Source organism: Dermacentor variabilis, chromosome 5 (genome assembly GCF_050947875.1).
Source record: "Dermacentor variabilis isolate Ectoservices chromosome 5, ASM5094787v1, whole genome shotgun sequence".
In the NCBI taxonomy this organism is placed as follows: Eukaryota; Metazoa; Arthropoda; class Arachnida; order Ixodida; family Ixodidae; genus Dermacentor; species Dermacentor variabilis.
The window spans coordinates 28,982,060-29,126,238 of record NC_134572.1 but is presented as its reverse complement, the minus strand read 5'-3'; the positions used below and the strand labels follow the sequence as shown (position 1 = coordinate 29,126,238).

Genomic DNA, 144,179 nt, shown 5'->3' with positions numbered 1-144,179 from the left:
TTCCCTGACTTGAGAACTTTCGGTGTGTTCAACTACTTATCTCGCCCCATGTGCAAGGCTTTCACGCGGGCGCACTCGCCGGAGGAATCTCAACGGGCTTTGAAGCGACGATCGATGGCCGCTCCACGCACTTCTGAGGCACGGTGTCACCGCCACCTCTGCGGCATCAAATCTCTGGGCCGCGTCTATGTCGCGGGGAGGATTGCTGTTGCAAGAACAGGAAATTTTTCAGCCCGCTATAAACAAACGCCGACAGAGAGAGCGTAAAGGTGTATACCCGTCATTTATTTGGCTTCTTCTAAAGGAAGATGAAGGAGGCATCTGTAAATCCCCGTGCGCATTTCACAGCATCGAGCTGTCCTTTCTGTCGCGGAAGAAAAGGTGTCAGCTCAAGTGCGTGCTGTCTTGCCTATCCTTAAGGTATAAGCCAATATGTCTTGTTCAACTGTAACGGACAACGCAGCTTGGGAAAGCGCGGCTGTCAACATTTTGCGTTTAATTTCGCACTGGTCTGACCGGTAATGTAGACATGTAGATGCATGCGAGGTTTTTCGACAAAAATACAAATAACTCGCATCAACTCTTTGCAATAGTGTATTTATTGTGATTGTTTTGGCTTTACTTCCATGTCTGCCGACCCCGATGTGTCAGTGGTTCAGTTGTTGTGCAGCATCCCAGCCGCCGCGGTTGCATTCCTGTATGGCAAGAATGCGGAATCGTCAGTGTACCGCGCTTTGGGTGTAGGCTAAGGAAACGCAGGCGGTCAAATTTAATGCGCAGCCCAGCACCAAGGCGTCTCTAGAGACCTTTGTGTTGTTCTGGCACCTTAAGAAGAAGCTACACATCGGGAACTCTTACCTAAATTCATGGGAACGAATAAATCGTGTCGCTCGTCATCAACTGCGTCAAATTTTATCAGTCTTTTTCTTGAAAAACGCTTAAAATTTACCAATCGAAGAACAGCCTTACTTATTTTGGTCATCAGCTTTTCTTTTCAAATGTTGCGTAGAATCGAAGCATTTAACAAAACTATTTAAGAACAAAACCTATTTAAGAAGTCAGCAGCAAAGATCAATGTCAGAATTCTATAACCTGCTTCTATTGAAACAGCCAGAGACGCAACAATGGAAATATTCTGCATTGTTCTGCCTCGAGTTAACTGTCTTTGAGTACGACATTTGCAAATTTTGTGAGCACAATGTGACGATTCTGCGTAAGCTGCAAACTAATAGTAAATCATACCTGTCTAGTGTAAGCAGATATTGTGTACAGAATGGCATTATCGCGTTTTCCGGGAGAAGCTACGTGCACAGTAATTGTAGCCTTTTTTAAATAGCCACCGAAGTAATGCGAAGAAATGAAATAGTGTTACCTGCAACACCATACAGCCTGTCGCCAGAATGAAAAGAGCGAAAATCGACGAAACTATTCATAAGACGTTCATAGCTTTTCTGTTCATTCCCTACGCTGACAATCATCCGCTAATTAGTGGGAAAACAGCAGTACATTGATATCGCTATCCGGACATAGCTGAGCCTTCTTTTCACTCAATATATGGCAGCCCTGCTCGTGTAGTAAGCACTCCTTCTCCCAGTCGTCGCGTTCTTGAAAGCCGGCCGCTCTCATTGTGTCGTTGAAGGACACCAGAGGATTTTGCAGCCCAAGGTTCCGCAATATTCCTTCAAGAAATGCCTCGGGAGATAACGGCGTCCCCTGTGCACCCATTGCGGCAAACAGCGCGAGGACAAAAGGCTGCATTAATTAGATCTCCCCCTACCCCCGCGAGGTTGCAGCGACGTTCACTTGGCACACTCATGTGACCGGCGGCCCTGCTTCTATAAGGACCGTTACCATAAGCTCGAGTTAGATGAAAGTGCCGAGCCTCGTCGCCTGGCACCGCGGCATTAGTTAGTGCCCATGCAGCTTGGTGATTGGCGGCTCAGAACCAAAAAGAAAGAAGAAAAGGAAAAGAAACAAAGAAAGAACAAGAAAATTCCAGACGGGCTAAGAAATGCTATTCTTTCCTATTTTTGCGCAGACCTGATAGAAGAACCCAGATCTCGAAGCAAGAAGAAGGCCACTACAAGAGCTGAGACAGAAACATTAGTGCTCGGTAGTATACCTGTTCGTTTAGGGTATGCGTAAGTTCTGAGACCATCTTCCTTCCAGCCTCGCTTATGAGCCCTGCTGAAGCAAGCCGCCACATATTTTGACATCTTACTAGGCAGAAAATATATCTGCGCAGATACAACCTAGTAATTGCTATGTTTATCTAACCATCATCAGTTCACGACCAGCTGATTTTGGTGATAATGTGGGCAGAGCGCCGCTCGCACCGCTGACGCAGCGCGAAAAACAAAAACACAGTGGAATCGTTACATTGTTTTGATTCTGCTAGCGTTGTGACCAATCTGAAATGACAGGAATCACGTTTATAAAGCGATTCAAAGGCATAGCGACGGAAAGATATGAAGCGCCGTTGCAAGAGTACGCTTAAAGTTCATCAATACCGCGGCGGCGCACAACTTTATGGTCTATTCAGCCTCTCGATGGCTTAAGGTCAACTCATTTCGAGTACTCCGGAACTGCAAACCCACAATAGCGACCATCCGGAAAACCTTCTGCATTAGCCGATAATGAAGTCCATGTGTCTAAGGGAATAAGAAGGAAACCGGTAAAACAAACCGGATACGAAGTTCTGCGTGCTGTGGTGCTTACAAAAGGCAACATTTAACCCCGTAACGACTTTTAAGTATGCGCGAAACACACTGAGGCGGCTCAGTTTCTATCACGTTCTACTGCTTAGGTCAGAGGTTCGGTTCCCCATCGCGGCAACCGCCAGTGCAATAGCGGCAAAATATAAAAACGTTATTTTAAGATTCATAGTTAAGACCATCAGCGGTTTTAAAAGCCCCAGATGGTCTTAATTACTCCAAAGCCCCCGACTACGGCACCTCGAATAGCCCGTGTTTGACTTTTCAACGTGGAACTTAAGAATTAAATTTGTCGTTGTAAGAAGCACAGCGTCGCGTCGCCTCTGTTATCCTTGGAGGACTGTCGCGAAAGCACGTGCACAGACTGCAAGAAAGATAGCACCAGTAATTACAAATAACGGACGACGTTGCGTCCATCCTTTTTCTTTACGTTCTCCGCGTTGGCTCTGTTTAGCATTCATCATGTGCCATCGTGCCAGAAATGAGCCGATGCCCAACAAAACGAGCTTGTAGGCACAATCCGTAGTCTACATTGGCCAAACGGAACGACACTGGTTCACATGGCACTCGTGATTGCCTGACACCGCCCGCGCCCCCATCCAGTCAGACGCCACGCTTCTCTAAAGACAGCATGGAGCGCGTTCCTCGAAGGTTCGTTATTCAAGGCTTACCGGTTTAGCCAAGCAGATCACCGCCTTCAGCTGCTCAGATATCTTATGGTGAAGGAAGCGCTTGCGAGTGTGTTCTCCCAGTGTTGGTTACCAACAGCAAATTTACACGTGCGACATCTGCCAGGTATCGCCTTAAGGATGAGCTTGCTTTGCTAGACAGAATATGAAAAACAAACCATGAAAGTTGTTTGCAAAGGCACCCGGAACGTGGCAAGTAGTGCGCACTTCCGGGGACGCGCTCCTTCGTGAAAATTCGCAAAGTCAGGCGTGATTAGCCATGCGGCTCAGTTATCATCAGGCGACTGTGAGCGCAGCCGGCACATAATTGATCCGTTTGTTTGACAGAGACTTTTTGAAACAGCAGGAGGTCAAGTCAGGTTGTGCAGTATAAGCAAGGTATCGCTGGCTAGAGGTGCATCCACTAATTTTGAAGCGTCGGGCGCTGTTTAATGTTTCAGAAAATGGAATCGTCTGTTTCTTATCTTAAACACACGTATTTCATGAAGTATACCTGTCACTCACTGTATAAAATTATGCGAACATTCTCCACAATTGAGACTATAAAAATGCACCATTGTCACCCTTGACGCAGCACCACCGAGAATCATATGTATCTAGACTAAATGGTCAGAATGACCGCTGTTCTCTTTATCGATGCTGAATTTCGCCCTCTGCTGCGTAGAGAATGAGACAGGAATATTGAAGTGACAAATAGAAGAAACTCAGTATAAGCCACGTGGAACAGCAGTTCACAATAGCCGAACGGTGTTAAGCAAAAGTGCTGATAAGGCTGTTTTGGAGGTCGATAACTATTATAACTTTTGGTGTTGCAGAGCCATAAACCTCAACTTGACAAATAAATTGCATCATACAAGAAAAAAAACTTTCTCGTATATTTCACTGGGTATACAGCTGTCCATTGCTCGAATGGAGTTATCCGGGCTAAATGTGCGAGCAATCTACGTAGCGCTTTCTTTTGCATTCGCCCATCGTCTGTGGGCTCCACGGAAATGATACGCCGATGTTCCTCGAGGGACAGTCGTACAAACTCAAGGAGACGTGGATAGTTTTAGTCCTCTAATACACGTCACAGAGGCAAATATATGTTCACTTTCTGTCAACTGTCATTCAATCTTGTACATATAAGGCACACGCTGAATAACTTCTGTGCATGTCCCCGATTGAGAGCTATTACACGTGGAGCCACCATAACACTCTGTCCAAATGGAAGCGAGCGCAGTCTGACCATCGTGCAGTCGAGATAGATAGAAGGGCCGACCGCCCCTTGACGGAGGACAAGTTCCTTCGGCACTGAACCGTGTTCAACATAGAAGGTTATAAATTTGTTGCTCCACTACTTTAGGACTTGCGGGCTGTGTGACAGGCTCCAAGAGTTATAGCGTGTAGCATTGGATTTACCTATTTCACTTTTATTTCTTCTCTCCTTGGGGTGTCACCATTCAATCCACTTAGCCACATCACCATAACCAGTGCGGTGCTTACACTAACCGGTTGTGCTAAACTGGTTAAGCTCCCTTCCTTTTCTTTTCCACTTTTCCTGCCTTCTTTCCTGACTAACCGTACATCCCTGTCTTTCCCCTTCTTTTTTCCCTGCTCGTCTAGGATCGGGCGCAGAAGATGTTCCTCGGAAGTCGGCAGTGGCTTTCGCACCGCGGCAGTAAAACATTCCCGCGCAACTCATCAGACATCAGTAGATAGTGAGTGCACAAAGTCTATTCTGTATTTTGTTCTGGGCCCCGCAAGGCGTTGGCTTGAATTCGCCTGTCGTGGGGTTCGGTATCGGGAAAGAGAGACCAGAAAGGCAGTGAGCTTACCCAGAACACCAGCTGCTGATTTGCTGCACCACACTGCGGAAGCGGTGAGGGGGGAAGGAAATATAGAAAGAACGACAGAGAAAAAAATACGTAAACACAGAAAAACGCGTATGCACACACCATAAAAGGGAGGTCGGGAAAACTAGAGTCTCTCTTCTAGGCAACTGAGACGCAGGAACACCAACAGCGTCTTCACCACCTTCTGCTGTAACGATCGCATGGACCAGAAACCCAAGGCACGATTGTGAAAGTTGTCAAACAAGTCATTATAGTCAATATCGTGACAGACGGACGGAAAAGTTGGTATGGGTGGAAGCACGTTACTCCTGCTATTCTATTTTACTTATATATATATGTCTACTTCGTTATTAGCAGACTAAATATTACTATAGGAAATAATTATTAAGAGGAGGAAGTGAAAGTGAACCGAATGCTGAATAACGCGATGTGACACTAATGTGCGAGGATTCTTGCTAAAATAACGGCTGCCGCACCAAGAACGATGCGTGTCCCTTCGGCGGCCATCTGCACGTACAAAGCATTCGTCTTCTGTAGCCGCAGTTAATGCCGGAAGGGGCATGATTCGCTCCGCCGAATGCTCTAGTCGTGCGCCGCACGCGGCTTCCTCGACGCGCTTTTCCGAGTAACCAGAGCGTAACTCACTCACTGCAGGCAGCTTTGAGAAGCTCTCAATAAAGGTAATAATTACGCGACCAGAAAGTAGTTTGAAAGTTACCTAGTTGCTCAAGGAAGTAATTGTGTCACGGCAACGTAAGTACACTACTTGAGTGCCACATAAGCGTGCACTTCGATAGCTGTAGAATACAACAACGCACTTCCAGTGTAAGTTCCGTGCACTTCAACACCTATGTGTGACAAAAATTGTTGTGCTATAGTCACTCATAACATCCTTCATTCGAAATATGTCCTCTGTAGGCGAGGTAGGTCGCTCTTACTTGCTGCACATGCAGGAGGACGAGGTGGCCACGAAACATCCAGAATTGAAAATCTTGGCCTTCGAGCGAACTGCAGCGGCGCGTTCTCAGCCCGTCTATCACTTGCAATTACAATACTTAACTGGCAGTCAGCGCCAGTGAAAACTTGGAGGAAGTCGCAGGAACTGGTCGTCAAGAGCAAAAAGCGCAGAGCAAGGCTCGACGGCCGGCGCAGAAAGAGCGCTGGGCGCTCCGCGGCACCCGCACTGGGGACATCAATTGAGGCACGTTTCGCAGCCTGTTTTCCCGTCGCCGCTGGGATGATCGCTGCTGGACGCGTCTCCCCGCGCGCCTGTTTCTTTCGCGGAGTCCGAGAGGATGCCGAAAAGAGGAGACAAACAGACGAGGAAGCGAAGGACTCGGCCGCGGCGTCGAGATAATAGACGGTCTCCAGAGTAGCGCATCCCGAGCCGGAGTCGGCTCGGTTGTCACGTCCGTGCGTACCTTCTGCGCCGGCGATCGGACAGTGGAGGCATCAACACGCCCACACACAGAAGACAGATCGGACAACCTTTTGTCCTCTGGCGGAAGCTGGCAGATTGCAATAGGATTCCGGCTCTCCCTGTAGATTTCTTTTTCCTTCCAGATAATATGCCGTCAACCTTACATTCCACTCATTTTGTGTGCGTTGCACTTTTTAACTGTCAATAGGATTTTTTGGTTGTTGGTCCTTTTCTCTGTTGTCTTTTTTTTAGGAGGGAGGGTCTACTGGAAAGGAGGGGAGCTGACGGTTATCTAGTGGGAAGGCGGTAAGACGGTCAAGAAGCGCCGAATGAACAGACAGTTCATTCTCACTAGGTTCTCCAATAATAAATGCAGCAGAGGCAGAAAAGGAGAAAAAGTAGGTATGTTAAGACAGATGGGGGGGGGGGGGGGGGCGGCGAAACCTCAACTCCAGCGCCTTTTCTGCAATAGAAGGTAACTAAAAGCGTTGCTGCTTTGAACAATGGCTTACTATTATTATTGTTTTTCGTAGTAGAGATTTCGACGGCATACAGTGTGGTTAGGTAAAATTATTGTTAAAAAAGAAGCACGTGACTGACCATAGTAAAAACTAAATGATGTTTCGAGATCTATACGGATTCCTTGCTCACAGTCTCACTTTTGTGAACAAGAGATCTGCAGGGATCTCGAAACATCATTTACTATAGCTGTTTGAAATTGTGAACAAGGAATTAGTGAGAATCTCTAAATGCAATTTTGTCTTGATTATGGTCAGTCACTTGATCTTTTTCTAACTTTTTTTCATTCATTTGTATGACAGCGTGTGGCAAGCGACGAAAGCAGTAGCATGCAACGACATTCTTTTTTTTTAAATGTAAAATTATTCTTCGCGCTTCTCTTCTACACAAACCGGTATCAAAATTTGTTCAGCTTAAGTAGAACGGAGAAGAATGAATCAATTTGGGAAAAATTGCCACTGCGGAATATGCGCAAGGAGTGACGGCAAAAGGGATTTCGAAATAAAGTGTCAAAAGCTGTCCATATAACTTCAGGTCATGATCAGGGCTTCAGCTTATCTCATATATGAATTACGAGAAAACTTAGAGGCCGGAGAGTAGATTTCGCTTAGTGGTCAAGGTTTATATTTCCTTTTGTCTCGGTGTGCACATTTCCGCATGTGATTTATTTTTCGCAATTGCGCACAATGGCAGCTAGGAAAAAAAAAACGCGGGAATTCAACTTCGGATACCTTAACCCTCTGCATTCTGAATGCGATTTCACTTCATTGTGCTGAGTATATACGCTACGCATGACTACGGTAATGAATGCAGCACCATGTTTGACGGTATGTTCATTGTGTGAGCGTTACGTCAGAAATTATGCAGAAATAGCGTTGCCTTTTTCCTAATGCTTGCCGTCATTAATTAATTTGAGCAAGTTCTTTGAGTGGACGATTCAATTATATTTAAAATAGGATGGCAGATGTCCTGCACAAAAATACATCAGTGTTAGATTACTCTGTAATTATGAGGAGACGAAAGAAAACGCAAAAAGCGTCATTCTAATACCTTGATTTTTTATAATGAAATTGTCAGCGTCCTACACTATAACTATGTAAATTGGCTAATTTATTGAAATTCCTTCGCAATTTATGATATAAAGCGGAGACACGAAGTAATGAGTAGAACAATGAAAAACATCCTTAATATAGGTGCGCATATATATGTGGTCGTATCAGGTTTATGTATTACGTATCATCACGTGTCACGTAACGCGCTTATTGGAGAGAAGCGTGAATTGGAGAGCTGACGAAGGCTAGCAGAAAACTGACATGCTTCTCCCTTTACTGACGTGCTCGGATGCCATGACTTCTATTTTGAAACAAAGCTCTCAGCGCGGGTGCGGCCCGCGACCGCGACAATGTAGTCCCTTAGGACCAAATAAAGTTGTCCGTCCGTCCATCTGTCTGTCTGTCTGTCTGTCTGTCTGTCTGTCTGTCTGTCTGTCTGTCTGTCTGTCTGTCTGTCTGTCTGTCTGCCTGCCTGCCTGTCTGTCTGTCTGTCTGTCTGTCTGTCTGTCTGTCTGTCTGTCTGTCTGTCTGTCTGTCTGTCTGTCTGTCTGTCTGTCTGTCTGTCTGTCTGTCTGTCTGTCTGTCTGGTCCTTGCTAGAGGCTGGACTCACTCACTTATTGGGACATATTTGGCGCGGAAAACAACGCACAAGCGAAAAATTGCCGGCCAAGTCCGCTAGGATAATTACGCTTGTAGAATCAGCATCGTCATTATCATCATCATCACCACTACCACCAACAACAACAGTGACATAAATGCCCCGAGACATAAAGCACATTGTGTTCTAGTCGCAGATCAGCCTATATTTCAAGCACCAATGGAATACAAAATGTTTTGTTTGAAGCTTTTCTTTCGCATACGAACCATGAAACTACACGGCTTGGCTGCAACATGACGCCATATATGCGTCCTTGCCTCGTGTGCGCTGATAGCTGTCGGACTCCGTGAGGCGAAATCTGCCTAAGGAATTCCAAAAGACAGAATGCATAGCATACACACAGAGGCGTGAGATTGAGCGATGCCTGTGACGTCCTGCAGATCGCTAACTTTAAGAACAGAAACAGCTTCTTCATCAGATGTGCACCAAATAATGCTTCTAAGCCACGCTTCTTTCGTCGTTCTTTGTCTACCGAAAATGAACTTTGTTTAGTAGTAGATTAACAATGCAAGTTTAGGCAGCTGTGAAGCGAAACTTTTATTCACTCGCGCACGTTTACCCGGGCCGACCGGGAGTGGGAAACGGGCTCTTCAAGGAGAAAGAGGGCCGGTGTGTCCTTCTGTTTACGTGGCAAGAGTGAAGTTCCGGAAACATCACCGTATACGTGACTGAAGTTGACAGCGGCTGCAGGAGTACGAATTTCCCCATCGCGCTCCGCCGGGAACTAGTGAAGCCATGGCCACTTTGCATCGTGCAGACAGTGCTACGACACTCTCGATTATCACTCTGTCGTCACCAACTCCTTCCGCTGAGGATGCGCACAAACGGACACCGACGCACGGAAAACGACGCGGACCCATGCTTCATCGTTCGTCTACATGTTACGCACGGCGCTATGCCGCGCTGAAACTCCAGATTGTTCGCGCTTCTAACCTCGATTGCAACTGTACGGAGTGAAAGTGGAGCACGCGTACTCAAAGAGTTTCGGTTCTAGATAAGCGATCGACGATGCCACGGCTAATGTTTCTTACTTTCCTCACACTTTGCTTCCACCGTTCGCTATAGGCTGCGCGTTCCGGCGGTGCTGTCAACTGTGAAAAGCTTCAGCGCAAGGTGTCTATGTCGCGTTCCAAACACGGTGTTAGAACCACACCTCGCCTTTCATGTGTGACTTCCGGGTTCCCCACGCTTGCTAGGCCGTTTGTTTCTTTCATAGTTCTTTTTTTTTAGATCCCCAAGCAGTCGCCTTTAATCTTTTATTTCACTCTCGGCATGAATTCTAGATACCCGATTATTTCACCTGACGCGACCGAGCTCTTGTACTTGGAACTGGAGGCTCAGAAACAAAACAAGCGATGGAGACTCACGAGAAGCGCTAAAATATAGTTTTTAAGAAAAGTAAGCTTTTATTCGTCGCCTTTTCGGGTTTGTCTGTCTCGTCATCAACTCGGCTCCGAGTAGCGCTGCTTCAAACGGGTCCCAGGCGTAAGCTTTTCACCTCTCGAAACCGCGACACTAGCAAGAAGTTAGTTGATACCACTACACCTAGCGCTTAGTTAAATGGGAAAAGGAGCAGATAAGTGCAGTATTTGCTGTTCGTCTTTCACCTCTAGGTGACGGCTCGAACGTGGGCGTATCGACGCGAGTGTAATGGCATCCACAGAAAACAACAATGGTTGTTCTAGCTTTAGGATTCCGCCACTTCCTTTTCCGTTTTTCCTTCTTTAGCACCTCATATCCTTCCGTCGCTGTTTTATCTGGTTTCTGCTGACGTTTTATCGGTCTCTCACTCCCTGTCCTTATTAAAGGACAGGGAGTGAACCAAAGTAAATGCGTCTCTACTCATAGCTGTACACAGTGGATGATCTCGACTTTTTGCTGGCAAATTGCTCTAATAATGCTCTAGGACAAGGCAGGAAAGTACCATCACTGTTTTCCTGATTATATTTTATTATTACGAGCAGCAATAGCTAAGCTTAATCAAAATTACAATTTTTACGTCCCAGCATCAGTACCAAAGCATGGCTACTCCCACAAAGAAGACTCCTCGCAGGAAGCGAGCTTGCTATAATTGCAGTATGTTTATGACATGAAATTGAATAGAGTGCAGCGCACTGCATCGCTCTGCCACGACGAAATTGCATGAAACACACACCGGCAGTCGGAAAGCGGGTATCGAAATCAAATTAGGCCGAAGACGATATCGTGGATTTTATAACTGAGAGCCCGTGAGCTGTACACAGATATGCACCCTTAAGGGTGTTTTTTGGTTATAGCTGACTACATTACACTCTACAAGTGTGAGGGCGTCAGTTATATACCAATTTGCACACTTAAGGACTCTTATATAAGGGTGAAAATGGATTCACAGTATGTCTAACTCCCACGAATTGGTGCGTCATGTTAACTATAATGTCTTCATTTAATGTGGTCCTTGCGCCGCATGCATTAAACAGTTTTCGAAATACTGTACCCAAGCGACTTTGCGTATCCGAAACGCCAAACTCATTTGTGCGCCTATTGCGTTCTATGCAGTGGCCCCTAACTTTCAGTCTCCTAATTAGGTAACTTCCTGTAGACCGCATTCTTTGTTTCGTGGTTGTTGACTAGAACTAGAGATTTGATTTTGTCATAAGTTTTAGTGAAGTGGATTTTCTCATCATTGTGGAATTAATTGCAGAGCAGGAAGCTGCGCCCGTTAGTATCGGTTGGCGACAAGTAGAGTATGAGAACAGGCGAGCAAATGAGCAACTGGGCAAGTCGGTCGTCTTCCACTACTGATGCCCACCCTCTCTTTTCTTTTGTCGTTTGAGTTATGCTTGTACTATGGACTCAATGTTGAGCCCACTCAATGTTTTATTAACTAGCATAATACGCTTGACACCCCAATATGAAATGAGCTTCTTATGTTGAATTCAAATGGCGGAGTCGGAGCAGACGACGGACTCCGCGAGCGAGCGCTCGACTCTGGCGTAGAGCAACGCCTCCAAATCCACGAGTGGAACACAACCTGCGCCACCGGAGCAAGGCGGAAGCGGAACTTCTATCGCCGAGTTACCCAGAATGCCTTGCGTGTTGTCATTTCCTTCCGCTGTTTGCTCCCAGCACCGCCGCACCGGTCACTTGTCTCTTCAGCGCCGTTCACCTGTCGTTTATTTAAAAGTGCGGAATGGATATATCGCCAAGCGTGCAGCAGCGTTGGCTTCCTCGCGAGTCGTGACCGGTGACGCCTTCCAGCAGACAAACGTGGTAAAGGAAATACGTCACGCAGAGTTCCTGTCCACTCCGCCGATTTTGGCGGAGCATCTTTTTCCGCTCCACGGAGTGAATACCGCTCTGAATTCACTCCGACTCTCTCCTTGGAACACCTTACTCCCGCCATCACTCCGTCATTGGAACAAACTTGCTTCGAAACGAGCAGAAAAACTTGCCCCGACTCCGCCATTGGAAATCAAAATTAGTAACATTCGAATGGCGAATGCGTAAGAGTATGAGCCTCTCCGCTGTACTTTTTGTCTGTTCTTAAAGGGCGCTTGAAACGGTTCGGACAAATTTTGTAGACGCGTAGGGTACAGCTAAAAATAATCATTCGCACCGTAATTTTTGTGAAACGTCTCATATTAAGAGAGCTACGGACGATTACAAGTTACCCTCCTCTATAGCCATGCATTTTCTCCTCAACTCGTTCACCGAATGATCGGGCTAAGCTCCGCCTTCACTGGCTCTGCGTCATGATGGCACATTGTGTCGGTTCTCCAGGAGCGAGCGCGCGAAGCCTCTCCGAACTCTCCGCGAGGTGCTGGGCAGTCGACGCCAAGCGAGAGCTATCGAAGCAGCGTGCGTAGCGGGCATGCTGTCGCTGCGTCGAACGTGTCTGGTATTCCGGTAACCACAGGCGAGTTGGGCGTTTCAACGGATGGCTGGAGGCATAAACTCAAGCTGATGAAGGAACTTTAGCTTAGACGTACGTGAGGGGCCTGATCGGTCTGCACCATCCAGTGACCTGTTGGCGCAGGGCTTAATCAGCCAAACAAAGTGCTAATATTGCTCTAAGTGTAAAAGATTTTAAACATTTGCAAAAACAACGTGTTAACGATTACACTCCTGCGAGAAATTTACACCCACAGCAAAGAAGAATACACTTCGTTACTGCTGCTGTGTTTGGTTGTGCTCTGTGCCACCAGGTGGCTGCACCGTGCACATCATTCATATTTGCGCTTCTGCTCATCCCGTGAATCGAAACGTTCAAATGGCAGGCCCTGTCCCCTTGGTCTTGCGTTTACCCTAATACCGGACTCGAGAAGCGCTACTGCGTTAGACATCTTCCGGCGTATTGTGACGGCCGCAAACGAGCAAATCCTGGCGCCGATAGGATAGCGGCAGTCCGATGCACTGCAGCCAGTCCGCTCGTCTGCTGCCTTGCAGAGGGAAACAATGTCACCGCTTGACATACTGCCAGTCGCTACGTTTGCAGTCCACAACGCAACAAAGTCGAATCAAATTGCTCGCGAAAAGACCGAGACCGACTCTGACCGCGGAGCTCTCGTCAAAATGGAGCCCGTTTTAACACAAGCAGACAACGCTTGCTGTATGCCGGAAGTGCCTAAGTGCACTGAGAAATTGTTCTTGTGCATTCTCATGCTGTTACTTTCTTGTTATAGAAGCAAATTAACTAACATCCGAACTATTACGAGCATCATTTGTTCGCCATAAAGGTGGAAAAATTATCGATGACGCGCCCTGGGCAGCCAATCGGATAGCTCGCCCTACTGACGCCATTGGGTGATTTACTTCTATGGGTAGGTGCGGCTGAATATTCCGCCGAGCAGTGGGCTGCGATCGGCAGCGATATACATTTTAAAAATCTTATAATAATGTACACGCTTTAGGCAGAGCACTTAGATGCGTCAATTAATTATCAGATGGACCTACTCAACGACTCAGTACGTTTGTACAACATTGAAAAAATCGTTTCAGGGTCCCTTTAAGGGTATAATCGAGGTGATGTCGACCAGTCGGTCTCATTCCTTTTAAATAAAAGCACATTCCCTGGCTTCTGTCGGGGCTACCGGGCACATTCTCTCACGGTTGACTGACCGCGCCACAGCAAAGCGTGCCCGTATAATTTAGACAATCAAAGTTCTAATCCGGTTAGATGTTTCCCCACCAAATTACAGCCCCATAGCTCTCGACTATTCAATTTCTTTCTTCAATTCTATTTAGACAATAAGGTCCGCGCTGCACGGGCTTAGAGGCAGTGCTCTAGGGATTACTGCAAAGTACATATTAAATCTGCAATAAAAGAGTGGAGATTACCTGCCATATAGCTACTTATAGTTTTGTACTGCAGTAAGAACGCAGGGACGTCAGCTTGCAGAGTTCGACTGAGCGTGGGACGCCTCCATTGCATTCGAGACAGTGACAATAGCAGTAGCGAGGAAAGTCTTATCTTTTGAGAAAGCTTCCTTAAGAAAACTATTTAAGACACTTCCTTTAAGTGTGTGAAGTGATTTTGAAAGAGAAATGGAAGAGATAAGGGCAGTGCCGTAACTGTCTCCACAGGAGGACACCTCAACAGCACTGCACGGGGAAGGAGTATCTGGAGAAAAAGATGAAGGAGATAGAGACCGGAAGTAAAAAGGAGAGATAGACCGGAATAGTAAAAAAAGGCAATGTAGCTAAGCGTTTGCGGGGCCTACAGCCGCGCTCTGAGGTGTGTTGCTTCACAGAATTCCATCAATGCCGAAAAATTTCATTTAAGAAAACGCTGCTTTGTGCATTGAAGCAACATGGTAACAAGAAACGCCAATGCATTTCGTCAGACACATTGAAAATTAATATCTCGAAGCAGGTGCAGTACAGAGACTTCGTTCCAAGTGGATGAGCCTTGCGAACTCAACGGTTGTTATTCGTAGGTTTAGATGTATCCCTCAAAATCGCTAAATAAGAAGTTAGCTAAGGTAATTATGTTGATTATTTAAATAAGCAGTTTTAATTTCTCGTATTAGTAATGACCACCTCACCAAGTAATTTAGATCAAGAGTTACAATTGTTCTATCTTCCACAAGTAATTTAAAAAAAAAAACGTTGCACCTTCAAAGGAAAGCACCCGGTATACAATGCATAACAAGCGGAGTACTAGACGATATTACAGCATGCAGCTTCCTAGGGTGATATCGCGTCCATATACAGGTTATTTCTTCTTTAGCTGCGCCAAATTTTAAACTCAGAAAAATAAAAATCACGGTAACGTTATCTTTACCATTGGAGTGTACGGACGGGCAGCCTCTAGATATAGAGCAATTTTCGCAATTGCGTGCGTAATTAACTAAGTTACGGTAATTAACTTTCGAATTATCAACAATAGGGGGCTACAGCAAAGAAGTACTTTGGGGCCCGTCCTCGACACTACCTATCCCAACGATCGAATTCTGAATAGCGGAGTTAATGTGGCAGCTACGCGAACAATTAGTTCCCCTTGGCAGGCTGCTTACAACCGAATCTGGCTGCCAAAAGAGCGTCTGTGTCGTCGGTAGTTGCTCCGAGCCCACGAGCAGCCTGCAGTATCTCCTTGCTCTCTGCAGCGTTAACCTAGCGCTTAGATGCCGGCGGGCGTCAAATTTACTTCGTCATTCCGTTGGGCGCCATGTTCGCGCTGTAGCGCCGTTCCCGCAATTTGGGCCTTTAGATACTACAGCCAAGGCATCATATCAGTCTGTACATTCGTAGGCAAAGTGTATCTTTGGAGTGTATCTCTGCCAGACAACCCTAATCGTGATCTCCCTTGCTTGCGTTTCCTTTCTTGAAAACTCCACGCCCGCTACTTTCCTGTCGGGGAATGCTATGTCATGCTGATAACGCGCATGCCGTTCGTTACTGGGAAGTACCAGGCTCGCCGCGTTAAACAAGCGGAATGCGGACAAGAAAGATGACGATTATCGTTGTGCAGTAAAAGGGTGTAACTTTCCTTAGAAGCGTAGCGAGCGCCAACCATATATGGTATTCATTTGTTTTTTTTCTCGTCACTCGGTAAGTTATGTTCCTATCTGTTTACGCATTTTTGTTTACACAAATCGCACGCGCGCGTTTGAGACAGCTTTCCCGGAGAAAGCGAATTTTGACTGAATGTTGGTACACTCTTAAGCAAAATTACACCCTTTTGCCACACAACGATAATCGTCAACGGTCTTGCCCGCATTTTCTTTGTTTAACGCTGCGAGCCCGGCACTTCCCAGTAACAAACGGCACGCGCTTTATCAGCATGGCACAGCATTCGCCGACAGGAAAGTAGCGGGCGCGGCGTTTTCAAGAAAGAAAGCGCAAGCAAGGCAGATGACGATTATTGCTGTGTGGCAGAGATACACCCCAAAGGGTGTAACTTTGCCTAAGAGTGTATGATCCAAAAGGGTGAAACGGCGTTTCGCCTGTGGAAGTGAACACGTGGCGCCCAACAGAATGACAAAGTAAGGAAGGAAGGAAGGAAAAAGTGGAGAAGGAAAGGCAGGGAGGTTAACCAGTTTAGCTTAACCGGTTTGCTACCCTACACATGGGAGCGGGATGGGGGGGGTGAAAGATGGGGAAGAGAGAGCACATAGCAGAGCATACACATCGTCCGTTAGAGTCCATCACTCTTGCAAATGACGAAGTAAATTTTGCTGCCCGCCGGTATTGAAGCGGTAGAAGAAAGCCGCAGACTGCAAGGAGATAACGCAAGCGTCTCGCGGGGCCGGACCAGTGGTGTCCTCGGAGACGTGACGAAAGGCGGCGACATCGACGACAAAGATGCTCGTGTGCCAGCCAGTTTCGGTTTCAAGGAGCCTTCCAACGGAAAGATTGTTCACGTGGCTCCCACATGAACTCCGCTATTCAAAATTTCATCCTTGGGATAAGTAGTGTCGAGGGGGGGACCCAAACTACTCAATTGCTGTAGCCACCTACTGTTCACAATTGTAAAGTTAATTACCATAACTTCGCTAATTACGCGCGTAATTGTGAAAATTGCTCCGTATCTGGAGGCTGCCTATCCACACACTCAAATGGTAAACATAACGTTACCATGATTTATATTTTTCTAAATTAAAAAAATTGGGGCAGCTAAAAAAAAAGGAACACCCTGTATATACAGCTGCATATTGGACAATTTCAAAGCATGAAACCTAGGGCCGCTTAGCTAAGAATGGAAGTAAAAGGGAAGGGGACAAGGTGAGCGCTAAGATCCGACTGTTGATTCTGCGCAGTGCATACTTCTGTATAGCGAGCCCAATATAGCTTGTACCAAACATTAAATATACGCGAGTGCCACGCAGCTGAACAGAACCACGGTAATGTTGTTCGACGTCGCTTGGAGCAAGTGAGGCATTTTTTTTTATTTTTCTTACCCACATATTCATCATGAATAATTAAATAATTTCACAAATATTATATTCGAAGTGAAATTGACTCTCCAGAAATTCTATGCCACCATGAAAAATGCTCGATGCACACTTCTGCTGTTTCTATCTTGTTTTGCGTGTTTATGCTGGCTTGAAGGCTACGAGGAAACATTTATCTAACACTTATTAAGCAACAACAGTATAGCGCGGCTTAGAAGTGTCTGACTGACAGTTCTGCTCTGCATGTAATATTTCAAAAGCTAAGTAATTACTGATAACCCATTATACAAGGAGGCAAATTAAAGAGAACAAAGAATAGCCTAGCGACTTGCTCCAAGCGATGGCAAACAATATTTTCTTGGTTCTGTCCCTCTACGTGGCACTCGCGTACCTTTACATTTTCGTACTAATGTACGTGGGACACCCTGCATATTGACTGTCTTTTTAAGCAAATAAACGTCAAAAGTTAACGCTCCCCATGTCCCTTGCCCTTTTATTTCCATTTCGCGCAAGGTGGTCGCAGGTCACGTAGTCTGAAATTGTTCCTCATGAACCAACTATCCCAGCAACACGTACTGCTTTAAAACGGCCTATGTCGCGATGCGTCCACTTCCACTGACGTCGCCGCCGAAATGCAATCAACGTTTCAGCAGTGGGCAAGGCTGCGCGCCCGCTGAGATAATCGAAGCCGCGAACGAAGTGCGTAGCTCTCGTTTTACGTCCGCTTTCTATACTTGCGATGCGCAGGTGCCTACACTAAAACATGCGCTTTCGTTCACCAGTTCCAACACAGTAGAAAGCCGACCAACTTTGATCTGTGGCTACGTGCCCTAATGCGCGCAGAGAGGCCGTTAAAGAACCCCGGGTAGTCAACATTAATCCGCAGCCCCTCACTACGTCGTGCTTCATAACCGTACGGTGGTTCTGGCATGTAAAACGCTAGAATTTAATTTTAAGGCTATGGTTTACTCACCTCACCGACTAAATGTGTGGGTGTTATCTTTCTTATTGCATGACGTCAACGTTGAAAGCGCGCAAGGGTTCTGTTGCCAAGGCGGCGTTGTATTGCTATATTAAAGGTAAGCTTTCTATACCCAAACAGAAAGACTGGAAAAAAGACAGGCACACACTCAGTTGCTCCTCTTTTTAAAGAAAACAGATATAACAGCTTACACGTATCTTAAGTTAGACACATAAGCCACAGGAAACCGCGAGAAGAGCACGGGCTTTTCTTTCCCGCTGTGCTTGTTAGCTTACGTTTACTCTGTTAACAAAGCAAAGGAGAAAAAGAGGGGTTGCGGGATGTACCTCGTGTGAAATTTTGAAAAAATACTTCAAACATTTCAAACTTGCAAGCCCTTGCAAGGGGATAGAAATTTCACCCAGAAGTTGAGCGGTAGCTTCGGAAAGCATCGCGGTTGGCGGCCGCAGAAACAGGAATTGAAAGCTGCGTCTTCTGTAGAGCAAGCAACTGTGAAGGCTAGTGCTAAAAGTGTAGGCAACACCTCCTCCCCCTAACCTCTCCTCTTACTTTATACTTGGGGGGGGGGGGGGAGGCAGGTTTGGTAGTTGGGGCTAGGGATTGCTGACGCATGTAAAAGAAAAACGAAATTCGCGGCGCTTTCAACACACAGGGTAAGAATAGGATGAAACGCCCGACCGCTCTTCCTGTGTGCAGTTCATTGCCTTTGAGTGCGGCTCACGAATGCTTCGTTTGAGATAACGATGGCTTCCGGAGCTCCGATGCTGCTTCCGTTTCGTTCTATTCAGTTTCATTGAATTTTTTTTATCCGAGGTCCGTGGTCTAGAGTCGTAATTATGAACTACAAGCCATGCACATGCCAGAAATTGTTGTCTTAGCTGTGTGGACGACCACTTGCGATGCATCAGGGCTTCGTTTATGGTATTCTTATTTAGCACGCTCTCAGGAATCTACGCATAATTATAAATGCATGGCTCAAAGCATTCATGCAGTATTCCAAGCTTTACACAATACTTACTAGACAGCATAATGCGTCTTCCGAGCCTTGTTTTTGTCGAAAACAATGATACAAAGCCCACGAATGAGGCAGCTATCTTCAGCTTCGCTCAAGCTTCGACGCGACGTAAACATACGCCGCTCGCAGTTCATTTTCATACAGTTCTATGTACAGAAACGTTAACTCATACGGCCTTTGAAGTTTTCCAATAAACAACGTATTTATTTACTACGTAAGTATGCACCCAGACTCTATACAGAGGGCACGTGCATTTGGGCCTAATTTAATCGTAGATACATTATTAAGGCACAGCTGTGATTACCTTGAGCACAATACATTCTCTAGAAAAAGCTGTATATAGACTTCCAGTTCTGTCTCTTGAAACAAATGAAGTGTCTCTGTAGCATCATTCTTGTATAGATGTCGTGTTTGCATGGCAAAAAAAGTGTAACATTTACACGGAGGGACAAATGATTTGAGGTTGTTTTGTCTTACCTACAGCGGGAAAGAACAGCAGTAAGGATAAAGATGGAATCAAATGGCAGGGGTTTTTTATGAAGTGCGCTCTCCGCGTTTTCTCTTTTAGCGGTCCTAACTGGGCGAGAGGTTACTTCGAGTTCCTCTCTGTTTCATAATATGCAGTAAATGAGTGTATCCGTGTTGCAGATAATCTTAACAAGCTTTGCTGCCTAGATTGGTGAAACACATGATGAGCCATACGTGTATAGAACGTTTTCGACTAGTGCAATTGGCGTTATCGGTGGGTTTCCTGAATAAACCAATCGCCAAGTTGATCCCTGGCAGCGTCCGCTGATCCTAGTTTAAATCGCAGCTTGTCTAGTAATAGTCCACGTTCATAAGTACAACTTTGCCCGTTCAAGCGTTCTCGCTTTCCTTTCCTATAATATGATACTTCTTTCTTCGTGGTGCGTGGTATGGTTCCCGATTACTCCCCTACAGTATCCTTATAACAAGCCACACTTCCTCAAAAAAGAAACATTTCTTTCCTTCATTGACCAACTTGACAATAAAGCACTTTGTAAGTCATCGAGAGATGGATGTTGAAAAATAAAGTTGATTCGTGTGGTTTAACGTTTAAAAATAACTATCGGTTGATGTGAAACACACCGTAGCGCTGAGCTCCGTAGCGTTTTACACCACTTGGGGGCTCTCTGAAGTACAATCAAAGTTCTGTGCGTGAGGTTTATTGGATTCTACTCCCATGGGAATGCGGTGGCAGCGGTCGGGAACTGAATCCTGCGACTTCCTGCTCCGCAGTGGAACGCGAAATCCCGGGAGCCACCATGGCTATTATTAAAGTGAAACTAGGCATGCGCCTGTCAGTACCCCAACGTTACAAAGTGAATCGACACTGGTTCTTCGCAATGAAAGCTGTGCGCAGTTAAATAAACATTCATTCTGCCTGATTTGTGGGTCTAACCAGGTGCTTCTGACTTTCTCGAGACAGTATTTCTGCGAAGCGACTGTACCTGTAGGGTAGCAGGTGGTTGTGTGAAGGTTGGTGACCAGTTCGATCCCAGAAACTGGGCGAATTCTTCATCTACGACGCTTACTTTCTCAAGAACTAAGACAGGCTTTTCGGCTGCTCACAGGCGGATATACCCTTTCTGTTTCATCTGGCGTCGTCCAAGTGATTACTGGCCACTTCAGCTATGCTTGAAAATAAAAAGTGTGCAGTCATTTTATTCTACCATTACTAAATTCTGCGGCTGAAATTTGGAGGTCAACGAAGAAGGTTGAGAAGGAGTCAGAGGAACCATTGAACTGGTCACTGAAATAAAAATAACTGTAAGTTTAAGAGAAAGGAAGACAGTGATGGCGTCCTAGAACTCAAACGAGGGTAGCCGACATTATTATTGATTTTAGGAGGAAGAAATGAAGTTGGGTAGGCCATCTAATGCGTAGAATAGGTAATCGTTGGTCTACTAGAGCTACAGAATGTGTGTCAAAGGAAGGGATACGCCGTCGAGGGCGGCCGATAACTACGTGATACCATAAAACGAGAAAATTTGCAGGCGATGGATGTTGTCCACTGGTGCGAGATAGGAGTAATTGGAGAACGATACGACAGTCTTTCGTCCTGCAATGGGCATGGAATGACTGAACACGACGACGAAGATGATTATATAGATGATAATGATGATGATGAAGATGATGACGACGACGACGACGATAATGATGCTGATGAATCGTCCTTCACATTGGCATTTTTAAATATTATATGTCTAATGACAATATGTGAAAAGGTGGCCGATACCGTTGTAGCAAATATTTCAGTCCTTCATTTGCTTAAGGGAATGAGGGTTTATGCCTAGCCTCCTCCGTGCGAACGTCATAGCGGCATGTGTGTTGTACATTCCTTTGTGGTAAGGCATAATGTCTTGCCGTCTTTTTTATGGTGCTGGTCCTGCACTGACGCTGTTGATGGTATGCAATTTTGACATTCTCGCTATTGGTGTTTTGCAACAACCCAGTTTCGAAGCAGTGTTGCACCGTGATAACATCTATGACGCCCGCTGTGTCGCACGTTCCACGTCAATAGATGCCAGTTCTCAAAATAATAGATTAGATGTTCGCCATGCTCACCGCCTGCCTCATAGCAACATAATTGCAATGTTTTGTAGAGTTGGCCAGAGAGACTTGCGTCACATGGGCTCCACAAGAAATGTGTATTTCAGCTCAGTTAAAGCTAGATGCTTCTAAATTAATGAATCACTCTGTAGGTCACAAAAAAATAGTACAAATTGAAATTTTGGAGTAGAAGCTATATATGCAAGTCTCACTGAGAATTTTTTTTTCAATTCTTTTCAGAACATTCTTTCGCCTAAAACTATTGTTGCCGACTGTACATACAATAGCCGGGATGAGAGCACATATTCTTTGCTGTGTATAAACAATTATCGAAGATAATATTAACTCTCACCATTCTCTAATGTGACCCCCTAGAAATGAAATTTCTTGCCAGTAATTTCGTGAACGCAATATTTTGTGTCCGCAATTTTTTGTCAAACAATGCAGCTTCTATAGCAAAGGTCTCAGCTTTTCATTTGTTCGGTCATCTTAATGCCGCGCCCAGTTTTCTTTTTTTTCAACCTCTGCAATGCTCACAAAGGATGTGCCGAAGCCATTATATAGAGAGGTTGGTACAGGATATACTCATCGCGAGAGTTCGACCGCCCCTCTTTTCGTTTTTGAGGAAACATATTTTGAGCATACAGCCTTGGAAACCGTAGCACAGGTTTGCGCCAGAGGCAGAACTTCATATAGCACTTGTGTTTGTGCTAAGCTAAATTATTTTTCTAGTTGGTGTGTGTCGATGTTCGTGCCCTGTGACGTACACTACCCCTTGTTGATTGCTTTAGCCTTGTGATAAATAATAAGCATTATAATCCTCGAACGTTTCCCGCTACTCAGGAGTTCACGGGCGGTATTAGGCGAGTTAACTTGTAAGAAGCTTGTTAATTGAGGCGCCGTGATGTGGACGGTTGAATAGAAGCAAAGCAGTGAACCACTGTAGAGATGTTTGCTCGTCTCTCGAAGTTTTCCCAGCGGCACCAATGGTAACATATGCAAACTAGCCGTCCTTGTGACAACAATTTCCATCCAATGTTGCTCATAAATTGTCACATGATTTTCAGTTGTTTCTGAACCTTAGTACCGCAAATAATTTTTCTTTTTAGATCATTTATCACCTACAGTGCACAGTACCATAGAGCCAGCTGCTATTTGAAGTCTCTCTACGAAGATGTGTTCGTACAGGCTGTTAGAATTGCTCATGTTCAGTTTTTGAGGCCATCATTTTGAGTCTGAACTATTGGTCTTTCTTATCGTTTTTTGATTTCAAACCTTAATTTGAAGCCGCCTACGTTAACATGGCCAAATCTATAAAAGTAAAGCTTTCCTGCTACTTTAACATCGCCTTTTGAGAAATCTCTTCATATGGCCCTTAGTGATCAACAGGTAGCACCAACGGGGTTCCATTGAATAAGGACCTTTATGCCAGCCGTAGTAAGTTCCTCAGAGAGGTCGCAGATTTCTTTTAATTTTTTATTTTGTCTTCCTTTAGTATAAAGGGTGCGGTGTCGTGAAATTGGTTCAGCGAAACTGTCCGCCTTCACGCTGAACTGTCAAGGCAACGAAAACAACGAATAAGTGAAGACAAAAAAGGAGCAGCTAAAAGACGGCTGAAGCCGTTCCTGAGTGCCTGAGTAGTTTTTGATGGGCGTCTCAGATCGGAAAAACCTAGATCGATTTTGATTTTCAGTTGAAGGCTGTCGCGGTGGAAATCATGGCAGCGTGAACGTCGCCGCAGAGGAAACAATTGTGCTGAAATGTCGCTGAAGTAAGCTGTAGCCGCTTGGCTGATTACTTACTGGCTGTAAAATTGGCATGTCCAGAAAAACGACGGGAGCGTCAACTTTCAGCCGCGGTTGTTACAGAAATAAATTATTTTGATTTCTTCTTTTACGCTTCCGAAAGGCTCGTATCGGTCCGTGTCTTCTGAAAAAAAAAAGCATTATAACGCCGTGTGAACCGGCGTGAAATTTGTAGTTAATCTGTTGAGCCAATGCCGACGCGTTGGAGGATATAACCACACCAAAACTGTAAAATATCTAGTGTACCAGTGTGCTGTACGATATAGTTTGTTTATACTATTACTGGCTATGTTTATTGTGTTTTAGGGCTCGTTTAGCGCTTATGTGTACATTCTTCATGCTAAATTCTGGATTCTGTTTCACGGTCTGTCGATGAGCAAACAATCTTCATAACCTCGCTGCCCAACATACCATGATGAGAGACTTGCGTTAGGATAGCTTTAGAGAAATTAGATTACATGCTTTTAACGACACAGAAGATCCTGAGACCGTGGCCTCGTGTGCCGGCGATGGATGATAATGAAAAAAACAGCCTGCAGTTTTTGAGAACTAACATATGGGATCGCTTGTGACTGACTGAACTGGAGAGAGAGAGAGAGAAAGAGAATGGATGTGTAGAAACTTAGAAAGGCAGGGAGTCTAACCTCAGGTAATTCTGGTTGGCTACCCTGCATGGGAGTGTGAGGGAGAGGGAGGGGGATCAAGAAATAAGAGAGAGAGAGAGAGAGAGAGAGAGAGAGAGAGAGAGAGAGAGAGAGAGAGAGAGAGAGAGAGAGACGAGGACAAACAATGTAACCGCGTACACTGTGCAACCACGGTACAGCGGTTAGCATATGGCGCTCTTATAGTTTATCATGACGTATCATAGACATCGGGAACTTCAGTAGAGCGACTAAAGCTTTCGGCGTGAAGTTATATTGAGAACACAGGTCTATAACCTTTCATTTGATAAAGGTCGACTGCCTAGTTTGTACAGCAATGCGCGCACCTCTTGACGCTCGGCACTGTAACGTGAGCAGCAGCAGAATATATGTCTGAATGTCTCGTCACAGCTGCATGTGTCGCACATCGGGCATTTCAGCATTCGAATGAGGGAGGCGTAAGAGTTAGAAAAGCTGATTCTGCATTTGTGCGTGCGTACTTGTGTACTTCTTTCAGTCTTCTTTCCCACTTGCCCAAGCGCATGCAGGGTAAACAACGGGGTTCAGCCTGGTTAATCTGCTTGACTTTCCCTTACTGTTTCTCTCTATTGCTTTCTCACACTCACTTCTGCAAAAATCACTGGGTCTATTTGAGAGATATCTGATTACGCCAAATTTTAAGTAATGCATACCGTTCAAGGTAGCTCAGTGGCATCGATTATCGGTAGCTATGCACGACGTATCAGTTTCGATTCCGTACCTGCTACCTCGTGCTTAGCGGCCGAACGCCAAAGCCACTGAACCGCCGGGACTGGTGTGGTCGGCGCATTTCGCAATGCCGTTGATCGCACTCACTTGGCCCACAACTCGTGAATCTTGTATCAGGCAGCGCAGCAAAAAATTCAGTAGCCTGTTCTCTCTCGCCTGCATTTGAAGCGTAAGTTGTTCACTGTTTCTTTCTGTTCCTTGTTTGGGTCATGAAAGTTTTCTTCAGGAGAAAAAAGAAAAAATGCCATTGTCTCATGGCGTGCCACGACCGGCTGTTCCTCTCTTCTGTCTTCCATAGCGCAAAGCAGTCGATGCCCACCGAAGGGAGCAGCCGTTGCTCCACAATGGGGGTGAAAGCTAAATCAATGTATGGTGCGAAACAGGATGGTTCAAAAGAAGAAAAAGTTCTGAAGTAGCTACCTCCTTAGCTAAAGCACTCACGGTGCATGGGTGTTAACGCATAAAGAAAGCAGATACTAGCATATCAGTAGAGCTAGGTTTGCCGGAGCACCGTACGAATCTTATTCTAAGGCTGGTTCTGCGGAGCATAGCAGGTACCGCAATATGCGCCGGCTAATCGCTCCGCTTCTTATAAAAGACCTCTATTCCCCGTCTCCGGAGGAGGTCTTCTCCTACTCAGTACCCTAATTCTTTGCAACGTGAATAGGAAACGGGTTTATGCACTTTAGCTACGTGTGAAAGTGATACAAAATAAAGGTGTTCCAAGTAATGGGGGGGGGGGGGGGGTTATATAAACGAAGGAAGAAGTTAATGGAAAAAGAGCGAAGTAAGGCAATCAAGAAATGCCAAGCCAGCGCAGTGCCCGTGACCTTATTGAAGTCATGCGCGCTTCCTCTTTGAAAACAGGTTATGAACTCTATTAGTTTTCGCGTTAAATAAAAGCAACACTTCATTTTATGCGTACAGAACAAGTGTCATCTTGGAGGGCATATGAAAGAACGGAATGCTGCTAAAACCTGCATAAAAATGACTCCGGTCTTAACTTCGCACATCGGGAGGTACTAGTACGAAATGACCGTGTTTTATAATCGATGTCCTTGGTTGGGGAGGGGGGCAATGTTTTATTGGTATGCACAATATTTCGTTACTTATATAATAAATCATAAAACGAGAGGACAAAAAGGGAAAAATACAGGCACGATCGAGCGCTGGATAACAAATTAATTTAATGAAATGCATAAAAATAAAATTCATTATTTTGCGAATGTATTATTAAGCTAACGCTTTCACCGCCATCGTTGTCGTTGTTTCGGTTTAACCACTGAAAGATCAAAATTTGTAACTAATGTAACTTCATCATACGGCTAACTTGCATCAGAATTTTAGCCCCCTAGTCATGGTTTCTGTTTTTAAAGACCACAACTCGATTAGTACTTTATCCGTCAGCAGAAATATATATATATATATATATCCAGGAACGTTCTGCGGCACCGACCACCTCGACGTGGGAGACTGCATTTCCACGTTTGAGCATGTAAGTGCCCACAACAATTGGGTTCCGACGATTACGTTGGCTAAATTGGTCTTCTACCTACAAGACACGACTAAAGTATGGTATGCCAACCACGAGGAAGAGGTTAACGATTGGGATTCGTACAAACAGAAGCTGAGGGACTTATTCGGCTGTCCCACCCCAACCCAGACGTTCATAGAATCATACGTCTCCTACATGCAGGATGTGTTGGCTCCGTGCCGTAAGGCCGACAGCGATATGGTTGATGCAGACAAGGTTGGGCACGTACTGAAGAGGACCGCTGAGATTCCTTCGACCTGCTCATGTGCAAAAATTGCGAAACAGTACAGGACATCACAAAAGTGTCAATGCTCTGAGCAAGCCAAGAGCTGCCGCATTGCAACGCCGTTCGCACGTCGGCCAAACACAACTGCGACATCCTCTTGGGACGACAGGCTAGCAGTGTAGCAACCGTCGTCATCAGATGACCGGATAGCGCGGCGAGAACTTGAATCCTTGGCATCCGCAGCTCTTGTAACAGCCGAGCTGTTTAAGCGTTTAGTTCCGCCGTGAAGCGTTACCAGAAAACTCAGCCTAGTTGTGTGCAGCCTCGCGTTGCCTAACAACCACCTGTGACAGCACCGAGCCACGTAACCTTCTCGCACCCCACGTGCGTAGGGCTGAGTAGTGATGTCACAGGCGAGTAAAAGTTCGGAACAGCTGGCGCGGCGACACACCTCTCACCTCCTCTACTCCGTGCGTACGTGCTGCTGCCATTGGAAGATCGATGAAAGACCGGATGCCCGAAGAAGAAGAGGCTTACCAGGGAGAGCGCCCTACTGTCAAGCGAGAAGCGATGCGACGCCGCCGAGCTGATCCAGAGCACCGCGCCAAAGCTGCGGCTGAGAAGACACGATGCCGAGTCGAGGATCCCGAGTTTCAGTCCAGGGAACGCGAGAGTCAGCGCCTGAACGCTCGACGTCACCGAGAAAGCGATGCCGGCTCGCGACTGCTCGAAAACTTCGAGTGTCAAGCCCGCTGAGACATGGGGCCTGCAAATGGCCGATTCCAGCGAGAATTTCTGGGCATAGAGTTTGGGCCAGCTGTCGCGTCTGTGACCGACTTTGGTTCCACGTGAACTTGTCTACCATGAACTGTGTGCGCAACATTGAACAACGGAGTTCGGCCTTACTAGTGCTTCGCGAAGTCATCCCCGACACTACCGACCACGACGCGATGAAGGTGTATAAGACTTGCCGTGACCCGCTTGTCAAAGGCAAGTTACCGCAATTTAGCACTACGAATATCTTTGTACACCCACCTAAGCCATTGTCCCTGCCTCACTTAAACGACGTGGAATAACGGATGGCTGCTCCCCTCATACCGTTTATGAACATTCATCGCCTAACCCACGGAGCCGAGCAATACTGTATTCGCGGCCCAAGTGATCAATGTACTGTGCGCAACGTAATAGCTAGGTGGTCACAAGCTTCGCTGTTGACTCCAGCCTTGCACTACTAGTGCAAGCTGAGCCCATTTTGTTAGCCCCGGTGAGCCGAACAACTCGCCTACAACACCATTGTGCAGGCAATAGACCGCGAAGAACTGGCCAATATTGGACTTAATTCTGTTTGTGCCGTTGCCGCTTCACAGCTGTCTCATACTCCAGGTCCATCGACTTTTCCGCGGTGTTCTGCACGCTACCGAAATCCAGCCGAGTGGCGAACCGCAGAAGTTCAGCCAATCTGTTGTGCCTGCCGGCGCATGAGTCACGTTGTTCACAATTGCAAAAACCGCACTGTCTCGTACCCTCTGCGACCGCCATTCGCCAGTTATTATCGCCCCGAACAGAGCGAGCGTTGTTACCAGCCTCTATCGGCACCACAACAGCCAAACAATGACGCTCCGGCTCCTTGGATCACTCCCTCGTCGTCATACCAACATCACCAGTCCCGTTCGCCATCAGTTCGCCGACCATCGTCCCTATCGCCGCAGGCTCGTCGCCCACCGTCCAAGATGCAGCCCCGACGCCCGTCTCCGTAAAACTAAGCGATGCGGCTTCCGGAGGTAACGCTGCATTGACGACTCGACCGAAAAACCCTCTGATCACTTTTCCAACCAAACAGAACTTGACGGACCTTTTAGTCGATGGTGTCAGTGTCCTAGCACTTATTGACACTGGCGTGCACGTATCGGGGATGAGTGCCCAATTGCGCCAACGCTTGAACAAAGTTCTCACACGCCCTGCATCACGCTCCCTCCGCGTCGCTGACAGAGACGCCTACCATGCTTGATATGTACACCGCTCGCATTGACATAGCGGGGCGCCTAACGACTGTTTCGTTTGCCTTTTGGAAGAATGTACTTAAGACGTTATACTCGGCTTAGAATTTTGATCGTGAAATTCAGCCCCTCTTTGATTGCTCGTCTACTCTGATTCAGCTTGAACTGCCTCGCGACTGCGATAGTCCACCAGTCACTCAACCACGGTTATGCTCTCCCGAAGACGTCCGTCGGTCGCCTCAAGCCACTACGTACGTCCCTCTACTGTCGCTCCCATCTGTTCCTCACGGTGTCAATGTAGTACCTCCCACTGCTGACTTACTGCTTGAAAGAAGTTTGGAAACTAGCTAGTGGATATGCGTCCAACCAGTTTTGATATTTCTGTATGTTCGATGTCTGAAAATAAAGAATTGAATTGAATTGAATTGTTCCCCATACCGTGCTCAATGTTACAGGCAATCAGACTTCGCTCTCTCTAACTAATTTTACCTGCTGGGCTCAAATTCTTCCCAGAGGCATGTTTTAGGGTGACATCTCGCCTGTGAACCATTGCTAGATATTGGCTCTTGACGCCGAAATCCCGTAGCCTTCTACAGGAACCTCCGATTCACCAACTCTCACAGGAGAACTTGGCAAGATAACTGCACCTGATCTACTTCTGGCACAAGCTGCTGACCTCCGCCTTCTCTTGAAAACTTGAAGCGATATTTTTGAAATTCACGGCCGCCCTTTAGGCCAGACATTGGTAGTCACCCATCGTATTTACACCGGAGACGCCAATCAGATACGCCCCCGGCCATACCGTGTTTCACATGCTGAAGGACAAGTGATACAGTGAGAAGTCGATAAAATGTTGACTAAACGCGTTATCGAGCCACCTTGCAGTCCGGGTGTGTCCCCTGTTGTCTTTGTCAAGAAGAAAGATGGCAGTTGGCGTGTTTGTGGATTACAGACACCTCAACAAACTCACACGCAAGGATGTCTGCCCCTTGCCGCGTATTGTTGGCTCCTTGGACTGCTTGCATGGAGCCAAATAATTTTCATCCAGAGGCCTTCGATCAGGCTATTTGAAAATTTCGGTAGATGACATGGACCATGATAAAACTACCTTCGTAGCACCTGACAGCCTTTACCAATTCAAGGTTATGCCGTTAGGTCTTTGCAATGCCCCGGCTACCTTCGAAAGAGTGATGGACTGCTTACTTCATGGCTAAAAATGGTCCGCATGTCTGTGTTATGTAGACGACGTCATAATCTTTTCACCAGCTTTCACAAGTCATCTAACGCGTCTATCGGCTAATCTTGCTGTTTTCAAACTCACCGGCCTTCAAATGAACTCATCCAAGTGCCACTTTAGACGCCGCCAAATTACCGTTCCTGGTCATCTCATCAGTGCCGCTTGCGTTCAACCCGACCCTGACAAGATTCGCGCTCTCCGAAACTTTCCCGTTCCGTCTTCCGCCGTGCACGTAAGAAGCTTTGTTGGGCTATGCTCATATTTCCGTCATTTAATCAAGATTTTCGACGAAATCGCTCGCGCACTTACCGACTTACTTAAGAAGGGCGCTCCTTTCACATGGGGCCTTGCTCAAACCAAAGCCATCTAGGCCCTCGTACGCTTGCTCATGGCTCACCATTGTGATATGGCAGCCGCTCGCATTGGCGGCCGATCATTATTATCCATCTGCTGCCACTGAAATTCACACGGATGCCAGTGGCAATGGAATTTGGGCTGTGCATGTCCAGTGGTAGCGTAATGCAGAGCGCCTAACTGCCTACGCCAGCCGCCTCCTGTCATGCGCCGAGAGGAATATTTCAATTACTAAACGGGAGTGCCTGGCGCTATTTTGGGCATTTGCAAATTCTGCCCCTACTTGTGCAATCGCACATTTGCCATGTTTACCGATCACCACGCTTTGTGCTGGCTCTCCTCACTTAAGACCCCACTGGACGATCGGATAGATGGGCGCTACGGCTCCAAGAATATTCATTTGCTGTTTTATACAAGTCAAGCCGTTTGCAGAAGGACGCCGACTGCCTCTCCCGTCATCCCGCCCACCGCCCTGATTATGATGCTCATGACATCGACTCTTGCATTCTGGTGATTTGTGATCTGCTCGACATCCGTACTGAACAACAGTGTGATGATTGCTTACGTGTTCTCATCAGTCATCTCAATTCTGGACACTCAGAGCTCACGCTGCTGATGTTCGGGCTCCGCGGCGACGTTCTCTACCGTCGCAGCTTACGTGCTCAAGGACCAGAATTTTCGCTTGTTGTACCACGCTATCTCCGTACATCAGTTCTTAAGCAGTTACATGACGCCCCTACTGAAGGCCGCCTCGACGTTTCGCTTACTCACGACCGCGTACTGCGCCGCTTCTACTGTACCACTTTGTGCGCCTGTACCGCTCTTTGCACCGCTACGTTGCACCCTGTGCGCTCTGTCAGCGCCGCAAAGAAACCTGCTGTGCTGCCCGCTGGACGCCTTCATCCCATCAATTCGCCCTCAGATCCATTCTCTCGCGTCGATGTAGATCTTCTCGGCTCTTTTCGGACGTAGAAATTTGGCAATAAGTGGGTTGTTGCGGCGCCTGATTACGCGACCCGGTACGCGATCACGCGTGCAACTGAGGTGGCAGAATTCCTTTTACATGACGTCATCCTCCATCACGGCGAACCACGGCAGCTCCTTACTGATCGCGGCCGCACCTTCTTGTCCAGAGTAGTTGAAGGCGTTCTTCGCTCCTGTTCGCCTACCATCCGCAGACAAATGGATTGACGGAGCGGCTAAATGTCACGTTGACAAAAATGCTGTCTATGTACGTTTCCGACGACAATAGTGATTGGGACAGCACGTTACCCTTCGTGACCTTCGCCTATAATTCGTCCTGTCACGAGACCGCTGGCTTTTCACCATTTTACCTTCTGTTGGCACTCACACTGAATATGCTAAAGACGTTTTCGCCCTGGCTCGCAGAGCGCGCCAGATTGCCGGCTCCCGGTTCACTGAGCCTCAGGCCGCGCAGAAGACCTAGTCCGACAGCCGGCATCGTTCATAATGGGAACAGCGCGAACAAGACGACAACGGAATGAAAGGACACAGGACGAGCGCTGTCCTGTGTCCTTTCACTCCTTCGTCGTCTTGTTCGCGCTATTCCCATTATGAATGTATACCAACTCACTCAAGTTTCTACTTTAATATAGCAGACATCGGGTCGTTTGATTTCTTCTGGCTCCGTTGTCCTCCTATGGGCACCGTGTCGCTGCGTCGGCTTGTCCTAAAAGCTGCTGTCGCGCTACACAGGACCCTACACTGTATTGCGTCAGCTTGGCGATGTGAATTACGAGATCGCTCCGCTGGACTAGCGTGTCCCCACGAATGTCCTCCATGTGTCTCGGCTGAAGCCTTACTTTGCCGCGAGTTCATCTCCCTTATAGTTAGCGCCGAGATGGCGCCTTTACAGCTGGGGGTTATGTTACGGCGCAACCAAGAGTTGCGCCAGTCAGAAGTAGATGATTTGGTGTCTAGAGGTGGAATCCCTCTCGACAGCCGTTTCTTATGCATCGTTTTCTCTTATGTTAATATTGTAAATATTGTAAATATATCTCTATATGTGACTTATGCCACGTAAAAATATATTACCCCTATACTGTCCTTGGGGTCCTTATTGGCTTCTTTATGATATATATAGCCTACAATTTGCACGTGTAGGAGCACAGCTGATTGCTAGCCTCCCTGGGCACTAAAACTAAATACACGATGCAATTTTACTACTCCACGCAGACATCAAGCCAAGAGGAGTATCTGTGTTTGAAAGGATCGAGGCAAATTTTACCAATTTGGTATCTTTAACATACACCTAAATGAAGTACGCCAAAGGGAATTTGGTTTTCAACGAGAGGAACACACTAATCTAATGGAAATAAAAACCATCGCCAGTGTATGAGAGCTTGCACAAACGGACATTTGGCCCCTTTTTCCATTATTGTTAAACTTCCCCTGAGTCTATAACGTGCATAATGAGTCATCATTAGAGCCATCTCATAAAGCTTTCTTGTTTATCTAGAGCTGTTGGGGTTGCCACACTTACACTTTCAATACACGACGCGGTTACTTTAGAAGCGCGAACTTCTTGGCCGCCCTGATTACCTAAGCTATCATTTTATCCATTCTTCCGTGCCTTTCGTCCTCTTGTTCGGACTTGAAAAGAAGCATCACTCCCTCATCATTAGGACCCTGGAAATAGTCGGCACGATGAACTACTGGAGAGTAGCGGTGAGGTGGAGTGTGGAGAGGGAGTAGGGAAGAGCTGGGGAGGAAGTGGGGAAGAGTGAGGGTTGGGCCATGCGTACTAAGTCACTGATTAGGGCCTTAATGTTGGCTTTGTGCAGCACGAACGTTGCCAAGAACGGTGAGAGAAGAACGTAGCCGTCTGCAGTCGACAGCAGAAAGACCAACACCAAGAAGTTAGGAGTAGGTCTTAATTACCTCGCCGAGTGCGCCGCACTCCTGGAGACTGTCTTTGCACTCATGGCCTTGCGAAGAACTTCGTAACAATGACGTCATTAAGGAGCGGCCACGAGATCGCATTAAATAGAGCGCATTCCGGCTTTCCCAACGACCTGCACGGGACTTGAGTTTTTTTATGGTACGCAGTGTTGTTGTAGTGCTTTCACATGGAGCCCTGATGCAGTCAAGTGGTTGAGTGCAGATTATTAAACGAAGCAGGGCTGTTGCCTAACGAATTTTTACTTAGACGCTGCACTTGGAGTAATAATCTAGCTTTTTTAAACACAGAAAAAGGAAGGTATGACTTTTTTAATATAGTAGCCGCATTGCCTCGCCACCTTATGCAACCATCAGACGACATCTATGCTCAAGTGGCTTTCCTTCGAGTGAAACGAGAAAACTTCTATGAAACTTCTTTCCTGAAACAGTTACAAAAAGACAATTTAATTTATAGGCCTTTAACGGTGGCGTATGTTGCCATTCCATAAATAAATACAGAAATAAATACTCCTTACCTTCAATATTCTGTAAGGAGTAGCTGGCACAAAGGCGAAAGTCACGTTACGCGGTCTTTGGCATGAACGCGATGATAACGCAGCTGCGCCTTGCAGCACGAAGAAGACGAGGTTGAGAAACAAACGCTGTGCGAGTTCCCTTTGATTTTCAAACTCATTATCTCCACGCTGCGAGGCATTCCTGTACTTTCGTCGCATTCACGCAAAAAGCGCCTCGCAACACTATTTTATAAAACACATTTGTCTCAAATTACCATACCGGGCCATGGTTTCAATCGAAGTCATGGGGTAGCAAACATTACTTATCGTTCTCCAGCTGGTCATAAGGCCGCTGAGAGACATCTGTAGTATGCAATACGCTGGAATAAGGTGACGTCCTCGATAGCATTTATTTTTACCTGCTTTCCTACCGGGCTGTAGTGACGCTTTTTTGCTGCATTACGAACAAACGTTCACCGCCACGTTTTACAGAATGAAATTTACCAACCCTCGAGCAAAGTATTAGTTTGTATACGTCACGACCTGGTGTATTTCAGACATGACGTCCCATCGCATACTACTAATGATTACGTATGCCTCACCATAAAATACAGATGTCGCACGGTTACAGTGATTGGAGGATATATCCACCCAAGAGCGAGGATCGATTGCTCGCACCTGATGTCTCTGCTGCAAGCATCGCAAGGCCCTCATATTGTGATTGGTGACTTTAACGCGCACCATCCCCTGTGGGGTAGCACTTCGATGAATTCTCGTGGCAAATACTTGGCTGACTTTATGTGTAGTCGGGGACTAAATGTGCTCAATGACGGGTCTCCTACATTTATTCGTGGCACGTCCTACAGCAGTTGTCTTGACCTAACGTTTGTATCAAGGAGCCTTCTGTCTTCAGCATCCTGGTCGACGGATCTAGAGACTCATGGTAGCGACCACCTCCCCACTTACGTTCACTTTAGCTGGTTTCGCCGTTCAGCCTCACGTTGCATTCGTCAAACAGACTGGATTGCATTTAAGACCTCTGTCGACACCACCTGTCAGAGTATGACATCTCCATCCGAAATAGAGGACTTCATTGCCTCTACCCTGCGGGACAAAACTAGAGAAGTCAGCATACCGAGGCACAGGTCATCGGTCGACATACAATATGAGGCCCTTCGTGCGATCCGTCGCCGCGCGGAACGGCGATACAGAAGAACAAAGTCACCGTCCGATCTTTCGAGCAGTCGCCGAGCTCAACGACATGTTCTTCGACATCTGGAGAAGCTTGACAGACAGCGTTGGAGGGCTTTCTGTGGATCCCTAGATCCAAGACAGCCTCTATCTAAGATATGGCGGGTCATACGAAGTCTCCAGGCAACTCCACAACAAAGACACCCATTCCATGCGGTGGCTCTACATCAACGCCGGACCGAATTGGAGGTAGCAGAGGACTACTGTAAACTGATTGTGGACGCATCTAATGCAGTGACTTCATCCCTTGTCACCATCGCACCCCCGTCACCTGATGAGCGGCTCGAAGTACCGTTTACGATGCAAGAGCTTGACGCTGCGCTTTCAGTTTCTCGACGCTCCTCGGCACCAGGACCAGACGGAATCACGTACGCTGCACTCTGCCATCTTGGCACCGAATCACGACGTCTTCTCCTATCTTTTTATAATGCGACGTGGGAGAAAGGAAATGTTCCAGATGGTTGGAAATGCAGTCGCGTTGTAGCGCTGCTTAAACCGGGAAAGTGCCCCAACGAGCTTTCCTCCTACAGACCGATCGCCTTAGCCAGTTGCGTCGGCAAAGTAATGGAAAGAATGGTTTTGTCAAGACTGGAATGGTATCTAGAGAGAAATAATTGCTTTCCTGATTTTATGCACGGATTTAGAAGAGGCCGTTCTTCGATTGACGGAGTTATCGACTTGGTCTCCACTGTTGAACAGGAAAGAAGTCGACGTCGGTTAGTTGGAGCTGTCTTTCTGGATATTAAGGGTGCATACGACAATGTACTCCATTATGCAATCCTTGATGCACTGGAAGATTTAGACATCGGTGGCCGACTATATACATGGGTTGTTAGCTACCTCAGTGGCCGCACGGTGTATATGTCGACAAGTGATGGCGACACCGGACAGTACCATATACATCGAGGTGTTCCACAAGGGGGAGTTCTCAGTCCAACTCTTTTCAATGTTGCATTGATTGGCCTTGCATCCGAACTTCCTAGCACGGTAAAGATTAGCACATATGCCGACGACATATGCATATGGGCATCTGGAGCCACCCGTCCCCAAATGCGTGCTAGGCTTCAACGTGCAGTGACAATCGCAGCTAAGTATCTTCGGCGTCAAGGCCTCCGACTCTCAACTGAAAAATGTTCTGTGATTACGTTCACGCGAAAACGAATGAGCATGTATCCGATCATTGTTGACGGCGTAGCGATACCTACGGTTACACACCACAGATTCCTTGGCTTAGTCATAGACCGGGGATTATCTTGGTCAAGACACGTCGCCGCACTGAAGTCAAAGCTGAAGAGTTTTGTTCACGTCCTTCGCGTCGTGGCAGCAACAAGATGGGGCCCTTCGGAGTCGTCATTACTCCAATTGTACCGAGCACTATTCGTAGGGTATATACGGTACAGCATGCCGGCGCTCTCAAGCATGGGACTTAGTTGTGTGCGCGCGCTGGAGAGCATTCAAGCTCAAGCATTGCGCACATGTTTGGGCCTCCCACGATGCACGTCAACCAATGGAACAATAGCGGAAGCTCGTGCTTGTCCTATTCGGGTGTACTTGCTCTGCGAGCCTCTTCGAATGTACCTCCGCGTGTTGACCCGACACAGGCACCATCCTCTGTCATCGCTCCCTACCACACACCCAGATTCCAGCTTTTCAACGAATATAACGCGGCATCAGAGTGTTTTGCCGACAAGATTCTCTCCCGACTGTATTCCGAGAACACCCCCGTGGGTTCTGCCTAAACCTGTCGTTACATTGCAGATCCCTGGAATTACTAAAAAGTCTTTCGTTCCATCTATTGGCCTCAGGCAACTCACCCTGTTGCACATTTCTAAAGAGTACGGAGATACTGTACATGTGTATACCGATGGCTCTGTCACACCATATGCCTCCACTGCGGCCTTCGTCATTCCACATATGATCATCGCTCGCCGGTTTAAACTAGACCATAGCTCAACATCAACTGCCGCAGAACTTGTTGCTATCCGGGAAGCACTTCGATTTCTCTCCGAGGAGCGTCCTCGCGCATGGACGATATTCTGCGATTGCAAGCCAGCTCTGCAAACGATTGACTGTGTCCTCAGACGGGGCCCGTATTATTCTATGGCTATAGAAATTACAGAGTATCTCGACCACGCAACAAGAAATGGCCACAATGTCACCTTTCAGTGGATACCATCACACTGTGGCGTGATAGGGAACGAACAGGCAGACGCTGAAGCAAAAACTGCTTTAGATAATGCTTGTGAAGTACGCATTCCGTTCTCACGAACAGACACAAACGCCCTACTTCGTCGCGTAAACCGCAACTCTACGTTGGAACACTGGGCCCAACCAGATCGACGACACAAGCGATTACACAAATGGGACCAAGAAATGAGATTTCGTATGCCTCACAAGTTCAATAGAAACCACACGAGCATGGTGCACCGGATTCGCCTTGGTGTCGCATTCACCAACCGTTATAGAAATATGATAGGTGCCAGTGATACTAGCCCAAACTGTGAATGCTGTGAGGTGCCAGAAACACTTGAACATATATTTTGCGTGTGTCCCGCGTACGCGCAAGAACGACAACAACTTGTCTCTTCCATAGCAAACATCCATGAGAGACCGCTATCGGACGAGTTTCTTTTAGGTCCTTGGCCTAATGCAACCAGCGCAGCCCTGGTAACAAGAGCCGCTGTAGCTTTTCTCCAAGCCACTGGGCTGGACGCACGCCTTTAGAGATACCACAACTCTGTGAATTTGTATATACGCATCTCTTCCTTATACCATCATTATTCATCAGCCCTTTCCCTCCCCGTCCCTTTTCCCCAGAGTAGAGTAGCAGGCCAGAGCAAGTTATAGCTCAGGCCGACCTCTCTGCCTTTCTGTAAATAAATTTCTCTCTCTCTCTTTACAATTAAACCTCGCTCGCCTCTCCGCTGTCACTGTTATTTCCTTCATTATATGTTTTAAAATGTAGGTAAAACCTCCATACGCAACACAAAAAGGAAGACAGAGCTTGTCTCACCGATTCATTGACGAGGTTTAACATCTTAGAATGGCACAAGGATATTGAGGATACCATTCTCGTGCTTCACGGTATCCTCTGCTGCGCATTGCATGCAGTGATTGTGGTCTGCCGCGATTGCGTGTCCGTGCTATATTTCGCTCTCTCTATTATTACCTGTCAACGTCCACTCCTCCGTTCCCCAGTCTAGAATAGCAAACACATTTTTGTGTTTTAGTTACCCTCCCCACTTTTCACTTTTCTTTCATATATCTCCTTTTTCTCTTGGTATGTGCCGTAGTTAATTGTTTTGGACAATTTTTAATCAAGTAAGTGTCCTTGAACCCTTATACCAATCTTCTCACTCTAACGTCTTTATTATCACTACATAATGAGAATGCTGCCGCTGCGGTCGGGAATCAAACGCGCTTGTATATAGCCACAGAGCCACGACGCTGGTATACCGAGGATATAAAGGGCGCTATAATTTAAACGGTTCCAGCTGTTTTTATTCCCATTCTACAATCAGCCCTCCATGATTGGTAAAAAATTTTCGGGCCACCCACACTTAGCCTGTCTGTCACGTGATGTCAGGAAACCCATTAAAACTTCTCATCTTATATGACATGTATGCACTGAGCATGGATGATTCGACCGAACAAAGAATAATTATTTCTTATTCAACGCCTTTTTCGCTATTAGCCCTGGGCCATAGGTTTCACGCTTTGGGGCTGCGCCAACTTCGCCTGTCTTCACGCGGCGTCATAAAACCGCAAGAAACTCCCCGCGTCAAAGTGACATGCACACGTTAAAGATGCATTAATATGCTGAACAAAACTGATTTTTTTTTCTCAGTAACCGGAGACTGCCCCGTTCTGAAAGGAAAAGAAGATAGCTTGTCGCCGATCGCTCTGGCACTGGCTACTCGGAGCTGCTGGGGAGCATCGATTTATTCACGTATAACACTTTTTTTTGCGTGGCAGTGTAACGTTATCGAGCCCTTTTGACACTTATACGACATCGCTCTGCCAATCATTCTTTTGCCGAGCATTCGTTTTAGCGACAGGTTTTAACTTAACTTCCGTAGCACGCCGCAGGAATTTTCAACCAGTCATCGCAAGCTAAGTAAAGGGAAGCGGACCAATCGCAGACACGGGCACCACCCTCTTATTCTGTTATCTACTTTAAATAGGCCAGCTCAAACCGACCGAATCCCTCTCCCCTTCATCATGCTCCTTGGTACCTGTCAGCCAATCAGACAAGAAAAAGTCATGATCCCTTCCACTCTCTGAAGATGGATGGCCAACGAAGCTGTTTAGCATACGACACAGAGTTGACACAAAATTTTAATCATAGGTACAGATTCATTTACGCTGATTTTTACATACATTCGCGTGGACGACGGCAAGCGCCGCCCCGACGAGCCGGAGGAAACTAGGCCCGCGTGACGTTTCGACGGGTCCGCCACCACGGGAGAGCGGAAGGAAAGGAGATACGCAAGCGCTTGGAACGCCGAAAAAGAGAGGGTGGTGCGAACGTAGACGTGGCTATGGAGCAGTGTTGTGGAGTTAGCAATCCAGAATTGGTATGACACAGAAATTATTCCACATTTTTGCGACCCCGGAATGGAATGGTGACAACGCTTGGAGGAAGGGAATGGGAATGGAATTAAGTCTTTTCTCGAAAATACAGCCCTTTTTCGCCTACGCGCTGTTTTTTTTTTTTTTGACAAAGCATGCCCGACGCGCCAGACCATGTTCAAACATTAGTAATTCAGCTAGAGCCTCGATTTTAACAATAAAGCAGTATTTTTAAAACGACATTACTGATTACAAGCACAGTACATCTATAAGCAACGTGCCTAGAACAATTCGTTCCTTACAGACTGAGTTGCTCCGAAGTTTGTCTCGATTCTTCGCGCGTAACAGCGGTTCTGTGCCATTGGTATCCGTCGTGTGGAACTATGGGGGCAGCATATTCCCCCCTTCCTTACGACTTGGGATTTTTTTACCTCGGCGGCGCCTTCGCCCCAACCACCTGCTATCTCCCCACCCTCCACTTCTTTGTTTTCGCTTCTGTCGCCGTACGCGGCTCGGACGCTTATTCGAACAAGCGCTCCTCTAAGATGTGATGCGTATCGACGCTGGTGCTCTGCTTGTGTTTACTGCAAGTTTTCGCATAGCAACTTGCGTGCCGTCTCAGCTCGTACTCTTCTCCGCCCTCTGCCTCCTAATCTTTTTGCACTGTTGTCCCGCCTGTCTACACACATGGACGCTTTTGCCCGAAACTCTGTCGACGAAGGTCTGCAGGTCAGCGCAGCACACAGTCGTACACCATGAAATGTGCGCCCTTTCCTTACGTACACACACAGAGAGGAAATACACTTTTGAAAGCATTGGTTCAGAAAGCCAGCCGAAGCAGGCTAGCCCACGTAACTGCGGCCACAGCGGTGCCTCCCCGAGCCCCGACGCGACAATTCGCGCTGAAGAAAGCCCACATTCGCTCTGTTCTAGGGAGCTCTGTTCTACAGTGCGTGTGTGTGTAGGGGGGGGTGGGGGGTACGTTTTAGGGACGCTGCCGCCGCGCTGGCGCCTGTTGGAAGCCAGAGAAGCCCAACGGTTCATTTAGCGCCTCGCTCATACTGTGAATGCTAGACAATTCTTCGAAGCATCCCTCTCGGCTTTCTGTGTTACCCCCCCCTACCCTCCCTTCCAATCTTCTATTGTAAGTAAACAGCGCTTCCATAACGCACTGCCACACTGGCTCCTGCGCCCAGCGGCTCACGCTCGCAGTAAATCCGCCAACATTGCACATCGGAAACAATTTTTTTTAATTACCCGCGAAGGAAACAAACAAGCTGCACGCTGCAAGCTCTGCTCCGAAACTATACGTGCTGTAGTCGGAGTTTCATCTAATTTGATTCGGCACCTAAAAAGAAAGCAAGAACGTTAATACACGCTACAAGAAAAAGGGCTGGCAAGCCAGCCGAAGATAACGTCAGCCTTCCCCACTGGGTGCAGCTCTGTGCCTGCTCATCGAAGGGCTTATTTTGACGACGCCATAATTAAAATGATTTGCACTGACATGGAGCCCTTTTACGTTGTCGAGAGCAAGGGATTCAAGCAATTCGTAACGGTAAGTTTGACAATATTATAAGCCGCCTTTCATCAAAGTAACTGCTTTGTATTCTTTCACATACAGGTCGCCGTCCTGAGCAACAAGTGGCATCGCGAGATGACTTCAAAGAGCAGTTCCTGCTCAGGAAAGTATCAGCTCTGCAGACCAAAATATCAGCGTACCATATACCATACATATATACGGCTGGTATATCATACCAGCCGTATATATGTATCTATATGTATCATATATGTATGTATATATGTATCTTTCCTAGTACAAATGTGAATAATGTCCACCGTTCGCAATTAATACGCGTAATCCCGCATAAGCGAAATGAAATAAGGTGTATCTCACAGGTAGGCCTGTGAGAAACACGTATCCTTTACTTGGCAAACAAGGAACCACATTACATGGACTCGCGCAGGAAAGAAGCCCAGGAAGAACACTGCCAAGAACAAGTAAACAAGCGAAGGTGTAAAATAAAGATTTCTAGTGACGTTTTTCTGAATTAGCTTGAAAGAATTGCAGGTACATATATATTTGCGGAACAATCACAGTTCTTTTGGATCCACTGTTTACTGCTCTACCAAGTTAAGTGCCAAAACCGACTAGTATCATTATTTGGGAAGTTGCGTAACGATGCGTGGTTGCCAGTCACATACAATCGCGTGGAACGCAGGACGCTGTGGTTCTAGACGTACTGCGCCTAGCGCGTAAGGTTTGAAAAATACCCACATAAGCACAGCAGGTGAATGTCTACGTAAGGCGGATCGACTGATAACTGTAGAAGCGTCATAAAACACACGGAATCGTTCTCCACTTCCGGCGGCGTTTTCTTTACTTCCTTTTTAAATAAAAAGATGATCCAAGAATATTTTCACAAACAACGGTTAAATTTGTTAATTTTTGCTTCTCCTTCTTTCTTGGCTGTTGCCTCGGCTCTCTCCCTCTCAGTAGATCGCCTAATTTCTCAACTCCTTGCGACTCTTGTTTCCAGTTGCCAATATTGCGCGAAAAGTGCTGTACAATTGGGCAAAAACGAGACGAGGTAACGGGTGACATTCATATTTATTGTGGGTTTAACAGTTATCGTAAGGTTTGATATGATGGACGCTTTATCGCGTGATTTTATTTTGCACTTTATTTAACCCATATTTCGGGTATATGGTTCCGACGATCTGCCAGCGTCGCGGTGAGCCGCCACTCGAGGTAATAATGAAGCAAAAGGAAAAGTTAAACGCAACTGGCTCTACCAGCTGACTACGAACCGAATTCCTTTCCTGGTCCCTGAATCACTCGAAACAAAGGAGGTTCAACTAACAAAGCAACAGCGATGCGCGTGACCATTGCAATAGATGGTGACGACTGAACTCATCTCGAGTTAATCGCGCGGGCACCGAATCGATGAAAAAAACTGGCCTTCTTACCCCAGGAGATACCGATAACTACCGCCATCCAAAAGGAATGAAAAAGGGAGCAAAATCTTGACCGCCGATTAGTTGTAAAGTCTCAAGATTGATTTGGAGGCGCTTTAGGAATGTGTGTGAGCAGTTGCCACATTGGCGGGAGCGGCAGCCCCTCCTCCCCCCGTTGGATTCCCCCTTAGGTACGTTGCTGGTGTAGCCTGTGCATTAATGTGCATTAATAGCGAGGAATTCGTACAAAAATGCGGCGCCATCGTTTCATCTCTACGCAAGAGCACCGCGGACACGGAATAGGTGCTGAATGTGGCCGGTCTGAATTTGGAATCTAACAACGCGACGAAGTGAAACTCACAGCTTCGAATGATGAGAAAGCTCGTTACCGCTTTTTCGGTTCATCCAGGCCTGACAGAAACTCTGCGCGCATGCAAGAAGGCTAAACTTTCTAAATATGAACTGAGGCTTGCAACAAACTTGATTGAGCTTCTCTCCCCTGTAGAGGAAGCCACGAAGTTGCTGCAGAAAATGCACGACACAGCTTGGCTTTTGCTTCCTGCGTTGTGAAATATCGAAGTTTTCCTTGCGGGAATCTTAAGCAAAGGCACACTTCTTTGCGAAGAGGCGACTAAAGGCCTACAGCCTAACCTGGAGAAGCGGTTCGCAAGCACGTGCACTGACTCTGTTTTTTTTTTTTAATGTATGCCCTCCTAGACCCACGGTTTAAGTCTTTTTGGTGTTCAGCTGTAACAGCCGAGCAGATGCGATCTGCTGTGCTGTGGAAGGGGCCTCTTTTGTTAGGACAGAATAGCACTAGCACTGTTGCGAATGCATACTCTGAAACAGGGCCAAGCAGACTGATGTTTAAGAACATCAGGCAAAATGAAAATGCACCCCAAGATCATATGCGTGGATCCATTGCAGGGGAAATTTCTCTTTACCTTATAGAGGGTACTTGCGCAGACGTGGTTAAGCCCCTGACCTATTGGAAGGTGAACGCTAGCCGCTTTTCCTTGCTTTCCCGCTTCGCGAAGGCAGTTTTCACTGTCAATTCGACGTCAGCTGACGTGGAACAAGTGTTTTCTACGGTATCCCCGAGGATGACAGCGAAGCGAAATCTGCTGTCAAGCACCTCTTTGGAACAGCTCTTGTTTGGGAAGCGCAACACATAGTTAGGTAGAAGACAATTGTTTTATCTCCTTTCCTTGGTGTTTTTTGAACTAACCGGTGAAAAAGCAGCCATTAACACTTCGGGTTTTCAACACTAAACGGCGAAGCGGCTATTTACCTCAGGACATATTGTTGCAAAATTTCGATGAATAAAACCAAAACAAAGCTTCTTTTTGCACCTTGCACTGTTTGCGACCTTTACAGCATTGCGATGACTGGAAGGTCGGCTGTTGACTGTGCCGATGCTACTTGAAAACCATCCCTATCGCTTGTAGGCCCACAAACCTATGAAGGCGCTTTTGCCTTTTTTGAGGGCGACTAGCCTATGAGAACGCCTTTGACTTGCTCAGGCCCTCCGCGTGCGTGCACAAGCTCACCGCAGCTTTCTTCCCCCTCCTCTCCTTCTCTCTATCTTTCTATTTCCTCTTTCTCCAGTGTAGGGTAGCCGACCAGACGCATTTTTGGTTATCATCCCTGCCTTCTCTTTTTATTTCCTCCTCGCACTCCTCCTCTTTTATTCCAGCATTTAAAGATCACGAGGACACCTGCGTAAAAATACGCTCTGCCATCATTTTAGCATTGACACATTTAAAGTTAAGCAATATTAAAACATCACAAGCTGTTAAAACAGCACTGGCCATCTAAATACTATAGCAAGCGGGAGAACTGCCCCTATGAGAATTAATAGGGTGGTTGTACTGCGCGAGATATCTCACGAAGCTACTATCCCTCGACCCTTGTAACGTGTTTTGCGTATATCTGCAATTCTTAATGCGTCTGATGACATCAGCTTTATGGTGCGTTTATTGGTAACTCGCTACAACTAGCATGATGCCTTTCCTATGCTGAGGAATTACAGGAATAGAATGGAACTGCCCAGCCACGACCGCAGTGGCTAAGATTTTTATTTCGAGGTTCGAGATTTCATTTTCAACTTCTAATTCCCCGGAATGGAATTGGAATGGAAGAGGGGGAGGGGAGCGCATTTCGCAACACTGCTAGGTAGCCTACGTGCAAACGCTGTTTTAGGGGGGTGACAACACCAAATTTTGACCGCTATTTACTGCCAAATTTTGTTAGTAGCCATTTTCGTCCCTAATCTCGCTAAAAGTCATGCCGCATTCCTGCCGTTTTTGTCCCTCTGATGTACCCATGTTGACACAGGATATATTAAATTTCTATAATTTAGTCTTACACCAATGCTCTACTTGACACCTGCATGCATCTTTAATATATTAGTTGCCATTTCCTATTATTTTAACACATCAAACTGATCGTTTTCCATTTGCATGTCATGCGACACATAAAGCAACAAGTTAAAAGGCACGTGGCGTGCTTGTGGTATAGTATTATCTCACGCTAAGTATTAGCGTGAGATAATACTTAACTGCATTAAGTATTGTCGTTGCCTTCCGCTTGTACGTAATATATAAAGGGTGTTTTTAGAAGTGTGCTGTAACAAAGACTGTGCTTACTAGCCCGTTTAACTAAAACGTAGGCGTGCCCTGTACTGCGCTAAGACAGGCTGTATGTCCCTGGCTGCTGAGGCCAAAGTTTATTTAAGAAAGTTAATTACTTTCACGTCACCAAGGGTTGCGGAAATGTGGTCTGTCGGCTGGTCTGTCCGCTGGTTAAAGATGCATTATTATGCCGAACAAAAATGAATTTTCTTCTTAATAGCCGCAAGCTGCCCCGTTTCAAAAGGAATAAAAGATGGCTGCCGCCGATCACTCAGGCGCTCGCTGCTTGCACCTTCCGGAGAGCATGGGCTTATTTGCGTGTAATAAACGTTTTTGCGTGGCCGTGTAACATTTTCGAGCACTTTCGGCATGTTTACGACCTCGTTCTGCCAACTTTTCTTTGCTGAGGATCCTTTTTAGTATCATTCTTAAGCTTCCGTTGCGTGGCGCCGCGATTGTCGACGAGCCACCGCAAGCTAAGTAAGGGAAAGCGGACCAATCGCAGACGCCGGCACCACCCTATTCATCCGGTTATCGACTTTCAGTGCACTGGCTCAGCCCCATCGAATCCCTCTCCACTTGAGAATGCTCCTCGCCTCTTGTCAGCCAATTAGATAAGACAAGCCGCTCAGTGTACGCAATGTTATTTCGTTTTTGAAGCAAACAAAAGTGACCTCCTATGAACGAGGAGAGCGGTTGAATGGTCTATTCAGACGACCCTGCGGGTGACCGCCCGATGCTTGCATCGGCGGTTACGCATATTTGACGTCAGGAGATTGGACTAAAAGCATATTGGAATAGTTTTGCGTTATAGGGCCCCAGATTGCAAGTATTTTTAGAACAAAGGCTATTACAACTAATTTGCTCCGTGTCCAGGGTCACCTTTCAGTGCATTCTAACTAACATATTCGAAAAATCCCTATAACTGTCTTTCATATACTCTAGCGTTAGCAACACGTACTAGTTTGCGCATGGAGGCTGCGTTGTGTGGCCGCTGACGTTTTATCTTTATTACGCCAGTTGGAGTATCGCACTTAAAATACTGCGGCAAACTTGCGTTGTCTCTGCCGCACTAAGAAGGCGCTCAATAAGTACGGCATACGCACGCTACTGTCGTCGACAACGACACCATTTCTGTACTTTTTTTGTCTTGCTTTTGCAAGGTGTCCTTTTCCAACTCAACCCAAGCGGAGAACACCTCGACTGCATCGACTGCAATTCCTTTCTGGGCATATCTCATATAAAGCTGCTGACATGTTTGTTTTGACAAAGACAACCGCGGACGTGTGAAAGAGACGAGCGACACAGTGGAAGGGCGGTTAGGGTTGTCTTCTCACCGGTCGCTCGAAATTCCACCGTGCCAACTTTATTCGCAGGGGCTCCGTTATTATTTGGCGAGGCAGAGCGCGACGCTCTCCGGAAGTGTTTTGAAATGCCGTTGTGCTTTCCATATTTACGACGTGGCGGGAATGCGGCTGAGCCCGCTCGATTGCGGCAAATAGCCCGCTCGTTGGACCCGAGAGACAGCACCCCGGGAACGCGCTCTTGTGGAAGTAATCGAGAGTTATGGACTAGAGCGCACCTTGGGGGCGCTATGGCAACGGCTGTTTCATTTGGCTGTCCACTGGTGGTGGCATTGCTGTATCCCGGAAAAAAATACGTTGGCTGTTTCTTTAAGCGATCTAATTTTATACCTGCGTTTCGGCGCGCGGTCTCATGGTAATGCAGCCTGGGCAATTTCGTCTGCTCCCCCGGTTACCTTTGCAACCGTTCCTGCTCAGTTAGGTATGCTTGAATTTGCTTGCGCATCTTTATGCACGAAATTTTGGTGAACTTGGCGTTTCGCAATATGTGTGCGAAATTTTTAACATTTGTGGAACTGCCGAATACGGCTTTGCCTATTTTGCATGCGGTATTGCATGACGTTGGTGTAGCAGTGTCTCCCCGAATTATTTCGTGGTACCCGTTTGTCTTCGCCCCTCGCAGAGAGACAGGTGTTCAACCCTGTACTAATTCAGCCGACAGAGAAATTTCGGCAGATTTCTCAGCCGAATGAAGAAAATGCAATGCTTCTAGTTTACAAAGGTATCATTTATTTGTGCTGTTTATGTCTTCGCTGACAGGCGCCTTCTCGTTTATTTTATAAACGCACTTTTTATCGAAAATTGTCAGAATAAATCCTAGGACTCTCTCTTAAAAACGTCGATATAGTTAAGCACAATTTGTGCCCCAAAAGAAAAAAAATGAGGTTCTCCAGCTAACGAAACATCGGTGCACAAGTATACGTGATTTGATTCCCTTCTTTTTACGCAACAGTTGGAAAAGACGTCGCCATCATGTGGGCAATAAAATCAGCAGGACTGCCGAAAAGTCACTGATGTCTTCGTCACAGGCTGTCGCTCGGCTTTCTGTTTACTTGAGCTGGGCATAAACCCTAGAAAAGAATGGAAGAGTTAACATAAACAAATATAAAAATAAACGCGAACACAATAAGAGAAAACTACCAGTGATTTACACACTCAGAGACAAGTACTTCGAGTAAATACTGGTTCGCCTCTTTTGTTCAGTCGGAAACTACGAGAACGTTGCGGCAGAGCTGACCAACAACGCAGACGTAGACACGAAATTATATCGGCCTTTTCATTTTCAATCAATCAATCAATCAATCAATCAATCAATCAATCAATCAATCAATCAATTAATTAATTAATTAATTAATTTGCCAAAACAATAATACGGTAATAGGACACATAACAAGAAGTGTTTGTGTGCTTTACTGGACTGTCCATAGCTGGCAATGTGTGAAATCATTCTGTAGGCCAATTAAGCATTTCTTCGTCTACCACTGCGGAGCACATGGCAGCACAAGGCTTTTAAGCAGACATGTGCGCTGAATAACCGAACGTCATAGAATTACAGGCATTGTCTTCGTTGGTGGCGATCGAATAAGAGATGAGATACTGTAATCCACCGTCGAATAATTTTAACATGATTACTCTGGTGACCTGGAGTACGTTGAAGCCATATCGGCGACACCTACGTGAGAGTGGCTTTCCCTGTAAGCACCACTACCTGAAAAAAGAACGCTAAAGCTCTAGACAGAGGCAAAGAGACTACCGGATAAGAGTTGTACTGTGCTGAATCGTGTTTGTCCTCTTTCCCTCTCTTTATTGTATTTAATGTCATCTTTCCTTTTATTAGATTTAATTTCTTTAACCACCTTACCCCAGCCCACAGTAGCCAGCCGGTCTTTAGATTGTATATAGTCTCCCTGTCCCACCACCCTTTCCTCCACAGCCAGACATTGCAGAGACACTGGTTTAATCTCATGTACACTGTATTCTCCTTGTTATACATTTCTATGCTTGCTACACACGGCCGAGCTAAAACACTTTTTTTCGGAAGTAAGTGTACGTTATCGCCAATCTTCATCATAATTTTCACCACAAATCATCACAAACCTCCTACTCTCTCGACATTCACGTGGTAGTGATCGGTGACTTCCCGCCAGTGCAGTACAAGTCCTGTGGGCGCGAAGACCTTCGCGTCGGCAGCACAGTAGGCGGTGCACAAATGCATGGAGATGACGTCTGCTTCTGTTCCTCGGGGCTTGCTTTAGGGGCGAATGTTGTGAGCTGCGACAAAAATTAAAAAAAAAACGATGTCGAGATGTTAATGCACATTGTTCAGATGTGCGAGATTACTCTAATACGTGATTCACCGAAAATTGCTTTGAATACCTCATTTCAGGACTAAAGTAAAAAAGCTCGGGATGCAGATTTTTAAGAAGATATATCGAAGTAATTGTGGTGCGCCAACTGAAGCCTATATTAATGGTCAACAAAGTTTTCGCTAGAGCCGGTCAAAACGTTTTGCTAAAAAAATACACAGTATACCTAAGGCATTGGCTTGATAGGGAGCACCGGATACAATATTTCTCATACGTGTTTTATGCTCATCACTTGCACGATCTTACGCGTTCACAAAATGAATGACTCCATGTTCAAATTCACTCTCGATATTTCTAAAAAATACTTATACATAATGCGAATCGTCCTTGTGATAATAACGAAAAAATGACAACCGACAATGATAGGTTAAAAGTTTGTCTGCATATGGACTAAAACAGATTTAAGCTCAACCTGTCGAGCAGCTGGGAACAGACACACAGCAACACAAGGCCTGTTGTGAACAAAGATTCCGCACGGATGCAGAAGCGTCTTAAAAGTTTTTAACCTATCTTTCTTGACTGGCGTTTTCACCGTTCCTTTCTTTCAGCATGCTTCCTCACTGACCAGACGAGATGAAGTCATGCCATATATTCCCGTCTTAATACGCATGCGCAAAAAAAAGAAGAAAAAAGAAGCAAGAAATAAGAATTTATGATCTGAAATGAGGTTGTCTTTCATAACCAACCTTGATTTGTACTGGTTTCACACAGCTAGACTCCAGGCTGACCGCGCCAGGGCAGCACGTATCGAGCACAGACGCGCTGACCACCTGGCCATGCAATGCTGACATTGCTACGGCTTGGTCTGCACGGCTTAAATGAGAGAAAAGAATAAATAAGGGTGCACAAATAAACATCATGCATTGATGCATTGTATTCTAAACCGGGGATAAACTGGCACTCTGGGTCTAGCACTTCGCCTCATGTGGTGCCTACACCAGTGCAATGTGTGACTCCCACCTTATTTCCTCCGTACCCAGTCTGCTTACGACGGAAGCAGATGGCCGGCATTCTGTTCCGTTTCTCAGGGGCTTGAATAGTGCTCGGTAAACCTAGCTCAGTATATCATTAAAGGATAACGTTTTTGCGACTCTAAAGCCTCTTGCGCACGTTCGTGCGGGGGGTTGTTTAAAAATTTATTTTAATCTTTGAAAGTTCCTATTTCCTTTGTTTAGGAAGAAAATAGACGGTTTTACCGAACAGTTGTATTTAATTTTTTAAGGGGAGGGGGGGCGGGACAGGAAAGGAGGAGGGGGGTGTCTTGCGATTTGTGCACAGAGCATGCGGTCATTAAACTGCAATTTCTCTTCCGGAATTAAATATCGGATGCGTCGCGAGCGTTATGTGGTTTAAAAGCCATGAAAGTATTTCGTATGACTTTTCCAAATACAACTTTGTTACCTGGAGGTAAAGAGAGCTTACGTCGTCTAGAAGAATAGCAGAGCCAATTGTATAACTAACGCTCCATCTATGTCATTAATATAACATCACTGCTATTAGAAATCAGGGTACCTCCCACGTGTGAGACCTTCTGGAACAAAAAATCCACAGCCACACTGAAGAAGGATATGCTACGGCGACTATGAACTCGTTGTTACGCACACATTCTCTTTTGAAGCGTAAGTGGCCGGCTCTTTTAGTATTTGTTCGGCAGATGTGTGTTTGTTTGGATGTGATTGGAAATATGAACGGTCGAATAATATTTTGTCACCAGCTCTTTCAGTAACTATAAACTCTTAAAGGCTCAAAGTGTGATGACATGGTGTGATTTAGGAACACTTAGGCAACTAAGCAACAAAGAAGCCACTATGTGCTAAAAAAGGAAACTAAAACAGTAACAAATCGGCACATTGTGCAGTTTCTGGGATTAGAGCAGAGTCATTAAAGCATAAACAGCGCGAATGAAAATGAGTAGTCTAAGGAAGTCGATTTGATAAAAGTTGAATACTGTGTTTAGTGGGCCACTTGGTTCTGTGGCACCCCGTGTTGCCTCATCTAAAAAGTAATGGACACGCACGCACGCACAGAGTGAGAGACATGTTCACATACATACAAGGTATACATGCACTGTCGCCTTAATTTAATAGAGGTTGCTGAGTGAATACTGGCGAATATAGCAAAGCTCTCTCCAAAGGACCGAGTGCCCTAAAACAGACTACAAATCAACATCGAATCTGGTGTACTCGCCTGACACTCCGTACTTGCTCGTGATGAGGTCCGGAGACTGGTATACGACGTCACCGGAAGAGCACTCGCAGAAGGTCTTCTCGGGGGAATATCTGCACACAAAGTAAATCTCTCTCTTCCTTTTCGCCTGCTTTTATGCCTGAAATTCATGGTGGGCGAAATGTTTCATTTCAGAGCAAGTTCAATGCATCTTTGATTGACGGATGTGCTGTTGCACTACTTTTGGTCGTTCGTTAATCGTTTGAGAGATGAACTTGCTGAAGCTACAGACCCAGGAAGTTGTAGCCACTGCACCGTTAATCATGGGTATGCTTATTTCAAACTGTCGAAATTAGTTTTAACTTTGTTTCTGCGCAACAGAAAAAAGTAAAGAAAAAGGAATGCAGGTCCTATTAGCGCTTTGCTAACACTAACACTTCTACAACACGGTGCAGCCCTAGCTTCGTTGCCCAGTTTACGAACGATAAATACAGAAAGTTTAGTTGTAAGCCATGCTTAAAATTTCTTTACATATTTTTTTCTTGCGTCCAGCTAAGCGAGAGTTCTACCTTTGCTTGTTCCTAAAACAATGTGTAACAAAAACTGAGCTTCCTGCATAACGTCGCTGTTATTACAGGAGCTCTAAAGCGTGTTTTGCAAAAACTCCGTCGTAGAGCTTCTTTTGTTCTTAACTTGGAGTGTTGCAATACGCACTATGACACCTCAGACTCACTCAGGCTACGCCGCTATGGCTTTAATTAAGCAAGCGTGCGACAAAGTTCTGTCTGGTCAACACGTAAGCGCAATACTTTCATATCAGTCAAACGCAGGTCATAGCAGAAACGATTTCGGGGCCATGTTGCAATCCACTATCGTGTGTTAGGGCATTCGCCAAATGGCAACCGCTATTACGGCTGCCGTCCGCAAAGTCAGGAGAAGAACACGTGCAGCAATCATTCCAAGCCCGAGCCGGTATACACGTTTTACAACGACGCTGTAGGACAGGCGGCTGGGCTTGGAATCAATCTAATAATGAGCCAGAACGGCTCCGTGAAACTTCCCGTCCCGCTCGCGAATTGATTCAACTTTGTCGCCCGTAAAAGCACGGCGTGCGTTGCACGCAACGCTGCGCACTCGATCAATCTGACAGCAACGCGTGATTTCGACGGCAACGCTTGCAGTGACCGAGAGGCCAGTCGAGCCGGCCAACGGTGGGTGCATTAGAGCGATGGTGTTCGCCATCCGCGATCGATCGCCTCGACACGCTGGAAGACCGTGCCCGTGAAGGGCGGAAGAAAAGCGCTGAGAGAAAAAGAAAAAAGAAAGCCGCGGCTTCGGGAAAAGGGGTGAGCCGTGAGGGATTACGCAAAGGATCGAGAGAACCCTGGAGACGTCACGATAGGCAGGCCACTGTATACCAAATTACGCGCGTGTAACAGCGTATCGTCGTCGCTGCTCGGCGATTGCTTGCTTTATGTAAATCCACCAGCTGCTAAAGAACAGTCGCGTGGCCGCGAAGAACAAACAATGTCTCGCAGTCCGTTCGGCTACACCGGAGCACACGCTTTTCCATCGATTCGCGTCTCCGCTATGAACACGTCCGGCTTCGCTGTTGTAGAGGCAATTCCAATTCGCCGTCATAATAGGAACGGCACGGCGCAGCCATGCGAGGCAATAACGCTACGTGTTCATGGCGTTCCGACTGTCCCGATATACGCACGCGGCTGATTTTAAGCAGGGAACGTGACGTAAGGTGCATAAAAGTGGCGTAACAGAATTTTTTTTTTCGCATTAGTGTAATGATCTCGAAGCACAGATGGAAGACTTCGCGTGCTACTTGCGTTTAACTGAAGCATATAGCCATTTTATCACCATCATCGCCGAAATCGACGTGGGATAATTTGTAGCACGTTTTCCGCGCCCGTTGCAGCAAGCTTTATATGCCGAAACGTGTGCAATCATTTCTTTTCAACTAACAGCCGCATTCACTCGCAAGGGCTTTTTGTTTTCTTGCTGTCTCTACGCCATTTCTTGCTGTCCCTGGCAGCTACTGACCCTTTGGCAGTCTGACCCAACAATCGTTGGGAATTATCTTTAGCCGAATCATAGGTGAGGTAGACTTCAAACTGAAGTTTGCTAACACAGCGTTTTAAGCGTTTAGAACTAAATCCTAAGAGAGCAAGCCAGAGAGCAAAGAACGTTTCTGTTGACATCTGTTGCTTACTTAGTATTCTTACATATTTAACTGTATTTTAGCCACACACCCCTCGCCAAAAAAGCTTAATACCACAAAGAAAAAGAGTTTTAATTGGAACAATTGATTCATCCTAAAATGAATGATGCAGGCTGTTTGTCAGTCGGAAGCCAACGCAACATACCCCTAAATTCCTGGCAAAAGGCCGCAATGCACATACACAATATATATATATATATATATATATATATATCTTTGTGGGTGCACAGGTTCAGAAAGCCCTGATGGGTAGACATCAGATGCTGACGGAGCTGATGCAGTTAAAGAAATGCGGCCGTGTGCAGATGACGGTGAATTTAGGCCTCGTGTTAGTTTTGCGCCTAGGGCTCCTATCTTGCATTGATGTGACAGCTGCCGCGAAGCACCAACAGGCGAACTATGGCTTTGATCGGAGGACTGTTCTGCTAGTTGGTGATGCAATAGGAACGTTGGGCTGAGCGGAAAAGTTGTGTGAAAAGAAGATAGCCAAGGTAGACAAGACAGGCTCTCACCTTGCTCGGCACATCGAGAAAAATATAAGTCTACAGCGGAAAATCTATTGTTCACTCGTAGAAATATAAGACAGAAAGTGCCCTTTCTAGAAGAGCTCGGGGTCAGGAAGGTGGATGGTTCACTTGGCGCAATGTTCACAGGCCAAATAGAATACGTTTTCAGTCATAGCGTGCATGGCTTCCGCTGCATGCATCAACTTCGATGAAGAGCACGAAACTTAGAAAGCATTTACCATAGGAGATGAATTCCTACGTCTTCCGGCACATTTAGTCTTCACGGTGTTATCCACTTTTATTTGTATTTTTTTCCAACCGCAACATAAAATCGTAAGAGCTGCGGCCATAGCGCAACAGGTGCAACTGCTTTGCATGCGTCACCGATGTTGCGAAAGCAGGCACGGCAGCGCAACTGCGACAATGGTTTCAGTAGAGCCCGCCAGGAGCTGTTTAAAAGTGGCGCAACAACGCAATATTTACGTCCCTTGGTGGTGCAGGATAAAAATGAGGGCTCTTTCATGGTTGCGTTTTGTTGAAGCTAACATGACATGTCTCTCTCTCGCAATAGTACTCGTCATTTCACGCATAGCTTGTTCTCAAATGCACAGTCCATTAACCCGTGGCCTTTAGAGAAGTATGCGCCAGCGCAATCGCAAATATCTCCACCGAAGCAACAACTGCTCAATTGTGCTTCACTGCCGACCTCCTGGCTTTTCCTTGAGCGCCACTATCACACATCAAATACAGCAGGACTATGTGCTCAAAAGGAAATAAAATAATTCTACTTCCAAATTTCCAGGCATAACGGTTGAAAAGGTAGGAATACTTACTTTTGAAGCTGGACTGAGTGTTTTGCCTCTGCAAAGCAAAAACAAAATATTGGTCATATATATGACCTACCGAGACACTACCGCAAGGTAGTGTCTTGGGTCCTATGCTGTTCCTAGTGTATATAACTGACATTGTTAACATCATAACTGCTGGTGTGCGTATTAGACTGTTTGCCAATCATTGTATTTTCCACAGTGATATAACGTGTTAGAATGATGAGATTGTCACCGAAAGGAATTTAAGCAACATATTGAAGTTGTGTAATGAATGGGGGATGTTTATTAACGCTGAGAAATCCGCATTTCTTCATATCTCTTGTAAAAGAACACAAACTTTTTTCTTATACACTATATATACGTTCTTCAGGACGGCATCAGACTAACAACTACGAATACTTAGGTGTTGCTTTGACTTCCACATTGTCTCGGAACATGCACAATAATTATATGTGTTTCCCTGCTTTCTGCAAACTCTGTTTTATTAGATACACACTCAAAAATATTCCTCCTAGTGTAAAATTACTGTTATTTTTCATTTGTTAGACCAAAGGTAGAGTATGCATGTATAGCATGGGATCCTTACACCAAGTCAAATATCGGGCGTCTTGAAAAAATACAAAGAAATGCAGTCAGGTTTGTATTTCATAAATTAGCAAATCTGGACTCTGCCTCTACAGTTATGTCAGGAAATTCTATACCTAATCTCACCGAAAGCAGTCGAGGCTTCATTTCCTTTCCCTCCTTCTGAACAACAAACTTGAAACCATCGACTTACATAACGCCTGCATTAGCACGGCACTTAAGATAACATCCTCCTAACTCACCAACACCCTATTACACTCGAACTGATACGTTTAAATTTTCTTTTGTTCCCCGAACAATGACGGATTGGAAATATAGTTTACAGACATGGTGTGAATAAAAATTGTGTAAATTTGTACTTGCTTGTTCTGATTCGTTCACTATTGTATGTAGGTATTCTATTGCCACTCTGCTTAATATATATATATATATATATATATATATATATATATATATATATATATATATATATATATATATATATATATATATATATATATATATATATATATATACCGTGGTTCTATTAACTTCAGCTATTTTAACGGTTTCTAATCCTTGTACTTAACATAGTTATGCTAATTAACATTATCATTATTTACTTTGCCGCACATATCTAAATCTACAAATCATAATAGGTGAGTTCGCAAGCCGTGTGCACTTAGAACAAATTCTCTGTACCGCGCCAGTTCCAAGATAATAATTTTCAATGTCTCCGACAAAATGCATTGATATTGCAGTTTGTTTTTAAGGAACCGCTGTTTTATGTATTGACGCACAAAAGTAAGTGGAACACCAATTCATTTCGACGGAAAATTTGAAAATTATTATCTCGGAACTGGTGCTGTCCAGAGAAATTGTTCCAAGTGGTTACGCCAAGCGAACTCAGCGACTACAAATCGTAGAATAAAGTATGTGGCGTAAAGTAACTATTAAAAATGTATTTAGCGTAATTATCTTAATTATTTAACTCAATATCTTGATTTCTCGTAGAAGTAATGGTCACTTTACCGAGTAATTTAGGTGAAGCGTCAGAACTGTGATATGTGCCATAGGCAATCCTTAAAAAACATTGGGGCGGCAAATGGAAAACACCCCAGAGATACATATTTTGAAAAGGGAAATGTAAAGTCACAAGGGACGGAGAATGCTATTGCTTTGTGTAGATAGAACGGTTCTTTTTATTGCTCGTGACCTACTCCCGAGAGGGTACATTTCATCTTTTGTTATCTTGAGCGACGCGTGGCTAATGAGAAAAGAAAGCTGTTTCTGGTAGGACCGCACAGTTAACGCTCACTCGGCTGCACTCATGTAATAACGTCGTAATAATATTAAGCTAGACACGAAACCAAATTAAATCAAAGGAAGGGAAGCTAAACGATCTCCAACATTTGAAACAGAGGCGCTCCGTTCCATTTAACCGATGTTGCACAACCACCACTAAAAAAAGGTAAAGGGCGTCAGATGGTCTAATCTTTCACGCATATCCTGATTTCTATTGGGTATTGTCAACTTTTTATTGCAATTCAAGGAATAAGCTTCAGTGTCCAACAAAATGAAGTCAACCCGCCGTGGTAGGTTAGTGGCTATGGTGTTGGCCTACTAAGCACAAGGTCGCAGGATCAAATCCTGGCTACGGCGGCCGCATTTCGATGGGGGCGAAATGCGAAAACACCCGCGTACTTAGATTTAGGTGCGCGTTGAAGAACCCCAGGAGAACGAAATTATTCCGGAGTCTCCAACTTCGGCGTACTTCATAATCAGGTCGTAGTTTTCGCACGTAAAACCCCATGGCTTAGTTTAATTACTTTAAAGTTAACTCACTATGACACTAAAGCAGTATATCCTTTAAAAAGAGCTAGGTTCTACCTATTTCATACACAAAAGCCTGAATGAGGGACTTTTCTTTTAAGATAAGATTGTTAATATCACTAAGTCTAAAAAATTGTACCACGAAGCTTGCGACCCCGTAGCTCTACCCAAAAATAAATATCTGAATTTTGTAAACTTCGTTTTGTTAGAATGTCTGAAGTGGGCAACGTGATTCCTTAATTTGCAGGTGACCTACAATTATTACGGTGTTTACGGAGAGATTGTAGAAGTCATACTTGCAAATTAATTATATATTTTATGGCGCTATATATTATATGAATTTCACTCGCCTTTGGGTGTAACAACAGCTACAGCTGACAACATTGTGACATCGCCTCCGTTTGATCTTACAAAGCTGTAATTTTAATGCTTCCTTCTTTTAGTTTTCGATAATTAACAACTTTTTGTAAAATAATTTATTACCTAAATAACAACACTTTGAGCTGAATTCACACATAATTTCTTGCAAAAAGATTTCTTATTGGCCAGGTCACCTCACTGGTAATGTGGTTCCTATGACGAGTGCCTGGTGTCTTCCCTTAAAAATCAATGTGCATACAAAGCCCTTTGTGAATTCAGGTGTGGTTTTCTACCATAAGAAGATATAAACAATTTCCACAAATCTCGTCGATAGCGGTGAAACGAATGACGTGCAAGACCATTTATCCACTGCCGCGTTCATATATGGGAGCTTCCGGGAAAAACATCCAAGGCCTGTGGCAGTAGAAACTTCTCTAGCTTCGTAGATACAAGGAACCTAGAGCCACTTGAGATTGTATAGTGGGAAAATAGGCCATTTCTGGCGGCAAAAGCGCCCAGAGAATTGCCATTTGCGCCTTCGGCTATATCTTTTTATGGTGGCGTTACGTAATCTAGGGGCTACAACGCTGTCGATGAAGAAAACCGCCACGTGTGAATTTTACACGTGGATAATACGGCAGCGCGCATGGTCCGAGCATCGGCGTGGAAGTAGTGCACCTGGGACCATCGTCCAGCCAGCGGCCGCTTCAAATAAATGCCGTAGTCACCTGCAACGGTGACCTACACTTTCTTCAAAATGAACTGTAGTTCACTGAAAATGTTTCCTCGTTAACCTCCAGAAAGAGGCTTTTACACCATAGTTTGAAAGCGTCTTTTCTAAAATGTTCAACAAACAATTGCGCCCACCTTTACGCCTCCGCCGTCGCTTCCAGTGTCCCGCAGCAGTCAGAGAGACAATAACAAAAACAAGTGCGACGACTGCCGTAACGAGAAAGCCCAAAACATGGCCTGGTAGCTTCACCGCGCTGGAGTCTGCAAAATAAAAAAAGAGACCAACCGAAAATAGAAATATAGCAACTAAAACGCTGCCCGTATACGTTAGAATATGCGAGAATACTGGCATTTGTTGGTGAACGTGTCATGTGCAGGAGCAACTAACGCATCCCTGGTTGCCTTGTTAGTGAAGCTGCTGCGTGCTCAATCGGCAGGAAAATGTCGTTCGCAAGAGACATAACATAATGCAAACCTGGGTCCAAGTTTTGTTAGGGTTTAAGATTTGTTACTTGACGAAAGCAGACGCTGATTATCTTCATGTGAAGGTCATCAGAACTACCGAGTGTTTTGCACGGAGGAATTACCGGCCAACTTTAGGCAGCTCGTATGCTACTACAAGATCACGAACATATTTGCAAAAACAAGAGTAGTGGATCAGGCAAACCTTTCTCCCATTAGTTTCATCTGCGTGTGACAATAAAGCGTAGCATAAGTTGCCGTCAGTACAAAAGGCAGCAGGACTTTAACCAAATATAAAACAAGTCAGAGATGAAGAAAAGAACAAAAGCAGTGTTGGACGCAATCATCTCCCGCAATCGAGACGCACTTTCTTCACATGAGTAGAAGAGAAGGAAGACCGATAGGTGGAGCGGCATTCAAGGCAACGCTTCTTTTTTTTTCGCACTTTTCTCCTCTCGAGTTTTTCCAATAAAATACGCTTGCTAGAGCGCCTAGTTGCTTACACTTTTCTTGTTTCTCGTCGCCTAGAGCGTTCAGTAACTCAGAACCGTTCTTAACGCGCGCGTTAACACAGGGGCACGTGGGTGCACAGATGGTGATGTTGTGTCTATATATATACACGAACAACACCTGTCAAGCTGCGGGGGTTACGTAAACAGCTCTTTTTTTAGGCGCTTCGTCGAACTCTTTGCAGGGCTATAGTTAGTGTCTTCGTTCGCCAAGCAATCGCACAGACTAACATTCAGCCTGCAGTACATCGATAGCATTCCTTGTCGTTTTAAGCTATGCTTTACATGTTGTATCAATGATAAAACGCGCATTGCTTGCAAGACAATTTATCAAAGACTTGTATTCGAGTTAGAATACAGACAGAAAGAAGAACTCTTGTACTGACAGCCTATCGTTATTGTGTCAAAAATTGCTGTAATCCTATCTAATGCGCACGTCACAGCAGCTGTGCGCGCTTTAGCAATGTTTATGCCCGTTTCGTCCGATATCTAGGCTGCATGGTCTTCGAGGTGTTTCACAAGTGTGGTATCTTGACTGCTATCAATGGCAGCGAAGGTGAGGCGTTCTCTTTTGGTTTTCTTTTTTGATATTTTTTTCAAGGAAATATTATACTGGGCGGTTCATAGTGATAAAGAGCAGATGTATATTCGCGGTCCACTGTACTTCGGTTGTTTTAAATTTCCTTTCCGAAGTGAGAACAAATCGTTATTGTTACATCTGTTTTACTGTGTAAGTATGGTGAACGAGCCATCGTGGACACATCATTTCTTTAACTTGTGGCCGGTAATGTCAAGTGCGCGTTACAATCGAAGGCACATTATAATCGTGTAAATATGGTATCCCACCAACAGAAGGTGTTAGGTTACATTTACAATAAATTCTTTCCTTCGTTTCTTTCTTTCTTTTTTATTTCCTTTTTTGTTCACGTATCTCTCATGTGCCCTCACGGTTACGGTCAGTACACGTGCACCCTTTTTACCTAGTTTGCTCGTTCCTAATAGTTATCTTCTATTATTTTGGTTAAGAACCACTTAGAACTCGTTCTTTGCCCAAGGTACTGGGGTGAAAGAGACGCTCTACTTAAAAACTGGCAGGCCTTGTGTTTCCGGCAGAATCTGCTATAGCCCGCAATCAGGAAGCTTCGCGCGTTCCTCTTACATTTCGAAGAGGCAATGAACTGTGCGACGGATCGTGAACACCCCAATGACAATGTAAGAGACGTTTAACTGCCGCAAAGCTAAGCGACCTGTAGCTACAACATCTTGTGACGACGCTCGTATACGCAAAACTCACCGGCGGTAGGAGAGGGTTTGTGCAGTAGCGATAATCCGGCGGGCAGGTGCACCTCAGCGTGCGCGCTTCGGCCTTGCGAGTTGGCTGCGTAAACGCGGACCAGCAATGAGCCCTCCTTGGGCAGCCCTGCGAAGTTGAACTCTGGCCGCCGGGAGTCGCTGGCGTTTTGCAACAGCGTAAGGGGCGACGTGGCCGTTCCTTCGACGAGCAGCTCGGCGAAGAAGGTCACCAGGAGACCGCCTGTGGAGCCCGGTGAACAGGTGACCGCCATGCCATCTTGACTTTGGGCTGTCACCGTACAGTTGTGAGGACTTCCCGGAGGTGCTGTGCAAATCGCGACAAAGAAAGAAAGAAGGAAGGAAAGGAAAGGAGCAAGGAAGAAACGAAAGAAGCAAGCAAGAAAGAAATTATATAAGGGATGGAGGAAGGAAAGGTGGTAAGAAGGAAGGCAGCAAGGAAGAAATTAAAGAAAAAAAGTAAGAAATAAAGGAAGCAATAAAAGAAATAAAAAAGGAAGTAACGAAACCGTAAAGGAAAGAAGCAAGCAATAAATGAAGGAAGGAAGGGAGAAAGTAAGCAGGAGGAATCTAGGAAACGCCTTCAAAAGCAGCAGATTCCTAAATATAGCAGGCAATCGAAGTACGAGTTAGATAGGCTTAAGGATTGCGAAAGAGGATGCATGTGGGCACGACATTTCGTTAGGTAAAAGGGTGATTCGAAGCCTACAAAATTGGGACTTGGTAAAGAAACACTGTCATGAATATATGCAACATGTGTAAAACAGTGAAAATGGTTCTTTTATATGATGCCCCGTCGCTACACGTAGGAATTTCAAGTGAACTGAGGGTAACCCAGTTAGGCGCTGCTACCCTGCTACCCTGGCTACCCTGGCTACCCTGGCTACCCTGGCATGCATGGCTAAAGCGCGGCTGGCAAAAAAGAAAGAAAGGAAAGCACACTCAGAAAGTGTTAATTGCGGCGTACTTGTTCACGCTTTCTTCTAACAGCCCAGACTGAATTTCGGCAATACTCAATCTTGCTTGAGCGCCGACACCCACCGGGCGGCACGATGCGGAAGATGCACGGATCGCGCTGCTTCCCCACGTTGTTTGAGGCCCAGCAGAGCAGCAGGCCGTACTCCAGCTCCCTGCTGGCGACAGCCCGCGCCAGGGCCCGCGTTCCGTTCACCGCCAGGCTGTTGATGCGGCCCGCACGCTTCGTGGTGTTGGCCAGCCACTCGAAGTGCAGCTCGTCGCTCGGGTTGGCGCGAACCTCACAAGCGACGCGGAGCTCGGGCGACGCCGCGTACTCCTCCCGCTGGCCCTCGGCGCACTCGGGAGCGACTGCACTCGCGAGGTAAAGACCGGGACAAGAATTACACGAGGCGTAGCTGAATAAATAATGTCTCTCATTTTAGCGGCGATTATCCCAAGAGCTTGTCGCCAGGCCTAAAAAGACCTAAAAGACCTTACAAAGACCTACATTGGTGAAGTAGATGGAATATCCGGCTATTAAGTATAGCTATTTCTTTACGCGCGTGCAGCTGATGAACAACAAAAACTTGAAGTAGACCACCGTTTGGGATCACAGGGTCCTCGGAACGATGCTACAAATTCGTCGCTACCGCATTAAACAAATTGGGTGCTCTAGAACATCCTGAAACTGAAAAGCGGAAACAGAACAGTCACCGATGCCTCTATTGGATATTTTTCCTTGCCGCTCTCACTCCGATGGCATGTATAAGCAATACCTGTGCCTTCTTTTTACCTTTCCATTCTTCTGTGCACTTTCTCTAGCGAATTGAATGAGTGTCTGGCGGACACAATTTTGCATCGAATTCATTTTTATTATTTTGCCACGAAGAATTTTGAGCACTCTTTATTAGTTACCCCTATTTCAACCAGACGCGCTTGTTACGAATATATTTGAGCATCCATACGGCACTTACATTGCACGGAGAGCCTCAGTTGGTTGCTGAAACTTTCGCCGAAACGGTTAGAGGCGAGGCACTCATAAAGGCCGGAGTGAGCTCTGGTCACGTTGCTCAGGTGAAGCACTTCATCTCGCCACTCTAGCAGCTGCCCGTCGCGACGCCACCAGACGGCGTTCACGGTGGGGTTGGCGCTCCAATCGCAGCGTAGAGTGGAGTTGTCACCCTCGTGGGGACGAAGGTCGGAAGCAGTGAGCGACAGCTGCGGTGGATCTGCAGCCAGCGACGGTAAGAACAATGCGCCAGACTTCAGGCACTTATCGCAAAAGAAGAAGTCATGCTTTGTTGACCATTGCTCGGAGTGGCCTTCACGAAATATTTCTGCTTTCGCATTTTGGCATAACCGACAACGCTTCATGTGATGACTGTCTTTGCGAGGAAACCCTAGAATGTGTTTTGTGTGAATATCCTCGATGCGGTGCACACAGAAAGAATCCCTTGCGACTGTGTTGGTCACAGTCCGTTGTCAAAACAGATCGTTTTGCGACGCCAACCTCAAAACCCATGACTGAAGTGGGCGGCGAAGCCACTGCTTTAATTCTCGAGTGCGACAAACTTGCACAAACGTTTTCAGCCTCAAATGGTGTTCATTTCCCTGCACGTCATCCTGTGCTGCGATTCCGTGTGGTGATCGAGACCAGGAGTTATCGTGTACTTGTTCTTCTTCTATTTCTATATTTTCTTCGTGTCGTTCTACTTACCCTCCTCCACTGTAGGGTAGAAAACCGAATTTATATTTACTGTGGTCTCCTCGCTACGCTCAGCTCACGGCGCGCACGCTCTGATTTCGCGCGCTCTGGACGACCACCGCGGGTTCGAGCACTTCGAGCCGCCACGCGTGCAGGGCACCGCGTCTGCGCTTGCTCCGGCCCACTCCGTGTGCCGACGCGCAGCTGCGCGCGTACGCGCCCCGCCGGCCCCAGCTTTGGGGAAGGCTAGACTGTGCGCGCAGCAAGGGAGGCCCTAGGCAAAGCTCTCTAGAAGCCACAAAGAACATTTCTTAAGCTGGGACTCAATACAAACACACGCTTTAACATCACGCCCGAATCTGAAGTTAATTAAGTCACAAAACATGGCCAAATGGTCGCCGGTAGCCGCTAACGGCGCACGGCGACAGAGAGAGCAAAGAACAAAGAACCCAGCACTGAGAGGTTGCCTGTCTTTCGGTGAGCGCCTGCCATCACACGACCCACAGCAGAGAAAATGGAAATAGAAAGAAACGACAGACGAACGGACGGGGGCACGATCGGAAGACGCTGCCTCAGTACACCGCGACGACGGAAGAGTGCGCTCGCCCGCCGAGGCCGGGACCCCTCCGAGTCGAAGTAACCATCGGCCGGTGACAGAAAAAGGGGGCCGCCGCCGGTAGAGAGGAACACGTACGCACCGTCAGACGCCCCGATGTGGTCTCCCCGAAACCCGTCTTGCGCGCGCGTACCCGGAGCGCACGCAAGCAAAGCCCGAATCCCGCCAAAATGTCGGCCAATGGGGAAAGCCTGTTGACCTTCCCGTGGGCAGGATGACAGCCGAGCGACAGTGTTTTATGACCCGCTGCCACTCCGTCCAGGCAGGGAGGAGAGGGACACGGAGCCCCCGGAAACACAGCGCAATTGATGGCTCCACACAACTATAGTTGTGTGGAGCTCTCGCGGTATACCGCGAGAGCCCGAAACACCACAATATATATATATATATATATATATATATATATATATATATATATATATATATATATATATATATATATATATATATATATATATTGTGGTGTTTCGGGCTCTCGTGGTATACCGCGAGAGCTCCACACAACTATAGTTTAGTTTTTATATTTTTCTGGGCTAGACTGCTACTGTAGATGGGCTGTGCTCCGCACTTGCCGCACTTCTTACTTCTGCGCTAATTTGAAGGTGTTTTTGCTTATGCGTACGCAAATACATATCATACAAGTGCTTACAATTAACAACCCTCTAACGCACTTTTGTCTTCATCTAACCCTATAAATGTTTCAATACTTGGGCGTGTTACGTCACCAGCAAGTGCCACACTAACAGAACCGCCTACAGCCGACAACATCCTTCGCCTTCTTCTCTTGATATTACGTCACTTCTGCTGTTCGTTCTTTCGCATCGCTATTATTTCAATCAATCAATCAATCAATCACTCAATCACTCACTCAATCAATCAATCAATCAGTAAGTAAGTCAGTCAATCAATCAATCAATGAAACAACATTTGATCACATGACAAGTAAACTTATTTATGCTCATCGTTAACGTTTTTTACCAATGTGGGCGCCACAGTTTATGAGTCGCACATTGAGCAGAACAGGTGCCTTGACATTGAAGTCTTAAATACTAGGTATAATATCCAGGATTGCCCACAACATGGTGCAGTTATAAACAAAATACATAGTTTTAAGTGGTATGGCACGCCGCGTCCTCGCTCTAAATATACGCAGAGCGCATTGACTCACTTTGAATTAAGGCAACATGTCCTCAATCCACAAATGCATGGTGCATAGTACGGCGTTGAGTTCACGTCTGCAAATAGCATGAAATAATTAAAGGATTCGTAATGAATAACCTATAGTGAGTAACGGTGGGCGTAGCTTGATACCATTGCTGGCGAAAGCAAAGGCGCTAGTGAACTATTAATAGCGCTTTTCTGGACTATGTATACGGTCTTCAAGGTTGGTTCTTGAGTAGCTAAAGAAAGTTCTACAGGTCTCATAGCACACATAAAGATGTCAGTATTGCACTTATTTCCTCTGTTGTGTGGCTATTTGTCTATGTATATACGATATCAAATATTCTGGAAACATGTAGTATACTTTTCTACTACATGTAGTATACATGTAGTAAATAATGGTGACGTGACGACAGTGGCGCTGTGAACAATTACTTTTTACACATTATATTATCTGCCCTCTTCGCTCTCTTCACCATCTTTGCTCCTATGATAGATCACATCATAAAAAAATGGCTCGTGCAGAAGCTTAGTTCATCTACTCACACTGAACATCAAGCACAAATGAGTCGCTGATCTCGCTCCCCGGAAGGCTCGGGTTGTCTGCACGGCACGTAAGCTGCAAACCGTGGTCCTGGGCACGGACCACAAAGCTCACGGCACTCAGCGTCAATCCTGGCTCGCGAGTCAGCAGGCGGTCGTGCTGCATTCGCTCGCTTCCCTTGAACCAGGCGACTTGCGCCACGGGACGAGCACCCCGCGCTTGACAACGTGCCTCGGCCACCTCACCGGCCACCAGGGTGGCGCCACCAGAAGGGGCCGAAAGTGCTGGCAACGACACCTTCACCTCCGTGGGTTTCACTGCTCCAGTGATATAGGACATAGACATGATGGTAATCAATTGTGAGGCACTTGCAAAAGCGACACGACGTGATAAGTCGCGGGACATGTAAATCAAAAGCGTGCCTCTTCAAGTGTTACTCTGACGGAGCAGGTAATGAATGTGTTGCCTCTTTCTGAATGTTGTCATTTGGTAAGCGGTAATAGTTGAGCTGGGAAATATGACCTGGAAAGCATCGCCATTCGGTCTTGGCCGATAATCGATTGTTCTCAGATAGAGGGGACAAAAAGTTCACATGCCTAGTTATCTGACCCCAAAGATATGGTGTTCTGCTTAAACTGTAGGTTTATGTGCCCATTAGTCAAAATGTGCGTTTCATTTTGCGCAGGGCACAGATAGCAACCTATTAAACTGTGTGCATCTTGGGATACACGAGAACCATATTTCGTAGTCTTTCTTTACGAGCGTTCGATATGCAGGACTGCCATACGCAAAGCTTCGCTTGCGGAAAACTAATGTCATTTGCCATTTTCTGTCGTCACAGATAATATATTTGTACCATTCTGCTCATTATCATTAATTTGTGGCGTCGGAACGTCCACAAAAGAGGGAACAATTACATTACAGAAGTTTTGTTAAAGTAGACCGCGTTGTCAACTTGTTTACGTAAAAGGAACACTACGACGCTTATAAAACTAGATATGGCAATCGTGTCTGTCAATTCAAACACATGACTGACGAGCTCGAGTGAACAGATTCGGCCTTGTTGGTGCGATGTATTGCAAGGAAAAGCGCAAATACAACATGGAATAAGGAAGGAACGCGACACATGCGCTACGCGAGCACAACACGCGAGCTCACTCTGCAAACTCACGAGTGAGATCCAGCTTAAGGCGGGCTGTGAGCTCCTCCGTCAGGTTGTTATTCGAAGCAGTGCACTGAAGCGCGACGAGAAGGTCTCGTCGTCGTAGCGGGCCCAGTCGCAGCTCGTTCCGCACGACCCCTTGCGGCCACAGCACAGAGAAGCTGGCGTCCAGCAATTCGTTGTCCTTATACCAAACAACTTCAGGTGGAGGATCCCCTGAAGTACAAATTGAGAGCACTTTGCAGGAATGTCACCGCGAATTTGCTCCTGTAGGCTTTCTTACTGGCAGATTTCTTTCTGTCCATAAGAGGAATTCTTGTGCCGGATATTTACACGCTGATCGCACTTCGAATGTCAACATTGTTCGGAGACACCGATTTAAAGCCCTTTCAAAGTACAAAAAACATACACAGGCATGTGGACAAACACACACAGACACGCACGTACACACGCACACACTCATGCACTTAAGCACTGTGCAAAAAATCTTGATCGGTAGATTAGCTCACATATTAAACACAATGTCTTAATTTGCGGCGGAGCCATGTCGATTTGCATCTCTAGACAACTGCTAAAGTCAATGACAACAGTAGCAAAAAGTGAGTGATGCACGGCACACGTAATAGAGTTACAGCGTAAGCTGGAGGAGCGACTCCATAGGAGCTCCATTTTCGGCAGCACACACTAGAGGGTCTCCGTGGCGAAGACACTCTGCATCGTTTCCACGAGAACGAACTGAACTGTCTGCCTGGCGCTGGCGGCGAGCTGCAGCTTGTGCTGCTCTCTGCACAGAGGTCAGTTCAGCCAGACGTTGCCTGGTTGCAGCTGCGCGCGTAGCTCTATGATTTGCTTCTTCGGCAGCGGTCCTTACGAGGAGGCACCATAACGTGTACCGAATAGTAAACACAGGTATCGAGAATACGCGGCGCACATGACACAACCCTTGACACGTGGCACGATACGATGCAACTGCTACATGTCGTGACGCCTGGTGAAAATACAACGCAATTGCACTATACCAAGTTTGCACGTATCGACGCTACGCGGCGCGCATCGCATGTAAAGTGGCACGGTACAATGCTGTCGCCGCTGCTGATCATGATGATAATGATAATGATGTTGATTTATTAGCATCCCCTTTGAAACGGAGCATTGACAGTCGCCTAACCTGCTTGGTTTATTCAGCTATGCTATACATGTTTTTGTTTCTAGCATTTTTTTCTATAGATCTCCTCAATCTTCCTTTCCTTCCTCGAAATTTCACTATCCACCTTGCGCCGCTACCTATGCGACTGCTACATGTCGTGAGGCCTGGCAGAATACAACGCAACTGCAGTGCAAAGCTTGCACGTTTCGGCGCTACGCGGCGCTCATCTCACATCGTGTGACTTCTCGCGCGCTGTGGCGCGTGTACAGGGTGCTTCCGCAGCCGCTAGCAAGCGCTTGTGTTTGTTTGCCCTATTTCTAAGTTTTCATTGGACTGCATCGCACGTGTGCATCTGTTTCTCGTGTGTGTCTAACGTAACTAATGTTCATGTAATATAACTAATTTTCATATGACACTACTCATAATTCAATGCAAGAAAGTAGGAAATGTGCTGGCGTGGCGCAGTGGTAGAGTAACTGACTCCCGCGGCGAGAGCCCGGGTTCGATCCCGGCGGGAATTGGCCATCTTTTCTCATTCCTTGCAATAGCTGCGATGGAAACCAACGGCGGCTGCGGACAACGTCGCCAACAGCGTCTCCTTGAGAATTAACCCATAACAGCTTCCAATGCAAAAGCGGTAGGTGATGTAAAACTCGAAATGCGTTAGGGTTGTGCAAAATTATTGATATTAACGACCTCACATAAAGATCAGGCTGCCGCCCTTGTTAGAAGTCAAGAAGATAATGTTGGTCACGTAAAAAAAAATGCAAATACTGGCTCGCGATCTTTTGATGTGCGTTAGTATGTGTGGGGAATCTATCGCATTATTTCAAAGGTGTCCACTTCATTCATGAAGAAAAAAGAAATTTCTAACAGAACTCAACAAACAGACATTTTTCTGTGAGCCAGTGCTCAGCCGATTCTATATCTTCAGTTGAACTATCGTCCATGATCTCAACTAGTCGTGAGAGTGGTGTGCAGGCGCTATTGACTAAGGGAATATTTTTTCAGCGCTTTGTACTAGCACAAATTACGCTGTGTCAGTGCAGAATCATGTGCTAGATCAAGGCAGCTCTCTCTATTTAATCTAACTAGGCATGAGGGCGTGATCCTTATTGAATGCGTTCGTCCCACGCTTTTCAAATGGCCATACCTCTAGGAGCAAAGAACAGTCTTTCAAAAGCTTTATACTTAGCTGAAAAAAAGGGGGAAAGTGGTTTGTCCTCAAATTCTCCTACAGTTTTATCCAGAATAAGCGGATGTATTCGCGCAGTGTAGTAGGCGTTATGGAGTATCTTGATACCTTTATAAGGCTGCTACGTAACCGGTTCTCTGTATGTCCGCGGAATTGGTAAAATATGTAAAGAAATATATCTTAGAGGGGCAGTTCACGATTTTTCGTCCATGATCACGTGGAAAGAAACGGAAAAGGCTGAAATGTTGCAATATCATAAACGAAATAGGCCTTCCTTTCAAGGTATCGCACTGCATGATCTCTCTCTCTCCACCTATTGAAACAGCCGGTCCTCAAGTTACTAGTGACTCCGCGGAATTCATCGCTCGTTTCCTACGCCGACACCTTCTGAAGAACAAAGGGACGCCGTCGCGACATTCCGACGCCATCATGGACTCACACGAATGTCATGGCTAATATATCTCTAGACTCTATTGCGGACGTTTAGCGCAGCCCATGAAAAAGAAAAGATTGACGAATGAATTCGTTCTCCACAATGACCTCTCCACATGGTTGTACAGCACAAAGAGGGCAGTCACATTGCAGGAGAGGTGGAAGACACGATGCACACGCTCGTACAGTACCACTGTGTGTTACAAGCCAAGGTATATTTATGGTTTATTCGTTCCGTTGTCTTTATCTCTCTCTCTCTCTCTCTCTGTTCTTTTATGGTGACATACCGTCTACTGTGCGACCTGGGCTTTGATCTACAGAACCAGGCAGCAGGCGTCACTGCCGTCAAATGTCTTTTCCCACTTACCACATTCCAATACCTTTGTTTCGAGCGTCAGTAATTTGGTTATTGAAGTAAAACACGCTTCCTTTCGATGGAATGCTGTCACCGGATTGCTACTCACCTCTTTATTTTTCCTTCTTTTTTTTACAAACTCTCTGTCGTTGTTGCACAAGCTACAGAACCCTGGAAACTGCGCCAACCTTTCGAAAGACTGACACGAGCAAGAGTTGTTGCAAGAAGGCAACTTAGAAGACAGCCGCGATGATTGCACGCATAGCCTTTATCTAGCACTCTCTTCCATTTTTCGTTCTTTGACGTAGGTGTCATGTCTATAGTCCTCCGTTACAATACGTCCGCAACCATTCGTAAATTAAAATGTGTGCCACACAGTCATTACCAAAAAGATAAGTAGTGATTTTTCGTTAATTAGCTGATTATGTGTTTCGATATCTCTTGGAAATGATATCCGCCTCTTTGAATAATTCTGCTCAATGACTAGAGGCATGCCATCTGTCGCTGGTAATTTTTAATTCTGTATGGTCTACAAAAAACACCTCGGCTTGTTTTCCAAGACACATTGTGCTTCCTTAAAATCTTACATGTTGAAACAAAGGTAAAAGCCATTGCACTCTTCATTGAAGAGACATCTTCAAAAACATATTGAACTTCATTATCGTTCCTAAATTTTTTTCAGAGGTTGGGTCCTGATTCATAAAGATGTGCGTGTGTTTTCAGCTGTCGGAACAACGTTTTTATGATATCTGGTACACAAAGTTCACCAGCACCTTCTACAATTCAGCTTGCTGGCTGTTCTTTTGAGTTGAACTTATTTTAAGCCGTAAGCGCCATTCAGCACAGACCTCCTTTATATTTCAAGCTTGATAGAGATAGGCGGGAAGCGCTAGCGAGCAGTAACTGGTCATATCAAGCAGATTCTTTGGCGTCTCTCTACTTCGTGACAATGCTTATAGATGGAGCGCTCGTACATTTAAGATCCACTTTCAACTGCCTTAAAATCTTTCACACCTTTTGTGGATCCGCAGACATCTCGAGAAAAAATAAGTTACCCAATCGCAGTCCTTTAAAAATCGTCACAAAATTTTTTTTCAGATTATATTGAGTGTTTATTGTTGACAAGTTCTTTTTCTTTATTTTTTGTTATTTACGATGCAACTGATTTTTTATGCAAGAGACACTACCGAACGCAAAAGAAGAGGCCAAGAAGTAAAGTGCGCATGCGCTCACCTCCCTCCACTTCGCACACTAGAAGAACAGTGGCGCCCTCGTTGTATGGCCCAAGGACATCAACTTGTCTCTGGCCGTACTCGTCGAGAACTATCAGCTCCCTCGGAGGCACTGCGGTTATGTATAAACGAATGACCGCTGAACGCAACTTTGCGAGAAATACTAATTGCATAAAAAGAACAAACGAATTTCTCTTAAGATGAACGGTTGCTGCTTGTTCAACCGCCCTCATTATACTCTATTGAACTTTTGGCGCTTCCATTCCACGAAAGTTAGCGCCTTTCAGTGACGCAGTGCTTGTTATGGACTACGTATGTTCTCTGTCATTTGCCGTCAAATTCACCTAAAGGGATAATTAAAAGTACTGTGCGCCCCTTCTAAGAAAACTCCGTGAAACCAAAAGCACCAAACACGTATGATATCTACAACAATTTTAGCTTGTAGCAAGTTTGCATCCTCTTTGGCGATTTTCGGTTTTTCTGCCAAGTTGCGGTAAGTGATGGCTCGGTTGCTAGTGCGACAGACTGTTCGTTTAAATGTTCTATCGGCCCTCACCTATGACGCGTAGAGTGGAGAACGTGACTTCAGTGCGCGCCTGGCGGTAGTCCACGCGACAGCGGTACACGCCGGCGTCCTCGGCTTGGACGCGGGTCACTCGCAGCAGCGCCGGCTGGTGGCCGGCCTCGAAGCTCATCCTGGCCGCCAGCTCCTCGTCCTCCTCGCTCGGAAAGTGCCGAGCTCCTTGGAGAAGGCTGCCCCAGCGAGCGTCAACCGTGTAGACGGGAGTCGAAGAGTTGTCCTTGTACCACAGGATCAGGGCGACGGGACGCTCTTCGTTGCCGTCAGGGGTAATGTTGCACGGGAGCCAGGCGTCACCACCAGCCACAGCTGTCACTTCCAAAGGGGCATTGCTGGCTGCTGGGCAGGAAAATCGGGAGGAGAAACTTCTCCTTAGTAGAATATGTAGAGTATAGCAGGACAAAAGTAAGAACTGTAGCACAGATTATGCAAACACAAGACTGGCGCAAAGATGCTAAAAACAATAACGCGATCCACAAGAAAAGTAACAAACCATGGCATTAAGGTGCCGCAAACATTGCACGGGGTACCTGCTTTTATATTGGCACATTCATTTTATCATATGTTTATGTTGTTTTTATGCTGTGTGTCGGTTTCGCATTTGTAAAGTAGCAGCTGGCAATATGTTTTAGTGCCACCCATCCCCCCACCCCCTCGTCTCCCCGAAAAATCCTTATTCATTCTAATAATATCGTAGTGCGTCCCTACGAAGTAGCGCCGCGATAGTCGGTGCATTGTTATTTGCAGTAAGTCTTACTACACAGCGTGGCATCGGTTAGAGGAAATATTTGCATGTGCGCACGAAGAATCTCATTTCGAGCGTCCTTTCGGTGGTGAAGTGGAGAGACACTTTCCTTCCTCCTCTTTCCTGTCCTGCCTATCGTTTCTTAACACCGGCTCCGTTTAATTTTTATCCGTCGGTGCACGTTTATAAATAAGGTGCAGAACAAGCGACACGCAATAATTTTTGCAAGCGTCCAAGAAACCAGGCACACTAGTATCTAAACACACTATTCTTCTTCGCCAAAGGATTCGCGGAGCGGCATAGAGAAAAGTCTAATTACTCTCAGCCGCTCCGCAGCCATATTGGGCTGATGGTTTTAGGTTTTTGTATGATTTAAGAATGTTTGTATTGTGTGTGGTTGTATACTGTATAGTACGACGTTCATGGCAGCTAATAAAGCAAAAACAAAAACGGAGCGACTAAGAGATCAAACTTTCTAGTGGGAATTTGTGGTAAGAATTTTGAATCCTTGGTGCAATCGTTGTAAAATTCTGTCGCAACTTGTTTATAGAAGACCGGCGTAGGCGAACGTCATAACTTCGAAAGGAAGGGTATCCGTAACAGGGATCGCAGTAAAAAAAACGCAACGCTCTGCGGAACTTCTTTATTATTATTATTATTATTATTATTATTATTATTATTATTATTATTATTATTATTATTATTATTATTATTATTATTATTTGATGAGGGCGAAGAGCCGGCAAGGTTTGGCGACATACCGACAAAGCGAAATACCGTGGAAAATTGGAGAATCTGGTATTATTTTATTCGGCGCTCTACAACTTCCGCGATTAACGATACCGTGGCGTCAGTGGCATTACGATGTAGACTGATGCATCACGGAAAAAAAAATATAACCATCGGCTGCAATTGCAAGACAGAACTAAATACCTTTACAAGATCATCAGCCAAATGGAAAGTTACGGCATCTTCGGGTGGTCATTTCAGAGCACTGCCGAGGTAGCCCTCTTGTTCGACTGGTTGAAAAATGGCGCTGCGACTGCATTGAATTGGTTCTTTCAGATCACTGAAGTTCGACTTGGAGCGCCCCTGTATGTTCCCACCGACAACGCCGGAGCAATCGCAACATCCAACTTGTTTCCCGTCGCGCGAGCTCTGTATGTAGCGCACTTTTACCGATGTCAGTGCTGCCGTTCCGACGGTTTCGTAATTGTGATATCGCACTTTTTATGCCTCACACTGGATGATGGTGAAGTGGGAACGTATGAATTTGTCAGCGGCACCTTCACTTCTTTTTGAGTCGAGAGGCAAGCAGGGTGCTGAAAACTAGCTTTGCCGACGTCGGACTGACTTGCAGGCCACGAACACTGTGGCTGTCGCTTTCGTAGCCCACCACGTTCTGTGGGGCTTACGGCCTCGCTCGCTGCGATGCGATATCGCTGTGTGATGCGGCGGCGTTGAGTCGGGCATTCCCGAAACTTTCTCTGGGTCATCGCTTCCTTACCTATCCGGAATGTGACGCGCCTTCAGGGTGGTGGCGCGTGCGTTCTCTGAATCTCTGAATCGACCACCCGATTTGATCATAAGAATCGGCGCATCGCGCCAGACTGGCGAGGTTCTGCTGCAGTCACTTCCGCTGTAGCGGACATTAGACAGACACTTTGCATTCGCCGAAAAGACAGCATGTCGGTGCCGACCTATGTGCATTGTTGAGTGAATCTCTTGCGGAACCACTAAGTTTTTAAGATTACCCGGGGTGGCGGTATCCTCGAGCAATCCCTTTCACGGATGCGATCATTCTCGCGAGATTGCGCGCGTACACTTTCAAACATTTTTAAAGATTGCCTCTGGCAGATACCATAATTCTAGTACATGAGCTGGTCTACTCGAAGGGGTGGACAAGCAAAAAAATTTTAAATGTATTATCGAATTATTCACAAAAGTTACCTAGTTAATAATATTTAGGGTTCTACGTGCCAAAACCACTTTCTGATTATGAGGCTCGCCGTAGGGGAGGACTCTGCAAATTTTGACCACCTGGGGTTCTTTAACGTGCACCTAAATCTAAGCACACGGGTGTTTTCGCATTTCGCCCCCATCGAAATGCGGCCGCCGTGGCCGGGATTCGATCCCGCGACCTCGTGCTAGCAGCCCAACACCATAGCCACTGAGCAACCACGGCGGGTGATTACCTACTTAAGTTTCTAACTAAGTATAGCACATATATATATATATATATATATATATATATAGTATAGCTGCTTGGTGTGCTTGGTGCGCACCAAGCAGCCAGACCAACCGCAGCAATCATCAACACGACCTGCCCTGATTGATGCATCTATGTATGCCAACTGGACTCCGCCGAAGTGAGGCCACCCTGCTTTATCGCTTATGGCTAAGGGTGGGCTTCACGAAATCCTACTCGGTTCGCATTGGAATGGCCGACAACGCTCTCTGCAATGCCTGTCTTTGCGAGGAGACGCTGGAACACATTCTGTGCGACCGTCCTGAATATAATGTTCCGAGACAGTCCCTGGCGTCCGTTCTAGCGCACCTGGACAATAGACCATTGTCAGTTGCAACCATTTTCACATATCGCCGACAGAAGACATCGCAGCTGAAGGCGACGAAGGGACTACTTCGGTTTATGAAGGATACGGGCTTGGACAAGCGGCTGTGACAGTGATGTCGCGTACCGCGCAAGAGTGACGGACTGTAACTGACGACGTGTTTGCTGTGTTATGTGCTCTCTCTCTCTCTCTCTCTCTCCTCCCATCTTTCATCCCCCCCAATCGCGCTCCCATGTGTAGGGTAGCAAACCGGTTAGGCTACACTGCTTAACCTCCCTTCCTTCCTTCTCCACTTTTTCCTTCCTTCCATAGCGTATGTTGCAATTTACAATCGTAGCGGTTGAAATTGCAAGGAATATCTACATGAAAATAATTGTGTGGATGACACCGTTTACGAGATATGCACCGTCAATCTTTAGTAAAAATGTGCTGTCGTTCCACTTACTTTCTAACAAAACGCTGTTTTATGCCTTGAAGCACGAAAGTAACTGGAACGCAAATGCATTTCTCCGCAAAGTTAGGACCTAATATTTCGAAGCTGCTGTCATCCTGAGAATGCATTCCAAGTGGATTCGCCTTGCAAACTCCCCGGCTAGAATGTGTGAATTGCAATGTGTGTCATAAGGTGATTAGGTAAAAATTTAATTAGTGAGCTTTTCTTCATTAGTCAATTATGTATATAAGTGTTTTTATGCAAGTAATGTTGACCTCTTTGAGTAGACCAGCTAAGGACTAGAATTGTGCTTTCTGCCATAGGCAATCTAAAAAAAATAATTTGAAAGTGTTCGCTGAAGCACCCGGTATATACTTCGACGTGTTGTTATCACTGGATTTACTCAACAATAAAATATAACAAAAACATAGACGTTTCGCCACCTATAAGCGGGTGGCATCGTCAGTACGCAAATGCCAACAAATCAGAAAATACAACCTATTTATGTATTATACTGCCATAAACATCCGGCAGGAGGCCACGGTTTCAATTGCATGCAGATTGGTTCCGACGGATAAACCACGATTCCACAAATTTTCTTGGGCCCCATCGGTGTTTTCGTGCTAACGTGGCTACAGAACGGGAACACTGATCGGGCCCAAGAAAATTTGTGGAATCATGGTTTATCTGTCGAAGTCAATCTGCATGTAATTGAAGCCATGGCCCCCTGCTGGATGTTTACGGCAGTATCATACGTAAATAGGATGTATTTTCTCATTTGTCGCCATTCGCGTACTGACGATGCCACCCGCATAGTTGGCGAAATGTCTGTTTTTGTTCTATTTTATTGTTGAGTAAAGCCAGTGATAACAACACGTGGAAGTATGAGTTCCCCTGGCTTTTGGAACATTTTTTCACCCGGTATATAGCCGACAGCGTTCCTACAGCCCTGTGCTCATATAGCCAGCTTCGCACAGGGCCCTCGAGCAGCGCTCTCGGCCCTGTCTACAGACGCGTCCGAAAGTGCCCCAGAAAGTGCTCGAGAATACCGACCTTGCGCAACGCGCTTAACCAAGCAGCAAAGGGGACGTAAAACGTCCAGTCAGGTAACGAACTATAAGAAGGAATCACTGCATCAAGTTCGATTGTATCAGTGTCCGTCCAAACTGGCCTGTGCACTAACTCCGACCTATCGAAAATTCTTTTTTTTACCGCTTAAAGGAAGGCTCAGCGAACTCGGCCGCTGATCAGCCAACACGAGTATTAGCTTCCACTACACCACACTGTTTTGATGAAACCACTGTGGCTAGATGTGAACCAAAGAAGGTTTATTTGATTTACTTTCTGCGTGCGACCACGAATCTCCCCCAGGCAGTCCTGTACAGCACAAGATCGTTTCCAGCACACTGCGGAACAAGGCCCAGACCACGCACCTGGCTCTTATCGCGGGAAGCACAGCCGTGCGAAACAAACGACCGTTGTAATGAATGCGCCGTGCTAGCTTAAAGCAGATAAGCAACGGCGGGAACTGAATGCAATATGGTGCACAATGTAGATAAGTAATTATAGTGCCTCTTACACTAGATCGTTTCTGGGGTCGTGATACAAGTGTAGGCCCAATTAAAAAAATAAAAGCGGTGCGTATTTCGGAATTAGGCGCAAGCTGCACAACAGTGGTACTGTCCTGTACAATGGAACAAAAAAATAGCACATTCAAATCAAAACTGCCAAAGTGAAATTGTGTGCTTGTGGTCGGACGTATTCTTCGCTTTTTTGAAAGCTAGACGTCCAATACGCTGTTCTCTATGGGTGAAAATCAATAGTACCTTTATCAGATCTCTAAACAGAATCCTTGAGTTTGTGTGTGTGTGTGTTCGTCTTTCAAATGTCTTGCTCGAGCTTCTGCACCCAATCAATAAGTTATATTGAGCCCACTGAGGAGACTATGCTCACCAAAGATAGATGGAGGAGATGTAATATTATTTTTATGTATACGACAAGGAATCTTGCTAACACAGTAATACTGAAGTCTACTCAAGTAACTCTTAGTTGACTTTCAGTTTCAGTGCTTCTAAGTGATTACCCGCCGTGGTTGCTTAGTGGCTTTGGCGTTGCGCTGCTAGGAACGAGGTTGTGGGCTCAAATTCCGGCCACAGCGGCCGCATTCAGATAGGGGCGAAGTGCAAAAACACCCGCGGTACTTTGATTTAGGTACACGTGAAAGAACCCCAGGTGGTCAAAATTGAGGCGGAGTTCCCCACCAAGGCGTCCCTCACAATCAGATCGTGGTTTTGGCCCGTAAAACTACTTAAATATTTTTTTTCAAATTTCTAAGTGATTTCGTTTTTTGTATCTGTGAACTTCATTATTTGCTCATCTGTATTGCAAAAGGAGTAGCCGCCGCCAATTAGAGGCGACATCTTCTAAGCATTATATATTAACTTAAAAATTTTGGTAGCAATGTCGAATGAACGAAGCATAAACGCCAGCTCACTATATTAAAGCAACAGTAATGGGCGGCGTTCTGCAAAAAAAAAAACACCTACTTTACTGCCATATCAAAAGCAGGGAAAGATACGTCACGTTCTCGAGAATAGTTTGATGCCACGGCGCTAATGAAGTGTTAAGATTGCAGGCATGCACTCCTTGGCGGCCCGCCACGCTATTAGTTTGAGCTCTCAATCACCCAGCGTTTTGAACTCTTTGCAATCAAAGGATGAAAAATAGACAAAATCAATTGACAAAGCTATATGAAAAAATTTACATAGTCTTCTTTTTCTGCCATGTTCTTTACGCACATTTGACTGATTGCTCTCAGTGCAACACCTATTCCTAGCGTTTCTTCGAAAGGCACATGGACAGTCACATTATAAGTATGGTACAGGGCTCACAGTTCTTTAAAATAAGGCAAAACCTTCAACTGTCACTTATTTCTATGATAAAGCTGGCTTTCGCGTAAGGCACTTTACCAAGGTAATGACAGCACAACCGATTCTTGTTTTTAGGTTCTCGTATCTGGTTCATTGAAATTCCTTTTTACCTCGTTGCTGAAATTGAAGATTCTTTCTACTTATATAGGGCTTCCCGGAAGTACGGCGTTGTACACGCTTGCAAGAGAAAGTTAAACCTTTCAATCGCACGCATGATAGTTCCTCTCTTATCGTGTCGTCTAATACATGAAGGGTCTTTTTTGTATTTGAATGAATTAAAACTTCATTTATCCCCCATTAGAGGAAAGGGGCCAACGGAATAGAGGACAGGCGAGGAACTGCTTCAAGCAGGCCTCCTCCATCCTCTCAGCCCACTCCAGGATGGCATCCTTAAGGTCGGGCCTCGAGCTGCGCAAAGCAGCCTTCCACTGCTCCTTGCTAGACATTAATTGTTTGAGGAAATGGAGAAGGGGTGCTTAGGGCATCCCTACATGATGTGGTTTAAGCCTTATTTGGGATAGATGTATAATTTACAAGAGGGAGAAAGGTAAATGGAGGGATGAACGCGGTGGTGGAAGAAAGGGGAGGGAAAGGTGCGAGTCTGCAGCTGTCGCCACAGAACTTCACACCTGAGCGGGGATTCAAGCGGGAGTGGCGTAAAGGTTAAACGGTCTAATCGGCAGTGTGTGCAGATGTCGTGGTAGGTTATAAGCTGATCAAGTGGTGTATACGGCACCTCCTCCGTAGTGAGGTCCCCCACATCTGATGCTTGAACTCGGGCCGTAAACCCTCGGGCACTGGCATGAGCCACCTCGTTTCCGGCAAGGCGCGCATGCGCGGGAGTCCAGATTAATGCTGCAGTTTGATGGAAAGGATGGGCCAAAACGAGGGAAATGGGTGGCTTAGAGACCATGCCCGCTCCTGAATTATGCATGACTGTTTTGCAGTCGCTAATGATAATTCATAAATTTAGGGTTGTGTGGGCGAGGGCTACGGCCGCGTCCTCCGCCTCCTCCGAGGAAAATTCAGGAATGGAGGTGGCCTCAGCGACCTGGCTGTGAGAGTTAATGACTGATATTGCATAATGATTTATTTTCCCATATACGGCGTCATCGATATAGAGCACGTCTTTTGAGGTGAATAATTGTTTTTTGGCGAGCCTTTGCTCGCTGCCTCCTGCGCTGTTTGTGGTGCTCAAGTTGCATGTTTTTAGGAAATGGGGGATGTAGAAGTTCTCGTGTATGTGATGTGGAATGGTGTGTTTAGTCGTGATGATGGGTGCCGGAGTGATAGAAAGAGCTTGCAGAATGTGCCGACCTGTTGCGGTGTTAGAAAGTCTGCCATATTGCGATGTGAGGTGGGCTTCTGTGAATTCAGTAAATGTGTTGAAGGTGCCAGTAAGCATTAGCCTTTCAGTGGAAGTACGTATGAGGACCCCAGAGCGAATTTATATATTTTGCGTAAAGAGTGTCGATTTTCTCTGACTCTTATTCAAGGAAATGTAGGTATGGTGCTGCGAATGTAATCTTACTGATAACGAAGGCCTGGACCAAGCGGAGAAGTTCGGCCTCCTTTAGTCCGCCATGTTTATTGGAGACTTGCCCTAGAAGGCGCACGCTGTGATCAACTGCGGTATGGAGCGTACGTAGGGTATATGTGTTGAACCGGTTGCTTTGAATGCGTAAACCCGGCACCCGGAGTCTGTACACTCTAGTAACAGGGATGTGCTTTAGGATGACCTGTATATTAGACATGTGCTTTTCAGCCTCCAGGTGAAATGGCAGGAGAAGCAGCTCGGATTTTTGAGGGGAGCACGTGAGACACACAGCCCCTGCATGAGCCACGACCATGTTGGATGCGGCCTGCAGACTGTCTTGAATCTCCCCATCGGAGCCGCCAGTCATACAAAGAGCTAGGTCGTCGGCGAAAGCGAAAACTCGAAATTAGGAACAGATCGCAATGCTCGAGCTGTCGGCATCATGGAGAGGTTAAAAAAAGGGGGAGAGTACTGAGCCTTGGGTTGGTGCCGTAGCTGCCCAAAGCGTACGAAGGTAATTGATCTGTGCCTGTATGAATGGTTGCGGTACATTTGGCTATGTAGGACGCTATGTAGTCATAGGTCTTTCCGCCGACGCTAATGAGATTAGGCTCTCGAACAGTGGCGAAGTGTGAAACGTTATTGAATGCCCTGTGGAGGTTCAGACTCAAAATTGCGTATCTAGACTGCTATTGGATGTAATGGTGTCATGCTTCAGTCGAAGCATGATATCTTGGCACGAAAGAGATTTTCCAAAACCTACCATTTCCGAAGGATAAAGTTTGTTGTCTTCCATGTATTTACTGAGTCGGTTGAGGATGACGTGTTCAAGTGTTTTACATAGACAAGATATTAGTGATATAGGCCTGAGATTAGAAGTACTCGATGGTTTGTTTGGCTTTGGGATAAATATTACCATGTTATCTATCCACGAACTAGGGAGGGTGCCAGTGTCAAAGCAATGATTGAAGTACACCATGCTGGCTTGACAGAGTTGTCGTCGGGACTGCGGCGTAGTTTGTCTTTAATAAAGTCGGGGCCTGTTGCTGTCATTGTGCGCAGGTTGGCTAGGGAATGGCGAACCTCTGCATCCGTAATAGCGGGGCTTAGTAGCTCGTTGTGTTCGCCAGTGCACTTTGGCATGTCATATTGCTGAGCGGAAGGAAGGTGTTTAGGGCAGAGGTCGTCTAAGAGTCCTTAAGATTGCTTTTGAGTGCATGTAGCAGTTTGGTTATTTCTGTGGTTGTGGTGTGTGCGCGAAGTGGTAGGGTCTAATAAGTGTCGAAAGAGTTGTCATGTGCGCTTGTTGTCGAGGTTGTAATGCGTACTTTCACATACATGGTCCCACTGCTAGCAGGCAAGTTGCGTGCGTACTCCCAACATCTGGAAGTCTAATTTGACAATCCTGAGTCTTGGCCTTCGGTTGCGCCGTCACCTCTTCCACCGTTTGAGAAGAGACTGTTTGACTTCGCAACTGTGTAGAACCGGCATCAACCGTAGTAAGGGCGGTTTCGGGGGCAGAGTGGTAGTGTGCGTGTAGGCGTCTGAGTGTAGTTGCTGAACCTACTCTGAAATGTCCTGGATGTTTGTAGTAGCTGATATCTGGCAGGCCTCCTGAAAATTGCTCCAATAGGTAAGGCTCAGGGGTTTGATTACAAAGGGCTTGTGTTTCAATTGTGATCATCATAATCATCATATTGATCATCAGCCTGGCTACGCCCACTGCAGGGCAAAGGCTTCTCCCATACTTCTCCGACTACCCCGGTCAAGTGCTAATTGTGGCCTTGTTGTACCTGCATACTTCTGAATCTCATCTGCCCACCTAACTTTCTGCCGCCCCTTGCTACGCTTCCCTTCTCTTGGAATCCAGTCCGTAACACTTAATGACCATCGGTTGTCTTCCCTCCTCATTACATGCCCTGTAATGGAAGGCCTAGGAAGGCCTAGGCAAACACGTAGTGCCTGCGCCTGCACGCTCTGAAGTTCTCGAAGATTTGACTTGCATGTTTTAGCAAGCACGGGAGAGCTATAGCGCAGGAATCCGATGAAAAGTGCTCGATATAACCGTAGCATGGAGCCCACTGACGATCCCCATGTTTTTCCGGCGATGAACTTGAAGACGTGAAGAATAGATGTGAGCTTCTTCTTTAAGTGGGCAACGTGAGGGCTCCAAGTGAGGTCCCGGTCTACAATCACGCCCAAAAACTGGTGATTTCTCTTGTAGGAGATAGGCTGACCATCGATGCATACTGGATAACGAGTCATCGCTTTTCGCATAAAAGCGACTAAGGCACATTTTTCTGCTGAGATGGTAAGGCCTTGTGTGTGAAGGTAGTCAGATGCCTGTGTTGCTGCTTTCTGTAGCCGTGCGCGAACCAGCAGGCGAGTGACCGCTGATGTCCAGATGCAGATGTCGTCGGCGTAGATTGAGACACTCACTGTTTCCGGTAGGAATTCGGCCAGCCGAAGAACCGTGAGGTTGAAAAGAAATAAGCTCAGAACACCACCTTGGGGAACGCCTCGGCATGTGTAGTGGTCGGTAGTCGGACCATCTTCCGTACTTACGAACAAGGACCTTTGTGTCAAGTAGTTTCTGATCCATTGATATACTCGCCCTCCTAGTTCAATTGTCAAAAGTGCGTCTAGAATGGTTTGATGGGAAACGCTGTCGTAAGCGCCTTTCACGTCAAGAAAGAGTGCTACTGATAATCGCTTCCGAGATTTTTGTTGCTCTACAGCTGATACTAGATCGATGACACTGTCAATCGATGAACGACCGCGTCGAAATCCCGGCATAGAGTCACGGTAAATATTGTGATGTTCAAGGTACCATTCGAGACGCATGAGGATCATACGTTCCATGAGTTTCCCGGCGCAGCTGGCAAGAGCTATAGGCCGATACGATGCCAGTTCGAGTGGCGACTTTCCTGCTTTAAGGAAGCGGTACCAGGCGGCTGCGTTTTCATTCCTGTGGGACGACACCATCTTGCCATGAACTATTAAAGAGGCTGAGAAGTTCTTTTCCTGCTTCTCGACCTAGGTGGCGCAAAGCAGTATATGTTATGCCATCGGGCCCTGGTGAAGACGAACACCTGCAGAGCGCCTTAGCAGCTTCTATCTCTTCCATAGAGAATGGAGCATCCATACTTGCATCTCGTGGGCCGGGGATGTTGCCTAAAGTCACGTCAGGGACCAAAACTGTGCCGCCGGCGACTTTCACACAAAATTCCTCTGCGACGTCTATCTCACGGTGGTTTTGATAGAGAGCAAGGGCGTCGTTGCTGGGGACGTGAGCAAAGTACCCGTAGGGTCCGCCACACACGGGTCAATGGCTTGCGGGGGTCCAGTGAGTAGCAAAAGCAATTCCATCTTTGATCCACTAGCGTTTGTATGCGGCGTTTGATCTTCTTTTGAATGCGCCGAGCTTTTCTGAGGTCAAGAATTGACTCTTCCACCCAGGCCAAACGCAGCCAGCTCAAAGGACAACGGTACATCCAACAGCACGGCTGCTGACGCATGGCCTGCGCTCCCGAGATTATATGGCCCTACTGAGCGAAATGATACTTCTACAGCAGGGGACACTTCGTCTGTTCCTGATAAATTGGCGGACCAGGATCAACAAATTGTTGTTACGATCAGCTCTCTGGTGAGTGCTATTCGTGTTCTTCTGGACAAGCTACGGACACCAACAGCTCGAAGTGCAATGCAAGCGCTGGATGCCATCAGTCCGGTGCTGGCGAGCCTTCAGAAGTTCAGTGCTTGAGAACTTCTGCAGCAGAACCATGGCTCATCGACAACAACAACGATCGTTCCGGAATGATGTGAGAAGTGCCTCCATATTCCAATGAAATGCGAGAGGCCTGAGGTCACGTATTTCAGATTTTCGACAGTTGGTATTTGAAAACCATTTTCCTATACTAGTCATCTGTGAACCGAACTTGTCAGCCTCCATAAGACTATCAGGATATGTATCTTTTGTTTCAAACACGTGTGTCCGTAGTAGTAAGGTTCTGGTTTACATTCGCAAGGACCTTACGTATTTTTCCCAACACGTAGCGCCACACGACGGTAACCAATACGTCTGTGTTACTTTGAAAAAGAAGAAGCTGTCTTTTACTCTTATTGGCGTCTACCTTTCCCCAACAAGTCAGTTTGATTGAAAAAGACTGGAAGATATTATGGCTGCGACTCCCGGTCCTTGGATAACAGGGGACTTCAGCGCTCACCACCATATATGGGGAAGCTCCAGGATAAATTCGAGGGGCAGGTCAGTAATATCCTTTGCATCAGGCCACAACCTGTGTCTTCTAAATGACGGAAGCCCCGACATTTCTTCGAGGAACTAAAAAAAATTAAATTATGGGGCTTAGCGTGCCAAAACCACTTTGTGATTATGAGGCACGCCGTAGTGGAGGATTCCGGGAATTTTGACCACCTGGGGTTCTTTAACGTGCACCTAAATCTAAGTACACGGGTATTTTCGCCTCCATCGAAATGCGGCCGCCGTGGCCGGGATTCGATCCCGCGACCTCGTGCTCAGCAGCCTAACACCATAGCCACTGAGCAACCACGGCGGGTTCTGCGAAGAACTACGTACAGCAGCTGCCTTGTCTTGACTTTGGTGTCACGTTGCCTGACTTTGAGCGTGCAGTGGTTCACTGATATTGAAACCCATGGAAGTGATCATATTCCGACCTATGTGAGAATCGATGGACTAGATGCCGCATTACCGGTTGTCTCTCGCCAAATCGACTGGTCAGTCTTTCAAGATCGTGTAGAAGACACATGCAAGACACATATTTCACGCAGATTAGAAGACATAATGGCAGACGCTATGCAAGATTGTACGCGCTGCTTCACACGTTCATCAAAGCGTGCAGAGAATGACATTGAATTGGAAAGGCTTCGTGCACTACGTCGCCGAGCTGAAAGGAGGTACAGGCGCACCAGTGTATGAAGGAGGAGGAGACAAAGGAGAGGAAAGACCGAGAGGTTAGCCAGTGTAAGTACCGGCTGGCTACCCTGGGCTGGGGAAAGGGGTAAAGGGTGTATGAAAGTGCACCAGATGTTGCGTAGGATGGTGGCTAATGCGTGCCTTATTCAGTGCCCAATATTTTGGCCTGATATTCACGGACCCCATATTTATCTTCATTTTACTGGTCTCATCGGGAAAGTATGTCGGAAAAAAGAAAACTATGAATGGGCCAGGGATGCAAGCTTCTCAGCTGACACAGCAGAGCACACCTCAACGCAGCAAGAGGGTCAAAACGTCCAACCTTGAAGGGACAAAATTTAAAAAATATAGGCAGCATGTTACACTTCTACAACACTTGAAGGCAAAAGACTGATGAACACTTGGAAATGCACCGCATCGCACCGCCGCCTTGCTGATTTCGCAGTTCGGCTTCGGCTCATTATCGGTAATAACTGCGGCTTCACGCGCTCGTATAATGGCGTCAGACTCGCGCCAGCGACGCTTCTGTTCGACTTTACGTTGCATTTCCTCGTCAGGGGATTGAAACGCATGCGGTTTTGTTTGTTGTATGGGTTATTTCAATGAATCTATGCACTCTTCGCTTCAATTTGCTGAGCGTTTGTCGCCTTACCCTTACGGGGCTATTAACCCTTCTATTATTTTCTTTGCTAACGGGGGTATGAACCATAGAGAAATTCACGTTTATTTTTTGGTGTAGCACTCGGCTAGACGCTGCGTTTCTATACGTTGTATGTGTGATTCCAACGAATTATGCACTGCACGCTTCTCTTTGTGATTGTAGCTCCGCATTACGAAAGAGATGATTCGTTGGATTTTTTGCTTGCTTAGATGGGTATGGGACATTGCTGATGATAGTTTTTGTACCATTGGACTGGTCGACGCATCTCTTAAGGGCCATCTGGGGTATGAGCCTCTTAAGGCTTTTGCCTTTAGGAGGGGAGCCCGAATAGTTTCGGAGCATTTTTATGAATGGCTCGCATGCAACGAGGTAATAAAAAGAAAAACGCATATAGGTGCTCTTGGCGTTCGCAAAAGTCCCAGTTCACACGGCAATCTGCCAGTTCTTTGAAACTCAATAAACCGGTCCGAAAGAACTGTTGCAACTTACTTGCCGACCACTATGTAGAATATACTGAAAACTTTTGAAGCGACGACGTATAACCAAGTGTAGAATACGGCAACGGTACCATATGGGATGTTACTACCATATTGAAGTCCATGCGGGTGTGAGGCCACTTGCTGGAGTACTATGCTCTCGAACACAGGCTATGCACCTGAACTGTTCCTTCTATCTCTCTCACTTGCGAAGCATTAAAATCCAACATATAGAGTTGAACATGTCGTAAACATAGTCGACTTTCTTCTGGAGATCGTAGACTCTCCGAACAGCAAATATAAATTTCAACGAACTCCCACGAAGACCCCTACAAAATGCATTCATTTCAATGCCGCAAGTACCCTCAAGGAGCAGTCTTTATTGAAACTTGAGAAAACCAGTGAGAAAATAAATTTAGACGCAAACACGACGGAAACATGAGACACCACAACGCTGTACTAGCAATATACATATATTTGAAAAAAAAAATCAATCGGATCAGCCCTTGAAAACCACACCGCCGAAGCATGTGCAGTGCTCTTAGCAAGGTACAAAATTATCTAAATTGATGAACACATCATTTGGCCCTGTATTACATGGAAGGACGGTGCGTAACTGCTTCCGGCTACTCTGGCACTTTATATCAACCCTGTCCACAACTTCTGGCGCTATAACGCAAGCTTCTCAAAACGTTTTCGTTCCATTTCCACAATTAGCCCGCCACTATTGGCCTAAATGTTTTCGGCCCACCACGACATCGCTTGTCTGTCACGCGACGTCAAGAAAACCGTGAAAACTCCTTACCTGATATGAAGTGTACACACTAATTATGCAAGATTAGACCAAACGAAATAGAAGATAATTATTCGCGATTCAACACCGTTTGAACCATCAGCCCTCCATTATAGGTCAAAAGATATCGGGTTGCGCCCACTTCACCTGTCTGTCATGTGACGCCACAAAATCGCGAAAACTCACGCGCTCAAAGTGACGTGTATGCATTGAAGATGCACTAATATGCCCCGCAAAGCCGAATTTTTTTTCGGAATAGCCAGAGACTGCCCCTTCCCGAAATGAATAGAAGATGACTGCCTGCCGATTGCTCTGGCACAGGCTACGGGGAGCGGCCACGGAGAACGGATTTATTGGCGTATAATTACACTTCTTGCGTGGCTGTGTAACGTGGTCGAGCTCTTTCGGCATGTTTACGATATCGGTCTGCCAACTCTTCTTCGCTGAGGATGCGCTTTAGCTGCGTTGTTGCCCTTCCGTTGCCCACCGCCACAGTTTTCTACCAGGCACCGAAAGCTAAGCAAGAAGAAGAGCACCACTGGCAAACGCCTGCACCCCACGCCTTATCGGCTTATCTACTTTCACTGCGCTGGCTCGGCCCCGCAGAAAACCTCTTCAATTCGGCATGCTCCTCGCGTCTGATCAACCAGTAAGGCAATTATATTCGCTTTGAAAGCAAACAAAAGTGACTCCTACAGACGACGAGAGCGCTTCATTAGCCTGTTCAAACAACGATGCGAGTCACCGCTCAATGCATACGTCGGCGGTTACGTGACTTTGACGTCAAGAGATTGAAATATAAACAGATCGAAATAGTTTTGCGTTATAGGGCCCTTGAATGCATAAACATTGAGAGAATTGTGTAAAGATGCCGGAAGATCCGGAGATTTGCCGCCGAAGAATGTGTGAAGGGTAATGTAAACGACAAGTACCTCTTTATAGATAACCGCTGTTGCATGCGGCGAAACATATTTGAGCAACGGTTAGGAAATTAACACATGTCTGTGAAGTTGCGAAACACAGTTTGACTGAAGCGACAAAGCTCCACTTTCCTAAAACTATAGGTGGCTGAATTCTGAAGCGCATATAGATAGTACGCTCCTCGCGTGCGTGAACTAGATATTTAAGCACCCTGCTTAGAGATTCACATCAAAAGCCTCAGCCGCTAATGCCGCACGCGCGCGCCATGAGTTACGTAATCCGAAGAACGAGAAAAGCGTGAAAATTATAAACAACGAGAAAGCCGCCTGTCATAGCTTTTCTATGCGCTATGAAGCATATGAATACGATATTATCAGTGCGGCATGCTTAGCTGGTGAATTTAGTCATTGCGTGAAACACAATCTATGGAAATTCTGTCTTGAAGGATTACAATCCAAGCTTTGCTTCACGTCGGACAAATCGAATAGCTGAAGATGGGAACGAGGGTGTCTCACGCGCGGGACCTCCTCTTGACAAATAACGTTTTCCTTGTACTAACCGTTACCCCTCCACCCATTCCCATTCTTTGACTGCCTCTAACCACCATGTTGCGCTGAAAACACCGGTCCTTCTCATCTAGGTAAAATGGAAGCTTCGGTGGGTTGGCATGGCATACTTGGAATTATAAAAGAGCGCAGCAAGACGGGGCACCACTCTTCGTCTTTCTTCGTCTGGTGTCCAGTCTTGTTGAGCTCTTTTGTGATTCCAAGTCTGCTCATGTAACCGAACCAAATAGCGTTGTGCTTGATCAGTTGCTATTAAAACAAATATGCAACAAAATATATACACAAACTAATAGACAAATAAAAAAACATTTGCTTCATATCTACCATATATGGTTTAATGAGTACTCATGTGCAGATTTCTATGCATTTATGTGAATTGACGTGATTATAAGGTACTACCTATTAGAATTACGACATATAACTTCCTTATAATACCTGTCTTGTAGAAGGAGATCGCATGTAAATGCTCATTGCTGCTACCCTAGCGTCTGCCGCGAAATATGGCAACAAACTTAAACTCGTAAAAATGGGACTAGACACGAACAGTTTCTGACACTTGTATATTACTATTTCGAAATAGGTTTTCTTAAGGCGAAAGGAAGGAGCCCGAACACGTACAACTTCTCCAAGGGAAGGGCGTTCTGAAAAGGTGCGACAATATATGTGGTAGGTTTTACCGAGAAATTAATAATACCTATGTTAAGTCTCGCTCTTTGCCAAAACGTATTAGTCGGCTGACGTCTACCTTTATGTCGAAAGAATGCAAATGGGCGATGAAAAATTTGTTCCGATGAGACATGGCTCATCCGTTATAGTTGGAGTACCTACAAAAAGCTGTTTAAAATGAGATAAACTAGTAAGTGGGTGGGAGGAGGGGGGTGACGGGGTGAGTCGTGGTCCATATTATGAGCAATGATTGTAATTTGTTTCCTACTTTCTTACTTTACATTGAAAAGAGTAAATTTGAATATGTTGTTTTCAACGGTGGTGACTAACGAGAAGCATCGAGAAAAAGCCACGAATAAGAACAACCAACGCCGTTCACTGGTGACCCAGAATTTTCTTCATGTGCGTCAGTGTCACGAACAGATATCGTTTTAAAGAAAGGAAAAGAAGCAATGAATCTTTAGGCCGTGGTATTCTTGAAAATTACGTACAAAGTATTCGGTCTCTTCGCAGACAAAAACGATAATTCGAAATTTTCATATGACGACAAGAATAGGGATATTGAGATAACTTGCTCGTACATATCAAGCGCAGGCATGAAAAAAAATGTGGCAGGAGTTTCAAACAAATCGCTCCGTATAGCGTTTCCTTCTACAAAAGAAAGGACATTGCCGAAGAACAAGCTCTACAGATGTTGCATCTGATTGTTTGCAATTGGCTGGAAATATTTTGTATACCAATGAAGATATCAACAGTCGACAATAAGAGAGAAATATTACTAGCATATGTCAAGGACGGTGATGTGCAGATAACGAATGGTCAGCATATTGAAGTGCAAGACACGAATGGTTGTACCGTCCACTTACTTAGCTTCTATCGGTGAAGCAGCCACAAATACACTTTTATTTTTGATCCCTTGTTTCCAGATAGACGAAACATTCAGTCTCGAATGAACGTGCCGGAAATATGGGTTGATTTTTTATGTTTAAGCTGTGGTGTATAGAATGGGCGTGTCTCTAAGAGGGGTAAGAAAGATTTTTCAACAACTCACCCACCCCCTTTATCTTGCCGAGGAAGTAAATATATTGACGCTGGCGTAGGGAATCACATTCATCTAGAGCGGCGATAAATTATGAGAAAAACGAGCAACGAAGGGAACCCCGTGATCATGTTGCAATCTGCACCACGAGGCAGAGATAGAGACTACGCGCCTTTTGATTTGACCACGGCATTAGAAGTAGCCTGAGGGATTCTTCTTGTACTTAAGATACTTTATCTGTGCATTCACTTAATGCTTACCCAGCTAAATTCGAGGACTTCTTAACAAGACCTGCTCGTCTTCCGTTTTGGACAGTTACTTTTTTTTTATTGAAGTGAATATTAGGAGAGGTTGGCGCCTTTATGTGGTGGCACCGGCCACTCCTTGTCACTTTAAGTGCAGATGTGTTCTTGCTTTGAATTATTCCGGCTTTGCTTTGACACACGTCCTTCTAAAAGGTAGCCATTGCAATATAATTACATTTGGAGCGATTTGCTCATTCTGTGAGCTGTAGCGTCTCGTTGCGAAAATCTGGGTCTGACAGCAGCCTGAGGCTGCAAGTTGACTCATTAGAATAAATAATTAATTTATCGCTTTGTCTATCTGTTATACTGAAAAAAAATGATTCAGGTACGCCGGATGGTTAAGACTCGCGTGGGGTCTACTTGGCATGCTGGACCAAATTAATATGGTGTCGCGTGAGAACTTGCTCACATTTGGCGGTACGCAAAACTATTTTACAGGGAGTTCAAAAGACGGGTCTCCCCTCGCATTTGACGATGCAGAAGGTGACGTCACAGTAGCGCCGAAGCTCGTACGAAGTTTTCAATATGTCCCAAGTGAGCGCAAGCTTCTATGACCTTTCAAGTAACGCACAGTCAGTGTCTGCAACAATGGTGTGCTGCGCAACGCGTCATTGTGTAACAACACCAGCGCAAACAGCACTTCCTTGTAGTCACGCCGCCCGACGCGTTACGGAAAAGCACCGGGTGGAAGGGCGGAAGCAAAGCTCACGGTCTGTGCCTCAGCTGTCTCTCATCGTCGGAAAAAATGCCACAGATGGTGCTTCAAGCGTGAATTGAATCAGACTGCGCGGCGTTATTTTGGGCGATGGATGCTGCATGGTTCATGGAGATATCTGGTTAACGTTGCTTTCAATTCCCCTGTTCTTCCCCATTGACGCAAGCTCAGCGAACCGTGAAATATAGGGGCTTCGCGTCAACACGGATCGTAAATGCTCGGAAGCTGCAAGACTGGCGGGATGCGCAGACAGGAAATTGCCTCGGTCCCTTAAGCTTGCCGTCTCGCTTTTGGCCAGTGCCTGAACAACGGCTCCCTGAGACTAGTCACCCTAGTCATGCCATGACAATCAGATATGCGCAAACACGCGCACCGAGGCGATAATGTGTGCGTAACGGTTGCATTCTACTTCGCAAATCACTCTACAGGAAATAGGAGAGATAAACGAATCCCTCGGTGGAGGCACTCCTTGCTCAGGCGGCCCAGTGTATGCCCGCTTTTCTTTGGACCGGCAGTAAACGTATAATGAAAATTTTACTGACGCAAACCCGAACTTGAGAATACACGATGTGGGAGTTTTATTTAATCTAATGTTGGAGTTTAAGGTACCAAAACCATGATTTCATATTGAGGCATGCCGTAGAGGGGAGACTCTGGATTAATTGTGACCACCAGGGGATCTTTAACGTGCCCCCAAGGCACGGGATGCGGGCGTTTTTGCATTTCGTCCGCATCTAAATGCGGCCACCGCGGCTGGAATTTGATCCCGCGACCACGCGCTTAGCAGCGCAACACCGTTACTGCTAAACCACCACGGTAGGTGTGTGGAAATTGAAGCAGATAAGAGACAAGGAAATCGAAGACACACATGGGCAGCCGTTTTGTCTTGAGCAACCGCTGGCCCTGCCCGCACCATATTGCAATGGCTTCGTTAGAGCTCTTCAACATCGATCAAGTCACTGCACTGCCAGACGTGTGGCAGAATAGTTAATTGTTCTGCTCGTTAGGTTGGGTTATCACTTGGTTAGCACTGCGCTACAACGTAATAGTTCCTGCGATTAGTGAACATAATGCGCTGGAGTATAACATTAAAAGAATTAAACGTCAAAAAGTTAACTGAATAGCCTACCTTGATATCCAGAAGAATTTGTTTTTTGGCTCTCAGGAACTATATATGTAGTTGCTTATGAGTGCTTGGTAAGGGGAGATAAGTTGAATCAGTGAAAGACGAGTTAAAAGTAATGCGAACGATCCAGACTGATCCGCTCTATCACCTCATGCAGTTGCAAGATTTACGATTTTCTTATTAAACGATACATCATTTATTGCAAGGTATACTGTGATACATCTGATCCCAATTATCAAGTTAAACGAGCTTACATGTCGCGTAGTGACTAAACGCGTAAATGAAGTTCGCTCTGTAAGAAGGCATTCACTTAAGAGGAACCTTTAGCTGGGGAGCTCCTAACTACCTGGAAATGGAAAAATAATTTTTTTCAGCAAACCATGCCCCAATTATTACGCGGTTTTATGCAATTAAAAGAAAAGAAATACAGCCCCGTAGAAGTAAATTTTTTTATCTGCGCTCACAGTTTTTCTAAACAAAAATTATTGAAAATTGCAAAATTGAAATAAACCTCCTTTCTACTTCACAACTCTGTAACACAGCCATGAAAAACCAGACCACAATTATTTAAACTGCACCTAATAATACATTCCAAGCGGACTACATTATTGTATTATGCACTGTTCTGAGACATTCTCTTAACTTGTGAACTTATCAGTAGGACTGTCACAATACTTTCGTAAGCATTTTAATAATTTCACGCATGCTGCAAATCAGTATACCACGTTTGTCTGCTTTAGATGTTCTACTATATGTCGTTTACAGAACATCGATACCTTTTTGTGTCGTAGAGGAAATTAAAATAATTGCATTCCCCAGCTAGATCATAATTCTGGTGTTTACTGTCAATAAATTAAAATTTTCTCCCTGAAATGCAGTAAAATTTCATTCTAATCAGACTCGGGGTTTTCTCTGAAAAGCAATAATGCGCGTACTTGAATAGGTGACGTTAGAGTTGGGTACTAGTTAAATCTTCATCTTAAAACTTTTTGTGCACAATTTTCATTTCAGAAAAGAAGGAGGCTCCACCGACAGGCATAAACATCTCCTGAAGTGGAGCGAAAAAAAAAGGAATAAACGCAGGGCTCCAGTTTCTTTAAGCTTATCTTGAAAATTTGTGCAGTAACTCATTTGGGCGCATCCTCGCTGCAGTGCTGACGCTTTGTTCAAGGAGCAAGACAGAAGAAAAGTTGGGGAGAAAAGCAAGCTAAGCACAACACCACGGCTGAAACGCGGATAAATACATTTGCTGCAGCACAGTGCGGGTGGTGTAGCTGAGTGGCAAACAGGAAAGAACGCCAAGAAACCGTATTCCTCGACGTCACCGTCGCTCCGGCCGAAGATGAACACTTAAAAAGCGCGGCCCTTTATCGCCTAGAGAACGACAGGCACGCTACCCGGTTTTGTTTTGTTTCCTTGCAAAGCTTCAACGCATGCCGATAAGAGCGTAAATTGAGGCTTTCGCTAAGTCAAAAAAGAATGTTTGTTTTTTAGGCATCACAAAAATTAAGAAGCATGGAATTTTGCGTGCCAAAACCACGATCTGATGATGAGGCGCACCGTAGTGGGAAGCTCCGGAAATTTGGACCACCTGGAGTTCTTTAACGTGCACTTAAATCTAAGTCCACGGGTGTTTTCGCATTTCGCCCCCATCGCAGTGCCGCCGCCGTGGCCAGGATTCGATACTGCGACCCTCGTGCTTAGTAGCCCAACAACATAGCCACTAAGGTTTCTTTAGGCATCCCAGCTTACGCTATAGTTAACGTGCAGATTGACGTCTATGTTAAGGATCACAGCGTTTGATGCTTTCATTAAAGCTTCCTGTTTTTATTCTGCATCGCTCTGAAGCGTGTGGTAATGATATCTAGTCAACGGGGTATCACAAATGCAGCTGTTCTCGTTGTCCAATATGTGTCTTTCCTCGCTGCCGCTAGTATCTCGGTCAACATCCGTAATCCCGAAGTATGACAAAAAAACTTTATAGTCTACCGCTTGAAACAGATGGCCGTGAAGCGACGTGCATAAATATGCGCCTCCGCGTCAGAGCGGCGCAGTGCCTGGCCACACCTCGCATGTTCTCGCACGCGCTACATTTCACAAATTTAACTTGAAAATAGTATTTTTTTCTTGCCTACTGTACAGCGAAGTTGTAATATAGTTAGTTTTAGCACGCTAAATCAAACATTGCAGCCACGAATTTTTGTTTTCCCATGAGAGTACAGGTCGTTATCTGAGTACACTTGGCTTCACTGTATGATAAGCATAGTAAAAAGTGCTGGCTTTCCCATGATCGAGAGTAGATATGAGCATGAAATGGCAACGCGCAAAGCAGGCTGCTTGGAGATGACACTCCATAATCTTAAAATGGGTACGGTGCATGTTCGCAACGGCACACCCCACCACACTAAACCGCACCACGCCTGACTGTGCACTGGTCCATATGGACGCTGCCCAGCGAGGAGAAGAAAACCAGCTGAAAGGCGGCACGACAGGTAGCGAAAGACGTCAGGAAGACCGAGCGCGCTGCCCAATTGGAAGAAGCAGAGCACCTGAAAGGGGCGCGACCAAACGCCTCAGCAAATCTCGATTCTTGCTCCGTGATCTAGACGCAAGAGGTCACTCGCTGGGCCGCCACTGAGCTAAGGGCTTGCTTCACGGAGCGTTCGCTCGCCAAGGCTGGCTGCTTGACGTAATGCCTCTCTGCTAACTCTCTCCTGCCTCCATCAAGGCAAAACAGCGCTTCCAGAAGCATTCGGCGCCACACCACACACCAGCTTGGCGAGCAGTAGACCCGCCGCAAATTCCAGTTTGCAAAATTCAAGCGTACGGTGCCCTGTATCGGCCTTCTAAACGCCGCTATTGGAAATGACAAATAGAACTTCAGCGTACAAGAAGTTACAGCTTGAGCGATATTGTGAACAAACATTAGTCGGAAGAAGAAAATATACTTTAATAGAAATAATGGTCCGGCAGTTTTGGAAGCAATATATATTTTGTAAATTGTTTGGGAGTAACTAGCGTATGTAATGCGGCCCGATACGAAGGGTGGGGGGATCTCGTTCTGTTGTCACAACTTGCCCGGATGTTCTCGTTTGAGTACCCGGATAACGGCTGTTGCTTTTTGCTCAAAGTCACTTGAAGGTCGTCGACAACGGGAGCTAAAGGCATCTAATGCTTAAAGTAAAAACAATACACTGGGCTGTGAAAATTCGAATAGCTTTTCTTTTCTGAGTGCTATTGTTGTCGTGCCTGCAGACAGGTAGCGGGAAGTCTTAGGGTGAAAAGAATCGGCCTAAACACACGTTCGTCAAGCAGAACGCTTTCGCTTGTTGCAACAACATTGCACGGCTTTCATACGCGTAACGTTATCTCCCTCCTATTCCCTCGCTTCATCAGGAAAAGCCGTGAACTAAGCCGCGAAACCAGCCAATTATGGGGCCTAGGCATTAGCGTGGCCCTTTCAAGTGCAACCAGGCGTGCAATGAGCAATCCGTTTCAACCTCGTTAAGCGTCGCCATCCGCGCGATAATGGCGCTTGTGGATTGCTAGAGAGATGTTCGCTCATTGCGTCGAGAATTGGGGGCAAATTAAATGAACGCTCTTCGGGAGATTGCCTTTTCGCATCCCTATGTCTACTCACTGAGAAAAACCATCGTCGCACACGCGTGACCCTTTCACTACACAAAAAATGTAATAATATAACGCAATCAATGAAACAGAAATAAAATAAAATATAAAAGATTTTTATACACGTTAGTCAGCGTCAATGTGTCTGGAGCCTGCGACATCTTGATTTAAAGTCAGGTATCTTATACCAGTGTTACACGCACGCTTCTAATCAGGATCGCGGTTGATCCGGATCCGATTTCTCGATCGCGATCAACAATAATCTCTGTTGCATGGTCCAGCAATCCGGATTGAGCTATTGTCTGCTGATCGTCAAGAACTCTCAGAACTGCATAATGTATTGGCTACAAATGCATATTTGCAACATATGGCTAAATTTGGACAATATTTCTATTTTAGAGGTTATTATTGCAGGTAAAAAACTTTTAAACGTTTTTTATTCATTTGCCATCGCTTCTTATTTTTAGCGTTTTCAGAATACTGCACTAAAGGGCGCACACGTCAGCCTGCAATCGCGATCAAGGGGACGGGACGTTCATTTGAGGCATCGCCAGCCGTATGTGCGCAGGCGCGAGTAAGAATGGTCGCGAGAGGGAAAATCTGCGGGCTTTTTTTCTTTGAATATATGACTCTTCCTAGGCACTACGGAGGAGGTTTCCTAGCGCGTCTTGTAGGTGTTTGTCCCTAGGCGTGCCGGCATTGCGGAGTGTGGTCGAGATTGTTTACGCTCGGACGCTGGCTGCCGACGCGGTAAAATAGGTGCGGTTGAACGCAAGTAGCTGAAAGGCCACCGGTGACAATAACTGACAGCACCAGCGCCGCTGTTGCTGTTCTGATGGTGTTGCAGAAGTCGCGGGGCGCGGTAGTGCTGAACTTAGAGTCACAAGCTGGCGGCTGGACGTAACTATATTTATTCAATCGTGTTTTTGCTAACTGTAACAGTGTGTCCTTATTTCATATTATTGCGAGATAACAATAACATTGGCTGTCCATTGTCGCGGACAGCCAATGTTTTATTCCTATCAAGAGGCCTGATCGCTATTCTCGATCAGCAATAGCCCATATCCGGATTCCGTAGGATCGCGATCGCAAATGATCGCGTAGCAACACCCGATGCAGATCAAGCGCTCGATCCGAATGAGCCCCGATCGTGATCAGAAATGTACGTGTGACCCCAGTATTAGTCGCTGTGCTACCTATCCGTTGCCGCAAAGCAGCGTAAGACAACGTGTCTGTCGTGTTTTGCAATCGTAGCAAATCTGCAGAGCGTCAGCGGCAGTATAGGTGACAAGAGAAACAACTTAAGGAGCCACCTGGCACGAACGGCAAACAACAGGAACAAGAGCTAATGTATGATGATGGCGACCAAGAGCTTCAGCAACAACAGAAGAACAAAGAAGCTCTTGCTGCCCGACAGCGACGCTACGGGTAACATGGCGCCGTCGTCTTCTGGTCTAATTAACATTGTGGCATAGCAACCGCGTTCTTCCGTTTCTCCATAAAAATTTTGCAATATTTCTCGCCATTATACGAAACACAGCAGCATAAGACGTGGAACAGCAGGCGCTTAGAAGCAAATGCTTACGCATGTTTTAGATAACTCCCAGAGGGGTTTCTGCTTGAGTTTTTGCTGATCATCTAAATCCAATGATCAGACCTCGGATTCTCTCAGAAAGAAGCAGCGCCAAGTGATTTCTCCGCGGTTAAAACGAAACTCAATCGGCGCACTTTTGTGCGAGTAAAAGGCTGAAATGGGCGTTCTCTGATCTGTGTGCCACATTTAATGCAGGTGTTTGCGCTTAATAACGGTATTGGAACTGTACTGGCCAGTATAGAATAAAAGTATGGAATAAATAATGCCTAGTGGTTAGAAGTTTACATAGCGCCCTTCGTATGGCATTCTATTTTAGATAAGCTGATATTGTTTTGGCGTACACGTGGATTATGGTATGCAAGCAAATAGTAACACGGGGGACCATGCGGGGTTTTTGTTTCTCTGTGTAAACACCAAAAAGAATATTTACCGAACTATAAAGAAGGTAGACGTGCTCACGACTATCAAAGACGGATGGCTCGTGACTGTCATCCATGGATGGCTTACTCGGTCTCGTTTATTGAATTTATTGCCTTGTTGCGTTACCTTCTTCCATTTTTATTCACATTTACTGCATCATTGTGGTGTGATTGGCAATGAGCTGACAGTAAGGCAAGATCACTACCTCTAGGAAACTAGAGATTAAATTGCACCATTTCATCGTTTAATGCCCCTGTATTACTTTAAGGCAAGACGGCGTAATACAAATGCTCAAGTTTGAGACACAAATAAATTTCGCTTTTGGTTTCCTAATTGATATCGATGTACGGGATTCGACATTGTGTTGTATAGTATTTTGTGAGAGCACAACTACTTCCGCCTTTCATTTCCGGCTATATAGGGAAAAAAAGTCACTCGGTACGCAAGGCTAAGTGACTGGAGCTTTTCGCTTGTATAATCAGACGATGCGTTCTTCTCATATGCGCAGGGTCACAACAGCTTTGCCTCTTTTTGCGTGCCCCCGTAATGACGTATATACAGACACGCCTGCAGAAGCTGTTTTGACTTACTGTATATAGGTTGTTTCTGTAATAATTACGGGAAACTTCCTGGAAATTAATGGATGGTACTATTCCCAGGAAGGGCTGTTATTAGTGCTCTACTCTCGTCAGTGTCGTCTGGAAGTGACGGTGAGATGTTTTGAAAGAAAGCCTGTCCCTTGTTAACCAAATAAGCAAACATTTCTATTCCCCGCGCTATATTTACGTACCTAGACGAAGTGGTGTCATCGATGCTCCAGACGATGCTTAGTCTTGTAGTATGAACGTGTTGCTGGCGCTTCCCGTATATTGCTTCTGGCCTCGCGTGTTGTGTGTGTATCCTTAAATACACACACACAAGTCCCCCTTCCGGTGGCATTTGCCAGCCTGCTCCTCGCTTTTCCTTTCCTGTTATATATGTCTTCAAAACAAATAATAATAATAATAATAATAATAATAATAATAATAATAATAATAATAATAATAATAATAATAATAATAATAATAATAATAATAATACCTAAACCGTCTCTCTTCGTGAAATAATTTGTTTTATTTAACTGCAGATAAATAAAATTTCTGAACGCCTGCTTCTTAATAAGTAACAGAATACAAAGAATTGGTTGCAAACTATAAGTAAAATCTATATATCAACGAAATCTAAAGGACTCTCTAGAAATGGTACATGATGACTCTGATCATTTTATTCTCTCTATTTACTGCCGCAATGGAAGCTTAACTGCAATGAAATTCAGCTTAAACTTACCAACTCTCTCACGCCGCCATTATATCTTCGTTCAGAAGTTTTCCATAAAATATATTACCCCCAGTGCCTGTGAAATGAATTAATCTATTCTCCTGACTGCATATCGCGATGACCAGATCATTAGAGCAGAATGCTTTGCTTGGATAGCTGGTGCGTAGACTTGATGAAAATTAGAGGGAAAAATTTAGAACTAGAAGGACAGAAGGAAAGAGTGCTAAAAAAGCACTCTCTTCTTTCGTCTTTCTATTTTTTTGCGCTAATTCTCATCATCACTAGATCATTCTTGCAAAGCTAACATTCCGCTATTCATAACTAAAACTTTTTTATTGTCCTTCTTGTCACGTCATGATCGTCATGACACTCTGCGACAAGTACCTCCCGCAATGACCGATGGTCGAGCACGGCCGGTACACTGGCAGTACTAGTCCCAAGTTAGATGAAGACTACAGCGAGGCGGAAATCGGAAGGGCACTCCAAGGACTCAACGGCAAGTCAGCCCAGGACCGGACAGGGTTAACAACAAAACGCTCAAAAACCTGGACGACAAATCGGTCAGCAAACTTACGGGCTATATGAACGAGTCCTGGAGAGAAGGCTGCATCCCGGAGCAGTGGAAGAGGTCCAAGGCTATCATCATACCCAAGCACGGAAAGCCGTTGAGTTTGGAGAACCTACGCCCAATCTCTCTCACGTCGTGCGTGGGTAAGGTCTTGGAACACGCCTTCCTGAACAGTATCAACAGCCATCTAGAAGAGACGGAAGCCTACCCCCACACCATGATAGGCTTCCGATCCCGCCTGTCCACTCAGGACCTCATGTTACAACTAAAGAACCAGATCCTTGACGACAAAGCAAGAAACACCAGAGCCATCCTAGGACTAGACCTGGAGAAAGCATTCGACAACGTCGCTCACGAGTTGATCCCTAAACAAGTGTCTAATCTGAACCTGTGGGAAAGGGCCTGTAACTACGTGACGGACTTTCTGAATGATCGCAAACCCACCCTGACGGTTGGTGACCTCGAGTACGAAGAACGAACCCAGGGAAGTGCAGGCACCCCCCAGGGCTCAGTTATATATCCGGTCCTTTTCAACTTAGTCATACTGGGTCTCCCAGCAAACTACGGGAAATCGAAGGAATCCACCACGCTATATACGCAGACGATATAACGATTTGGGCGGGCTGCGGCAGTGACGGGCAAATTGAACACGCACTACAAACGGCCATTCACAAAGTCGAAGAGTACCTCCAAAGAACGGGCCTCAAATGCTCCCCGAGCATGTCCGAACTACTCCTCTACCGGCCCACGCGCAGAAGTATCCCACCAAAGAGCTACACAGGACCCCGGGAGTGCGAGGAAATCGGCCTGTACACTCAAGACGGAAGCGCAATTCCCAAAGTAAACAAGATCAAAATCCTCGGAATGATCATTGAGGCCAATGCAGCTACCGGCGAAACCGTAAGAAAGATCGAAGGCAAAGTCACCAGCGCCACGAGGCTCATAAAGTGAATAACAAATAGACACGCGGGCATGAAGGAAGAAAACGTCATTCGACTTATCCACTCATTCGTTGTCAGCCACATCGCCTACGTAGCCGCCTACCACAACTGGTTGGTCGCGTAAAAGAACAAGATAGCCTTGGGCCTACCGGAATCGACGAGCACCGAGCTCCTGGCTCAGCTGGGCATATACAACACCCTAGAAGAAATAGCCGAAGCACAACGCATCTCGCAGCTCGAACGCCTGTCGACCACCACGACGGGAAGGTACATTATGAACACGCTCGGCATAACCTACCACAACCAGCACGGCCAGAAAATGCAAATCCCCAACAAAATCAGAGACACCATTACGGTGGCAAACATCCCAAGAAACGTGCCCCCAGATTAAACCGAGGTAGAAGAAAGGCAAGAGCCGAGGCTCTGCTCCGCTCATTCGGCAGGGAGAGAAACGCGCGCTTTGTCGACGCAGCCGAATATGCGAGCGGCCAAAAATACACCACCTTAGCCATAGACGCAGAGTCAAAAATCAGAACCACATGCAGTGTATTCACCAAACACTCGGAAACAGCGGAGGAAGTAGCGATTGCGCTGGCCCTCACAGAACAGGAGTGCGAAGTCGTACTAAGTGACACGCAAACGCCAGTAAAGAATTACGCCAAAAGTCGAATTTCCAAGGAAGCCATTTCCATTCTGGCCAAAGCGGGCAGATCCAAAACCGCGAGCTCGAGGATCATATGGTTCCCCGCGCACGTCACCACGAATGTCGACGTGCTTCCCGAACCTAAACGAGACGGCGCACCGGACGGCGCGATACATGATCCGCCGCGCCGATCAGGCAACGCCTCTCGCACGATAGCGAACGCTTCTTGAGCAGAACGGGACAGGGTCACCAGATACAACGACATAACCAGTGCATATTTGAACGCCAGAAGGATATACCCACCGCCTAGTCCCAAATTGAACAGGAGGCCGGCCGTCGCCTGGCAACAACTCCAGACGAACACCTTCCCTAATCCATTCCGTCTGAAACGTATCTTCCCAGGACGACACGTGCAAATTGTGCCAGGGAGGACCAGCAACACTCAAACACATGCTGTGGGAGTGCAATGTAGTTATAGGAGGGATGGCAGTTACTTCGGAGACCCTGTCGTCTAGGTGGGCCGCCGCTTTGCGCAGCTCAGACCTCGGAATCCAGACGCGGGCAGTCCAGCAATCCCATGAGGCGGCGTTCAGGCAGAGCCTTGACGTTCCCCCGTGGGAGACCTGAGCCCTGGTTGCGTTAAACCATGCCGGACGTACAAGAAAGTTGTATCCATCCATCCATACATCTTGTCACGTGCAGCGAAAGAGCGGAACGACCTTCGCGCACCAATTTTAAGTTGCGCGATGACCATCAAGATCATGCCAATTTAGGAAATGTTTAGTCAACACTATGTAGTAAAAGGTCTTGTATTTGTAATGTTTATAACCATCAACTTCAATGTCCAGTTGACCTATTGGGTATTTGTAATAAATTGTAATAAAATGCGGTGTCGGGGATATACATTTCTGTGATAAGTAAAGCTGCAACGACACGCGTATCTGTGGTAAGCCAAGCGGCAACGAACTCAGCCAGCAACATTAAAAAATGCACATTCATTTCTTGCCAGACTTGTAATGCCCAGTGCGCGAAATTTGGCTGTATGGCTGTGATACGAAACTACTATATCTGTTCTTGCGACAGCAGCTGTGTTAAAAAGCAGTGGTGTAACGTATTTAGTGCTTTACCCAGAATCACATCCTATAGCCGCCTCCGCCGTAAACACAATATTTGAATGAGCTCATGAGCTTCATTACCGGCTCCGACGGTTACATTACTCCTGTACTGGGCTATCGGTGCGTGTTGAGGAATCCCGGGGTGAAAACGAATCCGTAGCTGGTGTTGGTACTTTATTGGGAACGTCACTAAGTTTAGTGAAATTTTAGTATAACAGTACATTTTTTTAGCCTTACCAATTTTGGTGATTTTTTTCAGTAACATAAATTGCCGCTACGTTGCCATGGAAAATTTCCTCGTGTGTCTTTGGCTAAGACCTGTGCCTCGCTCCCCTTTTATGGCTGTAGTGGGATACGTGCGCCTCCTTTTGTGTGTGCTTCTGAAGAAGTGCCGATTAATGGGCCCTCTGAGTGCATCAAAGCTGCTTTTCTATGCAAAGCAGAATACTCGATATCTGATGCCTCGTTATGAAACCAAAATTGTTTTGCGCTTTCTTATTCCTTCCTTTGACCTGGCTGCCGCTGGAGGTAAATTAAGGCTCTACATTTAAAAAACATATCGAAGAAGACGTGAAAAAGAAGAAAACACTTCAAAAATTTTCACGGTAGTTATCATCATTCTCATCATCATGATTTAGCGACTATTAAAGAAACTGTGCTTTGGGTAGCGACCCGGTGGCGTTGTCCAAAATATGTTACCAAAGTTAACCGGAACCCTCCACTATACATGGGCGACCCTCATATTATATTGCAAATGGCAAAGTTTCAGAATGTGACTTTGCAGTATAATATGAGGGACGCCCCTGTATAGTGGAGGGTTCCGGTTAACTTTGGTATCTTCAGACTTAATACGAAACCTGATAGTGGCTTCATGGATGACATTTGTGAATGTTTATCGCCAGAGCGTTGAAGTTGCTTTCACCTTTGCGCATCCCTCTTGCTATGTCATCACCATCCCTCATCACACCTTTATGTCCCCGTTCCCCCTCCCCCTGTGCAGAGTAGCAGGCTAGAGCACCTTAGCTCAGGCCAACCTCTCTGCCCTCTTTCAATTAAATTATCTCTCTATCTTCAGAATGTGGAACTCGATAAATTAATCAAAATCTGCTATATCTTGTCTTTCTTCTGTTTACTGGTGTTGGTCTCTCCATGCTTTAGAATACGCGTTTGGTGTTCTTACCTCTTCCAGCTTACAACTCATCCTTTCATAATGTTACAAAAACTCCTGAGCAAGAGAATTTCATCTGAAGCGTCTAGAATATTTCGTTTTTTTTTTCAGAAATAAATTTCTGTACCACTCGCCTTGCTTTCTTTCTTGACGGAACCTATTTTGTGTTCATGAGGCGTTCTCTTGAGCCTTTGACTTCTGCTGTCTTACTTTTGTGGCGAACAAACGAAAATTTAATTCAGAAAGCTTTCTTCATTGACTGGTTTATTTTCTACTCCTCTTTTTGCAATGATCTTGGCTGACACGTTAATATTTTGCAAAGGTCCCCTGGATTTTAAATAAATCAGAGCATGCGACGAACTCTCTGTGCTGAAGAGGTTTTATGCGGGTTCTCCGAATTTAATGTCAGAATTAAGAAACGTTTTAGGAACGTAATCATATCATTGCTTTATTTATCGCAATGTGTGGGCAGGCTAAAAGCTCCAAGATTCGGCTTGATGGGGTCTGTACTCCGTTAGGACAGGTATGCCACATAATATAAGTACAATGTATAGCCAGAAACATACGTATATCACAATACAGTCATTCAGAATATATACTTTAAAGATAAATGTATGTACAATAAGGCCCATATATATATATATATATATATATATATATATATATATATATATATATATATATATATCAAAAGCAGTAGGGCCACTTCGTATTCTCATAGACGAAAGAAGATAATTTCAAATATCAAGAACAAAACACAAAAAATATATAAACTGGATTTTCAGGCTTCTGACTGTCATATAAAAATAAATAATGAACCATACCATTGTACTGGTAACCGCCGGGACGAATTTAAGTTGTAGTTCTTTCTTCTTTTTTTCTTATTTCTTTTTGTGTGCGTGTGTGTTCTTGGACAAGAGAAAAGGCTGAGACAATTCACCTGCAAAGCGCACTGTTTTTCCCTAGATAGGAAGAAAATCGCTCCGCAATCTCTCTCGGCCAAGCGTTCGCACCGGAAAGCTACGTGACGACCATGAGTGCAACCGCCGAGTAGATTCCAGCTGCGCAGCGCACCGTATGAGAGGAGAGTCATTATTTCGAGGCTCAACGGCCTCTCTTCGCGTCACGCTGCCTTCCTTCGGCGCACTTCTAAATGGCGCCGGCTTCAACTAGGGGAACTTTAGGTCCGCTAACATCGTCACCCTCCGCACTCAGCGGATTCTGAAGCGACGTTGCGAGGGTCACGTCAAATATTTGTCTGTAAGATAGGTCTTTTGTTAGTTTACTTGGTTCACCAAAAGGAATTGCATCCAAAGTCATACGGAATATATCTTCTGGCACACCCAGCCCCGTGATGATTATTTAGCTGCCCCTATCTTGCGTCCGCAAATGCGGCCAAGATTCGACTACATGTGTACTCTCTTCAAAGACGAGCTTCGTAAATGTGCGGTTTGACTGACGTTGAGTGCAAGATGAGAAATCACGATGGGATATTATTCACCTCTTGCAATGAATTCGTACTCATACTGCTTTAAATATTTTTCTAATGTGTGGTGGGACATTGATTGTAGTTCTTACATGCAACGTCAGTATCGATGCTAACTTCAGGCCACAAAAAAAACGCGTATAGTTTTGAGAATAAGCTATCCAAATCTTCGTTTGTCATGACTCAAGGCCGGAGTGTCTTTCAAGGTATAATACGCGTTGCAGTGGTCACGCTACAGTGTAGTGGCACTGCAGACATTGATGAGCTTGTGGGTCTGAAGAGATCTCGGCTGGTCAGGAGGAATGATGGCGCGAACAGGAAATAGACGTCAGCCAAGGCCATTTTCTTTTTTTAACTGACATTTTGTGACCCACACGGGAACCTTGTTCGCAATCAATCACTAGATTTTGAGCAAGGCATCAGTAGGAGGGGGGGGGGGGGAGGCAAGGCTAAATGTACAGTTAAGAAAAAAAAAATCACCTTAATGGCGTCTGTTTCCTGTTTTGGCCACAACAGGCATTGACTGACCCAATCAGTATTTCATTTTTTCTTCCACACACCTCCGTCAGACAACATTTATTGACGTGGAGCGTCCTTAAGATCCGCCAAAAAGGGTCGCTTGCTAAAACCGCTTGTAACTATATCATGTTATAGCCCTATCGCCTATATCAACCGTACTACCCACGCCCCTTACTTTGATATCGTTGTGTAGAGGAGCGAAGCTATTACTCGATCATGCAAGTGTAGCGGGCACAAATGGCGCTGTTGTTGTGCCACGCATTGGTGCTATAGCAGCTAAAGTGAGCCTCGCTCGCAGCGCTCAGATAGGCTTAGCTCGGCAGTACATTAGCCCACGAGAGCGGGAATCGTCGCGTTTCAGAGAGCTCTCCAGGCCATAGCAGGCAGAATTTACCCAACTGAAACAGAAAAAAAGCGTTCAGTTTGTGCCAGAAATTTAATGCTTGCTTACCTGTCCCCCCTCCCCCACTCCCCCACTCCCCCTGTGTATGACACCTAAAGTGCGGAAATGGCTTGAATGGACTCGGGCAGCAAGACAGAGGGATATCCAATCTCTTTGCACAGTATAGCAGAGCATGTTCGCCTCTATAGGTTGCGCAAACGCAGGAGACTATAAGGTAAGTTGAAGAAACGTTCTAAATATTTACGAGAACGGCGGGTTCGAGCGACACAGGGCAATCTCGGGCGCAGCTAGTTGGATGGTCATTTCTATGCTGTAGTTCCCCAAACACTCTTCGTAAAATAAACATGCCGATTATGAAGAGGCATAGAGCACAATTGGAAAAATTAGGACGTCGAGCAGCGACTACCTATCAAATAGGTTAGTTACGTAAGCTTTCTAATGTGCACGATGTGTATTTGTTTACGTCGTTTCTCTACTCCTGTGCCCACACGGACCTCCTGGCACGAACAATGCCTTTCACCTATACCCAATTGTGGCTAATGTACAGCTACATTAGGCTCTTTCAATTTAGTTCCTCAAGGCCAGTATGTTTCTACCCGAAATAAAATTAACATAAAAATATTCAACCAGTTTATTATGTTCAAGCTATTGCATTGTGGTCAGCGTGCCTACAAATCTACTTAAGATTTACTCGCGCTCTCCTGGAATCACAAAACCATGCACCTCTGGAGGTTTCCTTCATGAATTATTTTAAAAAACCACCCTACGTGATCAACTCTTCTCTGCGCCCTCTCATTTATCATTGCTCTAAGACGCAAGTACGGTTCGTTTAATCTACTTTAGGAAAAGGAGTATTGCTATAGAACTGAAATAATTGGAGCCACCGTCCTTTCTCCGTCACCAGTGTTTGTAGCACTAATCTATTTAAATTTGCAGTAAATTATATAATGGCACAACTGAACGACTGATGGCTGTTTTGCTGTAAACGTTATTGTCATATCGTAAGAATGGTAATAAACCAAACAGTGCCAAAAAAAAATGTGAGTTGAGAAACCAAGTCTCCATTAGACAAGCTTGAGTCAGGAGGGACGACGAATACTCGAATGGCCACGATAGCGGCGAGTACGGCTTGGACCATCCAATCCAATCCGACGTCAGCTCGAATTCGTCCATACTTATGCGTGCCTCATTGTAAATTCCAGATTAGCCGCTGGTGCTGGCGTACATTCGAGAATGGGCAACAGTATTCTCGACTCGCCCACAAACTGATCACACACGGCTCCTTTGCTTCGGAATCGCTGACAAAGTTCGAGAAATCGCGAATACGCTCTGTGTCGTGCACTGAATTACGGCTATCTGATAATAGTGATAATTCCATTAAAACTAACACCGGCAGGAAGTGAAAAATCAACGTGTGGCACTGCTTTGAAATTGAAGTCCTCGCAATTGACACTGTAGTGTAATTCTCGCAGGAAATTCGACTATTGATTTCTTTTACAGTGCAAATGCCTTGGTAAAGGTGCTAGAAGTGTCATCAGAAACCAGTTCAATCACCGCGGATATCACCCATATAATAAGGCATATTTTTGAGACCTGAAAAAAAAGTAGAAATGTGAAGTTATCTCGTTGCCTTTTAAGTCTGAAACAAGACAATTAGTCGGGTCATCCAAGTCCCCTGGCGTCATATTTTCCAAAAATATGACACCTAATCAGCACATTAGTCATGCAGCACTAAAAATATCCATGCCATAGAGACGTTCTCCCATGCAAAGCGAAAGTAATTTTGTACAACTCTCTACTTCGCACGTATCTAAACTAATGCGCACTTGTATGGAGCACAACCACAGTGTTCAATTTACAGAAGTTATCTGTTCCGGAAATTAAAATCCTTCGCATTATTTACGATGTTCCATATAGGTACCTAACCACGTATTCACTTACAGATCGTGAAATTATTAATGTCTATAACTTAAATTTCTATTGTTTAATGCGGTTTTACAAGACAGGCTAAACTAAATAAGCTAATTCAATCACAAATACGGCGTCCCTGAGTCTATGAATCGCTATATCAGCATCACTATACACAACACTAGGCATTACCCGCTGTGAGGACTATATATGGTGGCCAAATGCTGCTGTTGAAACTGGCACTCATCTTGAATAATACGGTTGATGTCACTGTTAGTCTACACAATATCAGTTATTCATCTATTCCGGGCTACTTTACATCCACACAAATTGATCTTTTCTAACCGTGCCCTACTACCTATTTTTCATTTTTTTACCTTGACTTGATCGCTTTTCATTCTATTCTTTTCTTTTTTTTTCTGCAGCATCGCAAGCTGTAAATCAGCTTTGTACTTATGTACAGTCAACCGCTAAAGTTTACGGGACGCAGGATCTGCCAAGAAGCTGAATTCTCGCGAAGCGTGGTCACACAGCCTCGAAATAAATGTTCCAGCATGTAGTAGCCTTCGCCACCTACACAGTGATTCATTAAATACGGAATGTCATGCCTTAACACTGCAGGAATTCACATTTGACAGGGAACCGCATCCCGTAAACTTTCGCTGTTGACTGTACGAATTCTTGTACTGGTGCCTTGAGCTCTATTACCTTAGTTATGTGTTTTGTATACGGGTAAGAGCCCCTTCATATTTTATTGTCACCGCAATAGTTTTCTGGGCATGTGTTGCGATTGTGATTGCATCTGCGGCGATTAATGCGGTTAGCATAGAATGCCTACTTAAGCCGTTTTGAGCCTATCTATCCGTCGGTCCGTCCAAATACCGACTCAGTGGCCCAAGTTTTCTAATAGCTTTGGCCACAAGGTATGTCCTCGTGGTCGAGATGCCGTCAGGGTCTTTACATCATCGTCATTCCAGGTTCCTCAGCAGGATCTCGTCACGCCTTCGTCGTCATGCAGTCGTCATGCCTTCATTGTGACATTATTCCTTCTGGAAGCAGAAAGGTGGTGGCGCCCTTATCGCTTTTCACAGCGCAATATAATGTGTCCGCCGCTTGGATATTGAATGCGACCATGACGATGTTTAGATAGACATGTGCTGTTCAGGTGGTCAACGCCTGTCGTTAGGAGCATCTTGCGTAGCACCTAATGTGACTACTGCTGCGTTTCGTCTTATCCTGGCAGCAAGTGAAATCACTGTAACTTCGCATAAGAAGCACAAAGTTTTAATATTGGAGATTTTTAGGCTTCTAAAGCAGCTTAGAACGAGCAAAAGAGGAAGGTGGAAGGGGTAATGAATAGGAACGGAGAACAGGGTGACGGCTAACTTCCAGCTGATGGTTTATTTCGTGACTCAGAAGGCTATACTTATACACTCAGCGAGCCATGTGTCATGAAGAGACAACAACACAAAACCAAGCAACAAAAGCAAAGGGAACTATGTGAAAAAACATATTCAGACAGTCTGTGGCGGCAGTCCGAGATACGCCAATTCATTGCTTGATAAGGATAATGAAGGCGAGCTTACACATGCATGACGAAGCTTTATGATAGCTTTTGCTTCAATGATTTCTCTTGTGAGCTGATCATGACTACGACCAAGAATGACGCATTCTTCTAAAACAGGTCCGCATGCACACGTTTTGCAGTGCTGCGCAAGAAACCCCCCAGTTGTAATACAATTCTTAGCACTGTAACAATTCGCGCAGCCTATCATTCAGACATCGGCCAGTCTGACCGACGTAACGTTTTCCGCACTTGAGTGGAAAACAATAAAAACACAATGTGTGCAATTAACACTTCTTTTTATGATTCTTATCACAGCTAGGAGGAGCCTCCTTATTTAGATAAGGGAGCTTGCAAAGACTCATAAGCTTGTTAGGGGCAGAAAAGACACGAATATTCGCTCCCTTGGCGATTTTCTCCAGATTATGTGAGACGGTGTGGATATACGGGATAATGCTTGTCTTACCCCGAGTAGTTGTAGGATTATCTTCGTGCCGGTTGTTTTTCTAAACTCTCTTAGAATCTTGGGATTGACACAACTTGAACTGCATCACTCTGCCACAGCGCTGATAAGAAGCTACCTACGCGACCGGTACTGCTACGTTAGCGTAAATGGTCAATCATCAGAAGTTTATACGGTTACAAGTGGAGTTCCTCAAGGGTCTGTCCTGGGCTCTCTTCTTCTCTCGCCATTTATTAACGACGTCTCGACACTCATTAAAACTCTTCAATTTCGTTATATGCTGATGACGCTAAACATTTCAAAGTGGTAAAAAAATGTTGATGATTGCGCCGCTTTTAAGAAGGACATTGCAAATTTTGCGCCATGGTGCGCTGAAAAAAATATGGTCATGAATGCATTAAAAACGAAAGTTGTAAGCTTCACGCGGAAGACTAGCAGGACTTTATTTTCCCATAGCATCAAGGATGTTTTCCTGCCAGGAGCTCAGGGAATGAAGGACCTTGGAGTGTACTTCGACAGCCCCCTGAGTTTCTCGCCACACGCTCAGCAGACGAGGCAGCCTGCACTTCGAACGCTCGGCACAGTATGTCGGGTGACGAGAGACTTCAAACAACCTGGGCCATTTGTAACTTTGTATAAGAGTGTATGCCATCCAATTCTTGAGTACGCCTCCGTGGTTTGGGGTGGCACTTGTAGGTCAAATCGTGAACTTCTCGAAGATGTCCAGAAAAAGTTCACATCTATATTTAAACATCGGTTTTGTCAAAAGCCTTCCATCTCCATAGAGCTAACACAGACACTCCCGTTACATACCCTACCCTGTAGACGCAATAAATCGGATGTTTTTTTCTTCACAAATTAATAGATGGTGAAATCTGCCGCTCGCACTTGCTTTCTAATGTGCGCTTTTACGTTCCGCAGAAAGGCACAAGGAAACTGCGCGCCTTTTAGCCTTCCAATTCGCGTGACCCTCTATCTAGAGCGCATGCGACATACAAAGCACATTTAGAGTGCGTGGATATCTTCATGCCTAAGTGTAATATTTTCCTGAAAGAAGTTGCAGAGACATTTCAATAACTGAACAAAAACTCTCATATCTGTTGTATGTTCCGTCATTTCGTAATTATCTTTTATGTTTCTCCACTTTTCCTTTGTATTCTCTTTTTCTGCACATCTTATGCTCTGTTGAAATCTGTATTCACAAAATTATTAATCTTTTTTTAAGTGTACGCGCGTGTGTATGTGTGTGTAAGCTTGCATTGTTCTTCATTTTCATTGTTTTGCCAAGTGCGCCAGCACCTAGACCCTCGAGGTTGTTCCTGGGCACTTTAATAAACACCTTTGATTGATTGATTGATTGATTGATTTATTGATATTATTCTTAGCAGCTTTTCTGAATTCTATGTGAATTGAGTACATACTCTTTATTTGTTTCTTGCTACTGCCTGCCTTATGTTCAGCTTTGAGCGCCTGTAAAGCAAATAGAGAATAATAAGAAATTTTTCTCTTGATAGCTGTAGCCTACTGCGTTCTTCTAGATAAAGCCCCCTCAGGGGTAGTACGATTTCCTAAGCAGCCTCTGTGGTTCAGACAATGTGGTCCTATACTCAGTGCTCATTACGACCTACCCTTATTTGTTTTCTGGAGACAGAACTCATTGAGCCACAGTAGTTACGACGTGCACTGCTGAACGGCGTGACATCGTCACGGCTTTCTCCATGTCCTGCTTTTTATGCCGTAACGCCTTTTCCGCTGTATAGGGTAGGAACCGGACCCGCGTCACAGTTTCCTTGCCTTTCTTTTATTTTTCTCTCTCTTTATATATATATATATATATATATATATACATATATATATATATATTACTTTGTGCATTCTTGTTGTCCTTTGGCCAAAGGATTTGCGCCGGTTATCGCGCCTGTCTCTAGGAAATTCTGTATGTGAGCTACAAATGTTTATCTAGGGGAGACGAACGGCGAAAAGAACTCTGCGAGGCAAAAAAGAAAAAGAGAAAGAAACGAACTGCACAAAAACAAATAACTACAAGTAAACACTAGCCACAAAAATCAAGTGGACGGGCCAGACTAGTATGTGGGCAGTGTGATGGCGTCAGAAATGAAAACACTGTAGCTATCCTGAATCGCGTATGACCTGTGCGTAGTTAACAAGAACGCAGGCACAAGAAAAGGTGACTGGTGCATAAAACCCTGCAAGATGACCTTCCGCAGAACTGTGTGTACCTGCGCTTCGATGTCATTCATTCGGCCTCGCTCTGCGATCTGGGAGACTCATACGTAGTTCACAAGGCAGATAGGCTGCCATGGAAAGCCATTGGTTCGAGTTCGATCCCCGGACCAGGAGTTACTTTAGTTTTTTCTACTACGAAGTTTTCTTTCTGCGAGTCCCGCCCGTATGTGTTTCTTTGTAGATTCGAGCTACAGTCGGGTGGATGACAATTTCTCTTGAACGCAGTTTTCCCTTTTACACATATACACACATACGTGGATATATATATATATATATATATATATATATATATGTGTGTGTGTGTGTGTGTGTGTGTGTGTGTGTGTGTGTGTGTGTGTGTGTGTGTGTGTAAGAAGCACAACTAAGCGGTAATCTACGGTCTAGTTGCCCTACGGTTTTCAAGGGCTACAGTATATATACAAAGAGAGAGAAAGAGTTAAGAGGTCGCATTTATGTTACACTTGCATGAAATTAGCTCATGGAAGCCTGCAAAACTCGCTGTATTTCTGACAAAACATTCTGCAGTTTGTACTGCCACATATGTGGTTCAGCTTAGTCGTTTTAGTTTCAATGATGTCTTGCACTGCCGTCCTGATTGTATTGTTTCAATAAAAAGAAAGTTTTGATCTACAGTTATCTAGAACAGTTTCGGTAGTTCGTCAACGTAAACCGACCGTGGTTGCGCAGTGGCTATGGTGTTATAGGCTGCTGAGCACGAGGTCGCGGGACCGAATCCCAGCCACGGCGGCCGCATTTCGATGGGGGCGAAATGCCAAAACACCCGCGTAGTTAGATTTAGGTGCACGTTAAAGAACCGCAGGTGGTCGAACTTTCCGGAGTCCTTCAGTACGGCGTGCCTCATAATGGGAAAGTGGTTCTGGCACGTAAAACCCCATAATTTAAGTTTGTCAACATAAAAAGATGGAGAAATTCAAAAAAACTTACATTGACTAGTCAAAAACGTGGAACGCGACTTTCATGCTTTGGCAACCACTTCCTAAACAGCGGAAATAATTAATTAGATGCAGATGTATTAAGAGTTCCATTACTGCAACCGAAACGGCATCATTAATAAACATATAACATTGGTAGCAACATGTGGCAAACGCAAGAAATTCTCCGCGCTATACGCTCACCCTTGCAAGGATTAAGTACGTTATGGTCCATAACGATATCTCGAAGAACATTGGCTTTTAAATTTTATAGAGAATACCAGAGGTTTAGTTTTGAATGGTGCAGTCTAGTGATATTGTAAAGGTTGCGACGTAGGGTTATCGAGACCAGTAACTGCAGGCTCTGTCTAGGAATCATATCCAGAGTGCAAGTGGTCACCTGCGCTTTCCTCTGTTTCATTAAAGATCAGCTGTCCCCAAACTACCTGAAACCCACGGCTCATAAAACAGTGTCTAACTAGCATAAAGAAGAGGGCGAACGTATTAGGCAAACACACACAAAAAAATACTAATCATAGTAATACCGGCACGTAGGGACAGTGATACAACAGCCTGTGGTTTGGTTTGTTGCGAATATCATTTTTGAGCACAGCTTTATTACTATCTACTTCGAATACGCAATTCACATGTCAGTCTACATTTGTTGTCGTCGATAAAATCGATGTAGAACCTTTTGTGCACTGTCACTTCTTGTAAAGTTCACGCAGCCCAAAATATCGCCGGAAGTATTCAGCCAAAGTAATGTTATCGTAACGAAAGATCTCAGCGTTTTCATTTTTCAATTGAGGAAAGAATTACTTCTTGCATAGCAAGCAAGCCGAAAATATGAAAGCGGACAAGCTGTTTCATTTACTGCTCAGAGTATAGATTTAGATGAGGCATAAGCTGTTTGCCTTTCTTATCAGAAACAGCAAATAGATTGTTTCGGCAGCTCTATCAATTAGTAGGAAAGCGTTAAGAAATACGGTCTGATAAAAATTGCATACAGCTTCTCGGTCCTGATAATGGAGGCTCAACTGGGATAATTCGTTCAAAATTTACACGAGCGAAAGAGCAGCCGTGCTACAAGCGAAACAAAAAAATAATCTTACAGTGGCGTGATGTAGAATCTGATTTTTGTATCGCTGTCTTCAGTCCGACGCCTGTTTATAGTTCAGACAGCCCGAAGAGTTGGCTGTAACTGCAATATTTTGCCGTGAATACAAATGGTGCACTTAAAGTGCAGGATTCCGACACCAATACGGGCTGCCGAGATTTTGCGCAGCATGGCGAAAGATGAAAGGACGGGGTTCTCATTAAATAAAGAGGAAACCTTTTGTGGGCCGAGAGGAAGCGGTGTAATCAAATTCGGAAACGCTGAAATCACGACTTTCCTTTCACGCCCGCTCGCCACCGCGTACTCGGCGAGAGCACGCCACTAATTGGCGTAGAGTGACTTCTCCGTTTGGGATGTAAAAGTTTTGAGCACCACCGCACGGTTTGGCCGAATTAGATTAAAAGCGCTTGGCGCTGCTCGTATATCGCGAGGTTTTTCTTCTTTGTACATCCAGAGCATATGCAGGCCGCCTGTGGTTTCAGAGAGAGATGATACTGTATACAAGACGCAAGAAGCATCTCACGTGCTGAAACGAAATAAATTTCATTATAAAACCGAAACAATATAGTTATGCGTGAGACGGCTATTCTGCACAAATTAAAGATTTCAACCAAGGATTTCACAAATGCATATCATGCGCAAGGATTAGTCTGACAGAAGCTTCTCTACCTCTGACACTTAGGGACCTTGTCTCAAGTGAATTTTTTTCGGAATACCTTCTTCAATATTGTCGCTGCGTCCTATACTGTTTTGCAATAACTTTATACAAGAATTTATTTGTTTCATCATTTTTTATTTTGTATCAATAGTGCAGTCAAAAGAAGTAGCCATTGCAGATAAACGGCCATTCTTGTATTTATATGCAGCTCAGTTCCCAAAGCAGAAAGAAGGCATATCTGTCCGAGTACCACTAAATTGCAGCAGAACTGATAGTTGGGCGAGTTGGTACGGATTCATAGTAAAATATTTTTGCGCGCACAATTGACAAGGACACAGTGAAGGGGGACACACGAGCGCTCGTGTGCCCCCTTCTCTGTGCGCGCAAAAATATTTTACTATGTACCACTGAATGTTTGAACTATCTCTTCTCACTGTAATTAGCCCCTGCATTGTTAATTACAGTTGAACGATTTTTATTGTAGTACCAGGAGTGACACTGACTTCTATAATTCTTCATTGCTTTGCGTGAACCTATTTGATAACTTTTAAATTTGACTAATATCTCTGTGTTCACATGCTGGGTTATTAACGAGACTGGATGAAATGAAAAGATCCAGAACCCTCGATTCCCATTTGCAGCGTACATGCGCTGTTGTAGACTAACACCAGTGGCCCCAATCGTTCACCTCAACAACCTTGTGGTTTGTCTGTTGCACTCAGCTGGGTTGGACATGCATTCATGAAGAGCGCCAGCTTGGCTGTTGCAGGATGGCGCCTTTGAAACGTACAATCGGTATATTCTCAGCAATGACCAGCAGGAAATATGAACCCAGCCGGCGCAGCTATTAGCCGTGTGTACGCAGTTATTGGCTCAGCTACTTACGGAAGGGATATTTGGGGATCAGCGTGTTACCGTTATCCATTGTTTTTTTTTAGTTCAGTTCAGTTCAGTGTTCAGTTCTGCGCCTTCGTCTGAAGGAAATATATTGCTTGTCGGATAAAAGTGTGAAAATGTTTGTGCTGTATGTTGCTTTAGCTCAAAAACACAAATTCCGCCACCGTTGCCTGTGCTCCTAATAAGTAAATGGTTTCCGTAGACGGGATCAAGCTGTGGCTCCTAGAAGTCATTAAAATGCCTATCAGTAGCGATGGGTCAGGTTGAAGAAGGGGTAACGAGAAAGCGATCAGTTGACACTGCCTTTATAAGTGCCCAATGTATTTTCAGATCGTAGCCCACGCACAGAAACGAAAACAAAGCGTAATTCGTGAAGTTCTACTTCCCAACAAGCCCAACAATTCGTGAAGTTCTACCTCCTAGTGTTTCTTTCTTTGTTTTTTTTTCAATATTAGGTTATGGGCCAGCGCTAGCTGAAAACTCGTACAGTGCGCACCTTTGCAGCGCGCACCCGTAGAAATGTGTAGTCACTAAAGACAGTTTGATTCCTCTTCTTCTTCTTTCTTCTTTTATTCCCTTTACCCCTTTCCCCAGCACAGGGTAGCCATCCGGTACTTACACTGGCTAACCTCCCTCTCTTTCCCCTCCTTTGTCTTCCCCCCTTTGATTCATGTTTGTTGTCTACGACTTTGCCATATTTGTCGAAGCTTGCGCAATATACACGTACACAAGTTCACCACTGTCAGAACCACCAGTGCCTTGTGAGTGGTTTTCCTTAAACTCACTACTGAGGTTTGCGAATAAGTTCGGCCACTGATGAGTGACTTCTCTTAAACTGATTGTAATTGTAGTTTTTCTTTTACCAATAACGCGTCTTTCTTGGACCCCCAAGTACACGTTGTCTTCATTGCAACGTTACTCTTCCATACCGGCATGGAGAGCTGCGATGAAATCGGGTACAAAGTTCTCAATAGAAAGTCCGACAGCATATTTTTTTGGTGTTTTATTATTTGGTGTCCTCAACTTCACGTGCAACATATGTAATACAAGCCATAAGCTACAGATTAAGAATAACAGTCTTCTCAAGTAAAGAACATGGAATACAAATACCAGCTAAAAGTAATGCTAAATTAGCATCCCTACATGAAACAGCATTTATTCAGTGAGAATAATTGTCTTATTGAAAGTTCAAAATGTCGTTGCTATGCTGCATAGATAGATATACATGTATGCGCTTTTCTGGAAAAAAAATTGCATTACTGAACCTGTGGAGAATGGTTCGTCCGCAAAACATTCTACGCTTTTACTGCGCCTGTGCGGCGCAAAACAAAAAGATAGTTTTCAAAGCAAGCTGGTATTCGTCGTGACATCTTGTTAAGCCGCATATGAACAACATTTGGAAAACCAAATTTTCGCGCTTGTTATCGTAATTTCGCTTAAATGCTAAGCAGAGCATTCCCTATCGGCAGCGGTATTAGAGGGGGGGAGGAGAAAGTAGTCATCGTCAATAGTGCACTTTATTTATTCGATAAAAAGATGTCGCATGCGTATTCGCGTCGCAAAGGTGTCGGAAAAAACTAGCTTTCCCAATTATTATTTTTTGTATACGTACACACGTTTAGAAAAAAAAAAGAATGCTTTATGAACCAGTAACAACACTGTCAGGAAAGTATTCTCACCTCCTACGTCCAGGGGGCACGCAACCAGCAGAAGAGCCAATATCAGCGCAACGGGCCAAAGGCAATCCCGCGTAAGAGTAATCCAAGTAACTCTTGCTTTCGAGGCCGATTGTTTCTGTGACCACAACATTGTTCCAAATATTCCCAGTCCACGATGTTTCCAGGAATCACTGAACTTCGCACCGCACGTCACCATTGCACAAGACCTGTCTAGTGGTAACCGAGTACGAGTTGCAGCGTTCGGTGCCTTAAAAAAAGGAAAGAAGAGTTAAGTACTGTCTAGCTTATCCGCTCGCTGTAGGACCTCGGTTGGAGTCCCTAGCAGAGGCAGGACTCAATAAGCGCGGAACGAACGCGCTGTATAAATTGAAGATATGATTCTTCAAGCACCCGCTTTCCTTCACGGCGAAAAACTAAGGCTGTATAAAGTTGAAAGCTGCTTTTGGTGCGGCTAAATTTATCACAGAGCTTAATTTCCTTGCGTAATCAGGAGTAAAAGTCTATGTACCAAAGCAGGCATTCTGTGGAGCTAACTCAGCTAATGAAAGCCAGTCCAATGCGGGGGAAGAGTGCCGTGGCCGGATCCCGCAGTCGTCACAGCGTGAAACCAGAACCGAAGCGAATGCGGCGAGTGACTGCGAGATCTCCTTCGGCGGGCGCGCAGGACAGAAGGGGGGCGCGAGGGGCCTGTTGGGGAAGAGAGAGAAGGGTAAGAGACGACTGGGAGCGCTTCCCGAATCGATGATAGCAGCCCCATCTGGCGGCCGTGGCGGGAGGCGGCCGCGGCCGCCCCCGTATCCACCCGCAGCCACGCCGTGCGTGAGCATAAATCCACGGCTAGCTGGAGGCCAGTCCGAAAGAGAGAAAAAAGAAAAAAAACATATCTAGTGCGTTAAAGAGGGAGAGAAGAACAAAAATGTAAAGGCAAGCAGGGAATGCGCATCTAGGCGCGACCACGTTCCTGTGCAACCAGGCGTGCTTGGAAAACGGTTCCTGACAAGTTGCGCTTGGAGTTCAGAGGCGCCTTGGGCTGCTGGCTTGTTGCTCCTTTCCCTTATTCGATTTTTGTATCAAAAATTGACCATGTGACCTCCCGTTCGCTTTTTCTGCATTGCTAACTTTGCCGAAACCGCATTAAGGGTCGAAATACTTAAACTGCCTACCTTCAATAGGTTTAAAGCTTGTTTGCATACTTTGACGGTAAAAAAAAATTATTGTTTTGTGTTTGCATGTACCTTCTGCTAAAACATTTATGGCCACTGCGCGCTCAAGTTTATTTAACAACAGAGCTTCTCAAGCTTACGGAAATTGACCTGATCACTTTGCTAATGGTTAAATCATTACAGTAGTACAAATAATCGGTCTCGGGGCCTGTCTAAAGTTTCTATGCCTCTAATTGTAACTACAAACAATTTTTTTATATACCGGACGCGACACGCTTATAACGCCGTAACTGCAGAACTATTATAGTCAGAACTATGAACTCAAGCACGTTAATTGCTTCAACTAGTACTTTTTTTTTTCTGCTGCAGATGGGGCTATCTAAGGAAATCTATTTTTTCATCGCCTCGATTTGAAACATCGTACTATACCATCCCTTGAGGTCGCTGTGAGGGCAGAACACAGTGACGACTGAGCAGGGGCCGGTAAATATGCTATCTTCGTCATCCTAGCGCTGCCATCACACATTAAAAGATCTAAACATTGAGCTGAACATGGCCTTCCCATATCGCTGTTATTTTAGAATGCATCCAAGCAATACTTAAGAAAGGCATGTGTGTGCTTTTGCTAGGAGGGAATGTTTTCTCTTGTGCGTTCCTTTGATTTCTCGCTTGAGAAGTGTGTCGGAAACATATCTCTCCATATTACTGAATCAATTTTCTTGATGGCGTCGGCGCTCAATTTTGGATGCATATATTTTAATAACGTGCTCTCAGCGACAAGAATGTCGTGACACAAACGCAACTTTTCTCCGACCCACATGAACACCGCTAATCGTATAGTGACTGTGTCTCACACTAATCTTTTCCGAATATAAACAACAACTGCTGACAGGACGAGAGGGAGTATACACTCAAGTTGGAATAGCTTAACGTTTACACAACGGTGGAAAGGTTTTAATACAAGGTTTGTAATGTGACGACCATGACAGTACTTTAGTACCATTAAAGGTAGAAAGTTAATAGAGGCTGTTGCAAAGACTCGTGTTTGTGGCCCATATACTTAAATGAAAAGATATGGCGCGACTATAAAAATATAGAACACATCGCATATGCCAAGTGTAAAAGTGTGACAAAAGTATACAAAGCTTCGGCTAAACAGTCATCTTTCGCCGTGGGACATTAGGGCGACTGCAGGAGTGCTTGCTAAGAGTTGTTTACTCGCTCTATCGGTATGCGAGAGATACTGCACAAACCCACACGTGTGAGCGTAAATCACACGCAAGAGGAAGCAATATCCCGGCGAAATATATACACTTTAACGTACTGCACTAGAAGAGTCCTTGCCACTTGCATTAAATCTGCATATGATTTTGCAGCTAGTACTCGGTAAGCCACCATGTGCCATCAAAGATGCGTGTGTTCATAGCATTACATGCCACTCTACAGAGTGGAAAAAATTTCTTTCCTCTTCGCTTGTCAGATATCTGGCCGCGTGCGTCGATCATCGCCTGCTCGTCTCTTTCATCAAGGAAACGATAGAAACGAAGCAAAATCTCAAAATGTACTTTACGGTGGTGTAAATTGATAAGAGAACGGCGAGTCATACGCGCACAGTGCTACAGCCTAACGCCTTTATATCGAAGTTCTTGGGACCTGCGAAATCACTCGTTATACAGGCCACTTGGTCGCAAAGCTCGCGCACCACACAGCTAACACCAGAACCAGAAAAGAATTATTACTTCTTTGTACAGGTGTGTGAGCCAAACCTATCAGGCTGTCAGCCATCTCCGTTTCCACAGCAATCGGTTGCGAGAGCCATCGTCGCCTGAGGCAAGAAGCCCTGCCGTGTTCAGCCTGTGGTATGACGCCGCTCCCGCAGTCCGAGTGAAAACTCTGTTCAAAAGCTAGGAAAAAAAACAGAGAAAAGATGATGTGCATAGCAAGATGTACATCTAAGCAATTTTCATGAGTTGTGAGTGCGAACGCGTTAATGTCCAATTGAATGCCGCTGAGCGGTCCCACGAGTTATGAACTCCTCGCGGTTTTGATTTGGCCTTGCTGAGGCACAGTTAAAACGCAGGCGAGATCTTCCGCAGACCAGGTACGCGCAGATAATACAGGCTTCAGAGAGGCAGGGTGACGTGGAGTCGCGGCGCAGCCCTCTCCCCTCGCGTAACACCTGGTACGCTATTGCAGCAGCAGGTGTTTGATTTCGCCCGCTCTGCTTCACCGAGGCGCTGTCGTGTCGTCGCCTCGCAGCCAAAGGGAAATTTGGTGCCGTTTCACTTCTTCAGACGACAGACGCAGGTTTTTTCGCTCAGCGGGCCATTTGACGCTTCCGCATCAAAATGTAACAAGAGCAGTAGCTACTGCACCATATTCTTCTGTTACGGCACAATACTAAGGGAGGGTCTCCGAAGTACCTATCATTGTGCCATCGCGGAAAGACTCAGGTTAACCCTTCACTTCACAGTAGACAGAATTTCTCTGTCTGTATATTTTCCAAACTTTGCAGTCTTCTAACCTTCTTGGCGCCTCGTGTAAAACAAACTGTTGGTCGCAAATTCTTCGTCATGCACGAATAACGCCATCTTTGATCGCTATGTAAATATGGGCAGCTGACTCCGTACTTTTCTTATTTTTATTCCCGTTAACAATGAAAATGAATGCATTAAAAAGGTGCATAAAATTAGTGCGGCGAGAGTGTGATAACATGCTAAGGCTGAAGGCTGGGCGTGTTGGTATAGCATACGGGATGTTGGATTGCGAAACATTTTGACGGGTCACACAGAAGAGAAACACACACAACGGAGTACTGCTTGCAATTATCGATTTGTTCCCTTGTCTCGGAATAAGTGCAAGAAGTTAGTCAACGGGGAAGAACAAAAGATACAAAACACATTTTACACAACAGAACATCTACCAATACGAAGCCGGCTTTGTCACATGATCATTAGGGTGCGCTAGACATCGCGATAAAAAGGAACAATGGCGGTAAAGAATTTCTTTCAGATTAGGGCGTGAGGAAATCAATATCTCTTGCACTAAGGCAAACAGACGGCATGTTTAGGCACATAATTGTCACGCTCGCAATCTCGACGACTTCAATAATCTCTCCCGTCATTTGGCTACCATCCTTCCTCACAATCGTGCAGTTCTCAAATATTGGCTGTCATCCGCAATCTCTACAATGAATCCCAAGCTGTAGAGCGACTGCTCTTCAAGCAGTCATGCTCCTTTAATCTTTCGTTCACACAGTGCTCGGTCTGTCCGATAGGCTTTCTGCCGCACGAAAGTGGAACAGACTGTACGGCTCAAGTAGACTTGAAAAAATAGTGGGGATGTCGTACATTCATTCACTCGCGCAGCGCATAAAGAAAATTGGTGAACGGCGCGGAGTTAAATTGCTCTCTTTAGGGGGGGGGGGGCGGTGGCGGGAACATTGCTGATACTGTGTGCGAAGGTAAATCCAGGTGCCACACAATAACTAGGCTGTGAAAAGCAATAAAAACGTTCGTCGGGTGCACTGAGGGAACGGTATATGCTGTACCACTTTCGTGCGGCTGTACCAGTTTCGGACAGAATGTGCAATACACTATGCAAAAAAGAAGTGAGGCGTGCAGACAGGACACAAGAGTAGAGAAGTGGACTACACGAACACCAATTCTTTTTTGCATTATGAATCCCTACCAACTAGATCAGCTTTCTGTCATTCTAGGAATGTGCAATACCTGAACGAAAGATTAAAGGAACACGAAAAGAATGTTTCGAGCGCAGCCGGCCTCAAACCTTGGGATTCATTCTAGGGAATCCAGATGTCAGCCAAACTTTTTAAGAACTGCACGATTCTGAGAAAAGATGGCAGCCAAATGATGCGAGAAATAATCGAAGTCTCCTAGATTGCGCGCATGGAAAGTATGTGCCTAAGCGTGCCGTCTGTTTACTTTAGTGCAAATGAAATTAATTTTCTCACGCCCTAAACTGGAAGAAATGTTGTACCCTCGTTTCTCCTTTTTATTGCGATGTCGAGTGCACCCTAATGATCATGTGACAAAGCGGGCTTCACATTGGTGGATGCTTCTTCTTGTAAAATTACTTTGTGTTATTCGTTCTTCCCCTTTGAGTATCTTCTTGGATTTATTCCGCGAACAAGGAAATAAATTGATAGTGGCAAGTAGCGCTCCGTTGTGTGTGCTTCTCTTGTGTGTTCCGTCAAAATGCTGCGCAATCCGACATCTGGTATAATAGCAGACATATTTCATATTACTTCATGTAAACGTTGCATGATGTTCTCACTTAATTGGTTCTTAGTTTGGCTCTATCTCTCCCCCCTTTTTTTTCAATGCCGGATGTTTTTATGAACGTTCTCACCTTTATTCCCCAGACCTTGCTTTCTTTATCAATTAACTATGGCTTCGAACTACTTTAGTATTCTTCTTCCCTGCTGAAGTTAAGCTTGTACGAAAAAGGTGTTGGAGATTGAAAAACAGCCCGCAGTACAATTCGAACTGCCCTTCCATCTGGTGGAAAACTAAAAATTAAAACACCAATATTCTTTGTGACGCTTATCTCAAAAGAGAATTTAGCGTCGAAAAACTTTCATGGGGTTGCCACATGATGTACTCGCTTTCATCTTCTTTGGTGTAAATAGGTTTATTTATTCTGTGCCTCGGCTACTTCACTGCATATACCCGTTACAACAAATAAGCGGTGAAAACACCTAGGCAAAAAATAGATGCCACACTGTAATGTCCCTTCTCATTACAATGCAATTGTGATGACATTGTAATGACCTTATAGCAACGACATCAAACCGGCTAAACGACCAACTGTAAATTAAGTCTAGAAGTAACAGAAGTGGCCAGTGGAATCAAGCAAACCAATTGATACAACAAATTTCATCAAATTGCTGAAACAGTTTGCTAGTTCAACTGATACCCGTGTTGAGATGCCTTACGAAGAGAGTAGATTATAAACCCAACCCCTCTGAAGATTCAATAATTCCTAATGCAAGCACCCAGAAGACAGATCTCGGAGTCCCTGTGAGCTTGCAAGCTGAAGCGCTTAGAACCTATCTTGGCCTACCGCGATGTGCTTCAAAAGCAGCAACAGTTACCATCGCCACGGAACACCCGATTAGTACGTATATCGCCGCAGACACGCTTAGAACTCATCTTCGACACCGCTCCCGACTCCAGTCTCAACGCATTGCTTCACTTTTGGGATGTAGACCGGATGCAAATTATTAGGACAGTGCAGCCTCCTATCGATCTTTTCTTCCATCCGACTTCCCACCTGCAGCAAGATCACCATGTCCATTGGGGTGTCTCCGTTAACCACAAGTGTGGCTCTCCATTCCAGGAGCTGGAGAGAAGTCCGACTTGCCAATCTGCGCCCTGAGTCAAGCCACTAAACATCTACTGAACGATTCATACTCTCTATATAACCTGATTTACTGGTTCGGTAGTTATTTAGTCGACGTTAACCTGCAAGCAGTTCAAGATCAGCCAGGTCTCAATATCGACAGGTTCCGAGCTTGCCGCCCTCTCTAGCGCAGTACTTTATGTGGAGTAATACCTACAAAATCACTGGGCCATTTTCTATGACCCTTCAATCAGTCCTATCAGCTCTGTGCCGCAGGCCACATGAACAGCCGGTGGCAGAGATACGATTACGCTACCATCAAGCGGTGGATGGAAGCCACGGCATAATATTTCAGTGGCTGCCTGGGCACCGTGATATTATTGGTGATGAAAGTGTTCACAAAACTGCCCGTGAGGCCCATGGAGAATGTGAAAGCACCTGGATACCATTGCCGAGAACGGATGCAGCAGGTCACCTCAAAGACCTTACCCATATTATTACTCTAAGAAAATGGAGTACATCAGAGTTCACCTACCGGTGCCCCGATGCCATGGACCCACATAGGAGATTACAACTTTTAACCGGTTTTAGGCGATGGGGAAAAAACGTCACTGTGCCACTTCCAACTAGGAGTTTCTTTCATGAACGCCTACTCATTTGTCGTAATTACCCGCCGTGGTTGCTCAGTGGCTATGGTGTTGGGCTGCTGAGCACGAGGTCGTGGGATCGAATCCCGGCCACGGCGGTCGCATTTCGATGGGGGCGAAATGCGAAAACACCCGTGTGCTTAGATTTAGGTGCACGTTAAAGAACCCCAGGTGGTCAAAATTTCCGGAGTCCTCCACTACGGCGTGCCTCATAATCAGAAAGTGGTTTTGGCACGTAAAACCCCAAATATTATTATTATTATCATCTGTCGTATTGAACAAACGATGCAAAATTTTTGTGTAATTGCCCAAAGTACCAAGATAGGCGTAATGACAGTCGTACAGCTTTAGGGCACTTATATGACAGGTTTTTTCACAGAAAAGAAGACCTTGGGGCCATGGCCTTGCGCGTCTACCATGTACAAAGCAACAAAAGCACTGCTCCATTTCTTGAAATGCACCAGCCTATACGGCGGCTTGGGATTGATTCAGCGATTACCGTCTAATTGTGCGTGTACCAGTGCAAACTGTCAAAGCCTTTCTTCCGTCTCTTTTTTTTCAATGCATTCCCCCTTTCTTCCCTGCAGGGTAGCCTATTAGGCACAGTATGGTTATCCTCCTTGGCTTTTACTTATGACTTCTCTTTCGGTCTCTCTAATGTAGATATTAGCATCAAGAGATCAAACTTACACATCGGGAAATGTCACAACTCCAGCCTAGAAGATATGCAAGTGACGAAGTTATTCTTGGGATTATAGGGTTATTTCGGCAGGAACAGACGCGAGTAGATGTTAAAGGAACGGACAGGACATTGCTGGAGCAATGTTGGTGCAGCCATGAACCAAATGGTCTAGCAAACGACACTACTATTCTTGGATAACATTTCAAAACACGGAAAGGTATTTAAATAAGTGAGCAAGCAACACTTGTATGGTGGGAACAGCATGTATGCAAGGCATGCAGAGAGAGCTTAGTGAATTAAAATTTAATTCTAGCTAACTTGAACGACAAGTAAAACTTGAAGCAGCGCGAAGAAGACGAGAACTGCAATCGTTTTACTCAAGATGAACCAACCCGCCCAAATCAAGTTGCTAAGCGGGAACAGCGAAGTGATGTAGGCGGTCAACAACTGTCTGTTGTTGCGAGCTCGCTCTAGGGCAGTTAGATTATTTATGCTTCAAATCTCGCTGAGCGCTCGAACTGGAGGGGGAGGGAGGGGGCTGGTGCTTGTGACAGGGGCTGAAAGCGACAATTTTTCACTTCCGACAAGAAAGCAAAATACTACTTTTATTTTTATATTTACAATTTTGGTCGGATATCATAAAAATACTAACCATCGCTTCTAAGCCGTTTTGTCGTCGCACCGAAGTCCATTACGGCAGAAATGTGTCATGCATTATGCGCGAAATGATAAGACTATGCATTTTTTTTTCGTGCATACCTAAACGGGAACAGCAGGCACGCCCACTAAGACAGATGGTTCAAACAGCTTGGATCTACTGTAATCTTTCCGGAATCATAATCCAGATGATTTGTTACGGTGAAGGACACTGGGGGGAGGGGGTACTTGGTCCTTTCGCCATGATCAATCTGAACATTTCATTCCGAAAACATATCGAAGACGCATTTGTTTTCATATTCTAATTTCTATATTGAAAAATTGAGGCTGAATTATTGAAAGATGAAGTCAAAGGAAACTGTTCTTGACATTAGCAAGGGAAAGCTTTAACCACGATGGTGTACATTGCTACTTGGGTGCTGCCGAAGAACTAAATTTTGTCCGAGCGGCGCGTATCATCCGATTCCTTTTTTCTTTATAGCTCTAACGCTTATTTTGTCACGACAGACCTTTCAATCTTTTATCAAGAAAGTACAATATGTTAGGTTATTCACAACGTCGCCTAATCTAGAAGCATGTACGCTAGATGGCTGATATTAAGCCTTCGCAGAGAACAGCTGTTGTCCTCCTAAATACTTATGTATGAGCAAGTAGTAATCACTTTGTCTTAGAAAGGTAAAAAAAGCCTACCTTATGAATTATTTTCACCAGAAGACGAACCAATGTTGAAAGTTGCAAAATAGCAGGTTATGGATACATAGGAAAAAGAACATTCAAAATAACGTAATCCGTGAAATATGTAATAGCAATTACATCGGCATGAATCCTATACCAAGTGAAGTTGCACAACTTCGCCTTTTTACAAACTCTATCCTGTGTAGCGAAGCCTTTGAAAACTGCACGATATTGTGAACCTCACCAAAATGCTTTCACTCGCGCCCGTTTCTGAACTCCCTCGAATATTTGTATAGGCAGTGCTGCGCAGTATTGATGATATATGTATCTTAGATACTAACCTAGATACTCTTTGGGTATTTTGTATCTCTATCATGATACGTCTGAGAAGACGTGTATCAGTATCTGTATTTCCGATACATGAAAGAATGTATCACGCATCTTAAAATACAAGGCCCTGCTATCGCAGCAACAGCCTGCGAATCTATAGCGTTGGCGGAACTTTGCGTCTCATGAGGATACTGCTGCCACTAAACGACCTGAGTAAAACTACTAAAGGCAGCGACATTCATTTAGCTTTCCGCCAGAGCCCTCCAGCCAGGGCAGGCGATGAGTTCTGCTCGTCCCTATTGGTGGAGCACAGTCACGTGGTGGCGCTCGCACCGTCTCTGCAAAAACAAGCACGAACGTCTAAGCACAGCCAACGTTTTATTCTTTCAATTTTTTGTTTTAGTTGCGTTGGTGCCATGACACTGCTCGTAGCCACCATACTTTGCTGCGTACGCCAATGCGCGCGGCATCAATGTGTCGCTAACGAACGCTTTACGGTGGCGTATAAGTAGAATATGAAAGGTCATTGCAGCATTATGGGCTCTCTGTATACAGGATCTGTTGCAAAAAAAAATGTTGCTACCAGCGTTGTTGCTGATGTATACCTTCCTGGTGATCCGGTACCGCGTACAGCGTAACACGTTTGCAGACAAGGTATTGCGGTAATTGCGCCATCGTGGTGACGCTCATCGACGCTCCTGTAATTAGATGGCGATCCGCCAGCTGGTCGGCAAGCAGAGCAACAGCTCCCATCAATAGCAAAAGCGACGAGCAAGAAGCTGTGACAGCGCAGCATCTAAAGAGCTTTCATGTTAAGCAGCTAAAGCAACCCCAATAATTTTTTTCGCAATGAAAATATACTGTAAGCAAAATAGCAACAAGTTTTAAATACTAACAGACAGAACACATTTCATTAAAATGAAACAAGGTTTGTCGATGTTTTGCGCATACGCATTTGCTGCTGTGTTATGTAACTCTATAATACGAAATTTGTGAATGTATCGAAGTATCTACAGATACAGATGGAATGTACCGTATCGGACACAATAATTGCGGTCGTATCTTCTATCTGTATCTCAAATACTTGTTGCCCGAGTATGTTGTATCGCATCTCGGTACAATTGCATTGTATTTTTGCCCAGCCTTGTGTATACGTAGATAACGATAAATAGAGTTTATCTGGACAGGTTGAAGCAAGCTGACTTCTGCCAGACCACTTCACATAATAATTTGCCAAAATAAAGTAAATGATGAAAAAAAAGAAAGGACAGTATAGCACAGGCAGACTAAATATAAAAAGAAACAATAACGAGTGCAAGTCACTATGAATAAAATGAGCTGTGGTATCTTTAGCGCATGTCCGTATTAGTCAAGTAGCCTTTCAATGCAATGAAAGCCGTCCTTTCAAGGCCATGAACTAAACGTTGTGCAAGTAAACAATAGAAGGTTGCCCAGCACCCGAAGTTTGTAACGTAGTCATAGCTTTAGCTGGGCGTATATATATATATATATATATATATATATATATATATATATATATATATATATATATATATATATATATATATATATATATATATATATATATATATATATATATATATATAATTGTCGCCTTTGCTGGGCATATACATAGGTGGAGCAGTGCAACAACACTTGGGCTATGTCGTCGACTGCCGCTCACCATGCTCATCACACGAGCTTGCAGGATGAATTTTAAAGAGAAAGAGCATTGTAGAGGCCACACTAAGGCGAAAATGGTGTAACAAGATTCTGGTCATCTTATTGGTCGGAACTGCTCAATACGTCGAACGACTCGAAAAGATATCTTCCGTATCGGAGACCGAGAGGTGCTGCGCCACCCGTCGCCTCACGAGGTGCTAGAATGACCCAAACTGGCACCGACGAGCACTCCGCCATGACCTCTCAAGGGGTAACACCGGATCAGAAACGCCAGCTGGTTTCTAAAAGCCGGCCTGACTGCAAGCGACAAGACACTGGGGAATCCGAGGACGAGTCAACAATAATCGGAGACCAGGATTAGCCGAACCTTTCATACCTAGGTATGGACAAACTGACTTCCGAATCGTGCGCCATCGTAAAGACAGGACGGTGGGTATTCCTGAGTCAATCACCCCAGCGCCAGAAAGAGCTGATTTAGGCAAGTGAACCCTATTGTTCTATATTCTGAGATTGAAGCGATTCTCGGTGGAGCCCCAGTCAAGACCGATTTCACAGCGCACAAAGCATTGCTCTTGGATGTAGAGACAGAAGGATAAGCTAACGTTCCTCTGGAGAACAAGAACATCGGTGGCATAGCCATATCTGCCCGTGTTCCACAGAGTTATATGAAAAGACGTGCATTGTTAGGAGAGTCGCCAAATGGTACTCGGATGAAGAGTTTCTCACCTACCTGAGACCAGAGGGAGCTCCATGCGAGAAGAATCATCCGTCGGGTCCAAACCTGGTCATCTGCATTCGAGGCAAGGTGCACTGACTCTGTGGTTCTCAGATTTGCTCCAAATTCTGACAGCCCGGAGAAGATTAACCTTGGTTTTACAAGACACGAGCTTGCCGACTACGTCGAGAAACCACCGCGCTGTTCTAAGTGCCAGCGCTTCGGACATGTAGCTAAGTACTGTCGTAGGGAGCAGGGATGCAAGCGCTGTGGGGGCCTCATGACTTTAAGACGGTTGCAATTAAAAACGTTTTTGCATGTGCGAACTGCGGCGACGACCACCCAGCTAGCTACAGCCGATGTCCTGCGAGGACGTCCGTTCAGCGAAGGAATAAGATGTTTTTCATGGGTTCAAAGGATGCAAGCGCACCTTCGTACAAGAAGAAGACGTCCAGCGCGCGACAAGTAAGTGGTTTGGAAACATAATACGAATATAATTTCCCGCGTCTCACACCTACAAAACAAGTTATTGAGCCAACACAACTGGTCAACGCCACTGCAGAACATGTTGCAAAAGAGTCCGAAAAGTGGACCTATGCGGCCGCAGTGAATGGATCTCAAGTTCCAGTTGGAAGCACTCAGCAAAAAAAAACTGCCAACATGTGATATGCGCTTTGTTCACAGCACTTCGCTTACACGTGGCGAACATGTTTGCGAGATCAACAAAGCATATGCTGGAAGCAGTGATGGTTCTTGAGTCACTAATACTCTGTTCTACTTACACATACACTTAGTAGCACCATGGCGATTTCTCCCCCACCTGGTCCATTCCACCGTTCAAAGATGCCCTTATTAAGGCAATGGAACTGCGTCGGTATTCCACAGCGCCTGTGCAAATTTAGCCTCTTCCTTCTGAGACATCTCTATACCCATTCTAGCCCTTTCGGAGGCTCGTTTCCCAAATGGAAGGACGATGCCAGGGTACGGCAGACACGCAATCTGAGTATACCTTCATTTGAAAATGGCAGTGCAGTAATATACATCAGATGCGAAATACCTCGTCACCTTACCAGGTGAAGACCTTTGTTCTACCGCCTTGGAAGTCACCGCTGTGCAAGTGTGCTTAGAAAACCGAAAACTCAGTGTGGTGTCGGTGTATGTAAGTCCACGAAAGAAAGTCTCTATGGAGGTGTTTTTAAAGGACCTTTTGCATTCGTTAAGAGGTAAGATTGTAGATTTGCGCGACAAAGAACTTGTCTCTGCCGCGGGTGCTGCTGACTTATGTATTGCGGACGATGGTGAAGCGACTTTCTTCAGGCCACAAGATTAATAGTGTGCCATAAATCTCGTGTTGCACTCTACAGGCTTCTTGGTATCGACAATGGACGCAGACTGGGTGGGCAGTGACCATTTCCCAATCTTCAAACACACCATTGGATTTCAGACAGCTGGTCGACAATTCTGTACTGTGACACGCTGGGACACATACAGAGAAGCGATGGATGAATCTCCTGGTGAGCTGTCCGCAAATATGTCGTGGAGCAAGAGAGTGGCTACTTCAGTGTTAAAACTCCCAGGTCGTTTTCTCACTCTTGATTTCAAACTAAAGGATCTCTGCGAAGCACGTAGGAGAGCGGAGCGTAAACTAGACAGAAAAGAGGGCGAATCCCAATCCGAAAACTGAACATAAGAGGATAAACGCTGTCATCCGTCGTCACACAATATGGTTAAGATTAGTTCAATGCGCTGCTTTCTGTGAGAGCTTGTCCCTGTGTACTACCATGAGAAGGATATGGGGAGTAATGAATAGCCTATTCGGAAAGATTCGCCAAAACATTCGAAGCACTTGCTTTAAAGCAAGGAAAAGATTTAGCAATCTTTGCAGAGGATCTTGCATTTGTATACACATCTGGCAGATAAGCAGGAATGGCGGACCCTCTGTCATCTCAGTCATTCCATGCGATAGATATGCCATTCACCTTTCGCGAGTTGTATTTGGCGCTTAGCAGACTAAAAAGACGCTGCATTGTGGGTCACGATATGATCAGCAATCAAGGGCTGACAAATCTACCATTCAAGGGAAGGCGAGCCCTTCTAGATATATTTAATCGCGTCTGAAGCACAGGAGAGATCCTCGAAACATGGAAGGCAGCATGGGTGGTGCCAGTGCTCAAGTCTGGAAAGTATCCTGCGAACCTTGTCTCATATCGACCAGTATCGCCAATATCATAGGTATCAAAGTTGATGGTAAGACAAACACCTACCAAGGTAACTTGTTATCTTGATCAAGGAAATAGAATGCCATCGTGTAGGACCTGATTTCGCCCATGGTTGAGTGCCCAGGACAGTATCTTGGACTTACTAAGCCACATCGAGCACCTCCGCGTCGATGGCCTTTCGATACTCGTCATGTTTATGAACCTTGCCAAAGCCTGTGTCTGTTTGCTTCATACTGAAATCATTGATGGAATATATACCCTGGGTGTCTCTGGAAACGCTCTTCGATTCGTCAATAAATTTCTTATACAGCGACATGTTCAGGTTAAGCTCGGAAATATAATGAGCGAAAAGTGACGCCTTTCCCTCGGTGTCCCACAAGGAAGTGTCCTATCTCCCTTCCTTTTTGATGTTGCCAGGGCCACCCTTCCAGACGCACTGTGGTTAGGTTGGACGGCAGTTGAAATGTCCATCTACGCAGATGACATCTGCATTTGAATCTCGGGGTACCAACACAAACGTTTTGTCCGGATAGCCCAGGGCGCAATCTCCGTCATCGATCGCCACTTATCGACGCTTGGCCTATATTTATTAGCGGAAAAATCGGCCTTCACGGTTTTCCTGGAAGTGAGGCGGCAGTCAACTTGCTTGTCGCTGAATATTAGAGGCCATCCAATTCGGCCATACAACTAGTGTTCGATTCCTGGGCAACACCATCGACAGCAAGCTACTATGGCGACGCGCAGTGCAACGAGTGAACGCACTTCGTCGCATGGCAGGTGCACGTTGGAAAAGCAATCATATGTCTAAGGTTAAACTGAACGCTACGCTGATAACAAGCCGCATTTTGTATCAGCTGCCGCTGATATCACCATCCCCGAGCTGATTCGAGCGCTTGGAGGCAGTGCACAGAAAGGGACTTCGCTTGGCGATGGGAGTTGCTGGAAGACGACAAAAATAACAACAGTGTTGAGACCCTGTTATTGCTACGTTTGTACGCAATTTAAAGATCAAGAACTGACTACGTCCTAGCACTAGAAAACGCGAAACCTGCGTGGACGCACTTTTGTGATGCTTTTGCGTATACAAGTTCGCTGCTGGGCGGCGCAGAAGAGTTTAGCAAGAGATGGCAGGTGTGGCCGAAGTGCCTGCCGCAAAGACGAGTACTTATATATATGTGTGATTCTCTGTGTACGTGTGTGTGTGTTAAAAAAGGTTCTAAAAGAAGAACGCTTCAGTGCATGGTGCCTGCTATGTTTAAAAAAAGAGAAAAAAAGGAAGTCGCAGAATAAAAAAAAGAAGAGGGAGTTGCTCAGGTGGCTTCAAACAACAAGGTTAGTAATAAAGCAGAGTCTCTTGCACTCCATCTTTTCACATCTCAGGCGTTGCAGACACACGTTTTAGGGCTGAGCGAGTCCCCGCAGGCACGGCGCTTCTCTCGTTACTAAGATCAAGACCTCGCGCCCATTTCCATGCGGCCCTGAACACCTTTCAATTTTTAGGATATGAGTGGCCCAAACGTAGTCACCTCGACCTGCCATGGTCTTTTTCGGTTGTTAAGTGCATCCTCAGTGTACCCCACCTGGCGGAGAAACGCACCATGCACTGTAACTGCCGAAGCAAAGTTTCTTGTGCTAGACCACTTCAGCACAGTGTTTCAAAGCCACCTACACGTGTACATAGACGGATTGGTGTGTGCACATATAGAAAGCTGCGCAGCGGCATTCTGCATACCCTGCCTTAATGTTTCATGGTCTAGCCGCCTAGATCACGCAGCTTCGTCTACAACAGTATAAAGTGTCGCCATTACCGCGGCCTTGCGAAAACTACGCGCTTATGCTGCACGTGACGTCCTGGTGCTGACAGACTCAAAATCATTGTTACAACGATTATACTGTGGACTACCTCGAGACAAGTTTACAAGACAATCTCTAGCATGGATCAAAGTTCTAATGAGCAAAGCATTTCACGTAAAATTTCAATGGATACCATCCAACGTAGCAATTGAAGGAAATGAGAAAGCTGACGCTCTTGCACGCATGGCACTGGCATGTGTCCCAAAAGTACGAGCGGCAAAGAACCCTAAGGATGTGATCCGCATTCAGGTTAGAGTGATTCACCACACTCCCCACCGAGCTTGTGTGACCCATGAACTTGCTCGGGAAGAAGCAACGCTATTGTACCGCTTCCGAACCGACTCCGCGTTAATTTAGGTTAATCTTGGCTTGGTTAATCAAGACTGAACGATGCGCTTCCCCGTTCTGTGCCTTCCGAGGAGATATCGCCGACATCGAACATTTCATTGCCACATGCCTGCAGTTCGACACAGAAAAGAAAGCGATGGCCTGCAGCCTCCAAAAGAATGGTCTGTCGCACAGGACCTTTGAAGACGTCGTTTTCCCCGGAGGGCATGCGGCAATCTCGAAGAGGGTGCAAGGGCTACTGATTGCCTTCGTGTGGGACATCGGGCTCTTCGACACCTGCTTACACACATAGTGAAGCTCATGGAAGTCTCAGGCGGAACATTTGCCGGCTATGTATACCAGAGTAACCCCGCCTGCTGCAACACCATCACCACAAAATTTATCTTTCGCCCTCTTCATCGAATCATGCGCCAGAGGATCCTCTCGCTTAGAGATTTCGTGACATGGGTCTGATGTCATGACTGAACAGCAGTATGGTATATTCTTCTCCGTGTTCATGTGCACGTTTCATCAATTCGTCCTCTCCTTCATTTCTAAATATGACGACATGACTGGGAACCAACTGAAATTAATTGTAGGGGTATAGCGATATGCGGGCTTTTTTTATGTCTTCAAAGCTACTTATTAAACTTATGCCTGAGTCTGTAATTTTGCGACTGAAGAAGAGCACTTATCTATAATTTATTTAGGGACGTAACCATCCTCACCTGTTCCGATCATATAACCATGTTCTCATTTCTTTATTTTAGTCATTCGTATCGTCAAAGAAATCGCGATTGCTTTGAGTTCTGTTCATTCAATTATTGCTCACCCTACAGCGTAATTGTTCTCATTCACTTGTAAACGATATTGCGAGGCATGAAGAACACATACCTCCTTTCTGTGTTTTAGTATCTCATTTCTCTTGCTTTCCAACTCTGAAGGAGTGGAACAATATTAACCGAAGCTTACCATACTTACTCATGCAAAATTTGAGCGCAGTTCCATACGTGTTTTTATTTCGCGATATATTGATTGACCTGGACAATCTGTCTAGTGCATCCAGTTGCAAACGGAGCGAAATGTGGCGTGACCTCCTCACTAATCGGGAGTTCGCGAGGGGCAGCGCGTAGGTGACGCGCGGATGCTATTCACAGTTGCCACCCAGACAGACCTCCGCTCATGCAGCGCTTTGTTTCCATACAGACGACGGGCGTTACTTTCGTACCATCACCTAGCCGTTATCACCGCAAAGCCCGCCTTGCTTGGCACTACGCTTTTCTTTTCACACATTTGCAATACGCTCCCTCCTCCGCTTTCCTCCTCTTCGCTGCCACTCTACGCTACCTTTCGCTGCGTTGGTTTACTCGGTTACGATGAACCTGCGCTCTAAAATGTGTTATTCAACTATATGTTAAAATGCCATTTTAGTCGCCTGAGTCTTATTTAATCCCGTTCAAATGTTTTTGTATTCCTGATGAACGTCTTAATGCTGGAAAGACAACGGACAATGAAACGGTGGCTGGACGTGTCACCTTCTTGTTTTTTTTTCCTTTTCCCGCTGCAAGGCGCTCAACATGACTGAAGACCTACTAGCCTGCCAGCAAGTCATTACCAAGTTTATTCCTCCAACTGAACATTCCTCCAACTTAACTGGACCAATTAAACTTAAGCTGGTTTTTGGTTAGCCGTCGTGTTAGAGTAGACTCACCTGTCCTTTCTTTAGTGCAAATTTTTCATTCCATAAAAGGGGAAATCATTAAAGCAACAAGAGGTATACACTTCTTGACATTGTGCTTATTGTAGCACCCGAACTTCACTGCTATGAGTTACGTTACAGAAAGAGCATTACTTTGCAGATTCTTTGTGTACCCAGAGAGAAAGCCTCCAATTTCAAGTTTACTCACTCGTTCTCAAGAGCGTAGTGTTAGCTGGCTACAGCAGTGCTTGTTGTACAGCGGAATTTTTATTTTTCTAGCTATTTCCAAGTGAATTCCGCAAAGCGCCAGCTTCTTATATATGGTACATCTTTAAAACAACTTATTTGGGGAGTTTCTCTACATGGCCATAAATATAAGGACATGCAAATAATCATTATTTTGAGTGCGAATTTGTGGCTTATTTTCCGAATCACAGTATTTGCTTCTACAATCCGGTATGTAACCACCCGATTATTCACTGATATTCACATATGTGAATGACTATGCTCAGTGTAGCCTATACTTTCCTGCTATAAGAAAGACAGGTTTTGCCGTAGCAGTGCCCGTTTTAAGTGAACCAGGAAGTGCCCTGATCCTTCTTTTCTTCTTCATTTAAAAGAAGCCGAGTCGAATTGAGTTCAAATATTGACTTCAAAAAATTGAGGCAATCAATAAACTAATAATTTTTTTGCTCAATTGCGTCTGCATGTTTTTGTCTCTGTACTGTAAATGCAAAAAACAAAAAGCACAAGATTATCATGAAGAACGAACATAGCTCTAACTCATGTGTAGATGCGACCAGCGTTAGGTCTACCCGTATCTTTACCGGCCGAAGCAATCGCATGGGGAACGTATGGCCAAGATTGCCTAATCTGTAACGATCAGGCCAGCGAGATGGGGAGGCTTTCGCCACGCGCCACTCCGAGCCCACGGTGCCCGCGACTTTCGGTGGCAGTGTAATTACACACGCGTCCAAGCTTTCCGTGGCCTGCTTGCCGAAGCGATACTACAATCCTCGCTGCTTGGTGCACAATCTCCTTGCCGGTGATCTTGCGCTCAAGGTGCTTACACTCCGGGCCGGCCTCGACTTCCGCACCTGCCGCACTTTTCGTGCAGATTTCTAGAAGTGCTGGTAAGGCCATTAGGAGGCCTAATTTTGCCTCCCAAGTAATGTTTACTCACCCGCAAGGTTATGCGATATTTCACGGAACAATGCCCCACCGGTTTCAACGAATTGAAATTAGCCGACTTCCTTTTAAAGCCTGTTATTTTACGACGAGATCTGTTGCTCGCAGGCCGACGTTAAAGTTGTGCTTTCGGGCCAGGGTCATATAGCTAGAGTCGTTTAATATAAGCAGCTAGGCATAGGCCGTGAAGGTTTGAAATCACTAGAAACAGATTAAAGAAGTGGGAACAGACTGTTCTTGTGCTGCACGCCGAACATCTTTTTCTTCAACCGGGTTGCACCAATGAAATAAAATTAAATTTATATTCTGTGTTTCAATTTGCTCCGGGCGAGACGAGGTAGTGATAACTTAAGAAAACACTACAGGAAAGACATATTTTGCACATATACATCCGTATCTCATAAGAGAGGCACGTCGTTTTCGTTCGCCAGTGTTTCTCCTTTTTTTTTCTCGCCAGGACACATTTTTGCTGCCTTATTGCGGTCCACTCAGACTCAGCCTCACCAGAACTATAATCAGCCAGGCTAAATCTGACCCAGACTCGTGAAAATTCTACTCAGCCGGGCCACTTCAGCAATACTCAGGAAAACACAGCAACGGAACAAACAAAACTTAATATCAAGCACATGTGTTCATATTGTCTGCCACCTGTTCGCGACCTCCCTAGAACAAGACAATGTGTACGCTCGCAACACTGCATAGGAGGAAGGAAAGGTTGCTCCATCATCCTATTTGCGGGGTGTGCAACAGATGTCCCGCAACATATAAGCATAAGCTTCTACATAGTATAAACTTCTGACGCTATGGATAGTGAAAAACCTTGGTTAGATTGCAGTAATTGCTGTGACATAGTTAGTGCTAACAAGGCTAGCGGAAAGAAATGCTAGGACAAGACAAAGCGCTAGTCTTCAATCTATTTACCTATTCGGTAAATAGATTGAGGTGCATGCTCTTACTAACGTAACATCTAAGGATTAAAGAATTTGTCTCAAAATCAAACGTAGAACCTAGCAGAATTGGAAGGTCCGATTAATAGTTTGAAACAGATTGCACGAAGAAAAACGAAACCGGTGACCGAACAAAGCGCTAGTGTTCAATCTATTTACCTCTTCGGTAAATAGATTGCGGTGCGTGCGCTTAGTAACGAAACTTCTAAGGATGAAAGCATTCGTCTGAAAGTCAAAAGTAGAACGTTGAAAAATTGGAAGGTACGTTTAATGGTTTGAAACAGATTGCACGAAGAAAAACGAGACCGGTGTCCGATAACACAAGAGAACTCAGCTCCTTTTCCCCTGACGTGTAGCTTGAATTACAAATAATTCGCTTTCTGCAATTTAAATGTCTCTCGTGCCCATTTTAACCGGCTCAAGCAGCAGAGCTGCCTTAAGACGGTGTCCTCTCGATAGTAAGGCTTCTTTTTCTTGTTGTTCTTCTGCTGATAATTTTTTTTGACCCGCGATCGTCACTCACCTGTCATGTCTGATGGTGATGCGGGAATATGTGCCGTAAATAAAAATAGCCAAATCGCTCGAGTTCAGATGTGCAGTGGGACTGATGACTCACGTACTTGTATATTTCAAGCGCTAACAGTAACAAACCATTGTGTTCACTGTTGAAAAAAAGAAAAAAAACACCCTTCCAAATAAAAACAAGCTGATGTGGGGGTGGGGGAGGGGGATGGGTGATGACAGCCCGTTGAGTGCGTCGTTTGTCACGTAGCTATCTTTTTCTCGACCCCCTGCGCTAGGGAATCGCTTGTGGGGAAAGGGTCCGGGCGCTCTCCCGCAAAACTCTGCATTTCTGAGCTCCCTCAGGTGTTTCCGTCGTAGCGCGGTCGCCGCTGCTATCTCGCTCCGTTCGTACCCGAGTGGCCATTTGCCTCGGCAATGGCTGGGTGGCGCTTACAAATGTTCCGAATTGCGCCGCGCGGTTCCATTTATCATGGGCGCCCTCTTGACACAAGGCGTCGTCCCACGCCTCAGAGCTGCAAACAGAAGCGTTATGCTGCAGAAAAAGAAAACTGACTCACTTGTTTTTAATGCTACGTTCTGAAACTTCCCATTGCGCACTGTACGCTATGCACATTTTCTATTCTCTTTTAGCTGTACGATCTGGTTAGGGGAGGCGGGTGGAGAAGGGTAGCTGTGACACATTCGCTCGACGAGTCGCGGTGGACTAGTTCCTATGGCGTTGCGCTGCTAAGCATGAGGCCTCGGGCTCAATTCTCGATCGTGGCGGCAGCATTTCAATGGAGACGGAATGCAAAAATCCTCGTGTTACTTATATTTAGGTGCTCGTTCAAGGTCCTCAGATCAAAATTATTCCAGCGTCCCCCTCTACGCCGTGCCTCATAATCTTATTGTGGTTGTGGCATGTAAAAACTGCAGAATTTAATTCAAAGACATCCTATAATTCCAAAGAAACAGCAGTCTTCCTAAGTTCGGCTGATCTGTAAATAGATAGTGCCCTTTATAATTGTATGCGTGGTGCAATGTTGTTTTCTTGCGTTTTTTGGAAGCATTGTTCTTTTCTTTTCGGCTGTCTATAACTTTACAAGTAGAAGTCACCTTGTCCCTATTTCCTTAGAGATTCAAGACAATCATGATCGTTTCATCTATTCACTGTCGTAAGCTCCTCTCTGCCACATGTGAAACGGTTCTTTTAAAACTGTCTTCGGGGTCTTTTACATAAAGTTGGATTGTATTTGAGGAAAATATATGACTATCCGTTCGATGCCTTCAAGTGGCTTATGCAGCCCCCCAATGCCTGGGAGTATCGTGTGCATAACGCGTAACTAGTATAGAAAGTGTCGTATTCCCACTCCAATTTAGGAGTGCACAAGTCGGTACAAAGTTGCGCGGCTTCTTGAACTGCAAAATCAATTTCAAATGTGCATTTCCTGCAGTTTACTTTAACCTGGCCGGCGTCTTCGTAATTACATGGCCTAAATAAATATACTACTTCACGATACAGAAAGGCTGACTACCAACCGTAATCTCTCGCGCTGGGAACAATAGGCGCGCTGACAATGACTCAATAACCATTCCAACTGTTATTCCGTGCCGAAGGGCATCCTGCACCCACTCAACAGCATCCACTCAACATCGGAAAGTACCTGTCCAATTGTTCGTCATGCTTCTGTACGCATTGTTCAGGTCTCAAAATATACACAGCCTTCCGTCCTTCTGTCTTCTTCTAAGATCGCTGTATTATTCTTGCTACGCTTACTTGCTGAAGCACACAAGAAAAGAGCGAATTAATAAGAACGTTATCGCACCCTCGTTGCCCGCAAACGACCCGCGCCTTTTCTTACACAGACGGTTGTGCCTAGAGAGATAAATGCGCTAGCCTGGTTACCTATTCAGTTAGCGCAGCAACTTCGCTAAGCTGACTTCGCCCCGTACCCGGAGCAAATTGGCAATAAGGACGCTACGAACGCCCTGCTTCAACGGCGCCCCACCACGAATTAGAGTAAATTGCTTCTGTGGCTGCTAGAAGCGGAGGGGTTACCCCGCTAGAGTCGTTTCTTTTACAAACAAAAAACAGGACCTCATATCGTCCAGACGCTTGTGCATTTGAAAGATATTAGACACCGGGCCCTTTCTCCTTTTTCTTTGATTCGTGTTTCATCAAACAGGTGCTCTAAATAATACACTTTTTATGAATGCGATCCCGACCTGTGAAAACGATTCTTTCTGTAACCTTCTCCATCTTTCTTAAAATGAACGAATTCTAGTACGAAGCACCACTCTTCGCACGTGTTTTTTTTTTCTTTATATGTCATAAAAGAGGAGGCACAGATGTTTAGTCGAAAATAAAATGCTAAATAGACGTGAAAAATGTTTCTTGGTTCAACGATGCACTTTAGTTGAGCGTACAGAACTTCAGTGCTGGGCGCTAATACAGTGCTAGATCACGTCACATATTTGCTGATTCAAAAAGGCAGCTGCCGAATCAAGAAAGCGCAGTGTAGAGAAGAAAAGAAATTTGTACTGGAATTTATGAATACTTGGCGGTGATTGACTTAGGTGTCTATATTTTTTTTACTTTGCAGAAATCAATGTACACGGTCACGCCTCTACAATTCCGTTCACGTGGTTACGTTTCTGATCTGAATTGTAGCTGTTTAATCGCGAACAGTTTTGATGTGACATCAAATCTACGCACCAAAATAAAGCAGGATTTCTCTGCTTACTAAAAACACGTTTAGCATACCTCAGCGATTTCTTCGGCTCTGAATTCGTTCACTGCGGCAGCAGAAGAATCTTAACACGGACATCGTCGTCTTCTCAAGAACAGCTTCTTTGCGATGCACACAGCTTCGTATTCTCCGAAGTGCATGCACAGACACCACCGTTATCCGATTCTGCGTGGCACACAAAGTCTCTCAATTTGCCAAGTGAGGTCCGGTACCTGACTGTATACTGTACTCGAGGGGCGTGAGTTCGATGTCTAGTGGTGACGGCGGGCATAGTGTTGTTTTTCGTCCCCATATGTCGAGGGTGACGCTGATGATGACGTGGTGGCCAGAGAACACGATATAACTAGAACTATATGGCAGTGAGAACGATGGCGTAACAAAAAAGACGCACACAGCAAGTTCTTGAAGGTTTATATTGAAGCAGGGTGATGGACAAAGACAAAACAGGCCCAGCAGGATTAGAGTGATTTGTTTTTGATTTCGTGCCATGGTGCTGCCTAAACGTAAATAAATAAATAAATAAAAAATGTACGTTTATATGAAACAACTCGCCCAAATAAAGTTAGTGCCTCAACAAGCCCAGGCTCCCGATGCTAACTGCTGCGGCATTAGCATCAGGCCTAAATAATGCTCTATGAAAAGGGGGTTGGTAATGTTTGTGATTCACTGCTTTCCGTTAAAGTTATTTTTCCTTATGACAGCCATAGCATATCCAAAAGTGACGCTTCAATCCCTGCTAACAGGTTGTCCGAGTTCAGACGCAAGCGATAGCCCGGTAAGTGCTACCACACAAGAACACCTCCACAATGCTCGCTATCTTTAGGCCAGCACCTGGCAGTGGGCCCAGACGCCGTGAGGTCAAGGATGATCGACTCCGTTGCGACACAAAACGGTGCCGAGTGCGGCCGATGCCCCGTCGTCATTGCTTTGCAGTCTTTTAATGCACGCCCTTCTAATTCGCCCCTTTCCACACATGTCTGTGTCCGTTCGATGTCCCCTTGCTATTTGTCAGTTTCTTAGTTCCCAGTTGGTTTTCTGTGGCTGATCTACCGAAAGGTTGATGGCCCTTCGAAAAAAACGGAGATGTTTGTACACAGAGATTGAGAGTTACCTAATGCTGGTCTTGGTTGCCAGCGTATAATTCAATAGAAAACGAGAGCAAGACATGAAGAAACAGGTTGTTAACTGGCTCCAGAAGGAAGAGAAGAGTTTCAGTGTGCAGAGATATGCAAACAAAAGAACAGTGTGGAAGAAGTAAACAAAGCCGGGAATGAACTCTGTATGAAGCGAAAGCTATACCTCATATATGCGTGAATATTTAGCAAACTGTTAATCTTACACGGACGGCTCACAACATTTTTTTCATGAACCTTGTTCTCTCGTGTCGGGGCTTGCTCCAAGTACTTCAGTTTATGTAAGCCAGAGCATAAATCGACAATAACGGTGACCTGCGTCTTGAGCAGCTTTGTTCTCGGTCTTCTGGGGCGTAGCAATGTAGGGCGACACCGAACGATAGCGCCGGCCCGCACATGTGCTGAAATTCACATTCGCGATCGCCCATTTCGAGCAGCGTGCCGCGCCAAAGATTTCAGAAGCAGTGTTGCAGCCGGCGGCACTAATTATTCGGTATTTTACATGCTGCCTAATTTACCGTAGAGCGGTTATTCCCGAATAGGCGGACAAGCCTGCAAGTCCTGATCGTGGTTATTATTTACTTCCAATCTGCAGCTCCTGTCGCGAGCGGCAGCCGTGTTCCTAATAAATATTCAACATAGCCAGTATTATCCCTTTTCTCTAAAAAAAGAAACAAGAGCGTGCATCGGTGTTTGACTGAAATACTATATCATCTAAAGAGGCGCCGAGATCCATATGTGGTCTTCGGCTCATTCTTTCTCACGTTATTATTACATGCGTCAAAGCGTGCAAGTAACAATGTTACTTCGAAACAGATGGTAACCAAACGCCAAGCGAATGACTTCGAGGACGTTGAGGTAGCTTTCTCTAAATACATAAACGAAATTGTACACGTTACAGTAAGTTGCTAGGCTTTCGAAATATTCAACATTGACATATCGTTCGTTGTAAGCGGGTGAAGCTATTGTTGCTTTACCTGTGACGACACAACATAGACTTGTAAGAAGACGGGAGTTCTTTCCATTATCTTGACTCGACTTCGGCCAGTGCCAAAATTAGCTGGCCAAGAGTACTACTTGGAGGCATAAAGTCATAACCTTCTAAAAATTATTTTCTATTTGAGATACATAAACAAATAATATCCAAGAAATAAAAGAAAAAGGTAACTGAAGCTTGACGTTTCGTGGTGACAACAGTTTTCCGTAATCACGAAAGAACTGCCCTTCGTGTAACAAAGCGTACGCCATGACAACAGTTGGCACCATTTCGACAAAAGTGACTGTTGCCACAAAAAAAAAAAAGAAAGAAAAGACATTACAACTCGCGGTTTCCTATAGGTAGGACGAAAATACCTGCCTTATGTGCAAAACATTTCCGGTTGTTTTCTCAATGGAAGATGCAGCTACTGCGTAGGATATCTGCTACAAGCGTATAAATATTGCTAAGGACCAGTATTTACGATGACGAAGAGGCCATGGTGTGAAGATGACGATGACGATAGTAGGCTAGCGCATGCTGTTGTCTTTTGGTCAAGTGCAGTGTATTCATTTGTAAATGTACTTGTGCATAGCTTCTCGTCTGCTTCTTCCTACGTAGCAGTATGAATGAAACAAAAACAAGATAACTGATAAGACGAAGTACGACGGTACAAAGGTAAGCTCTGCCCCGTACAATCCCAGGCATGCTTGACATCTCTTGCTGTCTGGCAACAAGCTGTCTTTAACGTGGAGGTCAGCGGGCTGTGTTTGTTCATGGCCTGGATGCAACCTTCATGCATATACCAGCTAGCAACAGCTAGCAACAGATCCGATCAATACACTCAGGAAAAACAAGACCGGGAGGGATTTCGGCGTTAATTACTATACTGAACGTGCTTCCGGCAGCAACCTGGCAGTGATTACCGCGATGACTTGTTCAAGGCTGTGGGGCTTATTCCCCTTCGTTCAAATATAGTGGCCACATGGCTCCAAGTGAAGCAATACAGCGCTTTGTACGCTTCAAACAACGAAACGAAAAATATGGCCATAACCACATAAAAGAAAGATTCAATTACTGCAGTTTATTCGCAGAAAGAGCGACAGAAGAGATAAAATTAACCTCAAGTGACATCAATATGAGGACTTCGCTTTGGAGTAGATTAAAGTAAAGGAGGAGAACCTCCACATAGGTACCCAAGGGCGCGCCATGGCTAAATATAACGATTAGTTATAATGCTTAGCTACATAAGAAAACTGTGTCTCCGGTCTCCTTCCCTTTCATGGGCGCTAATAGCTCGCTGAACAACGATGCAGAGCACGATGAAAGCGCTACTTGCGCGCCCTTTCATCGCGTTAGTGCTCCGTGTACTTCCATTCACCGCGTCGCTCCGCGCCCAGCAGGAAATAAGGCTGGAG

At 45.5% G+C, this 144,179-nt stretch overlaps 1 protein-coding gene and 2 long non-coding RNA genes across 3 annotated transcripts; all 3 read right to left on the bottom strand.

Moving 5' to 3' along the window:
- Positions 1-47,290: 47,290 nt before the first annotated feature.
- Positions 47,291-50,061, bottom strand: LOC142582391 (uncharacterized). Its single transcript, XR_012828432.1, has 3 exons — positions 49,637-50,061; positions 48,682-48,855; positions 47,291-47,654 (listed from the first exon to the last, which is right to left on the bottom strand). It is a non-coding gene; the product is annotated as an uncharacterized LOC142582391 (long non-coding RNA).
- A 133-nt stretch (positions 50,062-50,194) lies between these two features.
- On the bottom strand, positions 50,195-58,424 carry LOC142582390 (uncharacterized). Its single transcript, XR_012828431.1, has 3 exons — positions 58,310-58,424; positions 54,689-54,716; positions 50,195-51,229 (listed from the first exon to the last, which is right to left on the bottom strand). It is a non-coding gene; the product is annotated as an uncharacterized LOC142582390 (long non-coding RNA).
- Positions 58,425-60,398: 1,974 nt separating this feature from the next.
- LOC142583473 (neural cell adhesion molecule 2-like) lies at positions 60,399-117,861 on the bottom strand. Its single transcript, XM_075693961.1, has 8 exons — positions 117,249-117,861; positions 71,519-71,878; positions 70,964-71,074; positions 66,611-66,817; positions 65,442-65,756; positions 62,388-62,642; positions 61,498-61,782; positions 60,399-60,763 (listed from the first exon to the last, which is right to left on the bottom strand). The coding sequence occupies exons 1-8, from the start codon at positions 117,442-117,444 to the stop codon at positions 60,399-60,401; spliced, it is 2,094 nt and encodes a 697-aa protein (XP_075550076.1). The 5' UTR covers positions 117,445-117,861.
- Between the last annotated feature and the right edge of the window lie 26,318 nt (positions 117,862-144,179).

Excerpts from the sequence above, each read along its gene's own strand:
- LOC142583473 (XM_075693961.1), bottom strand. The coding sequence starts at position 117,444 with ATGGTGACGTGCGGTGCGAAGTTCAGTGATTCCTGGAAACATCGTGGA. Across the intron at positions 71,075-71,518 it reads CTCCACTCTACGCGTCATAG|TGCCTCCGAGGGAGCTGATA; the intron begins GTGAGGGCCGAT and ends ACATAACCGCAG. Across the intron at positions 65,757-66,610 it reads CCTTAAGCTGGATCTCACTC|TGAAACCCACGGAGGTGAAG; the intron begins GTGAGTTTGCAG and ends TCACTGGAGCAG.